This window comes from Epinephelus moara, chromosome 10 (assembly GCF_006386435.1).
Source record: "Epinephelus moara isolate mb chromosome 10, YSFRI_EMoa_1.0, whole genome shotgun sequence".
NCBI classification, from domain to species: domain Eukaryota; kingdom Metazoa; phylum Chordata; class Actinopteri; order Perciformes; family Serranidae; genus Epinephelus; species Epinephelus moara.
In genome coordinates, this window is record NC_065515.1 from 17417125 (window position 1) to 17561303 (window position 144179).

General features: G+C 40.3%; 2 protein-coding genes across 4 annotated transcripts in view; one reads left to right on the forward strand and one right to left on the reverse strand.

The window, feature by feature from the left end:
* The first annotated feature begins 51435 nt into the window (after nt 1-51435).
* LOC126396678 (PEX5-related protein-like) lies at nt 51436-116639 on the forward strand. The gene is made up of 14 exons (XM_050054909.1): nt 51436-51534; nt 66912-67023; nt 74690-74899; nt 77679-77802; nt 79140-79233; nt 79536-79565; nt 82589-82684; nt 100428-100544; nt 102014-102157; nt 104422-104492; nt 106334-106552; nt 109420-109585; nt 113286-113443; nt 116351-116639. Exons 1-14 carry the CDS (start codon nt 51466-51468, stop codon nt 116550-116552), a joined length of 1812 nt encoding a protein of 603 aa, XP_049910866.1. The 5' UTR covers nt 51436-51465; the 3' UTR covers nt 116553-116639.
* A 6654-nt stretch (nt 116640-123293) lies between these two features.
* usp13 (ubiquitin specific peptidase 13) overlaps nt 123294-144179 on the reverse strand; it is a 52759-nt gene continuing 31873 nt past the window's right edge. For all 3 annotated transcript variants that reach the window (XM_050055193.1, XM_050055192.1, XM_050055190.1), the window contains exons 16-21: nt 140977-141000; nt 140409-140552; nt 134956-135125; nt 130486-130675; nt 128262-128346; nt 123294-127958 (exon numbers count right to left, since the gene is read on the reverse strand). In XM_050055193.1, the coding sequence (XP_049911150.1) occupies nt 127862-127958; nt 128262-128346; nt 130486-130675; nt 134956-135125; nt 140409-140552; nt 140977-141000 (710 nt within the window). In that variant the 3' untranslated portion in view covers nt 123294-127861. The remainder of the gene's footprint in view (nt 127959-128261; nt 128347-130485; nt 130676-134955; nt 135126-140408; nt 140553-140976; nt 141001-144179) is intronic.

The window sequence follows — 144179 nt, forward strand, 5'->3', positions numbered from 1 at the left end:
TTTATAAAATTCGGCATTCATTTCTACTGCTACGCTGATGACACCCAGCTCTATCTATCCACCAAGCCTACTTCCACTCTTCCACCCATTTCCCTTTCTGACTGCTTACTGGATATTAAGTCTTTGCTCTTGTACAACTTCCTCAAACTTAACAGTGATAAAACTGAGGTTCTCCTTGTAGGTCCTGAATCTACTTTGGTTAAACGGCATAGTTTCTCTCTGACCACTGACAACTCAGAATTCTGTCCTCCCCTCAGGTAAAGAGTCTGTGTGCACATCGTCCTTTGAGGCACACATTAACATTGTTACTCGGTCTGCATACTTTCATCTATGTATTGTTAATCACCTTCGCCCGTCGCTTGCACCTCACAGCCTCACGCTATCCTCATTCACTCTTTGGTTGCATCTCGTATTGATTATTGCAATTCTATCCTCTTTTGCTCCCTCTCAAGTGTCTTCATAAACTCCAGTTGGCCCAGAATTCAGCCGCCCGTATCATTACTAGAACCCCCTCCATAGATCATATCACTCCTGCTCTTCGGCAGCTTTAGTGGCTTCCTGTTAAATATCATATTGATTTCAAGATTCTGCTTCTCACCTTTAAGGCCCTTCATAATTAAGCCCCTTTCTACCTGTCTGAACTCCTTCATCTACACACCCTCCCGTACTCTTAGAGCCTCTTCTGCACTCCAACTCACATCACCATCTGCCAGCTTGTCTACCATGGGTTCTAGAGCCCTCAGCCGTTCTTCTCCCACCTTTGAAACTCTCTACCCCATGACATTCACAATATTGACTCCTTTTCTACTTTCAAATTCTGTCTGATTTAATGGTGACACACACACTGAGACTTGCACTGATGATGACTTTATGTTGACGATTTTATACCTAGTTTTTATAATTATGACTTTTATCAAGTTATTTTATAAACTCATTACTGTATATTACTGCATTGTTTGACTTTATGAGCTATGGATACATTGCTGCTTGTGTCTTGTAAGGTGTCCTTAGGTGCTTTGAAAGGTGACTATAAATAAAATCTATTATTATTATTATTAATAGCCTTGCACTGGTTATTGGCTGATCACTGATGCTCTGCTGAAGGTTACCACAATCCAATGGAGATTTTTAAATACTTCATATTCTCTTATTGATTGTTAGAGTCAGATTATAGATTTTTCTCTGACAGACAGCCATTCATCAATATGACTGACAAACAGACACAAACCTTCACACACCTGCAGACAATTGAATCCTCTACTATTTCAATATTTTTTAAATCAATTGTGGCTGGATTGAGCTTCTTAGTTTGATGAGTCTGTGCATAAAACAAGGTGATTAACTTCAGGAGGGAAGTGACTTAAACATACTGTATGAACATTATTTAAGCTTCAAAAGCAAAAACAGACCATTCGTACCACAAATAGAGAACCTCAGGAAAAGCTATCTACATTTTTGCAACTAACAGCCAAGTTTACACCTCTGGCACAACACTGCTAATGATGGTGCTAATTAGCTTAAGCATGAATTAGAGAACAAGATGAGATTTTGTAAACACACAAAGGTGAAATTTATTTGCCTGATATCAGACAGAAGCATTAACTCGTTACACTTAGTTTCCATCTTCAGTCTGACATTGCGTCAACTCTAACCGATTTCTGTGGGGGAAGGGGATTCTATTTTCTCTGACCAATCACGAGAGACCAACATATCCACCTGAATCTAACAATTGTAGGTCCACACTGATGTATAGCCATGCCAAAATACCTGTTATTCCAGGGTTTTAGGAGTGGAGCAGAAGGAAGTAAAAACACACTACAATGTTGGGGTGATACTGAGAAAACATGTTGATTTAGAACAGCCTCGGTAGCAGTATCCATCTTCACTATAGCGCTCAGCATTGGTGTTATCACCATTAGAGTTATACTCCTCATTAGTCCTGGTGCACCGCTCGACAATTGCTTGATAATGGCTTGACAACGGCGTTACTCACACCCATGCCGCTAATTGGATAATCCATTGTCCCACGCAGCACTCATTGGTCGTCTTTTATTTTAACCAAGAAACCGCTGTTTTCATGTCACCATACCAGACAGATCAGGCAATTTGGTGAAGTGGGTGGAGTCAAAGGTCCTGTCCCAGGCGAGAATTTTATGATATTTTAGATTGTAAAAGGCAATTTGTGGCATATTGACATCTGACCAATCAGATGTCCAACCAAGGCCAAGTCATGAGCTATGTTGTATTTCAGGCAATCTTCATTTTTCAAGTTTTACTTTCAATTATTATCAGAGGATGAACAACAAACTCTTCATGCTCCAGCCATAAACACAACGGACAACTATACCTACCTTCCATAGGGTGTTTATCAAAGGACCTTTTCAGTTTCCATAAACTACACAAACCACAATTTATATCTTTTCTTTTACCATGTTTTTCTTCGTAGTTTGATTAATATCTGATTAGTAGATTGGAGATACAGAACCATTAGATATTCATACTGTATGTGTGACTTGCTTTAATCCTTTTATTCTTAAAGGCACTGTATGTAAGAATGTGGCCAAAACAGTTATTGCACTCAAATTCAAAATACTGCCGCGAGTCGTGTCCGCCCCCCCCTCCCCTACAGATCCTCACACAACATTATGAGTCTCAGCTGAATGTCGTGGGATTGACTTGGCCTGAACTACAGACACACACACACACACACACACACACACACACCAAATGTCAACACAGTGTATCAGGCTTTCTCAAACAAGACGCCTGTATCTGAGAAGGGATGTAATCAATGTGAAGCACCCAAATTCACAGCTTCACAGCTCTACATCATTCTCTCTGTTGGTAGATTTCCTCTGGGTATCTTTGTGCTCCAAGTCAGTTAACACGGCAGCCCCACATGGAGAGTCCCCTGAGCTACTGTACAAAGCCACATTCTTCCTCCCACAAAAGTAGGACAAGCCCCAGCATCTTTGTTTCTGGGAGCAGAGGGCTGTGCAGAAGAATGGGTAGCCCATCCATCTCTCTCGCCCAACCCATTCATAACAGTCATTCTCCAACTGGGAATTAATTTGCTCCAGAAACCAGGCGTCTCAGCGCTGGAGAGGAGAGAGCATGTGTTTGGTCCTCCGGGGAGATATGAGCTATCACGGATGAGAGCTGTTGATAAACAAATATGCACTTTACTGTGGCAGATGCTAGCAGGATTTTCACCTAGATATTTAAAGGGACTTCCCAGTGATGAGTTAGTGCCACCCCTCCTTTGTAAACTGACTAAAAGATTATTCAGCTGTGTTTCTCCTTGAACTGTACTTTAATACTACTTCCCATGGCTTATAATAGCAATTATAAATAAGTATTAGTGAGTAATCTGCCTATTATTTTTTCATTTAACTAATTAAACATTTAGCCAAAGCTCATCACAATTTCCAAGAACCAAAAGTAAAGTCTTCAAATGTCTTGTTTTTTCTGACCAATAGTCCGAACCCAAAGATGCTGAATTTATGATAATTAAACAAAGAAAAGCAGCAAATCTTTGGCATTTTTGGCCTGCATGATTCTAGGGATCTCAATGTCGGTCTGTTGGTCGGTCCACCACTTTGGTCCAGACTGAAATATCACAACTATTAGATGAACTGCCATAAAACGTTCTACCGGTCCCCAGAGGATGAATCCTACTGACTTTTAACACCCCTGAAATAGAAGAAATGTCAGAGGATCACCAAAGTCTCCTACTGTCAGTAATTTAGAGCCAACTGTGGTGCAGTTCAATGCTTGGTTTAGTCCATACCATAAGTTTTAGGCTGTTCTTAGCATCAGAAAATAAGTCATTTTGCCACTTTAAGTGCCGTAATTGCTTCCATGAGCTTTGTGTTACAATCACAGCTGCTTGTACAACGGCCAAATCAGTGGCTAAAACTACAATAACTAAACTCACAACGCTACCACCCGTCAAGTACTGGAAAACTGCGATGAAATTTTGTATTCATGTTTCCCACATGCATGTGGAAAGCAGATGCCCACATGCTTCTATACATACTAGGCTTGTTTGAGGTGAACTGCACCTCGCCTGGAAAGTAGACGAAATCAGGCGGCAGCAGCAGAGGGCATTGGTAAAAAGCCACAGTCAACTTGGACACACTCCAGGAGCCTTCAGTCTTTACAAGAAGTCACAGAAACACTCACATTCTGTTAGATCTGATTCCAAATCATTACAATGTCATTAGACCCACATATCAGTTTGTTCTCAGTCTCCAATTGTTTAAACTATGGCAGAGAAGCCAATTAAAATGCTATACAGGGGATCTGTAATTTATGTTCATGGTTCAACCTCCATTTTACATGAATCCTCATGTAAATCAGCATCCTATCAGTTTGCTGCTGTATATAAATCAGCTAAGCAAGACAACAGCTTTCATTAAAGATGTGAGTCAGATATAGTCAAGGCTTCACATCTGTACAGATGTAATCATCCCAGAAGTTTTCATGCTACTAAATACCTCAATAATTAAAACAGTCCAGTGTTAATATAAAAGACAGTATGTATAGTTTATGATCTGTAATATGAATGTATTTAGTCTCTCTAACTACTAAATGTCACCATCAGCCACAACATGTATTCTGTTTACACAATAAACCTTCATATCAGTCAAACAAAATCAAAGTCTCTCCAATACAATAAAAATGAAAAGTTTGCTGTTAGATCAGGTGAGAGCTATGCGTTTCCCATCATGCCCTTGGTCTTGCAGTCGCTGGAGAGCAGCTGCGGCGCTGGCTCTAAAAACTGCAGCCGGCTTGATTTCATGAGATAATCATCGCCCACACATGCATAACGTCAGAACAAGTCCAGATCAGGTCAGACACAGATCTAACCAGCATGCACTGTGTGGCAATTGGCAGTGAATGAGCCAACTGCAATCATGTGTCTGCGTATGACAACACGTTCCACACACTGGCACTAGAAAATATGATGTCAAACTCCTAACAGCAAGGAGAAAAGCTCCTTTGTTGTATTTGGCTGAACGACGTGAAAAATCAAAAGGAAAGTTGTGTGTGCAACAGCTTAATGAGAATAGGGCTAGTGACGAGAAATACATCACATACACAGAGTACACGAAACAAGCATCCAGTTTACTTTCAAATGTGCACTTGGCACACTTATGGTATGGACAGGCAGATGATGTTTCTGTGACACGGACACACATGGACCCTGGCAAACATCTGGAAACCATGACCTAGGGTGCTTTCAGACCTAGAGTTTGCTTGCTTTGGTCCAAATCAGGTACTAATTTTGTTACAACTATTTTTTGTTAATTTTTATGAGTTGATACATGTTCTCACAGCAGCATCTGCAAACGGACCAGATAAAATGCCTTGCACGAGAAAGCACCAGAGTTTGTTTGTAACCAGACTGAGAGCACCTCTTTAAGAACGTCTCAGTCCGGTTGTTTTGGTGCGCACCCAAGTGCGATTGTTGTGTTCACACCTGCCCAAACGAACCACACTTACGAGGCAAACGAACTTGAGTTTGACTGAACAGGGCAGGTGTGTAAGCATCCTTAGTCTTTTGTCTTCCTACTTAGCAAATGAATAAAATGATTAATCAGTTGTTTTAAACAGATACACTCATGCGTGTTATGTTTGCCTCTTGCTTTGAGCTTTTTCTGACACAGCAGCTACAGTAAAGCAGAGGGTGAGAACAGATTCACACATTAGATGTGAGGTATATCCAAAGGCGGTTGCTACATGGGGAACACGTGAAACACTGCTCCCATCTTCATCACGGTTCATTCACATCACTGTTGTGCTGGGAGAATCCATTTTTGCACCTCGAGCAAGAGATACTCATCTTTTGATTTGCCGACTCCCGACATCCTGCCTCTGGATTTGAACCCTAGCAACTCTATCTTCACCCTCAGCCCTACACTGTAGCTCTTCCTCTCTGAGTCAGCGATCTTGTCAGATAATTGCAGGAGTACACTTGACAAAAAACAGGGTCTGCATATTATCACAGCAATTAGCGTGTACCCACAAATACCAATTACCTCCCTCTCGTGATCACCACTAATGACAATTTCAACACTCTCCGTCACAGTCCTGTACTTACAACCAAGTGCTACCCAGCAGTTTACAGCAGGGAGAAGCAAGCTGTTTGCAGAGAAGTCAAAATAATGGAACATAAACTGAAGCTGCTCTAATTTCCCTTAAATTAATTTCAAGAGCTTTTTGCCGCATGAACCAATAATTTGTCTCTCCAAAGCTCTCTTGTGTGAGGCTGGAGTGGAAATAGGAATCTTTGATGTTATTTGTACACGCTGAATGAAGGATGAAGTGTGGAGGATAATGATACTGGAGCTGAAAAATGTGGCAATTTAAAATTATTTGCAAAGGCAGATGCAGAAAATTTGTGTATATTTAATTTGTTTAGTGTTTTCAGGCAGATGAATTTACAGCAGTTGTTCCTCTAAGCGAAGTAGTGAAGGAGGGAAGAGGAAAGGTCAAGTTATACCACTTTCCTTCAGTTGTTCACTAAGTGAATCTCAAATCTAGTGTAGTGTATTTCAGTGTCTGTGTTCCATAACTTTCTGTAGGAGTTTGTCTGTTGGAAGCAGGTGAAAGGGAATTGCCTTGCATTTCTATAAATACCTATGAGACATGCAGTTAATGAATTCTCTGGCAGGAGTTGAGGGCTGGGCTGCAGAGCGGAGCGCAGAGAGGAGCTGGGTGTACAGATGGGATATACGCAGAGTTCAAGGGTACACCAGCTGAGAGGTCTAAAGACAGGAAGGTTTCGTGGCAGAGCAGGACCGACTCCTCACCTGGAGCAGTCCCACAGGCTTTAATCTGACTCTGACTGCATGTACATCTCACTTCAACCCTGTTCTGCTTGTGTTGTTTTTCAGATGCACGTGAAATACCTGCATGCTCCTGTATGCATGTGTGCATCTGTATATATGCCCCCGAGCATGCAGGCATGCTCACACAAGTGTGGGTAACAAGGCAAGGCATGGATGTGTGATTAATTTTCCTCCACATGACAGCGGCTTTAGCACTGTGCCAGGGAAGAGGTCGAAGGCCCTGCTCCCCCCTGACTTCCCACCATACATGCAGGGAATGAACAATGCTTCTTGGCAGCCAAGTGAATGATGATACATGTGTTCGTATGATGGTGCATCAGACATTGCACAGGTCATCTACTGGGGTCAGTTTACCTCCTAAAATCATCTACATGTTCTATACGAACAGAAAAAGTTTGAAATTTAGTGTCTTGCACAACTTTGGAGGCAGTTGGTGTAAATTAACAGGTTTTGTATTGTAATCCTGTTTGAGATATATGTTGCATTAAATAGAAATATCATAAAAGCCAATGAAGACCTGGCCAGAAGTACCAGGACTGAACCAACAGAGCTACAGGACATCTGTGTTAGTTAGTTAGTTAAAGAGAAAGTTAAGAGTTTTTGGCTCTCTACCCTGGAAGTTTAAAAATGCCTGGATATGAAGAAGGGGTAAAGAAAGAAGAAACAATCAGACTGAATATTCATTGTGAACAGCTACCTTGAAAGAGATAAACAAATATTTCAATATGATGTGACATTTTAATTATTTGGGAACAAATATCTTGAGTACCAAAGACAGCACAACAAAGAAATATCTATGTCCTTGTTTAAAAATGTACCTATTCATTTCTACAACCCTCATCTCTTGTGGCAGGATGAACGTTGTTCCATTGTATCTTCCAATTCATTCCTCTCTCAGCGTAATCCATCACTGACAGAGGCAATGAGGGTGTAGGTGTTTCTGTGTGTCTGTGACACTGTCTGTATCAGAGGAAAGAGGCCTGTGTGTCAGTTAGGGGCTCGCTGGCTGTGGGAATGTCTAGTTCAAGCAATATAGATACCAGAGTGTGTTGCTATTTTGGGCTGTTTAAGCTTTCCATCTGTATGTGTGTGTGGTATGTCTGTGTCAGATTATTGCACATGGAGAAAGTTATTAGACTGATTAAGTTGTACAGTCCATGCCCCCCCCACCCCCCTTTGTGACAGTGTAACAGCGTGCAGAGGTACCATATACAGTAAACAATGTCAACGCTGGGTACCTCAGTTTCTCAGGCCGTCATCACAATTGACCTTATTTCCTCAGGGGCCATTTTGTCTAGACGAGTCTGAAATTTTGTAAAGTGGGCAAGATGTCTTAAGATGCAAGCAGGCAATGTTCTACAAGCATAAAAATAGAAAGGGATATGTGTCCCCTCTGCAAAAGTGCCACTGAAAGAAAGAGGTGGCCATCTGTCAGTGATATAGCACAGTATGAAGGGTGTTGTGCCTGCACATATTCACGCTGGATTTATACTACTACGAATCTGATTCTGAATTAAATATTGTAAACATGGTTACTATAGGGAATCTAATTTAGATTCAGGATACAGCTCAATCATGTGCAATACATCTGTCAAGTGTTGAAGGGTTAGGCTAATATCAATTGGTAAAATCAGACACAGGGCCATAAATAAAAACCTACATAAATGTCCGCAACGACCCACGTTAATCCTCACCTCAAATAACCACAACTCATTACAACATTTCTGATGCTAGTGAGGTTTAAATACTCACATAATGATGACAAACAACAGGAGACATGCAGAAACCTGTGCGAAAGTGAATGGATCGATCCAGATTAAAAAGGAAGAAACTATAGCACACTGTCATCAAAGATAAATCCATTGTGGACATTCACCCACCTGAGAGATTCCCAGTATAACCAATGTCCTCTACCGCTTGTCACCATAACTCTACTGGATAAAATGGGAGTTAAGAGCCTCACTCAGGTTCACCTTGATATTTTTAGAGACAGTCATGACATTTGAACCAGTGGCTCTTGAATGAAAAAAACAGTCCTCTCCTCGCAGAGAGAAAAGCACATGCTAAAGAACCACAATACTCCATTGTAACAGAATTTCACAGAAAAGCATGAAATGACCACGACCTCCTAACACGACATTATGTGGTGTTGGCATGTTATGTGTTAAATGATTTGGTGGTGGCACACTTGGGTTTAGGCAGTTTACTTTGTTTGGGTTAGAAAAAGATCGTGTTTTAAAATAAAATAACTATGTTTGTTACATAGCTGACGTGAGTACATTGAAAAGTACATAAAGGATGCAAGTACGTAAAGTGAATAGAAGTCAACGCTGACTGTTTTACACAGGACACAAACAACAGTCTCCTGGGGTAAAGTCCTGTGTTTCTTTGATTCATCAACCATCCCAACCTCTCTCCATGGACTTTCTCCCTCTTTATACCATCTGTGGGGTAGTGACTTTAACCATCGCCCACTGTGTGACATTGTAGAACCAAGAAATTTGTGTGTCCACCATAACAAAGGATCCAAACTGACTTTCCATCGACATTGTTACCACAGGACCGGCAACACGTTACATGCCACCACACCTAATACGGTGTTTAGAGGTTGTGGCCATTTCATGTATCTATGAGACCAGGTTGTCAATCAAGAGTTTAATGTATCCAAAAGTGTGTGTGTGCAGTTTCATATGGATGCTAGCATATACAGAAGTTCAAGTGTCTTTAGCTTCTATAATGTGATGTATATGAGTGAAATGGAATATATTTGAAAATACAAACTTTTTGCTGTATGAAATCCAAACACACACCTCTGACAAGCTACTGCTACCTTCTATGACCAACAAATTAACGGTCAAGAAGGGTTTTATAAGATGGTGCACAGTTGGCCAGTTGCCACAAATCACATTTGATTGAAATGATTTACATGATCATGAGTTAAAGGAAAGTCGTAATGATATTTCAACCTTTTACAGAAGCTAGGAGGAACCAGGAGCAATTTGATTTTATACCAAAATTTTGACATTTATTTATATACAAGAGATAACTTAACAAATAACACAGCAATTAAGGATTGCTGGCTAATTTATGATTTCATGCTAACATTACCAACATAAATGTCTCATGCACTGTGTGAAACAAATCTGATGAAGGATTTTTGAATACAGCCAATGTAACACAGATCAAAATCCAACAGTCAAAAGTGCTATAGACGCTTAAGTGTTCTTAAACAACAGATGATCTGCTCCTGGAAAGCAGCTGCCTGCTGTCTCAGCTCTAATTAATGTCCTGCAGTGTAAGAAAATGACGTGGTTCAGGAAATAAATGCACACTATGAGCTGTACATTGTGGAAGCCTAAATGGAAATAAAATTCCAGCAGAGTTAATGAATCACAATCCACTTCTATTTCTGGTCAGTAGAAAAATGCACTGTGATTCATCTGAGTAGATAATTATGATAATCATCAGATAATGTATAGACATTAAAATACTGAATCACAGGGCTCTTTCTGAAAATCTATTAAATGTATGTTTTTCAATTAATGTAAAAAAGAGAAAAGCAAGAATCACTCAAGTTCATTTAGAGTTGAGACCTCACAAAAAAAGATTTATCTTGTTCCAGCTTACAAAAGATAAGCGAGCTGTTGAGATAAGAGTTGCATGTCTGGGGTACTTAAAGCAGCCAGTGGAGTATTTTCCCAGCTTGGCACTGTTGTTTTGTTCCCAGCTCAACCAGAAATAAATCTATACAGTCCCATGTAAAGGTCATAAAAAGATTTGAGCTCAATTGGGTGCAGTCAGGCAGAGAAACATGCTTCAGTGGAAGAAATTCAAAATGACTTTCCCAAATTGACTGAACAGCTACTCTAAAGTGGGGCTGAGCCTCAGGCGTTGCATCTCACAGAGCAATATTTTCAAAACTTTATCCGCAACCTCATTGTAAAGGAAAAACAATGATCACATCATCCTGTAGCGGTCCTGCTGAAAAAAGAAAGACGCTTTAAATTAGAGAGAAATCCCATCACATCACGGCCCGAGGTTGGAAATGTCTTTTCATTAGTTTAGATGACAAAGACAACTTGAGAGCGTAACCTTTATACTTTCAACATTCCTCCATACCTACTCCTCTCCTTCACCTTACACACCTCAAGAATGCTACCACGTCAATTAAAGCTTATCTTCCAGCTATCATATACCCCAGGGTAGTTAGACAGGCTGCCACAGAAAAGGTCAGTCACAGCTTTAACAATGGTGCAGGGAGAAATAAAGACACTGAGAAGTTGGAGGAGTGTTGTTGTTGGAAATGACAGGAAGAGCTGGCACCAAACAACAGCAGGTCAGATTAGTCTTCACTGCTTTACAAAATTTTGTGAAATTCGTCACAAAGACTGTTCAAACTTGGTTTTGTCTACTTCGTACCTTCAGTGGATTATAGCACAAATCGGACAAATGCTTCTTAAAGAGCTTTAAGTAAAATTATATTTGGACAAGTTGTGGCTAAATAAGAAAAACAGCAATCAATTGCCCCAGAAAACAGTCACTTTTACTACTGATCAATCTGCCAATCTTTATTTTGCCTGGTCAATAAAATTTGGAAATGAGGAAAAAGACAATTTTCCCAGAGCCCATGGTGAAGTCTTCATATTGCTTGTTTTTTCCAACCAACAGAGCAAAACCAGAGAATATTAAGTTCGCTATATAAGAGGACAAAGAAAAGCAGCAAATATTAATATTTGAGGAGCCAGGACCAGTGAATTTTTGGGATTTACAGCCATCCTAGCAACTCTGTGAGACTGGACTGCTGTGTGTACATGCTAACACCAGCAAAAGTGTAATATCCAACCCCAGATTAACTCTCGTTTGGTGTTCAGTGGGTTTTTTTGGGTGCTGTATCTCTTATTGCCTGCTGCTTATGGTCTGGCACCTGGTTGCTACCTTTTTGTAAAGCCCCAACCTGTGGGAGTACACGCCCATTAACTACCCGAGCACAGGAAATAAGGTTAATTGGTGACTCTAAATTGGCCATAGGTGTGCATGTGAGCGTGGATGGTTGTCTCTCTATGTGTCAACCCTGTGATAGTCTAGCGGCCTGTCCAGGGTGTACCCCGCCTCTAGCCCAGTGTCAGCTGGGATAGGGAGGATCACCAAAGTCCGTAGAGTTCACCCTCTGGGGACCATGAATATCAGAAAATCTAATGGCAATTCATCAAGTAGTTGTTGAAATCTTTCAGTCTATAGAACAATTCACTGAGTAGTGCCAACCATCCATACTGCTAAATGAGTACCAAATTACTGACTGACTTATGAATTATTGACTAATCATTTTAACTCGTTTCACAATAATGTTTATAGCCAGAGGGAATGTATTCACTCATTTGCCATCCTAACATTCCTCCTTTCATCTGTGCTATTTCAAAGTTAAAAATGTCTCCTCATCTTTCACTTTATGTGCCTATAACTTGTATCGAAGATCCTGCATCCTGCAGATTCATTAACTTCAATAGATTCCTCTAATGACAAAATCCATGCAAAGATATTGCTTCTTATATAAATGACAGACAGCAGTGAATGCATATTGTAAATTCAAATTAGCAACTCAGAGGTATCCAGAGAGACATGCATAATATAAGTTAAAACACCAGCAGGTTCCAGCTCCATCAATCCTGTTAGACCATTATTATACAGCCTCATCTTTTTTTGTTAATGTAAATCAGTCTGTTGTGCACAACAGAGGATGTGTTCATGCTTTGAAGAGCGAGATAATGCGTGGTATTTTCACTGCACTGTTGGCAGCCTCTTTTATGGCCAACAGCTTTAACTCCAATAACAGACTGAGACTGTAAAAGAGAAATCATATATCGAACTATTAGTGACAAGATGGTTGCTTCTTCACAGCATGTTTGCTATTACAGTTTGTTCCTTTCTGCATTCATTCGGCGCACAAAGTTTTCAAAAGGCAGCCAGACAGAGCCGAGATGGAAACTCTCCATTTTGGCAGAGGGTAAGAGAAAGTAACAAACTAAGCTGTATGACGTGATTACGTGTGCCTCACAGACCCTTGTGTAATCAGAACCGCTGCCCACATCTAATCTTGTGTGAAGAGCACCCTCCCCACACCCAACACACATGCACGCACACACATACAACCATCAGCCCGTAGACAGCCAGTAAAGAAATTGTCTTTTGATGATGAACTCCTCAGCATGGTGATTTGAGCTGGAAGTCTGACATTTACATGAGGAAAGCTTCAACAGCAGCATCCGTCTCTCATCAGAAATAACGGCTATTGAGTCCACTTGAATGACCCAACGTAAGAAAATCATCATGCTGAATTTATTTTCTGCACTGATGAAGGCAGCTCTCACGCTGATTGGTAGGTCATACAATGTTTCCAGTCTCTTATCATCAAAAGCGTCCTGTTGAAGGGTCCAGAGCCAGATCAAGCAGGTCTCATGGCTGGTGGTTGATGAAGTAATGGCACAAATACGTAAAATAGCATGAAATGACGGCTCAATGACAAAAATAAACTACAATTATTGCCACAGGGTTGTATGCCTCAGCAAACTAGTCAAGTTGCAGTTACAGTTTACATCCATGTCGGTCTAGACTCAACTGTAGCCATGACAGTAGACAGTGCTTCAAATATGGATGTTGCTGCAAAGAAGCTTTATATTCTAAACCATGGATGCCTCACACACACCTTCAACCCGGCAGCAGAGAAGATATATGCAATCAGCACAGTTTCAAGGTGGACACATGAGATCACCAGTTAAGTGTCTGACCGAATGTCTCTCCCTCTGTTAATGAGTTACAATGTTGAATAATGACCGGAAAAGTGTTTTTGCAGAACGTTATGATGTCACAGTGACAATGACCTTTGACTTTTTGGATTTAAAATTTCACTAAATGTATCCATGTGTTAAATGTTGGCATAATTAGGGTATGAAGTCGTAGTTGTGACCAAAAACATGTTTAATGGACTGCACTTATGTAGCGCCTTTCCAGTCATCACTCAAAACGCTTTTTACACCACGAATCACATTCACCCATTCACACACACATTCATACACTGGTGGCCGAGGCTACCATACAAGGTGCCACCTGCTACTCAGTTTTTAACACACTCATGTACCAATGGAACAGCCATCGGAGGCAATTTGGAGTTCAGTATCTTGCTCAAGGATACTTCGACATGTTGACTGGAGGAACTGGGGATCGAACTGCTGATCTTCCTATTGGTGAACGACCCACTCTACCTCCTGAGCCACAGCCACACTAATCAGTTCATCCTTGAGTAAAAGTGGATGTTTGTGCCAAATTTTAGGAAAATTCCCTCAATGCATTCTTGAGATATCACGTTTTTTGCACTTATTATCTCGTATATTTTGCCAGATATTTAATACTCTATTGTTTTTAAAACTGGGTCCAGTGAGTGACCCTGACCTGGGGAACCCACTGGTTGTTACTGGTTGTGAACATTAAATGGTTGTTACTGTACTTAGTGTTACTGTAATTTGAGGCATTTTCTGGCAAAGAATTTCCTTCAGGATAAATAAAGTTCTATTGAATTGAATCGAACTGAATTTATGTGAATGGGATAGACAGACAACCTGAAAAACACAATGCCTCCGGCCACAGCTGTCGCTGGCACTGAGGCAAAAATCTAAAAAGAGCTGTTTTGGTCCTCAGTTTTAAAAATAGGACCCGAAATTGGCCACACACCTGGAAGCTATTGTGGAATCCGAGACCTCCCGATCAATGCTCGGGCACAAAGCCAGCCTCTGCTCCAAACTTGTGGGTGCTGTGTTGAGGAATCCCTGCCTTGTTTCCCTTAGCAAATATCTGTTTCCATGCAGAAAACATCCTTCTCACTCATTCATGCAAGCACCTAATAATTACAGATTACCACATGGAACCATGCGTTTGGTTAAAGGACATCCTTTGACTGAAAATAACAATGCCTCTCCTGACATGTTCCTGCTCTGTTTTAGCAGCCGAAGTGGGAGGACTTGGAATAGCAGGCTGATGTTATCACTCCTTTGTGCAAAGCTATGAAGCGGCTCAATGACACAGCGTGTTAATGTGATGCTTTTGTCAAGGAACTCTGTTGATTTTACTGTACAAGCACGTCCCAGCATAATCTGGCATGGAAGGGCAACTGTTGAAGTGGGACTGTATGTGTGTTTGCCAAAGGCTAAGATTATAATAGATTGTCCAAATTACATGTGATGCTAATGGGCTGCTAATTCATTGTTTGATGATGAATGAAACTTGTGCTATCTTGGCTCGCTGGTGTGACTGGCTGCTATTTGGTTTTAAAAGGAGTAAGCGTCAAAGACAAACGCCTTGAGGGGAAAGACAAAAAGGGACACAGTATTTAAGACGTCAGGACAACAGCAAACAAAACCCAGTGAGCCAGTGTGCGGGGAATTAAAAACAAAAAAAGAAATCTGGCAATAAAGCTGCCATCAGTATCTCACCTTGCACAGCTGCTCTGCATGAATGACCATGGTCTCCCGAAAATCTGTTTTTGTGATGTTCGGCTTAGTGCTAGCAGTCATATCAGGACATCAGTCTTCTTCTGATAAAAAGCTCAGGGGGAAAATCCAGCCTGGTCTGAGTTTTGCCAAAAGATAGAAGACGTAACACTGGTACTGCGTTTTGATGCCTCCCTTACTTGCAATAAATGGCATAAGGCCACGGTGACCCATGATCAGACTTTGATTTACTGTCACAAATTTCAAAAGGGATTACCGCTGATTTTAAGTAAAGACTCTTAAAACATTTAATCTGAAAAGTGAGATGCCAAGGCTGAACAGTGACACATCACCTCTACGCTTTGGCTTCGTGGAAGACAGAGATTCATGGCGGTGGACTGCTCTGTGTGGTAGTTAGTGGTGTCTCGCCATGTTGAGTTTGACGGCGTCCTGCGTCCATTGAGATCAATGATGCCGCGAGAGGGCATTTATCTTCTGACGGATTCCTTGTGATTGTGGTGAACGGGTAACGAGGTGCCTGTGGGTGTTTCCTTCTGTCTTTGTCACAGTTTCTCTTTGTCACACACACACATACACACACACAGGTGCACCAACACTAATCTGAACACCTCCCCACCTTCCAACACACACACTCAAACATCCACAGATATACTGACAGAGAAGAAAATTCCTGCCCATTGTAAAGCTTCCTCACAATAGAAAACCATATATAACAGCTGGCAGTTCCCATTTAAGGCATGCTCCTCTCTACAGGTCATACTTCAGTCTGATAGATTTGTACTATTACAATGTGATGATCACAATAGAGCCATTAGATGGTTGGCTGCACCCTTTCTTAACATGAAATGACTTTGCATGCCTGGAAGCTACGACGTCATTGTAACAAGGTCCACAAATTCATCCAGTTCATTGTGTCCAGAGAAACAAGCAGCTCCTCATTCAAAATCCAAATTTTCCACTTTAAACAGGATGTGAGGTCATCCACTCCCCTTCAGTTGAACAACTCGCATTGGACTGGCTGAACGTGTCCAGTAAATGCTTTTAAAACATCAGCAACCACAAATGATTTGCTAAGTGCACAAGGGCTGCTTAATGGTCCCTCTGGATGTGCCTTTACATTAAGTTTGCATAACGTTTGAGGCTTTGGCTTCTTCTTGGAACTTAATAATTATAAACTTAGTAATTATAACTCCGAAAAGTTTCTGAGATGATGAACAGCAGTGCTGCTCCTCTCTGAATTACTGTAAAGATCTCCCATGAAACCTCATATTCTGCACATTCAGCTCAGTTCATGAGATAAAGTGAGTTTATTACTGTATATGTTAACAGCGTCCAAAGTCGCTGCCAGCCCACATGACTAATGTTATTCAAACATAAAGCACTGCTAAAAACAGAAACCTTGTCTGACAGCAGCCTTCAAAATCCTGTAATTCATCTTCATCATTGAAGTTAAAAGGGCTGCTTTGGATGTTTTTCTTTAGTGGAACTTGGTTCTATATATATATCAAATGTGTGTATTTCAAAATGACAGTGTGTGTCTGTGTATGACAATGTGTGTTACAGAGACAAATGCAAGGAAACTGATGCTGGCAGTCTGAGGTGTAATTGTGCCTTGTGCTTCGGTAGTTTATCTAATAGCTTTTTAAAATGTTTGCTTAATCACTTGGATCTGTCTATGCACTGGAAGTCCAAGACGCTTCCTGGCTCAGTTTTACTGATAACAGTATCAGTTCAAATAGGCGCCGGTCCAGTTCTTTAGAAAAAATGTCTGATTGGAACAAACTGTCAGTTCACTTCTGAATACAATTAGTTACGGTGCAAAAAAATGTTGATATTATGGAGGAATCTTTGAGGCTGCCAAATTTTGTGTTCCTCATTTCCAGGAATTACTGAAATTCTGCAGTGAATCTCTTGTAAATTGAAAAAACAAACAAACACAAGAATTCTACCTTATTAATAAAAGCACATTGTGAAGGAATAAATCCTCTACAAACAACCAATGAATGATTGCTTTGCTGTCATATCCTCAAGTAGTCACATCTTTTTATGATATGTAAATGGCTGCATCTGAGGAGCATTCATTTCCTCTCACAGCATGAGTGAGCATCCTCAAACAATAAGCCATTACTGGCAGCCTATCTTGTTTGAGCAGCAGGACCTCGATCCATTCCAGCAAAGGACCGGTGAACGAGAGGCAGGCTGGGTGACAGCAGGGAGGTGGGGTTGGGTGCCAGGGCCTTCAGAGTGTGACACCGTACTAATCAGGGTGGGGGTGGGCAAGTGTAACAGGGGACCTACACTTGACCTAGGATTGCTTGTTAATGCGTAAACACTGAAAGCCTGACTCGTGCTTTTTATTTATTCTTGATACGAATCAAATCCGGGGCGCACATGCATTAACGTCTTACTTGGCAACTTTTGCAGCTCTAATGGCGAGCACTGGAGAGATTGATTTTTGGATTGTTTGTTGGCCTTTTATGAGTAATAAATGACCCACATATAATGCAAGCAGGAAATAACTTAGTATCCATAATGTGGATATCGACTGGATTTTGATCAGAGCTGACTTGCATGTAAGACAGTGTCTTAAAAAATAGGGATCGGCTTTGAAATTGGTCATGATCAGCAGGCTGGGAGGTTGATGTGATGCTGATGCCCGCACGTTAATGACCTGTCCCCTCCTCCCTACAATTCTCTATTCCTGCAGCTGCTGTTTTTAAAGGCTTTAATTGGGCAAAGTCACTCAAGGTAACCAGGGCCTCATGGGCCTGTGTCTGAGCAACCTGATTACTCTGTGTGTGTGTGTGCCTCATGGGCCTGTGTCTGAGCAACCTGATTACTCTGTGTGTGTGTGTGTGTGTGTGTGTGTGTGTAAACACCGGCTGGGTAAAGGCATCACCCTGGGGCACACTGAAGTCAGCGAGGAGGAGATGTAATTGCTTGTGGTGGCAAAATGACTAACAAAATAATCCAACTTTTTGCTTTGATTAAAATTCAATTTCATTGCCAAAATTTTGGTGAGAAAACATATGCTGGGTAAAATCCTGGCCCGAATACACACAAAGCTGATGATGATGACTGAAAGTGGATTGTGGATTGTTTTGTTTTTTAGCAGTGCTAACAGCATGGCTCTATGAATGGCAATGTGGTTCTGTCAATTGGTTGGTCCACCACTTTGGTCTAGACTGATGTAGCTCTGCAACTACAGGACTGATTGTTATGAAATTTGGTACAGAGATTTATGGTGTCCAGAGGATACATATTGCTGACATTGAGGAACAGGGAGGCACAAGAATGTGAACAAGTCTCAGTTTTCTTGGACTGTGAACAAAGAAAAACTAGTTGAGTTGTAGAGTAAGCTGTAGCCAGTCTGTAGCCACTTTCTCATTCAGAGTGGGAATATCACGCCCTTATGCCGCCTCGGTATTCTGTATATAAGGTGAACATTGTTTAGATTACATATTATGTTCGCGACCTCCCGCGAGAAATTTAAAAAACAGCTGTTAGCAGTAAATGTCCGCAAATCAAGAAAACAATGAGTCAGGAGGTCATTACCCTCCGCGCAGGGGACAAGATCAACTGCCATGTAACAGAGAAGGTAAATGATTGTTATTGACACATTGACGCCATTGTTGTTGTTTAGCAAGCGCTGCCAATGCATATTTTGTTTGTCACACCAGAGGCCGACACTGTTGTGTTACATGTCACACCATACTGGTTAACATATGACACCTTTTATGTTGTGTTTCTAGAGTTATCTTCTTTTGCAGGCATGTAAGGAACTGTTAATATGTCACATATTTTTGAAGGAGTTTGGCGTAATATTTTCCATCTGGAGCAGGATGGGAAATAATCTCAAAAGGAATCTAGTTGTAGTCTTGCAAACAGTGACTGTAAGATCCTAAGATAGCAAAATCTTCTAATGTGTGAATTAAAACTCACATTGTCTTTACATGTGAGAGGGTGTCAGACTTTAGTTTTTAAGAAGTCTTATCAAAGACCTATAGTGTATGGGAGGCATTAGTCTTGCTCTTAGTCTTGAGACTCTCTCAGTCTCTGTCTCTCTGTCTCTCTCTGTCTCACTCACCCTCTCCATAAATAGCTCAGGGTCTATTTCAGTACCACAGATACTTGAGACAGAACAGAAAAATGAGTGGGCCTGGATTAAATTGCAGGTATCAAAACAATAAAAGCCAATTTTCCAGTTTAAGTCAACTAATTAGAAGGTCGCCCTGAGAACAGCCCTCACCTAAGCTGCACAATATGGTCTGTGTTTTATTTTTCCCCCATTGTCCACATTGAAGCTATAATTCCCTGTGGCATACTGTACTCAGCAACATCTTTATCATGTAATTGAAAGGCAGCTGGACCTGCATCCCTTATTGTGGGTGGATAATTAAATCAAAACACATCTTGATGGACTGGAATAGTAATGCATGAAGAAGACAGAGAGCCACGTTTTGCAATTAAAGCACTCAGGGGCAGACAGCGGCCTAGTAGCCATTTGTACGACAGCTCCTTACAAAGCACAAACTCATCTACGGAGAGGGAGACAGCGCAGCCGCCCAGATCTAGGACAGTCAGAGGCTCGAAGTGAGAGAAGGGTCCGCAGTGAGAATGTAATGCCATTTTGCAGGCAGCCACTAGTAATCAGGTTACTGTACCCGCCTGCTCAATGCACAGAGGGGATCCTCCTCCTTTTACTGCCATCCCTCATCATTAGCAGCTGCAAGTAGCAACACAGCTATACTGTAAGTAATGACTTGGGCTGGCTCTGCAAGAGGGGCTCAGTGTCCTCGTTCGCCACAGTTTTGTCTTAATGGGCAGGTAATAGGGAAAGAGGAAATTGGCCACCGGGATCTGGAGAGGGCTCTTGTTCTGCCAGGATATGAGGAGTTATCAAAGGGGGAGAGAGTTAAAGTAGAGGCAGGGGGAGAGTAGTGCCTGAGGGAGGGTGTTACCGCCCAGTCGTCATTACCCGTCTTCGTCCTTCAATCATGCTCTCTCCCTAGCCATCATGGCCACCCCTGTTATCTGTCAGAGTCACTCTCAGATGCGTATGTGTGATATCGGGAAGAAGGGAGGATCTGGAATGAATTTGACAAATTGGATTTTGTGTTGGTTTGTTTGAGCCATTCAGAATGATTTTAACTAGGACAATAGGCACAATTTTGACGTTTAATCAGCTGGGAAAAAAACTCAAAATAGGTATCAATGAATATATAGTATGTATCACATCACAAAATGTTCATTCCAAAACACAACCTTGCAAAACATTGACTGACAGCCAATTTAATTTGTTTTCCCAGCAACATCCACCCGTAGCAATACAATATCCGACAGTAATAACTCCATAACGACTACATTTTTTTAGACATTAATACACTTGGTTAAGGTTAGTGAAAGATTGTGGTCTCAGAGAGAGTGGTTCAAATAGTTCTAAAATAAAATGCCAAAAATGAAGAAGATGAATTAAGACACACCTAACATTTCTTCTACATGCACTACTATCAAAGATAAAACTTAAATAAACACTTAGGAAAGTACGGAAAGTCAGCTAAGATCTGTATCCTCTGTTGTAATTCAGTGATCTGTCAGCGTCGCTCTGTTCTCCCGTCATTCTTCTCCCTTATAGGTTAATTATAGTGGGAGATGTGCAGCAGCCTTTGAGCAGCGGAGGAGACGTAGCACTCTTACAAGACTATAATGTCAGCTTCTTTTATTACCGTCCAGCTGGTGATCTGCTGCTGATGGAGGAATTACAACTCCAATTTCAGCACTGACAGAAACCCTGCAGGTATTACTGAGCGCTGATGAGGGAAATGTACAAGTCAGGGTCAGGTAATGGGAGTTGGGGTCAAGCAGCTATTTTTAAAACTGATGAGGTCAATTAGAGAGAGTGTGCAGACTGTGTAATGTTTTCTGATTACAAATGACTCTCTTTTCTTACGGCAGCATGGGAGGGGTCTAATGTCAGGATGGATTATCCAAATTCATTAATTGGTTTCTTTTGTCCTCTCAGGGCATTTCTGTCTATCAGGCTCCGCTCTTAAAATCAGACAGATGAGTTTCTTCTGTTTGATTTCTGACCCATGACAGATGTATTCTGAGATCTACATTCTACCTGATCCAGATCAGTTTGGTTTCAAGAACGGTCTCTCCACTGAAACTGCACTGCTGTCAATGATAGAAAACTTTAGGTTAGTGAGGAGGGATGCCCAGTGCTGGATCTGCCTGCAGACTTGAAACAGTAAATCACCTAATCCTCTTGTCCATCTTTACTAAAGTACACAATTCTGGTATAGCACTGAGTCGTACCTGACATGCGCAGAGATCATTTAAAGTTCATTTACATTGGGGTACCACATGGATCTGTTCTTGGTCCACCACTCCTCTCAATATAAAACGTCTCCCTTGATCCAATTACCCGCTAGTGTCTGTCTGTCAGGCTGTAATGCTAATTGTAAATAAAAAGGGAATTCAGGAAAAAAGAGAATAAGTCAGAAAAACTCTACAAAGTCACTAGGATTCATTTCTGGGCACCATGGTTATGTCTACCAAATTTAATGGCAATCCATTTGATAGGTGGATATTTTCCTAAAATCCAAAAATGTGAACTTCTTATGGTGGCACTAAAGGAAAAGCCTGGGAAACCCAAAGACAGTAGGCCTACCATACACTAGAGGACTTTGAAAATACTCTACAAAGACTAAAGTCTGACACCATCTCACATCTAAAGACAGCCTGGCTTTTTTAGTCCCACACTATAAGAGCCCTGACACACCAAGCCAACAGTCTGCCATCGGTCAAAGTTGGGCCGTCAATGAGCATCTGTCACCCTAGCCTTTGTGGTGTGTCCCACACTGTTGCCCTTCAATGGCCCTTGTCTGCTTTTTTTTCAGCCAATTTTAGTCAGTTCAGCATTCAGGCAAAGTCGAGAAGGAGTAGGATCAAAACAAATATGTTACGTAAGGTGAGATTACTTTTCTTTAGCCACTGAACTCTTTAGCAGAAATGTTTTGTGATGTGTTATTGTTCATTGGCGCATTGTAAATATGCTCTGTTCTTTAACATTGGATTGTTATGTGCTAACTGGCTAACTAGCGTCATAAAGGTCTTTCGGTATCCCTGTTTGAATGACTATTACAGACTATTGTTGTCTGCTGGTTTGGAAAGTTATTTTACCTCACACAGGCGTAGAACATCCATGCTGGTTAGCCATCGGCTGTAGACTTTGTGGTGTGTTCATGTACAACTTTTGGGCAGTAAAAATTGAGTTTTCTCACTAAAGACTCTTGCTGCTTCCTGTTGTGCTGGAGAGAGCGCAGCTGTTGTTTGTTGACAATGTTCACATCATTGAATTTCACTATTTGTATGAGCCAAGACAAAAGATTTCAATAATATCAGTAAATGTTGATTTTGTTGAAAAGTCAAACTGAAGAAAAGACTGATTTGAGACAGCTCTGACTGAGTTTTACAACCACCTTGCAACAAACAATGGAGATCACGGGAGCGTGCACGAACTGAGGTAAAAATCTTATGATTTTGATCAAACGTTGGAAATTTATTTGCAACAGTTAAATTGCTTGAAAAGTCATTTGGTGTGTCATCTGGGGAACATGAATGTCTGTACAAAATGTCATGGTAATGCATCTTAAAGTTGCTGAGATATTACAGTCAGAAGTGGTGACTCGACCAGCCACCAACATTGTCTTTCACAGAAACATACCATTAGCATAGCTAAAAGTATAACAAACTTAACTTTAGTAAATTTGCTTGTTTAAACTTGTAGATCAGCTGATCTACAACTCTGAACCACTAAAACATGTGAGAGACCAATGGAGAGGTGATCCAATGGAGTCCATTGGGCCCGTGTCAGATGACAGAAGTATTTAACTGGAGCACTACTGAGAAATACACTTTGAACAAAAAAGACCTTGATAAAACCAGTTTGAAAACAAAAGGGACCTAAAACCCATCTGTATGTATAAACCTGATTTACACCAAATAATAAAATACATGAAAACAACACACCTGCTCATTGAGGTGTTCAGAGCAGGTGCGATGTTTAAAATAAAACAAGCCGACACTGCATATCATTAGTCTTAGCCGACAGAGTGCACTGAGGAGCAAACTCACATGAGGAATTGCTGAATTGCTGGTACTTCACAAGTTTGCCACTTTCTTCAGTAGCTCACAGATGGCTCATGTGCTTCTGAGCGCTGGACTGTATCTACTGTACAGAGAATGATTAAGGGGAGAACTGACTCACTGTTATTTGCTGAAATAGAGACTTACAGCTATGTCAAGCCTTGCTGCCAGGTCATTTGGGCTTCTGGGAAATGAACAATAAACTCAATATAATAACACTCTAGAAGCCAGGGCTCCCTTTCATTTAGTTTTGTGATTATGTAGGGGAAGAAATAAGCTCCTCTGATTATATTTGTCGGGGTACTTTTGCTTATTCACTGCTTGTCATGGTGCTAACCTGTGCTGTATAAGAGCAGGTTGCATACTGACCAAACACATTCTAGTTCATACAACACAGTGGGTAAAGATTATCTCAGCCTCCATTTTTTTCCCTCCACCACTCAGCCAATTCTTTACATTACTATACTGTATGTATATTGTGAAATGATGCGAAGCCCGCAGAGCTAGTTCAGGCAGACAACTCAAGTGCGCCAATCCTGATCAGCTGATCAGCCACATACTCTCCTCAGCTGATAGGGCAGGCTATTTAAACCCCCTGTGCTTACCTGATCATTCCTTGCTACTCTGCTGCTGCATGCTGCATGGTGCTACTGCTGCTCTGCTGCTCTGCTGCTGTTTCTGCTGCTGATCCTGCTGTGTTCTGCTGCTCTCGCTGCTGCTGCCGCTGCTGTGTGCTGCTTATGAAGCTTCTCATCTTGACGTTACTGGGGCCTCTGATCCTTGCCATCATGTCCTCCGTCTCATCCGAGTCAGGAAGCGAAGGCGGGTTGTTGGAAGGACAGCTGGAAATCCCAGACACCGACAACGAAGCGCCTTCTCCTTCTGGGGATCAGGGAGCCCTTCCCGCAGCTCCTCGTCGCAGCTCTCGCCTGGTTCTCAAGCAACTGAGCGACTGGCCCACGATCCGGATCCTCGAGGCTCTCTATGCCGGCGGCGTCTCTGCTCCATGTGGCCTCAGTCATGAGGAACTGTTCGAGTTTCTTGTAGAGCACTTTCCCGGTGCGATCGAAGATCCGGAGCCAGAGGGCCCCGCCACGAAAAGCAAGAAGGGGAAAGCCCCTGCCAAAAAACGCGCGGCAAAGTCCACTTACACTCCCCTAAAGAAGGGGAAATTGTCTTCCACTCAGGCGTTTGTTCAGCCGAATGATGAACTGTTGTCGGCTCTGTCCGATATTAAATCTTGCTTAATCAGCATGAATAATCGTCTCGTTGTGCTTGAATCCACCGCAGCAGGCTCCACTTCCGCTTTCCCTCCGGGCGGGGAACCCTCAACGTCATCGGCCAAGCCCCTGTCCTTGCCCCGGTGGACTCTGGGAACTGCAGTTCCTGCGCTAACTACGGGTGTGCCGTTCCTGTCCCCAGCTGGGGCTATTCCTGATGCTCTCAGGAACCAGATTATCGCAGGTATACAGCCCAGTCTTGATTTTCTTTTTTTTTATTGCCATGTTCGCTTTTAATCTGATTGCTCTATGCTTGCTTGTTTTATTAGGGCAGGACGTTAATCTGGTCAAGACTTTGATTTGTGCTTCTGACACATCAGATAAATGGATGGTGGACTGCGGCGACTTCTCTGTCTTTTTAAAGGATAATGACCCCAGACTGTCAAAATCACTGAGTTCAATGTGGCTTTTGGTGTCTTTAGAGACACTATTTGTGAAGTCTTTCCTGAACGCAGACAAGAGCTGGACACGTACCTTGCTATTATCTCTGATTTGGCTATGTCATACGGAGGGACTCTTTTCTACGAGTACCACAAGAGTTTTACATCTAAATCCGCTATGTACATCCAGAAATTTAATCAACGGATAGACTGGTCAGTTGTAGATCTAGCTTTAATAAGCAGATACTTCACCGGACATCAAGCCTTATCATGCTCTATCTGCGGATCATTTAGCCACGGCCCCACTCTTTGTCCTAAGACTGCATTTCAGGCCAATACTCCTCGGCTCCAAGCTACGGGTCCTGCCGCACGCAAAACTCAGGCGCCTTATTTACCTGGCAATAATACTCCTCTATGTATCAATTTTAACGAAAATGTCTGTACTGTAAATATTTGCATATTTGCAGCTGGTGCGCGGACAGCCACCCGAGATCTGTGTGCCCAAGACGGGTGCGTCCTGCAAAATCAGAGAAATAAATTCTGCTCAAGCTCATCCCTCCACGCCTGTGAATGTCTCGGCTCTGTCTAAGGCTCTCAGAAATCATCCTATCAGATCTTTTGTCAATTATCTAATAACTGGACTTGTTCAGGGGGTTTTAGCCGGCCTTTGTTGGCTTCCTAAGACATCTCATGTACGTAAAAATCTGCAATCAGCGTTCAAGGAGCCTAAGGTTGTAGATGAGCTGCTCAAGAAGGAGATTAAGAAAGGGTTCATGATAGGTCCATTTTCCAAACCTCCTTTTAGTCCGTTCAGGGTCAGCCCCATAGGTGTAGCTACTCGCAAATACTCAGGGAAAAAACGTCTGATCATAGATTTGTCCGCTCCTCATAATGGTCCTGATCCGAGTATTAATAGCCTTATTCCTCTCGCTCCATTTTCTCTGTTCTATGCTACAGTTGACAACGCGATTCAAATGATTAAATCTGCAGGGCAAGGTGCTTGGCTAGAGAAAGCTGACATTACTGATGCTTTTAAAGTGATGCCACTCCATCCCTCCCAGTGGCATCTTTTTGGCGTCAAGTGGCGCTCCAAGTTTTATTTCGCAATTAAATTAACCTTCGGATGCCGAAGCAGCCCTCGCATATTTGACACACTATCGGAGGCTTTATGCTGGATTTTGTATAATATCTATAAATTACCATTTGTCCTGCATCTCCTAGACGATTTCCTAGTGGTCGATTTTCCGTCTTCGACCCCAGCTCGTTGCATATCAATTGTCAGAAATGTTTTTTCTTCTCTCGGAGTGCCCCTATCCGAAGAAAAAACTGTCAGTCCCAGTACGCGCATCGAGTTTTTAGGTATCATGTTAGACAGTGTACTAATGTAAGCCGCTCTCCCTGAAGAGAAATTGTGTCGCATTAGGGATATTTTAAAATCATTCTCCTCAGCTGCTTCAGCTTCAAAAAGGGATCTTCTTTCTCTGTTGGGCCATCTTAATTTTGCTATGAGAATTATCCCTCAAGGGCATGCGTTTGTGTCCCGATTGCTTGACCTGTCAAAAACGGTTAAAAATCTTCAGGATATGATAATATTAGATCAAGGGTGCCTGTCTGACTTTCGGTTTTGGTCCTTCTTTTTAGATCAGTGGAACGGCATTTCTTTTTTTTATAATAACGCATCAGAAACTTCCGCTTCAATTGAGTTCTTCACAGATGCCGCTCCTTCTGTCGGTTTCGGGGGGTTCTTCAAGGGGGAATGGTTTTCTGCAGCTTGGCCTGAGGAAATGCTCAATTTACCGTCAGACTGCAAATCAACGGCATTATTTGAACTGTACCCAACTGTTGTGGCTTCCTTACTGTGGGGCAGCAAATGGTCTCGGAAACAGATTGTAGTCTTGTGTGATAATGAAGCTACTGTTAACATGATTAACAAAGGGCGCTCTAAGACGCCCACAATTAATCGTTTTCTCAGACGCCTCACCTGGCGTGTAGCTCAGCATGGAGGCGAAAGGACAGAAAGCAGAATTAATTTTTGCAATCACTACAGGCGTTCCTTTATTCACAATTAATCGTTTTCTCAGACGCCTCACCTGGACATGCGTGACAGGTAATTTTTTAATGCGCGCTGTCTATATTCCTGGTCATGACAACAGTGTAGCTGATGCTCTCTCTCGTTTTAAATTTCAGAAATTCAAAACCCTGTGTCCAAACGGCAAGCCCAGTGGCCTGCCCTGCCCTCCGTTCTCTCAAGTCATTCTAGATTAGGATGCGAAGGCCCTCTGCCCTCTCTGCTAAATTCTGCTGCCAAAAATATGAGGAAAGGTCTATCAAAGAACACATTAAAAACTTTCTGCTTGGTGGTTTTTTTCTTCTTTCTGTGCTCGTTTTGCTTGCCCACCCTTGCCAGTCAATATTCCCTTCGTTTGCGCATTTATTGTCCACTCTTTTGAGTCCCGTAAGTTGCAGCCTCTCTCCATTAAAGCCATGATAGCCGGCATTCAGTTTCATCTTCGTTGTCAAGATCCTTCAGTCTGTAGCCTGTTAACGCATCCCAGCATTCGCCTGCTTCTCAAGGGCCTCAAAAAAGAGCGACCTCCAGGCAATGATAAACGCTTACCTCTCACTATCTCCTTGGTGCACAGAATGATTTCAAAGTTAAGATCCGGGCTGTTCACTCCTGGTGTTAACAAAATGTTGGAAGCTGTTCTTTTAATGGCGTTTTATGGTTTCATGAGGTGTGGGGAGTTCACCACTCAGTCTCTTTTTTTCAACCCTCTGCACGACCTCTGTTTTTCTGATTTAATATTAGAATCTGATCATTTCACTGTTTATTTTAAACATTCTAAGACAGATGGGATGAATAAAGGAACGCCTGTGGTGATTGCAAAAATTAATTCTGCTTTCTGTCCTTTCGCCTCCATGCTGAGCTACCTGAAAACCCGACCTGCTCCTGCTCCGAGTGACCCGCTTTTCACCATTGATGGCAGCAAGCCCATGACCAGATCTTGGTTTTCCGAAAGGCTGCGTGAACTCTGCTTGAGTTGTGGGCTGTCTCCAGCGGCGTACACTGCTCACTCCCTCCGAATTGAGGCAGCTACAACTGCAACGCTGCTCGTGCCCACGCCCTCCCTTAAGTCTCTGGGCCGATGGTCTGCGGCTGCTTACGTCAGATATATTCGCTTCAACAAAAAAGAAATTCTGCAGGCTCAAAAAATCATGAGTGCTCATGCCCTGTAATCCGCCTTCAGTAAATGTTCAGCTGCACATTACGGTTGTATCTGGTGGATTGCTGGGAAGGGGGTTTGCTGCTAATTATCCTTTTAGGTTTAAATAGACTGACAGGGCTGATTCTATGGTAGATGCTCCACCATTCTCATAATTGGGCAGCTTCAGGCTCTGCATCTCAAGCTGTTGGGGGTCTTGCAGTTTTGGGGGTCTGCTATTCATTCCCTGTAATGTCTGTCATGCAGATCATTTTCAGGGAATGAATAAATTGAGATAGAGCCTGACGCCAATCTTGCTTCAGCCATGCTAAAACTACTCATGCTCTGCTTCAGTATGCAAATATTTATGCTCAATAAAAATGTTAAATTCAATCCAGAGTTGTCTGACTGAACTATAATCCCTTGATATTTCATAGTAAGTTTGAGGCATGTATTTCCTTATATTGCTTAAAGTGGCTGTATCTCAGTCCATGATTAGCATACCTCTCTCCACATCACTGATAACCTTTTTACTATGGCAGTGTTGTTAATGCCATGGTTCATGTAGAGTGAACCTTTTGTTCCACTGCTGGCTGCAAACATTTTGTTTTGTCTTTCACTGGTGTCTTCACTGTTTCCCTTCAATGAAAAACCGAACTTGTTTTCTCAGTCAGAATTCCTAAAATCATGGTCAGGTTATGCTCCAGGTCCAGGTTGATGATGTACTATCTAAAGTCTGCAGACAGCATTTGCTCAATTCACACTAAGTTATAGAGTGGTGCAGAGATGATGTTTATTCAGGCCAACCTAGATGTTAAAATCACACCAGTTCCCTCTACAAAAAGCCAATGAGATTTTTCCACTGGATTTTAGATATTTGTAGAAAATAAACTCTGTGTCAGAAAAGAATTTATGATATTAACACATTTGTTCAGCAAGATAATCTTTATAAATGAACAGAATAGTTCACCAGAAGTAAAAAGCTAACATTAAGCTACAAACACACTACACTACGGTCACATGACTTACGCTACCAGTACAACGAGGCTACAAAGCCCAGTTCAGACCAATGACTTGCGATGAAAAGAAACCTTTTTAGAACATTGCTTGAAAAGTTGCAGCGGTGTGACTGGCTAGACTGAGCTTGGCTCAAGCAGGCTGATGGTGTCACCTGCAACTCTGCTGGTCAAATCGCCGGCAGCTGATTTTAGAATGCAAAGTTTATCACCTGTTTCTACATCTAATCGGCTTGCAGTGAAGTCCTTTTGGTTAAGTCAAAATGACAGCAGACAGCGTGTGTGCTTGCTGCGGCAGGTGCTCTGTCCCCGCCCAGCCCTCTGTTTCCATCCTCACAGTATGCCAGTGTCGGACAGTGGGTCGCTGCAGCTGCTCGCTGAATGTGCTCATGCCCCCTCACACACACACACACACACACACACACACACACACACACACTCATTGACTGAGAAATTAGTGCTTGTTATTCATATTATTAAATAATAAATAATTCTGAAAAGCTGGAAATCAAAACAGAGTTGTTGCATAGATATGATACACTGTCTCTGCTGGTTGCATTGGTGTCAACCAGCAAGTTTTTAGAGCATTGCAGAACGGCACATTGCAAGAAGTTGCCCGTTTCTACACATCTCATTGCAAAATCTTTCGTCTGAACTGGGCTTAAAGCCGTATTCAGCATGACGTTCTGTAGTCTCATTTAACCCTTTGTTGTTAAATGTCTTTTTTAAGACATGTAAAAGTTTCAAAATTATGGGAACCACAGACCTTATTTGAGGCATCTAACCAAAACCCCATTCAAAAAGCAACAGACTTCCAGACAAGGGAGCCAAAAGTGCAAAAATGCTAACTCATTTCCAAGTTTTAGGACTCATTCCTGCAGCACTCTGTTTCACAGCGTAAACATTAAAAATCTGAGTTGATGTAAAAGAGCACTATGAACTGCACAGGGCATTATTTGACCCCTCAATTACAATTTTACAAGCGGTATATTAACATTAAGTGTCATGTTTACTCTGATTTTCCTTTCATTTCTGACCCTTCTCGTGGGTGTTACAAATGAGGCAACAGGGGTGTCTCTGGCCTTGACCACAACCATGAACACGATGGCTGAATACATACTGCATGAGGCTGCAGCACTACAGTGGCAGAGGAAGGTCAGGTTGTAGAACATCAGAGTGAAGGGTCCAGATGGCAGCAGGGGAAAAAGCAGAGGATAAATAAGCTTTATTTTGTAAAGAACAAACAGTAAACATGTACAGTGGCTGTCTCGTGTTGCACAACTGTTTGAGTCACGTCAGCAAGGAAGGCGCATCCCCCACAGACTGATCTGAGGTTAATCAAGGGGCTTAGACCCTCAGAAATGTGATCCTTTGTTGTTGCAAGCTGTTTGGAATAACACGCGTCTTGTCTGGCATAACTTTCCTCTCGTTACATGCTCAACATTTCAGCTGCATTGTCAAGTTCAGGTCTAAATTAATGAACTTGTCAATCAAAAGGAGCAGCGGTCCATGCATGGAAGCTGTCTCTGATGTTTAATTTGCAGCTGTTTTAAATTGCTCTCGGTAGGAAAAGAAGCTAAAAAATGAAGGTAAAAGAACAGCAGGGAGACACAGACGAGTTGTTAAGTTCTGGAGCTGATGGCAAGGTGACACGAGTGACACCTATGTAGTATAATTGCAAATTCAAGACTTTAACTGTCCTATAGCTTTAATGATTAATAGGTGACAGCAGGTTGATTTACTTGTGTGTTGACTATAGTCATGGCCACTCACATGAAAGCCCGTTCTCTGTCCTTGTGGCTGACACGACCATAAAGAACCACAGTGGGTTCTCCCAAAGCGAGCTGCGAGCTGTGGATGGACTTCACCTTAGAGCTTCAATCTCACTCCTGCGTCGACAGACACGAGGAGTGATTTAAAAACTCCAGAGAAAGAATCAATCTTCCTCTGCTACGAAGAGTGGAAGTCAAAACAAAGCCTATCATCTAGTGCCGTGGTACCTGATAGAGGAGCCGTCTCCAGAGAATATAGCTATGAGGGCGAAAGAGGAAAGAGGAGCATGTTGAGAGAACAGTAAACACAGCATAGTGCATCTGAGAGGGTGCAAAGAGTGTTAACACAAGCTTGTGAATGTGAATAACATGACACTTACGCAAGTGTTGCAATTAGTAAGATAAAAGTCAACAGAAATGCAACCCAAGAACAGCACTGACGGCATATGGATTCCAGAAATGTGGATTATGTCTGAGATGTTATTAAATACTATAAATATTCATGATACCAGCCTCTAATTGTTTGCTGCTGAAAAGAGACATCACAAGTGACAAACTGCACATCTACTGACAGTTAAATGTGTCTTAAATCCTGATATCTTCTCCACACATGCCCTACATGTACTGTACCTCCAGTCAGACTGTGTAATTTGTGTATGCGCTCTATATTAGTAGCCTGAGTTACACAATATAAAAAAATGTTAATATATGCAGTTATAATGAGAAATGGGAGCGCATTATCCACTACTCAGAGTGCTCAACCAAGCACACTAGAAACCTCAGCAAAATCCTTGTGTTTTTCTTGCCAAATCGGATTCTCGTTAATGAAATGTTCAACTGCCAAAAAAACATCTCATGTGAGTACTCCAACTGGGAGGGGCTCAAAGCTCTCGGTAATGAATACCACTGGCCACTTTTTAGACCAATGCCGTCGCTTCCTGAGTCGTTTCTGTCGGCAGTTCACAAGAGTCTTTTAGCCAAGTGGATACAGTGTCCGGTCTTCATACATATTAATGGGTAAAACATACATCCTCTAGTGTAGGAGTTGCCTCCAGAGTCAGGTCATGTACAGTGTTTCCTAAGTTGAAACTGACATGCTTTTTACATGCTCTGTGATCCAGTGTTAATGTTTTATGAGCAGTGTGCGATTCATGTTTCAACATGAGCCTGCAGCATCCACAGGGATTACATACACATCACTCCGATACTAGCTAGAAGGTATAGTATGAGTATCATGTTGAGGTCTGTCAGCCGGCTCGTTTTTTAATGATGTGCACCTCATTTCAGTTCATGTCACTGGGTGATGGTTTGCTTTGCATAGGATGGGTGGTCTTGTTACAGTGTCCTCCTGACCCCCTGACCTTTGACCTACAGTGATATCTGGGCGACGTACTAAAGGTCTCTTTGAAATGTTCCTTTGTTGGTATCGTCTAAAAAATAAGACAACTATGGTTAAATGCAATAAAACCAAAGGACTGGACAGAGGCGATCATCAAAAATGCTCAGGTGCAGCACACACTTCAATTTAGGTTATGGAAAGAGTATTTACTGTTGTAAGGATGAATAACGTTATGTGTATTAAGGGTTATCATGTCCACCTCATCAGAAATTTGGGAGGTATTAAGAGGAATATGAGATTTCTCTGTAACACTAACTTATTAGCGCATTAGCTAACGTTAGCTTCGATAGCAAAACAAACTGGAGGAAACCGTTCAAGTGTCATCCTCCTTTGTAAGATTGGCACAGTAATCAACCACAAAGCTTCAGCAGTCCTGTCAAATCATCCATCCACTGAGTGAGAGCATACGGGTCGGCCAGTCTGGTCCCATTAGTCAGTGGTTACTTATTCAATATAACAGTTGCGGCCCCAGAGAGTGAGTGACCTGACATGGTGCATTTGTAAATTCAGTCTGACGCTCTACGCTAAAATGAGAGCTATGTTGGTCGAAGAAATGGAGCATTATATTCCTATGTGAATTAACTAACGGTTAAGTAAATCACACATTCACTCTTCTCAGCACTCTGCTGCTCCGTCTTCCCAAACAGAGTGCTCAGAGTGTGCTCTGCCACTCTGAGAGTGCTGTGCTCTGGATAACTGAACGGTACCTTCTGACAGTATTACGAATTTACGAAGGGTCCAGTTTGTGCCTGAGTGCACTCTGATACTCAATGAGAATGAGTTTTTCTGAACACACCACTCGCATCATCTTCCTCCATTGTTTAAAACAAGCCAACAGAACTCACTAGCTACCGTTAGCTAATGTCTGTAAAGGATTGTTTTGCCTCCAGCTAAGCCCCGCCCACCAAAAGATATCATAGTGTTTACTAACAGTAAAAGGGTCTTGTTAGCATTAGCTAGCTCACATGATTGCACAAGGATTCAGGTGTAAAGGTTAGCCTATCATCAACATTGTGTACTTTAAATGTGTTCTCCTATGATTAGGTTGATTTATCTTTCCTAATGAATATGTTGTCAATATGTGGGATTTACGCTAATGTGTATTTTAAGACTTAAATTAATTATCAAACAATAATTTGGTGATGCCCCTGCAGTAACTCTGAGGCCAGGCTCCATACAGTATGATATGTCTGAAAGCTCCAGAGTGAGGGTGCCGTGATACACTGGCATTACAGATTATTTAGATGTGCGGATAACAACTGAGTTGTGGCAGGTCGGTTTGTGTCACATGCTCATTTTCTACAGTATGAACATCACTACTGATTGATGTCGTCCAAAATAGTGAAATCATATTTGTGATTGTGTTGTAACTGTGATTATGATTAGAAAAATGATCACTGCATTGTCATCTTATTTAAACAGCTTTATCATTTCATACGTGAGTTTTGATGCACATTGTGTATTGTATCAAAATCAAACACATAATGGAAAATTACTGTAAAGATTATAATAATGTCAACTATATCATATCACCCAGCCCTGCATTACTGTAGTGTTTCCCTAGTGAATTTATGTTGCTGTATTTGAGTTTTGCTGTGAAACATAAAGAATTCATTAAGACCAGTTAACATATCTCATCCTTTACGCCAGCTTGTTTATCTTGAGAAAATTCTGGCTGTGTTTAGTCTCACTGTCTGAAACTGAAGTTCAAAGTCATGCAAACCTCTCTCAGACACTCTGAGTGTGTGTGTGTGTGTGTGTGTGTGTGTGTGTGTGTGTGTGTGTGTGTGTGTGTGCCTCGCTGGCTGACAGCTTTTTATATGTTCTCCTGATGCACAGACACGATCCAGCTACACTTGGAATAGATGAATCTTATTTGCCCGAGTTGCTCTCCGTACAGAGTCTATGGCAATGTGAGCTCATAAATCTGCAATACTGGATTAAAACGTTGAACGCTACACATCATATAATTAATGGGGAATAATCAATAGAGGGTGATTAATATTGAAAAGTGATTGATGGAGAGATTATTGAAGACAGACAGTGAGGGCATTTGAAGTCTTATTTTGCACTCAGGACTGATGGAGGAGGGTCTCACGATCAGAGTGATCTTTGCATTCATTTGTCACTTTTAGTTCAGCTGAGCAGCTTTCAATCAGACAGTTTTCAGGGTCAGAAAATGACTGGAATCATTAATTTCCATTGAGGTGCATGCTGTTGAATTTCCTGGCAGATTTAGCGTGAAATTATATTTAAACCAACAGAGGAAAACACACATTAATATCAGATTTAACTGATGTCTTGTGTTTCTTTTATTACAGAGATTAACTGTTAATTCATGTAATTCCGTTTTGATTAAACTAATCAAGTTAAGTTTTAGTCAGCCATGTGGTGACATTTTTAAATCTGTTAAACCTTTATGAGATCTGTGATGCAGGAAAGACTGAGACAGCACTGCAGTTTGACTTTTTATTACTGCCACGTAGACGTTTCGGATGTCTTTAGTGTCTTTTTTGCAGTTTCAAAAACACTATACACAGGTGAGGTTAATTATAAGAGACCGCAACTGTGTAAAATGCAGGACATTTAAACCAAGAAGAGATCTTATACCACACCAGACATCTAATCATGTTAATTCTCTTTCTGTTCTAAAATCAATAAAATTAAATTTGTCTGCTCACAAACATTTAACTACTGTCCTCAGGTGTCCTGTTAAAATCCTCATTTCCGTTGATGCCTGAATCCAAAACAGTTGTTTTACAGTGACAATAAGGTATTTTCTGATTGGAGAGCAATTTATTTTTATACAATGGGTCTTATAATCCCCCGTTCTTCTTTTTTTAAATTAACAAACTGAGAATTATGTAATATTTTTGGTTTTAATTAAAGTGTTATGAGATTTTCAACACCAAACAATAGTGTGAGTTCAGATTTTTGAGTGGCGATGGCAGATGTCCAGGTGTTTGTGTGCACCAGACTCATAATGAACTGCACAGCACACTGCTCTGCTCTACAGTATGGGATGTCAGCTCTACTGGGACTGACTGACACTTTTTAAACAAAACTGCCTTTAAAAAAGGTCAAAATTGAGCTGCTGTACAACAGTGTTGGTTTGGCATGTGTGTCTTTTTGTTGTTTAATTATCTTAGAAACTATAAAGACATATTTCTTCTCCTTTGTAAGAAAATCAATGAAGCAGTTTGAGAAGTTATTGGCCATTAAGACAGTCATCTGATTTATAATAAAGAAATAAAATGACAGATGTTCAACACTCCTAGAAGGGATTTTTTTTTTTACAATGTTGCTGTATGTGAGAATGTTTCTGCTTCCATTTTTTTTTCTTATAGCCTGAGGTCCAACTGACAACCATGTAGAGTAACATCAGCATGCATAAGCTCAAGGCTACTGTGTCCTGTGTGCCTTACATCCTTACAAATAATCTGCTCTAACGCAGCTGTTCCCACAAGTCACTTCTTCTAAGAGATGAACATGTGTAGGCCCACACTGCGTTCTATCCATGCACACGTATTCTGTAAATGTTCCAACTGCTGGGCTGTAATTGCATGTGCAGTTTCTCCTAAGTGTTATAGACTTGAACAGTTGGGTAGAAAATGCACATGTAGACCAATTAGGGCTGGGTGATATGGAGAAAATCAAATATAACGATATTTTTTTAACCAAAAACATCAACAAACCTCAACATCGATACTGCGACAATATTGTAGGGTTCACTATTGGTGCTTTGACAAAATATTTACATAATGATTTCGATAAAACAATAGATTATATGATATCTAACAAATTAGTGCCCCTACTGATTTGGTTAGGTTTAGAAAAAGAATCATGGTTGGGCGTCGTCACGTCACATACTTGATGTTAAGTTACATACTTAGCATAGTTACGTAGGTAAGGTTAAGGAAAGGAAACATGGTGATGGCGTACCTTAAAATAGCCTAAAATTGGTTTCACTTGCTTCACTTGGTTTCATTTAGTACATGATCAGTCTCTTGGGGGAAAGTCCTGTGCTTGTTTGACCCCTCCACCAACAGAAACCTGCCTTCTTATGCAGACTTTCGCACGCTATACTACTTCCCTTTTTACTCCCAACAGGGCTTTCATCACGTGATCCCAGTCTTCACGATTATGTGGGTTATACACAACTTGCTGCTCATGATTACGTGGGTTATATATAAACTTGCATCACTTTGTGTAGGTATACATGCAAACAGTGCATGAGAACAGCCTGGGATATACTGTCAAAGTGGGTAAAGGCAAATAACAGCTGGAACAGTCTAGTAAGCTCAGAAAATGTCATTACTTGACTGTAATGTGGCCTTTAAAGCCAGGAAAAGACAACACTTATGATATTACAATATCAAAAATCTATGACAATACACACGCCTTTATCATGATATCGACATAGTATCTATATGCTGCCCAGACCTAACCGACCGTTGCTTAAAATTAGCTTAAAAGTTTAGACTTCATGATTAAAGAACATGTTTTCCTAAATTGTTTATCTTCAGACATGACGTTAGATAATTTGGCTGAACTGGAAACTACAGCCTTCACATGTTAGTACTATCTTAGACTAGAGACCTCTCTTTAGTGTACCTGTTTCTCTCCAGATGCATACTCAGATAGCATCCAGTATCCCACAACGCTAGACAGGATAAACAGATACAAATGGGTGGATGTATATTTATTAGTAGCTTGATCTTTCGATATTTAATTAGTAAAGTTAATAGCTGATATTTGGGTATAGCTTCTTGTTGATTCTGTAACTGTATACAGTCTCGACGATAGGTATGTTAAAACAGAAAAATATGTATAAGAGCAGAGATTTTCTGATTAAAAAAGAATGTACATGTCATGCACATTTTAATACCCCTTTGCGTTCATACAACTTAAAGTATTTGGGATATTTCCAACATGATATATGTGATTCATTTTTGTAGTCCCACTCTTTAAGATTCATCAATTTTTAAAGTTTCATTGTACTGTGTACTTATCGAATTATTGATTGTTTTGAGATGTGTACCACCGTAGGTGAGTTGAATGGTTGACCACACCTGTCAGCATAGAGCTTAACAGCCTATAGTAAGGTGGGTGTGTGGTGTAGGCTGTGGTGGCCAATTTAAAACCTTTAGCCTGATCAAGACTTGACTTGATTACAATGGAAATGTTGTCCATTTAAATACATTTGTGACGTTTATGTGCAGATGTTATTCTCATCGTCAGTGCTGATTTCCAAAGAGTCTCACACCCACACATGGTATCCGTAGGCCATGGCCCTGCAGGTTGAGCATGAAAACAGTGCAGCAGCAGACAGTGGTGTGCTAACACTGCTACACGTCCTGCTAATCACTGTATTGGCACCTCAGCTATGGCGATCAGTAGCTCAGGAAGTTTATTCTTAATGGTGTGAAGTCACAGGTAGGTTCGTGGGTGTTTGGGCTCTAACAGTCTGGCACACACGAGCCCGATACCTTTGCACTGATTCCTATTTAAACCCTATTAGCTCAGCTGTCCTTGGGAGCGGCAGCCTGTAAACACCTCAGGGACACTTTTTCGCCATCTATCCCCATTATAAGGCATTACGGTCCTCTGCCTTTCCTTAAGTGTCACTTCATTTCTGTGAAAGCTCTGCCATGGCACATCCTCTCCATAATGAAATATATTCAGTTGAGCTGAGATGAAATTAGGTTTACAGGGAGCCACAGTGGAATAATTATTTCCGTGTACGTTAATCTAATAGTGGACATTTACTGTAGATCTTGTTTGTTGATGTTAATGCAGTCTTGGTTAACAAACTGGGGGCTACATACAAGATAAACATTGTCGCATCAGCCTCAGAAAGTTGCTTGCTGTAGATAAAAGTTTAATATCTGTTAGTCAGCATGTGCACAATACCAGCGTGTCAGTGGATTTTTGGTTTTAGATTCGGCCCTATGGGCTCTCTCAAGTGTGAGAGCGTGCATCATCCTGACATTCACAGCTGAGCAAGGTTAAACAGTATTTTGACATAATCCTTCGTGTTTTTTAAGCTGCTGCATGGGATACCAAGATGTTTGGGTTACCATCTGAGGACAAAAGCTATAATTCAACAGACATAACTTGTGTCCGAACGTCACATCCCTCCTTAATCTAACAAATCATTACTGTATGTAACACAGATGGTTAGAGGGAGCTAATCTTAACCTTTTCTCAGTGCTTCTATATCAGTAAGAATTGTGAAGGTGCTTACATGTTTTAAATTCTGCCACTTAATGAAAGAGTTATTTATACTTCAATGGTGACTCAACCCCCAAATTAATCAAATAAGTTACTGAAATAAATGAATCATGGTACGGTCAGCTAAATGTCAAAGAAAGCTCATAACAATAACATACGTCACTATACCTCTCATGAGATATTCATTATAGTGAGAATATGATCAGTCAGGTTTATGTGACACCATATTGGATTCAATCAAAGCAAGAATAAAAAATGAAAGATTTATTGTACTATTTTAATTCAAGCTGCTGTATGTGGTAACAGAAAGGGCAAAAACAGCTGTGGGTCAGCTTTTTTAATACTTCCTTATGACCCCCTAACCAATTCTGGTTGTCTTGTAGACTAATCTCACCTATGTGACACCTGAAAAAGCTAACGCAAACACTAGAAAAAGTATTTGTCTTGGGTCTGATTGGCAGCAGGAGCCTGACATGCCCTCCAGTAGTTAAATGCTGCAGGTGCAGAAATGCGGCCACAGGGTGGCTTTCAGCAAATCGGCTGAAACCTCTTTTGTTGACTGAGGGATTTAAAGCGTCACCAAAGCTTAAATCCATACAGACTTGTCTGTCACAGTACTATGAGAGACATTCCTGACAGGCAAACACTTTTACACAGATCACCGGCTGAGCACTGCTGTCCAAGCAATCTGTGGGTGAAAATCTGTGCAAATGAAATAAGCTGATTCACTTTAAAAGGACTGGAGATTTGAAAGCGAAGAGGATGCAGAAGTGATTGTAGCGCTTTTGGTCAAGTACATTTCATTCATTTATTCTAAATCTTTTTCTTTGAATCAAAGCGGCAACCATATAAAGTAATCTCACTTTTTGAGTGGATCAGCCATTTAATACAATTTGAGTTCATCAAATACAGAGTCACACAATCTTTTATGTAATGGCTGTCTGTTTATTTTGCAGAATCTGTGTCAGCTAATGTTGAATATATGTATATATATATATATATATATATATATATATATATATACATATATATGGCATAAAACTATGTTTACATGCATGAAATGTTCAATTTTTTCCCTTATTCCAAAAAAGACAATACTCCTAAGTTGTTTGCATGGCTAATGAAAATTAGTATTCTACTAATACTCCCCTTTACTTACAGCTACAGATACTTTGATTAATGTATGCAGTCACACATGTCATTTATCACGTAAAACATGGAAAGGTGTAAGAGCTGGAGCTGCTTGTGCCGTTTTGCTTTTTGCATCAAAATAGGATTTTTAAAAAAAACTCTCCATCCCTGGCAGCATGGTTTGACCCTGCAAACACAGCCTCCATTTTCATTCCTTCAACCACCTCCTTGAAAACGTTGGTGTTGTGATATTTGCATATATCCAAAAATCTGTTGATATCCAAGTCTTTCATAATGTTAAAAAGTAGTTTCTACCCAACAGCCTTGCGAACTGTTGATGAGTTGGTTTGTGTACAACGCATCCAGGACAACGCACAGAGCTGAACCTAAACAGGCAAGAGGCCATGTCTCCCAGACTGCAGTAAAAACCCCATTGAGACACATACAGTCAGGTCCATAATTATTTGGACAATGATACAGTTGTCGTCATTTTGGCTNGTGGTGGTGTACGGAGCCAAAATGACGACAACTGTATCATTGTCCAAATATTTATGGACCTGACTGTATATCAAATGCGCTGTATACATGCTCAAAGAATGCTTGGTGGATTTTGTTAGCTTTGGCCAAAGTCAGGTTAGTCGTTTTCCCCTCTTTCTGGTCTTTGTGCTAAGCTAAGCTAGCTGCTGACTCAAGATTCAGATTTACGGTACAGACATAGTCATTTCACTTGTTTTTATATATTTTATTTGTTGTGTTATTTGTAATTTGCTTATGTCTTTTATGCACAGCCCATTGAGGCATTTTTTGTGATTCTGGGCTATAATAAATTTTGACTTGACTTGACTTGACTTAAAGGTGGTATTGACCAAATTATCAGCAAGAAAGTGAGTATGTTTATTTGCCAGAGTGATAAATAACTCAATACAGAAATTAGGCAAACTATTTAGTATTTTGACTCTGCTGTTGTCGGTGTAAACCCCAATGTTTCACTTGCTTGATTGTTTCTAGAAAATAATCCAAATGAAAATAACTCACTAACTTTGACTGCCTGTAGCACTGTGATAATTATTTTACATTATGCTGCATTAAATGACATTAAATGCACACAAGAGACAATTAAAAACTGACAACTTGGCTGCAGCCTCCGATGCCTCTAATTAGTTCTGTAGCCTGAACTGCACTTTTGTTATGAAGAAAATAAGGTAACTGTGGAATCAAAAAACTGATTGGAGGTGAGAAATAAATCTACCATGCTGTTTTTCAGGGTCATAATTATGTTCACATTAGAATAATTGCAATTCAATAAGATAATTTGGCCGTGAGCACAAAAGAACATTGCGTCACCAACCAAAAACGTGTCTGTGATCCTGAATGTGCCTTTAAACAGTTTTAGGCCTTGAGAGTTAGATCATGTCTACTGCTCAGACATCTTTATTGGGCTGGCAATGACTTAATGTCACATTTTTCAAGTCTTTATAAACCACTCTGGGTACATGAGAGGGTACAAAATGTATCCTCAGGAGACATGACTTGGTGTAGAGGGCAGTCATTTGTACCGGAACGTACATTTCCCGTGGCTGTTATCCTGGACGTGATTTGTGTTAGTCATCATCAACAAAAAAAGCTTGTCTTTGACGTGACACTGCTGCAAAGACTATACAGCGGGCCGATAGTTTTGGACAGTGATGTATGAGTAACTGTAAGCACACATAATTCTTCAAATTATTTTTCAAGAACACATCAGGTTGCAGTTTTCAGTGATGTATTATGTGTGCTGCCAACAAACCCCATTCATTATAAGAAGCAATATCCATAAAGTGTATGAAAGCCAATAAACAGTGGCAGAAAATGACACACTGGGAGGAATCCTCCTCGTGAGCTGGTTCAGTTGAAATGGCAGCAATAAAACTGAAGACCCAGGGTAACATTTAAAGGTTTTAGCCTAGCTTATACGGACTATTAGCACTATTGGAAGTCAGTTATTGGCTTCAATATCTGGGGTGTTCAGGATCCTATAACACACTGAACCTCAGCACCAGGGTGAGCGGCCCACAGTGTGTGTGAAAGTATGTGTGTGTCCATTGTGATTATACGTGTCTGACTCCGCATAATTAAAAGTTTCCATGCAAATGCGTGTAAAGGGAAGCACTACGGATTTTAATTTAGTGACAGCAGAAATGATGCAATGACTTTCTTGGTGCCTGTTTGTGTCTCCAAACCTCCTTGCCTCAGAGTGAATACAAGGGCACAGCTGAGGTTGTGGTTAAGGAGATCTGGTGGCACACTGCAATTTTGGTGCTTGATTTGTTGTAAAATTGTACTTTCTTTTGTCCGTGCTCACTGAGTGGCCATAATTGCAGCTCTGAACAAGCTGTGCCTGACCTTTTCAGCATGTAACCCCCTAAAACAAAGTCTACTTAGAATCCTCTTGCCACTGGTTGCATCTGTCTACCAGTTGTGACCAGTTTGAATCATTTTTAAAAAGGCCTGAAATGCCTAAAATGATCCAATAATTAAAGTGTAGAGAAAATTAACATATATTTGTCAGTAACAGAATGTCTTTTTGGATGTCCTACTTTGTTAATTATCTCCCAACTTTTCTTATTTGACTTCCTCAACCTGGGTGCTCCATTATCATTTGTAGGGCTGTACCTGATTCAGAATTCTATCAATTAAGTTGGATTTTGTTGTTCAATACAAAGACTCAACTATTTGTTTCTCTTTATACATACAGAGTTTCAGAGTTTAAACACAGTTCAGCAGGACACTCAGGTGCAGCTATGTTCAAGTAATATAGTAAACAGGCCGAGTAAGGGTAACACTTTTACTTGAAGGTATCTACATAAAAGTGACATGACACTGTCATAACTATGATATGACACGGTCATGAACTTGTCATCAACATTATTTACATGTCATAAACGTTTATGACTGCTGTCATTAAGTGTCATTCGGTTTTTATAATGACAAGTTGACATTGTTTGGGTTCTCTTGATTATGACAACTTAACATTAATCAAAGTGACATTACCAGAAGATGTCTTTGTCATAACAACTTGACATTAACAAGAAATGCACCTCTTTTTGTGTTAATGACAAGTTGACATAATGATTGATACCAAGACATCTTCTGGTAATGTCATACAGAATTCAGTCAGGACCTCTTTAGTCAAAGAAAACTTTATTTCTATTTGCAGTGTTATATTTGGCAGTATGGCTCTATTTTTGAGGCCTCTCTGCCTTTCCTAGGCCTATGTGGAAAGCCTAAGGTGGAGAAAGCACACGTCTCTGCCCCTCCATGCGCAAACAAGGAAAGCCTGAGGCAGAGAAAGCAAACCTCCCTGCCCTTCCATGCGCCTACATGGAACGCCTAAGGCAGGGGGAGCAGCAGCAAAGACCCCCTGGAAACAGAACAGAGCCAGCATCAATGACAAACAGAGATGACACTGATAAGTCAGACACAACATGAAAAGGAGGGGCTGGGGTGGAGGTTGGTTGCAAAGTGGTTTGCAGAGGAAGCAGCAACAGTAGGCAGACTACATCAGTTTAAATAGGGCACCCTGAATGAGATTTGCCAAGTGATTGCATAGAATTAAATCATGTGATCTATCAGCTGACTCCCTTCCATCAATCAGCTGCTCCATCAGCTGATGTAGCTGAAATGTGAGCTGAGCTTGACATCGTGTCCTGCCTGAAGTAATGCTATGCTTAATTTGTGTGATGCATTACTGAAGCTCTCCCAACTCAACCACTCTTTTGCAGCTTCTTTTGCACCTCTGGCCACCAAAATTTCAACTGCAACCTCCCCTCCCCATATCTGTGTGAGTGATTGCACTTGCACCCAAGTTCAGTAATTAGCAAGCTGGAGTGCATATAGAGTTCTGCTTGGCAGCCTGAACTTTGGCTTGTGTTGAGGGGCCCATTCCCTGTACCGAGGATCTATAATCTATTATCATGATTTATTTACACAAACTGCCTGTGTCCCAGTCAGCATGCTGCAGTCCACATTATGTTTGCCATTGTATATCAGCTCTCTGTAGCCATTAGCATGCCACATATTTTCCTCTCAAAGGCTTGCAGAATATGTGCTCGTCCCTGACTGTGATCAATTTTCCATCTGCAGACAGGCATCCCAGCTATTGTTTGTGGCATTTCTCTGAAGCCAAAGCGAACCATGCCAGAGGTTAGAGGCTAAAGGTCTGCCAGGAGCGCTGAGAGGCGCATCAAAAACCGCACTGGATTATCACAACCAGCTGATACTGAAGCATGTGGTCCAACCTGCTGAGCAGATTCTGCTCCAGGTCCTGATCTGTCCTCTCAATGCAGTGGGGAATTTATGTTATTCAGCATTCATCCCTGAATTTTGATATTGCATGTGAGATGAGATAAACAAATATCTATTCCCATGATGTATTTTTTTCCAGATGTGTCTTTTTATTCCACTTTTTTTTTTTACCTGTCTTGAACCAGTGCTTTAAATAGGTGGCTATTCTCCCCTCTTGCTCTGAAATAGATCTTGTAGGGAAGTCTCTCCTGTTACATAAGGTAGGACCTAATGTCACCAGTTTAACACCATAAAACGGATCAACAGAAAGGTGCCCTGGTTTTTAGCAGTACGTATTCCCTCATGAAATCCATCTTGAACTATGAAGAATAGGGCTGATGTACAGTCCAGCTTGTATTAAATAAGTGCCTTATATTACCAGAAATACATCTTGAACCACTACTTTTATTTAACAGACATTGACAGAACAACTTAAAGTAGGGATTCCTTTAGACCAGAGCAGATACAACATATAGCTTCACCCTTCATACCAAAAGTAGCTTACACTGTAACACCTTCCATCTGCACTCTTAACACGTGTCAACAACTGAAAGTGATGGTATCATGCCCAGTGACCCTTTTGACCACCAACCTTGAGTTCAGACATCTAAAAAGGTTTGGTACAGACATCTCCTGACAGGTCAAAACTCTCATCTTGCCTGCAAACATTTACAGTATTTCATCTCTACAGAAGTTTAGTGACAAACTTCATTTTCTTGTGTAGAAGCAATGACACATGAAATTCAGTATAGATTATTTTATTTCTGTCTTGTGATCGCAACAAAAGATGGTGCAGTACAGCCAGCCTGCATTAAAAATGTAATTTTACTCATCATTAATCGGAGCCACCATGCCTCCATTGTTTGGGATGCACTGCCCTGTAATTTTACACCTGTTCAGTTCATTAATACTGTTGACGAGGGATGTCAGTTTTGATTAATTTTCCTTTTTACAGCGCGACACCCATTAACATGTGACTAACTCATTCATTTTCAAGGAAAACAGAAAAAAAAGAAGCAAAACCACATGAAATACAAGAAGCCTTTTCTTTAAGTCCAGCGCTCCAATGACTTCAGCAGAGCATTTCAAAGTGCTAATTATGTAAAGATGTGAAATTTGAATGTTCTGTGATGTAAATGTTTTCAGGGGTTAAAGTAAGAAAAAAAATTGTGCCTGAAATGTGGAGCGCGGAAGATTTGTGTACCTGAAATCTGAAATCTTTCCCGTAGCGGGGGGCTTGGTGTTGCGGTCATAAAATGAAGAAATAGAAATGTATGTGTTGCAAAGGAACATGTTTATTATCAAAACGAACAAAAAGATTATAGCTTTAGTAGTTACTTTTCAGATTAAACTTTTATAGCATAATGAGTTTATAAAACACTGTGGCCATCCCAGGTTTTCCTCCAGACAGCATCGGAGAGTAAGCAGCTACATTTCAACCCAAAAAATCCATTTAACATTTTGTGTGTTATTGTGTGTGTTATGTTAGCACCACTAGCCATATTGGCACTACTAATGGTGCTAATGGTGCTAACAGTATTTAACAATGCTAAAAGGAGTTTGCAGATCAAAACTGAGTTGCTTACTCACTAGGGTGACTTACGAATGAGCGGTGCTGCTAGCGAGCTCCCACTCGACCTGGCTGGTGCACAGTGTAGAGCGGCCATGGCTAGCACTATGTTTCCGCATGTTAATGCAGCTGGCCAGCGTTCTGTCTCCCACCAGATCCAGGTGGTGCACAGTGCAGTAATCTGAAGGGTAGCAAAAAACCTATAGACTGACTTGCCTGACTAGTCAAAAATATTCTCAGCGATTAATCAACAATAGTTAACCACTAACATCCTACTGTTGACCTTAGAGGTGTCTTTTTCCACTGTAAATGGGCAGAAAATTGAGAATATAGCTAATGCTGCATTCACACTACAAGCAACACAGCATCATAGCTACATTATCGCTGCAGTTGGAAGTGTTGTTCAAGCACACATTAACATAGTTAAGTCACCACAGGCTTGTTTGTGTGTACTACCTGCCACAAAGCACCTCGACTGGACGTATTTGGACATAAAATATCTGCTCATGATTAGTGTCTGAGCCCCATTTTAACAACACATTTCACTACCCCATTGCACCCCTATATACACTGCAATGCACAGAAAGCTAGCATAGCATCAGCTAAATAAGCTAAAATAACACAGCGCCACAGCTAGAAACAAACCATATGATTGGTTGATGCCTCAACGTGTCATTAGGCCAGCTTTGCTTTTGTTTGTAATGCCACACGACCGTCAACAGCAACAAGTGTCAGGTGTCAGTTTGTAGCTTCATGTCAACGGCTTCCATTGAAAATGAAGTGTAGTCTGTTGCTGTGCTGCTCGCAGCATTAGTAATAATATACTAGTAGTGAAAGTGCCACAGCCTGGTGTAATATAAGCTTACACAAAAAACTGCTATTCATGTTACACTTTCTGTGTAAACTATTTCATGGGGATATCACAGCTCATTAGATTTGCTCACAAACAGTCCCACACTGGAGACGCAGGGTTGAATGCAGGTAGTCTTTGATGAAGGGGATACCAGATCCTTTTTAAAACCAGGTCATGAGCAGAGTTGTGACCTGTGTCAGATGTGACACCTACTGTATGCCCAAATGACAAAAAGCCACCTCTTTAAATGACAGACGAAGCCAACAATGTGTCATATTCCATGACTGAAAAGGGCTTCACTCCGCAAAATAATGTTCTGGGCTTTTAAGTACATCAACTGAGAAGTTCACCAGTAGCTGTGCCAAATCTTGCCAGTGGAAATAATAAAGAAAAACTGAGGACCGCTTTTAAATTTGCTGATGAATAGAAAAATCCAGGCCTGTTAACTTTGACAGCAAATGCCCAAAACATTCTCTTAGCATTTTTAAAGCAGTCCTCTGAATGGTCAAAACAGGCCATCATTAGCTCCCAAGCTCAATGAATCATCTTTCTTATTTCTGTAGACAGGGACTTTGAAAATAGCAACTTAGACAGGAAACAGAAAGCAATGAGACGCCACGCTGACTCCTTCACCCAACAAGGTCACTGCTTCAGCATGAAAGCAAAACTGCAATTTTTCATAATGACCATTTTCAAGTAATGATGCTTTCCCCCAGAAGAGAAAACTCGCTTCGTGTGGAAAGAACTCACTAACACGGACTCGTGTGAAAATTGCAAAGCTTTTCAAACCTACCGATGAGAACACCTGTATTACTTCTCAGTAAATGTATTAGTCTGCAGTGATGTACACACTGTGGTGGCTGGGAAATTGTAAATAGATTTTCTGAGCCTTGAGATAAACGGCAACATTTATGTCCTCTGCCACCGACAGCACCTAATGATTTGATTAAACTGTTCGCATAATGCTGCAGTCAATCTCATGTGCTGTGGATAATTTGTTTTTTTGATTTTATCTTCCACAACACAACAGCTCCACAGTGACCAAATTTTTAATCAGATGCTGCTGTATTACATCAGGAAACTAATAATGAAATGTGTTACAGTCATTTTATTCAGCTCACACACTGAAATCAGATGTTCTTAAACAAAAAAAAATAATTAATAATTCATATTTCCCTCCTTGGCAGCCTGCATGATTGAAAATAAAAAGCCTTCATTCTCCTTATTTTTAACACATAATCATCTTATTGTGAGGAAAACAAAGTTTTAAAATAAGAAAAAACACACAAAGGCTATCAAGTTCCTCGATTACTGTCCACTGCAGTGCGCTGCCAAATATATCAATAATCATTCAGAGAAAAAAAAGAGCCAGTTTAGCAAAAGTTGACACAAAACAACACAGAAGGCCAGCCAAGACTGTAAGCCAATACAAACTGACTGTGTGCCTGGTGGAAGATATCCTCGACACTGTTGGCTCACACAACACCTGCACATACGGCACAGAGAGAACATTCAGCACTTTTCAAATAGCATCATTTGCCATTCATTCAGAAAAACAACTAAAAACAAATGTTCAGAGCTTTTCTAAGCCGTGTGAATGCTGCTTTGCTGCTGGTGTTGTCTTGGGCGCAGGTGGCTTTTGGGACTGTATTAGGAGCATTAGGCTTTCAAGGGAACTCTCCCTCATGGCAAGGCAAATGCATTTTGTGACATGATCAGCTGAGGAAATCAGTGGAAAAATGCCTGATTCATTTTTCTGGCAAGTGGAAACGTGAAAAGCCCTAATAAGATCCAGCTAAAAGGCTTCCAGTGTGCTTCGTGCGCAGTCTGAACAGGCAGCTTCACTGAGTCTACAGAATGTAGAAACTGCATGTGACGAACAGCAGTTTGGTCTCTCTCTGGTCAACAAATTTAATTGCCGGAGGATGAGCTCTTCTCCGAGATGAAATGTGTAGTCTCCTGTGACAATTATAATTCTACTACATCTGTGTGTCATAAAATGATTAATAGCATACAATATAATCTATCATCTGTCTGTGGGTGAAATGTGAAGTGAATGAATGTCTGAGGCCGACGGCCATAAAGTCGGGGTGAAACGGATGACAATAGGCTGGCAAAATCAATTTGACCTCTTATGTAATCAATTTTTTACTGTTATGTAACGTGGCCCTGGCAATTATCAGACAAGCTCTACACACTTGTCTTACTATGAGGGGCTGTGGGTGGCAGACGAATGGTGGGACAGTTTATGTGTGTGACAGGGTAAGTTGTGGTAGAGTGAAGGTGACATTACAGTCTATATACCTGTTTATACTGTGATCATATCACTACTGTTGACTTAAAACCTTGTACAGTAGAGCAGCAGTTCTCAAGTGGGTAATAATATTGATAATGAAGCTCCTTTGAACAAGCACAAGTTTTATGGGCATCTAATTATTACTGACAGTAAGTAGGTTCGTTATATTATGATGGAGTAATGCTACACAAATATGGGACAAACAACATGGTTTCAGCTCACAAAATAATCCTATTTTTGTCGAAAAAGAAGCAGCCAGTCTTCGGCACAAATATACTTTATCTAAAGTGCAAATTATAGCTGCCAGGTGTGCAAAAAACCATCCCTTTGTCACCCATTTCCAAAAAATACATTTCAGTTTAAAGTATGGTCAATGAAAGTGATCATCATAAACTTAAAGGTGCCCTGTGGTGTTTTCTTGTAAACAAAACAATGTTTACAGTCAGATTTACTCATGAAAATGCACACTTTGGCATCACTGTTTGAATCAAGTTTACTTGCTAGCAGCCTTCTTTCTCCCTGTTTTTGATGACGCATTATAACCTGTCTTGGCACGTTACAGCCACCTGTAGGTCAGTGGAGGAATTTGTATAGCATCACTCACGTTGCTACAAGTGGTCAGAAACTTCCAGCCCATTCTCCTTCCTTGGGCATCAAATACAGAGGCTTTGTCACACTTGTCTGTGTATGATAGTGACACCAAGGACTGCCTTTGGTATCTTTATAAGACACTAAGCTTTCAACTAACTCCAATGTAATCCCATCCATGGAAATACTTGACGCTGAGAGCAAATATGGTAGTATAAAGACTGAAAAAATCAGCGTCGGGTGGGAGGGACGGGAGGTGGAAGGGTCAGAAAAAACTTGCACACAAGAGACCACAGTTCCTGTTCCAAATAAAACCAAAAAGACAAAGTTGTCAATGCAATTTTTGTACGGATGTAGTGTAGGATTGGGCAATACAAAGATATTATATCGTTATCGAGATATGAGACTATATATCGTCTTAAAATTAAGATATCGTTGTATTGTGATATTTACACTTACGGCACTTTTAATTTGTCAGAACGCTTTCCTTAATCCACTTAGTCGTTACAGCCACATTATTGGTGATTATTGAAAAATCTCTGTGTTAATATTTTCTGACAACAAAACCAACAAAAAATAGTCATTCCTACAACTTTTTTGCATCAGAGAGGGTGTTTTGTCACAAATATAATGTTCGATTTTGACTCCCAGTCCTAGCATTAATGAAGTGCTTTTGAGGAGATTTAAAAATACTGAGATAAATATTGTGTATCGCGATATAGCCTAAAAATATCTTGATATAATTTTTAGGACATTCCGCCCAGCCCTAATATGGTGAACTGACCTCAGTGACATAATGTAGTTATGTCGTGTTACATCACATAATAAAAACCATTATTTTAACCCCAAACATTATCTTCTTTTGTAAATTCAATTCAGTAGAACTTTTTTTGTCCTGAAGGAAATTCTTGTGCCAGAGAATTCTTCAAATTACAGTAACACTAAGTACAGTAACCACAATTTAATGTGCACAACCACTTCCCTGGGTCAGGGTCACTCACTGGGCCCAGTTTTAGAAACAATAGAGTATCTATACAAGATAAGAAGTGTTTTCAAGGAGCAAAAGCAACACCAGTGCCTAATAAAGTACAGATGACGAAGACACCGCCAGAGACAGCGCAGAAAACGGAAATGATAATCCTAACCAAGTAGTTTTCTTGCCAGAATGTTACTGCGACAATTTTAGCCATGTTTTACAATGAGATTCAGCTGTGCATCACATAGATAAGCTTAGGGATGCCTTGTGCATTGCTATGAGATGCTGAGATGTGTGACAAAGCACCAGTATTTGATGACTTGGAAGGAAAACAGGTTGAAACTCCACAGGGTACCTTTGACAAGCAAGCACACCATTCAGAGAATTGACTCAACAGTCTTTTTCCTCTTTTGTTCCTCCATAGCTTTGGTCTTCTTCAGTATGATACTTCACAGATCAGCTGACAACATGAGATCTGTCATCACACCACATCACTTTTCAGTATAGTTTGAACCTTTTTTAATTACTTCTATGTTGTGATTCCAACACTGCTAATACAGCCATCTGCCATACACTGTACATAATTCTTGATAAATAATATGGTCTGTGTAACGAGCTTTGTATAATATTCTGTCATCATAAGTACTTGATAAGTACTGCTGTGGACGACCATGCTCATCACCGCCTACAGTCAAACCTCTACATCGTGCAGTGACCCTCTTTTCATTGCCATAGTCTTGTGGAAATGTCTTGAGTCGATGTGTTGTTACTGTAGACAGCCCCACACAGTATTCCATCATCATAAGGTAAAGTCTTTTCTGTAAGATGCCCTGGACGGGGGCTAAAAGCACTGAGTTGTCCAACTGTCCTGACACAAGTCATTGTTGATTTCACTGTTGTAGGGGAAAGACTCTAGGGCTGCAGATAAGACTGTTGCCATGGTCCTGAAGGAGATACCAAGTAAGGCGTCATCAGAAGGGAAGCCCCTCCTCACAGTGACTACCAAGGTGGGCAGAACCATTTCAGAAACTCCCCCGTCCTCCCCCCCTGCCTTCAAGTGGAACGTCCTCCTGTGTTGGTCATACTGAATAATAGCAAAGCTTTGAGTGTCCTATAACTGACCTCCACTGTCTACTAACTCATTACTTAAGCCTTTTGACTGTTGTATCTAACAAAGAAGCAACACGTTTCATTTCCAGCTGCTCTATGGGGTATAAAACCCTACATCACTACATTTACACAAACAGTGAATAATCATCTCATGATCTATAGAAGCAGCCTCAAATTGCTGCAGTTACCCATATTACCCTTTATCTTTTGTAATTAGCCTTTCAAAGATGTATAATGCTCTTCTAGTTTAGAGTTATTGTGCATTTAGTATGTATGGGGGGGGATTAACCAGAGGGTCACACAAATTTCCTCTCCCCATTCCTAATCAGGTCAGACAAAAACTCCCTCATAAACTTTTTACACCTCATAAGCAGCTAATCCTCAGCACAAACAGCGTATGAATGCATTTCCAAAATGCTATGCCACACGGCATGGCATTGAGCTATTGACTGAGCTCTCTGTGTACAAAATACTGCAGCAAATGACTATACCCGCTGCTGAGCTTTTCACTTCTCTTTTGCTTTTTCACGTGTTGTAGCTGGATAGAGTCGATGCTCCAGACGCCAATATGAGTTTTCTTGCTCTGTGCTTGATTGCTTTTTGTACAGTATGTGTTCGTGCGCTGCTGTGTGTGTCGTCTTTTATATCTGTCTGTGTTTTAATAACCTGTAGCATGCTTCATACTTGCTTGATTTTCTAATACAATGTCTGGCTCTGATAAGCTGTCATACTACCAAGTTAATGCTTCCTCTCAGGTGGCGGGGATTTAATTATGTCTCAGTATTTTTGCTGAGTTCACTATCAACAAAATGGCTTGTATGTTTCTAAAAATATATACTTTAGATTACTGTATAAAATGGCAAGAAAACATCGGTGATAACAACTTTCCTCAACAACAGCTAATCTGCTATCTACTGAAAAGACTCAGTGGTGGAGTGGAGGGTATACGGAAATATAAAGAGTACACTCACCTCTTTTTCTGGCCATTTCCAGCATACCCAACTACAGCCAAAAAGCCTTTGTAATATATAGGAGTATACCCACATCCTAATTGGTTACCTATCCATCCACCTAGTAGTACAACCATCTCATCAACTACCACTACATCACTGAGATGCAATAGATTCCTGTCCCTCGAGACGCTGCAGTGTCACAGAAATCAATATTACGGACACAATAGGTCAATTATTACCTGTGTGTAACATTTTACCACCTGCAACTATCAATAACTTTTTATAACAACATTCTTCAGAGAATCCAGTGACAGGATCAGCTGAGCAAAACATACATGAAGTACGCATGTCCCTGTTTGTTCACTGTGTCCGGTTCTTACAGCACAATAATGACTGAATCATTATCCAGGTCATTCAGCGAGTGTCAGTGAGGAAATATCCTCTGCTTCACCGGAATTACAATTTCCATTATCAAACAATGGTCGGTATGAAACAGACACACAAAGATGTGCTCATGCAGTGCAGCTACCACAGCTGAACAAAGAAAATGCCCCACCTCTAAACTCACACTTCATTTGCAAAGACGAGCTGCTCCACAAAGCCAAGACATTCTCTGACATTATTATCTATAGATAACACTGAGTAATAATGTCACATTGTTTTATGAAACATGTTTGGTGTAGATATTACCATGATAACCTGACATGAGTCAGGTCATAACAAAGACAAAAATCACATGAATCATACAGGTAACATTATGGATCTCTTACAAATTTAAATCTACTCATAATCCTCATACTAATGCCTCTACAGTGACAAAAGCTGTAAGGACAATTTTATACCAGAACCAACCAACAAGCCAACAGCCCAGTCATACTTAAATTAAGCAGGACAAACATATCTGAAGTGAGCCAACACGATAAGGGATATATATGCAGTAGTGTGTAAAGATAATTGTTACATTTCTTTACATCATCAGGGCAAATCTTATAATTTGTCTTGCTATGGATTTTAGGTCACACTGACTGGCCCTGACAATGAAAGTGGTAATATTTTTTAAATCTTTCAGCCCATTCAAAAACACTGTATCTCCAAAATGACGGGTTTTGGAAACAAAGGAAAAACAGCCTTGTTTTATGATAATGACAATGCATTTTTGACTTTGTTAAATAGGCTTAAAATGAGTTTTATTAGACTAATAGGCTGTAGAATTATTGTAATCTGTCAACATACCTGAAAACATGGCAATTAACGGCCGCTGCTGTCAGTCCAGTCACTTTAAAGCACCTGCATTGCTGTCAAGTGGCTGCTTAGAACTGCAGTACAAAAAACACAGCAACAAACTTGGGATGCTTCCAAAAAACAAAAAGGAAGCAGCATGAAACCAGATGTCTATCAACTATCTATAGCAACAAAAACAGACACAAATATTATTTTAACAGTTCTTTTCATTCCTTCGTGCCACTGAAGGTGACTCCTGATGGTAATAAAAGAGTGTGTGAATATGACCTTAAATTTGCAGCCCAAATTGCAAAAAGTAAAAAGTGCTTTCAACTATGAAACATGTCACTTAACCTGTACAAAACCAAACCACACTTTACTGGAAATACAAGGACTGTATTAGAACATCCAGGTGAACACGCTAATTTTGGCCCATTTACCAGGAGACTGCAATAGTGCGCTGTCACAAAAAAGTGTCCGTCTTCGCCCAAGCAGCACTTAAACATCGATCCAGATTAGTCTGCACTGAAAAAAGAGACTAAGTAAGAGATAAAAGAAGTAACCACTGTAACGTTTTCTCTCCTCCATGCTGCCATTTCATAGTCTACTGTTTACCTGTTCTCTGGCCTGTCCGTGATGTTGATGTGACACAAATAAAAACCAAACACTCAGAAAGGCGTCTGCTGCAGAGCCGTGTTCCCAGCTCTGATCCACTGGCAATGGGAATCTAAAGCCTATGTGAAGCGAGTTAACCTGTGTTTTAAAAACCCATTTGCACATGCTAATTTTGGTGGAAACAGGGTATCACAGTAAACAAATTCCATGCAAATATCCACACTAACAATGAACTGATTCTACCAGTACTGCCTAAGTAGGTGAAACATCAACTATATCTCATTCCTCTGAGCCTAACTTCAGTTGTTACAGACACACTGTTGAATTGGGTGACATGTTCCTTAACTAAACATGGGCACTGTAGTTTATTTTTTTTTTAATTTTGAGTAAATACCACGTCGCTCTAGTGCCATAAATAGTTACAAAAGTACCAAATGTGTATTAATCCGCAGCTGAAAATAGTCCCCAACAAATGCACAATTTACTCCTGCTTGAGTAACATTTGCACACACTACAGTGCCTAGCTGTTTTAGAGAATTACTGGCCTTTAAAAAAGAAAAAAAAGAAATGATGTATTTGTGACCTGTTTTTAAAGATTTGCCTTTTCAGTAGGAATTCATCAGCTCTGGGCTGAGTGCCACAGACAGGGCAGGAAAAATGGAAAATATTACAACAGACACTTACTTTGTTGATTTTGGTCTTTTCATTGGGTATGCTGAATATAATAAAATACAGAATTACGTGACCCTTATCCTTTCACAAGTAAAATACACAATAGTATAAAATTCAGTCTTGGTTATACTTTTTCACAATTTCATTTCCAATTTTGCAGCCTAAGGACAAATCTTGTAAAGCCATTATGATGACTCATAAAATACCCAACTAACTGAACTTCAGTATGCAGGCCCGTGGGAGTACATGGAACCGTTCATCGCCACCCACAGCAACAGCTTCGACACAACTGTAATGAGTAAACAACCTTCTGCATTACAGAGAAGATTTATAAAGATATATCAGAATCAAGAAAACAAAAAGTAGCACTTAAAAATACAGATTCTGTAGAGGTGAATGTGATATAATTCCTCATCACAACATAGTCCACATAAGAACTACGCATACACATACTGAAAGATGTTGACTGTTACTATTTTTCAAGACATCATTCCTTTTGTAGCTTCCATGTTTAACAACCTTTGTAAGTCCTCTGCTTTGATATTTTGTATCCACCTTTCCCTTTATGTAGTGTTTTCCATCCTCTCTACCTCCCCCTGTCCTCACCTCGACCTCCCCGCCTTCAAAGCTCTTGACAAGTTTAACTGGTACACGGTTCCCTTAACAGCAACATCTGAGAGATCTCTTGGAGTCAAGCCCAAGCGGCACAATTAGCTCAAGTTTTCCATTACATAATTTTCTACATTATTCCTTAAAGCAAACAAAGTGTCAAAGTGATTTGCATAGGAGAGGAGCAAAAAGGTATAATATGAGGGGAGAAAAGGAGGGGGAAAAAGGCGGCTGGGGATTACGATAACCTCCTTGTCGCAAGAGTAATGGACAAACAGCTCATGAAGCTGCACTCTTGGCTTAAGAGCCAACGTGTAATTGGCGCTTGCATGCTACCTGCCACCGGAGTGCCTGACACATCTCCCCAGATGAATGCAGTGGATCCTCTGTCCCCATTTTCTGGATGATTAGAAGAGGAAAATACAGAGGTCTTGTGGTTTCAAGACCATTATTTAAAATTGGCCCCCATGGCAATCACAGGAAGTGCTTTGAAGAACATCCACAACAATCATGCAGTGTGTGGTAACGACTGCACAGTGTCCTCTATCAGGAGACTGCCCATGGTAATGACAGCCATATCCTTGACCCTTACACTTATGACTCAGTTTCATTTGCTCAAAACCGACAGTGAAGTGTGAGATTTAAAAAAGCTCAAAATACAAATCTGACAGTTTTGCGATTATTAGATGTGATCAACAGCGATTATAAGCAACTCTGTCAGTCAATAGTTCTGTAAAAGTCCACATCCATTCTAGGAGCTGTCAGATTGTACCTGGATACAGTGGTGATTTGTGCTGAATGCAAACTTCATTTTGACGACTTGCTCAAAGTAACAATGCCAACATACTAATGTTTAACACATTTTATATTTACCATGTTTGTCATCTTTTAGCCTGTTAGCATGCACTAAACACAAAGTGAAGCTGAGGCTGTCGATAGGGAATTAGGACATGTCAGGTGTTGCAGGTATTTAGTTAAAATTAAGCCAACATACTGGTTAAAGTTAAAATTGAACATGAATGTCTAAACTAAATGTCATAGTATTCCATCCAACAATTGTGGATACATTTAACTAAAAACCACAAATGACAGTCTTATGGTGAACTTGGGGAAAAGTCATCAACATTTAAGGGCAAACCATCTGATAGATGTTAATATATTTCACCCACAAATAATCAGCACAAAGTCAAACACATTTTCAGTGGGTGTTGGCCTCTGCCATGGTGGTCCCTTGTCACTGATTCTGTTTTCATGGACAGGATTTCAAGGCCCAGCCGGGGGCAAGAGAGTGTCCAGTTTGGGGACCTTGGAATTGCATCTCTGCTCTTTGCAGATGATGTGGTTCTATTGGCTTCACACTGTGACCGCCAGCATGCACTAAGGCAGTGTGCAGCTGAGAGTGAAGCGGTCGGGATGAAAGTCAGTACCTCCAAGTCTGAGACTATGGTTCTCTCTAGAAAATGGTCAATTGCCCCATCTGGATTGAGAGAGGGATATCTTCGAGCAAAAGAGCTCAAGTATCTTGAGGTCTTGTTCATGAGTGATGGTAAAATGGAGCATGAGATGGACAGGCAGTTTGATGCTCCATCAGCAGTGATGCTCGCACTGCACCAAACCATTGTGGTGAAGAGGGAGCTGAACCAGAAGGCAAAGCTCTGTACTGGTTTACCAGTCCATCTATGTTCAAACTCTCACCCATGGCCATAAGATTTGGGGAGTGACAGAAAGAAGGGGACTGCAGACACATTCAGCCAAGATGAGTTTTCTCTGTAGGGTGGCTCAGCTCAGCTTTAAAGATATGGTTAGGAACTGAGACATCCAGAGGAAGCTTGGAGTAAAACCGCTGCTCCTTCACATCAAAAGGGGTCAGTTGAGGTGGTTTTGTCATCTGATCAGGATGCCTCCTTGGCACCTCATGTTGGAGGTTTTCTAGGCATGTCCAACTGGTAGGAGAGTCCAACTGGTAGGAGATCCCATGCTAGTCCAAGAATACACTGGAGGGATTATATATCTCATCTAGCCTGAGAACACCTGAGATCTCCCAGAAGGAGCTTGAAAACATTGCTGGGGAGAGCGACATCTAGAATACCTTGCTCAGCCTGCTGCCCCCGTGACCCCGCCCGAGATAAGCAGATGGAAATGGATGAATGGAGGGATATTTCACCCAGGACCAAAGTGGTGGAGCAGCTAAACAATAGACCAACCAACGTTGCATTTCCTATAGTTGCTAGCATGGCTAAAAATTTTACAACACATTTCCCGAAGCTGTATAATGCAAAGAGATGTATCACTCAGTTGGTAAAGCAGCCGCTTCCTGTACCAGAGATCCTGTTTGTATAATCCTCACTGAGTCAATTAAGTGCCAAGCTGGTTGCAGTTTATCACAAATAATGTTCTAATTTCACAACTAAACACCATGTCGTATTTTCTGAGAATATGCTAACGCTGCCAACTTTCAGCAGTGAACATGACTCAGCAGTGCTCTTAGCCAGGAGGCTGTCAACAGCTCTCATTATTCTCTTAAAACCTCCTGACTATTTAATGATTTTAATGTATTACTTGAAGATTATGGTATGCTATAAATGTCCAGCATGCTGCTCCACTGACAGCACTGACCTTCAATCAGTCACAACATCAAAAACAGGGAGTCTTTAGGGAGAGCTTCAGCCTGCATGCAGAAAACATTGTTACTGCTCAAACAAATAGAGTGGAGAAATCCAAGGTCATTTATCATGAGGGGGGATTTTCACATACACCACAGGGGTTTAACAGACCACCTCTGTTTAATGCAGACTGTAACTCTCAGATGTCCCCAGTGCTTCACAAGCATCATGAAAATTGTGATTCACTGACAGATGTTTCTCTGGTTATCATCCACTCATCCACTGCGAGCATGTGCATTTATGAATGTCATTTACATTGTTAAGAGACTCTCCCCCTCAAGTCCTCAGGTCCCATGTCTCCACGAGAGAACATTATATTTTCACAGCTCAGCTGGCTTTTATGTTGAATGGACCAGTCAGCTGAGAAGCCGTTCTGATGGAGCTACATTTGTTTTATTGAATACAGGAAAAACAGAAAATGTCTTTCACACAAAATCCTTAAACACAACAAAACAGAAGGAAATCTATTATTTTTTATACTTATCTATGCAATATTGGTAATGTATTGTGCAGTAGTGTACTAGATTGCATTTGATTTCATAAAAAAAACTAGTGTAATGTAGTATATATCAGTAACTGTACTACAGTGCCCGAAGCAATACGTAAGAGCTGATTTAATGTTACAGAAAATGAACATCCTCTGTAAGCTTACAAAAAGTCAACCTGAGATCGGGATGAATACAAAACTGCAGGAACCCTGATAAAAAAACTTACTTTCCAGCAACTACTGACCTTTAATGCACATTTGCAAACCTAAATTATACAAGTGGATGATATATAAGAAGATATATTACTTACACATCTTTAAGCACTAAAAAACCTTTATAACCTAACAAATTATAATTCCAAGACCATACTGCTGAGTACACAGGAATTGATTGAATGTTATTTGTCTATAGGGCTACGATAAGTTATATTCATCATTGATTAATTTTTTTGATATCTTCATAAATTTTAGAAAATGTTTATAAAAGGTCAAAAATAATCTAAACAAAAATGCCAATTACAATATCCCAGAGTCTGAGGTGGTGTGTTTACATTACTTGTTTTGTCTTATCAACGGCCCAGGACCCAAATATAGTTACTTTAAAATTATATAAAACAGAGAAAGAAAAATTGTCATATCGGAGACATTGCTTAAACAATTTATCAATTATCAAAATTGCTGGAGCTTAATTTTCTATCAGTAAGTCTAACTGACTAATCATTTGAGCTCTTACTGTTTTGACCACTGATTCACAAACTATGATATTTGCAACACTGATGGTGTGCAAGCTCACTCTAGTGTAACGCAAGGAATCTCTATATATAATGCTATAAAAAATTTAATTTTTCGAATAAAAATATTTAAACTATAAGATCCCTGAAATGTAATTCATAGTTTTCCCTTTCCTGTAATATTTTTGTTTGATGTCAGTCTGATAGGTTGTCATGTTCATGAACGTGACAAGCACATATGTCCATGATTAGTTATGAACTCAACTGTAATGGCAAGATAGGAAGCCGAGATAAAATGAATGGTTTAAAAATCCTGAAATGATGGCTCCAAACAGGAACTATGAGAAAGGGAAGTACAGATCAGGAGGAGAATATTTGTTTGAGATGATCTGAGCTTTGTGACATGGTGCGTTATCCTGCTGGAAGTAGCCATCAGAAGATGGGTACACTGTGGTCATAAAGGGATGGACACGGTCAGCAACAATACTCAGGTAGGCTGTGGTGTTTAAAGCATGCTCAGTTGGTACTAAGGGGCCCAAAGTGTGCCAAGAAAATATCCCCACACCATTACACCACCACCACCAGCCTGAACCGTTGATACAAGGCAGGATGGATCCATGCTTTCATGTTGTTTATGCCACATTCTGACCCTATCATCTGAATGCGGCAGCAGAAATCGAGACTCATCAGACCAGGCAATGTTTTTCCAATCTTCTATTGTCCAGTTTTGGTGAGCCTGTGTGAATTGAAGCCTCAGTTTCCTGTTGTTAACTGACAGGAGTGGCACCTGGTGTGGTCTACTGCTGCTGTAGCCCATCTGCTTCAAGGTTGGACGTGTTGTTGGTTCAGAGATGGGCTTCTGCAGACCTTGGTTGTAACTATCTTCTATCATTACAACTTCTATCATCTTGAACCAGTCTGACCATTCTCCTCTGACCTCTGGCATCAACAAGGCATTTTCATCACCTCACTGGATATTTTCTCTTTTCAGACCATCCTCTGTAAACCCTAGAGATGGTTGTGTGCGAAAATCCCAGTAGATCAGCAGTTTCTAAAATACTCAGACCAGCCTGTCTGGCACCAACAACCATGCCAAATTCAAAGTCACTTAAATCTCCTTTCTCCTGATGCTCGGTTTGAACTTCAGCAGGCATCTGGACCATGTCTACATGCCTAAATGCACTGCGTTGCAGATTAGCTATTTGCGCTGAACAAGCAGTTGAGCAGGTATACCTAATAAAGTGGCCAGTGAGTGTATATATATATATATAGCAGCTTATACCTAACACAGTGAACTAGATCACTATACCCCATCTCATCAACAACAAACACACACATACATGCAGGCTAAAAGGGAAAAAGTGTTTTGATGTGGTAAATAATAGCAGGGTGGATGAATGCTGCTGTTTTTGTTTTGTCTGAATGACAGAGCAGAGCTTCTCTCCCTCGCTGCCTTTGGGTCTGTCGGTTTAATCATTTCTACGTATGTTCTAGGTGGTGTTTTAATCAGGTAGTGTTCCAGTTGAATACGGGTAATTAAAGCAGCAGAAGCAATTTGAAATGATTCATTTCTTCCATTAGAGGCCAACAGTTGACTGGTTATTATACAGCTTTTATAAAGTTTTGAAGTCAAGATGAAATGAGGCATCCACCTCTTTGACAACACTAACAATTGTAACTGAGTCAACGGTGGCTCAGCCTTCACTCAGACTCGATTACACTTTTCAAAGCACAGACCGTAAATCATTGGATAAATTTGACCTTTGAAAACAAGTCTACCCCTGTGTATTCTCATCCTGTGATTTGTCACCGGTGTCTAAAATTGGGGGGAAATGCATGGGCCAGCGGCAGCAGAGGGTGAAATCAGGTTACTTCACACTGTGAGACTTCCCATGGACCAAAGCTTTATTCCAACACCAGAACAGCACAAACTCTAATTACCTATGCTGGGTCAGCGTTCTCGCAGTGCAGCACAAACTCTCGCTCAACAAAGTAATGACCCCTCTCTGGATATTATTTATGTTCTTTTTTCAAAGGTTTTCCGTCTGCAAAAGTTTCTCCTTTTTTCGTTTGTGCAGCAAATATTAAATCTCCTTCCAAACTAGTTGTGATCATCGTCTACATTCGTTCATTTCAATCATCGTTGTTGGACATCATTATTAGCCGCCAGGTGAAGAAAACATTTCTGTTATTCAAATATGCATGAGGCAAAATAAGCATATTCACCTCATTGTGATTATAATATGCTTTCTGTTTTATTGTGGCATAACCAGAGCCATTTTTAACAGCTTAAAAAAATATTGGATTGTTTTCTCACCTTGACACTTCATGACTTCTCCTCATTTTATGAGAACTGCTAATAAAAATAACTGTCAACTGATGACGTGTTTCAGAGGAACGCTACAGAAAATGACCCATTACTTCTGTTTGGGATTTCAGATAGTAAAAACATGCTAAAATATCATGATTTTTCAAATGCACTATATCTGTAGTCACACTGTGGCCCCGTTTCCACTAAGCAGTTCAGTACAATTCAGTTGGGTACACTTTTTTTTCATTTCCACTGTGAAAAGTTGTGGATGGTACCAATGGAACCGTTTCGTACGGTCCCCATTTTTGGTCACCCCTCTGCTGGGGTACCTGGCACACAGATCCATTTATTGGTCAATAGCGGGCAGTCATGCTTGCAGTGCTGATTTGTGGCTGGTTTTGAGGCTCATGTAAGGCTCATGTAATCACTGTCCATACCATGGAGAGTTTTACATATCTTAGTAAATTGTAACTATAAAATGAAAGAGTGTTTTGCTGCCTCTTGCGGCAGCTGTCGTCTGAGACTGACTCCCAAATTTCAAGTCTATTTGGATCTCTGCTATTTTTAGTTTTTAACAATTTGTTAGGTCTAACAGGAAGTCAGTTATTTTCTGATGTCTAATTAACCCCAAACACCAGCAGTGTCACCATGTGGGATAACATACTCTACTTTTCGTCTGTAAATATTTTTTTTAATAGGTACACCAAGCTAAAACAAATGCAGTCTAATAAAAGTCCTTCAGTAAATCTGTCCTTCATGAAGGTTATAATGTTTAATTTTTGTTGTTTTAGAGAGGTGTTGATTTAACTGTATGGTTATATTGGAGGCTGCAGTTTGTGTTGCTGCTGAACAGTATTGCATTATACTGACAGAAAAAAAAAACTTTCCCATTTTCAGGCCTAATGCACTGAGGGCTGCACAGCAATTCACTGTGAGGTACATAATTAAACAGGATGTATCCTGCTATTTATGTGCTTAATTTAAAAATGGATCATCAATGGAAAATGAAATAATGGAGGTTCATTCTTGTTTCCCGTTTGTCAGCTGATGAATTACTGCGATTCTCCATGCCCTCCCTCTCTGTTTAGTCATACACTCAGAAGAGTCAAAGAAGTCAATATTGAAGTCAGTTTGCGACAGCTGTTTTCAACCACTAACGCTTGCAAAAAATCATTTGACAATAGTCAGATTTCCGTCCAAGTGTAACATCAATTTTAACCAAATTTCAAGAAAATCTGCAAAAAAGACATCCACTGCTGTAATGCGACTAATATGCAAACTTTTCATGTGCCACTGAACCACTGCAGAGGAGGAGGTTGCAATGACATCATATAATAAAATAGAGTGCCAGTTAAACCTCAAATTGTGGACAACAAAATAGAAAACTTGATGCAAATTCTGTAAAACTTCAATTAAATGCGTAGTCCAAATTAAACACCCAGTCCCTTTTACTAGCCCGGTGTGGCTACACATTTTGACAAATAAATGACTGCCTAAATTAGACGCCTGGTTTGCCAAGCAGTTAATTTTTTTAATAGAAGAATAATACTATATATATAATAATAATATTATTTTTACACATATAGCAGTGTGTTCTGTGTAAAGCCAGCATCAACAAAACACATGGGTTAAATTAAACTATAATCCAAGAGGAGGACGGATATACACATTTGTAATTGTGAGGGCGGGTTCAGTGTAGACATGCTTTCAAAACGTCATTCAGCACCTTTCATGTGAAGCATATGGCAGGTTGTGTGCAGTCCATTCCATGACTGGTGATTAAACTAAGTGCCTTCATTAAGATTCTGCTTGCAAACACGGCCTGGAGAGCTACAACAGCAAATGTCATGCTTCCTCGCTGCCAGTATTATATACTTGCTACAGAGCCTGACAACAGAGGTGGTAGCTCTCCTTTTCTACCTCCAAATTATGAAGCATTGGTTGGTAAATTGTGGCCAGCTGCACCTGGACTATCGAGGCTTCAGGGTACCGATAATGAATTGGATGTAACTTATTCTGCAGCTGCACTGGCAAGCCTACAAATTGGTGCATCACAGGCAAGGTGATTAGCATTTTCATGGTTTGGAAGGTGAAATAAGCAATAATGGTTAAGCAATTATTGTTTGGGACACGTCCATCACACTTCTCGCAGCCCAGCTCATCTTGGTGGTTTTCACAATGCTGACTATAGGAATCATGCAGTGAAATGACGTGCACTACCTGCTCTTGTTTGTGTAGTAATCTGAATTTTTTAAATTAAATGTAAATGAGGGACCCAGTTTCCTTAATTGAGTACACTCATTTTGGTTTCGAACAGGGTTTTTTTGTTTTGTTTTTTAAATATCTACATGACAAAGACTTAAAACAAGTAAAGTATCACTGTAATAGCAGAGCAGAGGGATGAAAGATGCTTATAGTTGTGTTTTCTTGTATCTTAAAAATAGAATCAAAAAGAAGCAAAAGCCATACAAATATCACAGTTTTTGTGCCTGATTGGACTTGTGAACAGATTTTACTCTCCAGTTATTCCTATGATGAAAAGAGAGAGAGAAGTATCTACTTCTAGTCCTGAATAAAACACAAACTGATTGAAACTGCTCCAGCCAGTTTAAAAAATGGAGCAGGGTTGACCTTTTATCCATTAATATAAATGTGAATATAAACAATAAATGTTTCTTAAATGGAAAAAAAACAAGGAGCAGAAAAGGAGGGGTGCTGCTTGGCTGTAGGGGGGACAAAGGACAGTGATGGAAGTTAATGACAATAAAGGTATGTTATAAGAGCAGAACTTTAGCCGCATAACTTTTCATGGTCTCCACTACCACTGCTACGCCGATGACGTCCAACTCTACATTTCCACTAAATCTATCACCATTGCAACTCACTCTACTCTGACCCACTGCCTCACTGAACTTAAATCATGAGTGTAAGCCAACTTCCTCAAACTAAACTGAGATAAATCAGACATGATGACCATCGGTCCCAAATCCCTCACCAAAACCTGTCACAACTTCTGCTTTACTATACATAACTCCACTCTGTCTTCTGCCTCACACACCCCGACCTTGGAGCTATTCTCAACAGCAACCTCTTCTTGGAACACCACATCAATCAAATCACCAGAACAGCCTCTTCACCTAAAAAACATAGCTCATATCCACTGATCACTCTCCCTCTCTGCTGCCAAAACTCTGATCCATGCGTTCATCACATCCAGAATTGACTACTGCAGCTGTGTTCTTTATGGTATATCATCCTAAGTCCTAAAAAACTCCAGTGTATTCAGAGCTCTGCTGCTCGTCTGCTCACCCATTCCTGCTCCTGTGACCACGTCACCCCTGTCCTCCAGAACCTCCACTGGCTCCTTGTCCCACAACTTATCCAATATAAGTCCTTCTCCTCACACACAAAGCCCTCCATAACCAGACTCCCTCCTACATTATCCATCTGCCCCAACACCATACATCTGTCCACAGCCTCCACTCCTCTGATGCAAACCTCATGTCTCCACCACTCAGGGCCAAGCAACAGAACCTTCACCATAGCTGCACTGTCCCTCTAGATATCTCTGACCAAACACATCCAAGACTGCACCAATCTGTCCCTGTTAAAATTACTAATGAAAGCTCACCTTTTCACAACTGCTTTTAATGTGTAGTTAATGTTGTGAATGTTGTGTTATATATTTTTTGGGTGATCTTTCTTATTGTTTTAACTTATGTTAAGTGTCTTTGAGTACCTTGAAAAGCGCTCTACGAATAAAATGTACTATTATTTTTATTATAATTACTATTATTAGTAGTAGTAGTAGAATAATGTTGCTACTAGCCATGCTAGCTTCTTAAGTTTATGTTTACAATCCCTCATGTGCTATTTTCCTTCCCCCCCACACCTCACGAGAAAACTCTGCCAGGACGAACTCTGGTTTGACCGCACTTTAATGGTGGGAGGGTTACACTTAACTAGATTGGTTAATGTAGCTTGATGACGTCACATAATTTTAGCAGAAACTGCAACTTAAACTGGTTTCCACAGCTCAACAGTAAAATTCACGCATACACACACACACACACACAGACACACACACAAAAGATACTGTAGTTACTCTCACAAAAGAGCCTGTCCCCTCAGTGTGTCATCTGTCCAAATGCTCTGAAAAAATAAAAGGACAAAAAAACAACAACAACTCTGCAGGCAACAGTGCCATCACAACACAATTTAAATTCCAGATTGGTTTAAAAAATTGGGTTCAGGGGTTGGGAGATGTCTCAGTGCAGAAAAGCTGTATGAAAAGCCAGGTTTTACAGTAACTAGGTAATTACAGCGCATGTAAAAACACTGTCCAATTTCCTGCCTTACACTGATATTTTCCAATTACCATGTTGTGGGTTCATACCAACATAACGATGTGATTGTATTATGAAGACGATTCTCCATTCAGAGGTGGCTATACAGCAGCTGTGTTTTGATGTCTGACACAAAAGCTTTAAAAAGAAGTTGGCTGTAGCTGCACATTTGGGCAAAATCTGTTACTAATGCAGCAATGCAACCATATGGCAGTGTTCAAATACCACTGGCACACACTGCTACGAATCAAAGAGTAGCCACTGAGCCTTCCATGACTCAAAATACACAGAACACGATTGGATGTGGTCTCTGTAACATGTCAGCTATCCCTGTGCTCTTCACATGAACATTAACCCAAGTACAAACTCTTATAGTTCTTAAAAGGCTGCAACGTTTCTGAAACATCTGATTGGATCAACACACACTTGAATCTCTTCAGTGTATCTATGTCAAGATGCTGTGAATAAATGATGTGCTGCAAAGGGGCAGAAATGTGTGTTATCTTCCTAAAAAGACACAGAGATGTGTCAGTATAGGGACAGTGGTGTTATCTGTATCATGCCCAAAAGGGCCAAACTTCACTTAATGTTAGCATACCAGGGACTCTTGTGTAATGGGAGTGTGACTCTTGAAGCCTGAACTGTCTTGTCTGTTTGCTCTTACAGCTGGTGAGTGAGCAACAAGAGAGCCGCCCGCTTTTAAGTCCCTCCATCGACGATTTTCTCTGCGAGACCAAGTGTGATGGGGTGTCCCGCCCAGTGACTTCCAACACAGCAGGTAGTGCACAGTACATTATTACTCTTCAACAATCGTCAACAAACATAGGTAGATGACTACCCAGTTTTACAAGTTTTTTTTATTTTGCTTTTTTCACGTCCTTTAACCACTGAGACCGGGCTTCGTGTCAAAAGAATAATATGGAACAGAAATGTACAATTACTCTGCAGTACATAGAGGAAAAGCTCTTAGATACCATGCTGTGGTGGTTAACACGTGAGGGTCTTGAATGGCACGTTGAATGCTGCCTCTTGTTAACAACATGTTTTTATCAACTATGGCAACAATGCTAGGGAGGTTGCTTTCTGTTCAGCTGCGTCATGTCTCTATTAAACACAACATCATACCAATTATCACTGTGACTGGCAACACAAAGAGTTTATTATGTTTTTAACATACAGAGAAAACAGGACAACTGACTGAGTTTATATAACACACTAATGCATGGTGGAGCTGGACAATTAATCGTATTGAAAGAATGCACTTTAGATAACACAAACAAGCAACAACAAATACAACCAGGCCAGAAACAACTGGCCCTGTGAGAGTAATGTACACACATGCTGCCCTACGCTCCATGAAAGAAACAACTTGTAAAATGCCACGTGCGAGCTTTGATGCTCGCAGTTCTACCGTGTGAAAATGGCCAAGGCCGAGTTTAAGTGCAATCATTACATATCGCATTGTTTGCTGCAGTGAGTGTGTGTTCGATGGAGAGACAGAGAGTTACTGTGGATGTGCTGAGAGCAGAAAGTCTCCTGTGTGCTTCCTGACCAGTCTGGAAGCTGAGGCAGGAACAGTTAACATGTTTACAGTGAGTTATAAGTTAAGTTATAATGATTATTATACATGTTGACCAGGCTTGAAGTTACAAGTTATAATATTGTACTGGGATTGGAGGTTTCTACTCTTCAATAGCCAAATAAAAATGTGTTATTCATATCAGTGCATGCTTCAAGTCATCTCATGACATCATAAAATGCAGGCCTGGCCTATATGTAAGAGTAGTGTACATGTTCACTTACCATGTGTTGTGCTGTCGATACTAATATTAGTGTAGAAAACACAATTAGATTATTTGACCATATTCAGCCCTAATGCATGGTATCCTGCACAATAATGCACTGTATATGTGACGTACATAACTTAACAAGATGTATCCTGCTATTTATGTGTTCTATTTACAAAATGGATCATCAGTGGAAAGTGTACCGCCTCTAATGGAGGCTCATTTTGTTTCCTGTTTGCAGCTTATGAATTACTGCGGGTCTCCAAGCTCTTCCTCTAATACACTAATAGAACATTCAAAGAAGTCAATTTTGGAGTCAATTTGTAATATCTGTTTTCAACCACTTAGGGCTTTGAGTAACATTTTTAATTTCCTTGATAATGGTTAGGTTTCCATCCAGGCGTATCACCAACTGTAAACCAAATTTTCAGGAAATCTACAAAACAAAATGCTAATAAATAAGTGCCTCCATGCATTGCTTTTATGTAAATATTAGGAGTTGGGTGCATCAAGATAAACAGTTAAAAAAATTGCCAGTTTAACCTCAATTGGCGACCCAATGGCCAGAATAAATGTTGGCATTGTACAGTATGTTTCTGCAAACAATTGTTATGTTATATTTGTATGTTATGATGTAACAAATATGTTAAAACTTTAAGTTTCTTTACGTTTTAACAATGAATGATTAAAATTAATGAATGATTAAAGTGTGGTTAGGTTTGAGCACAAAATCCATTTGATTATTGTTAGAAAAATCATGTTTGGCTTCAAACAACCACTTTTTTGACACAATCTTGGCAGGAAACACAGCCTGCAGCTTGGTAGGTGTCTCGCCTCAGTGTGAAGCCATCCACCATCCTCTCCACTTCCTGATTACAAAGTCAGCTCACTCACAACGTAACTTTAGAAACGCTGATATGATCCGTATGAAATGTGCAAAGGCCCTGGCTGCAAATGGTATAAAACAATGTAGAAGGCGTGTAAATCTTATCTTTGTGTTTGTTCCATGTCTCATGTATGTCATGACTTATTTGAGTTTCTATTGCATTTTCTTTTAATTGATACACCAACTTTTCCACCTCAGCCAACCATAAAAACATTTTTGTAAAATGTGAGACTTGAGTTTGGGGTCACTACAGTCCAGTGTGGTGCAAGTGGGCAAAGGCCATGCATTATATACTCTAAATCATAATTCTACACAGAAATCCATCAATGACAATAATCGCCTATGGAGTGAAACTCAACACCCACTACTGTTTAAAGCATTAACCCAAACAACTTGTAGCCTAATGTATCTGAACACACGAGTGCATCTTGACGTCAGTGATGTCTCCTTTAGTACATATGTGTATTGTGCAGTAAATATTTATCATAACCTTTTCAACCTCCCAGTAAATAAATTAAAAATCAACTAGGTCAAAGTATGTGTTGAGAGATGAAATGTTCTGATCGTAACAGATGCCATGTGCCATCTTGGTTTCCACATGGATGGGACCCTGATCACTGAGCTGCACCATCTTTTGAGTGACGATGATTTGCAGAACCAGATTGCACAGCTGACATGTGTCATCTCCAAACTGGCCACTGACTGTGCTGATTCAGGCAGACAAAGTACGGGCGAATGTTGTGGGGAAACTCTCAACCTTCTGCCTCCCCAGTGCCTCCTGCTGCTCCCGCTGACAGTGACGTGAATAACTGGTCATGAATCTCAAAATTCCCCAAATGGTCAGATCCTGTTTAATATGTAGTCTATGTGCATTGATGTCGAGATATGTGCCATTTAAAAGCAAATCCTTGTACACATGAAATCATCAGTGCCAAGTAGTTATGTGTCGTGTTCCAACACAGTAAGCAGTTTTCTTGTTTTCCGCATGTTCACTTGGGTTTCCTCCAGCTGCTCTGATTTCCTCCCACAGTCTTAAGACATGCAGGTGAAGAGAATTTAAGGTGTGACTGTCTGTCAGTCTGTTTTCACACTGTGATGGACTGCCACTGAATAACACTAAACAGGAATTAGCAAGCAAAGGAAATCAATAATGAATGATAATTACCAGCTCAAATATGCTAATCCACATGAGACCCACACCATGTTGTGCTCTCTCTTGCACACAGTTTTACTTTCGCCTGACTTTAAGGTTGATGACTATTTTTGCCTATTGATGGAACTTTAAAAACTCCACCATGAATTATAAATTGGTTTCATGGCTATCTGGGGTTTAGAAACACACTAGTCAAATAAGTGTCTGTTTGAATTTTCAATTTCAGTAAGAAAATGAGCTGCCCCTGTTGAGAAATTACAGTGCAGTGTCCTTTCCACTTGGTTCGGATATCCATCACTACTCATTTGCAGACGTAGGCTGAAACTCATTATTCAAGAAGAGCCTCTCATCAACACCCCCTCATTGTATAAAATCCCCTCTCCTCTGTACTCGCACTCAAAAATCTTTTGTTTCTTTTGTCAGCAATTGGCTCTAACATGCTGGTTCAATAGTCACAGGAATACTCTAAAGACACAATGGTTCTCACCTTTGAATTCACTTCAACACAATTGACTGCTTGAGATTTCAGTGATCAATTATCATTGGGGATGCACTGATTGTGAAATTCTGGGCTGATGCCAATACCACTGGTTACAATATTTTGGCGGATATCCAGTCTTCTTCTTCTTGTTTATTTTGTTTTTCTTGTTATTTATTCCCCCTTTTGTGCCAGGGGAACAAATACATCTTTATTATAAAAAAATAAAATATAACTGAACTGTGCTAAAGTCATTCAGTCCTTCATTACACTGCCTTCGAATATGCACAAATTCAATCATAAACATTTAATGAAACAACCTTTGAAATAACCTTCATTCACATTAAACGTTTAAAAATAAACTGCTTCAAAAGCCATCTTACAATATATCATAATTCCCTCTCTAATATCTATTCTATTTTGCCATGAAAACAGTTTGAAGATACCATGAGGACTTTATAATTTACCTTCACTCAATACTCATTTTCACAAAAAAACAACAACATCTGAACACATCATGATGTAACTCAGCAGTTAGTTTTCACCATCGGCTGCGAACAGCTAACAGGTAACATTAACTAGCTCTCCTCCTGCCAGTGTCAACATGGATTTGCTGTTCTCAGTGTAGCATTATCAGGGAAACTGTCTGTTCACTGCGTCCTTTCGTAACGACAGTGTCCCAGGAAGATCACTGTTCATCCAAAGCATGTTTTCTAATGTCCATGGGATGGTGGGGTACCGTTAGTCTGGAGCCCTGCTTTTTAGCCTTCGCAAGATGAATGTGACGCAACAGAGAAACATCAACCACTGCCATCAGTGAATGTCAACCTATTTGCCGATAGGCCAAATTGCCGCATCCCTATGTAAGGTCAATCACTTCTCTACTGAAATGTAGTTTGCTAAATGTAAATCTAAATATTTTCCAAGTAGGTAACATCAAATTGATCTTTAGCAACACCCTTCTCCTGAACAGCAATTGTCCAGTCATAGATGTGGTTAACATGTGGCTAGGATTAGGTACAAAAAAACCTCAGTTATGGTTACGAAAAGATCCTGCTTTGGCTTAAAATACACAGTTCTAGGGGCTGGAAAAGCAGTGACAACTCTCATAAAAACAGCAACTTTTGGTGCCACTATCCTCGCTGAAAAAAACAGCAACAGCCCACTAAAAAACACAAACGTTTGGGGGCTAAAAAGCCACAAAAGACTTACTAAAAAACAAACAGTTTTATTGTTTGTTGGTCTCTTAACTGTGGCCCGGTGTTTCGGCTGGCATTTAGCAAAGTTTACACACGTCAGCTGAACTTGTTAAGACAGTTACTCATACTCAAGATAGATACTCATAAGTTAGTCCTCATCCTCAAACCTTTTTCTCTTGACAAACTGAAGAATGCTAATGAAGACAAAATGACAAAAGGAGTGCTACTTCGCACATGCAAGTGTCAAAACAGGTGCTCATTGGGTCCAAGGGAAGATCCAGAGATAAAAAATGGTTGGATCCAAGGGAAGAAAAAGTGAAGCTGTCTGGAAATTTGAACATCAATTGATATATAAAACCTCTGCATGGCTTGTACAGTTAGTAAGTAGTAGTAGTAAGTTATGTAGCCTTCAGGTGCCTGTTCAAGATCCTCTCAGGGTTTTTGATTTAAAATAATCAAGTGAATCCAGATGGCTTGAGCTGATCAAATCTGCAAGTTTTCATTTCAGTCGGCAACAATTATTGGCTTGAAAAATGAGAAGCCAGCTTTCATCTCTCTCTGCCAGAAGTCAAGGACCCATTGTTTCAAAAATTACTAAGACGAAGAATTTTAAACAGGAAACGTCCATTGTCTCTGAAAACTGTAGCGAATAGTCAGTTAAAGTCTCTTGTTCACTCAGTATCACTTCTGATCCAAGAGGTTTGACTCTCAAAGGTTGTATTAGTATGTATGTCATTCCCCTCCCACCACCCCATAATTTCTGTCAGTCTTCATTATGTTGTGAGGCAGAAAAGCTAAAGACTCCCATAACATGCTCATTAATTATATTTATTTGCTCACCATCAATCCATTGGCCACCACAGAGCAACACTTTTCCATTACATTTATATACAGTATACAAGCATCTGGTTAAAATACCCAGTTGATGAGGAAAACTTGTACAATTATCTTCCCGGTCTCATCATTTCAAGAAGACCCAAGGGTGCCAAAACATTTCTGACATCATTGCCTTTTTGTGAACAGCTTGTGTTTCTTTTTGATGCTAAAAACTCTTCAGGCAACCTTCCCCACGAGTGTATCTCCCTTGATTTGTAATTGTACTTGTCATCTAAAGAGCACAAGGCATGGAAGACAAGCATACTCTCTAATTACGCAGAGATTTCAGTCAACAAATGCTCTCAGTTGGTTGTCATGAAACAGCAGCACGCCAATTATGCAGTCATGTGTCTGTAGTTTTATAGCTCACATTGCACAAAAGACACAGTCAGGGTCCTGGGAAATGAGTGAGAAAACTTTGTAGGCTCCTCAAATAACCAATGCATAAAAAGACTGTTTTACTGGGGTTGTGAACTTCTTATCTTAACATCGGTTTATAAAAATTAGGATACAAAGATTTGAAACTTCCAACTTAATGCATGTTAATAACTCCAAATGTGCGGCATGTACAATTTGTGCATTACACTGACAATGTAATGTGTGTAATGGATTTAGGAAATACAATAATGTTCACCTCAGGGGGAAGAAATTAATGACAACCAGTAGCAAAATTGCATCCCACAAAAAAAAATCACAATTTCCCATTACAATTATGTTAAGAGGAAAAATATCACCCAAAATTAGGCACTTTTTCCACCCTGATTGCTTTTGTTTATTTATGAATTTACTTATTTTAACTGCAAGATATTCTTATAAGCCGACTGCTGTCTTCATGCAACACTGTACATATTATTTTTCCCAGAAAATATCCAACGACGACATCAAATCAAACCACTAACAGAAAATATTCAATAAACAAGATGTAATAGAAAAGAGGCAGTAAATGGAGAGGAGGAAAATCAGTCGTGGGATAAGAAGCTGATTCACAATGACAAATCCAGTCCCTCTGAAGAAGAAAACAAGAAAGCTTACATTCTGCTACAACCTGATGTTTTGCATTTATCACAATAATGACTCATGTCAACCATCCTCTACTTTAAATGTAACCTAGTTATCAGCTAATAAATTCAACACTGTCACAGTGTCTGCAGTCTCAAGCTGGACGACAGCACAGACAAAAGTTGAGCCCCTTAACAGACGGCTCTGTCCTTCTTTGCCGCTCTAACAACCTGCGATTGAATTACTTAATTGACCATACTTCAGCTGCTCTGGTGGCAGCCTTATCCTTATCAGACTGCACAGCAGCCTGTAGTATATTCATTTTTTTCTGAAAAGAGCAGCAGCAAATTTTTTAGATGTCCACCCGGGGTCAATACCGTGACAGCTTAAGTACCCTTGACAGCTCAACTCGCCGTGTCAGAAAATGTGTAGATCAAAATCGAAGCGTCACGCAGCAGAATAAGTGAAACCTGTCGTTCTATCGTATCACAAAGAGAAAGGAAAGCTACCAAAACACAGTATGATGTGGTGAACAACCTTGAACAGCCACAAGCAGAGAAAAACTATTTGATATTTAAGAATAAAAATCACCCAGATGACCATCATTCACAAACTGAACTGATATTAAATCTCACTGAATTTCAAAAGAGAAATTCTTTAAGGCAGCAAAAGACCCTACACCCCACACCCTCATTGTAATGTAATACAGCTAATCTAATCAGTAATAAAATGTTAAAAAATAGCATGTTTAAAAGGTCAAACTGCACAATGAAGTGTACAACTCCGGCTTCAGAATGCAATCAGTAGTGAAACTTATCGAACTACGCTGTCTTCAGATTTATAAAGTCCCAGATGAAGTGAAGCGTTTTTAAGAAACAAGAAAAAACTGAAATCAATATGTGAACATTAATATGTGAAATGTAACATCCTATCACTGCTGCAATTTAAAGTATATTTGATGGTTAAAGTCCCTCATTCATGTAGAAGAATGGTCTCTCTCAGATTCCCCCAAAATCCTGGTTAGAGATCACACAAACAAACTGAACTTCTTTCACGTCCCTCACAGTTCTGTCTTCAACACTGGACCTGCTGGATCTCAGTGAACCTGGCGAGAGGAGGAGCAGCAAGGACAAAAGGAGCCCCCTGTCATCCCGGGGCAACAGCCAGAAGAACAACTCTCACAGGAAGAAGACGGATGAGACGGAGCTGATCCAGGTGGAAGTTGAACAGACAGGACCGAGCATGAGGACCCCGGAGAGAGCGTCATTAGACTCAGGTAGAGGTGGATTGTTAACTAACTTTGGATTTTTCACAATCATTTACAAGAGCCACAGTATAGACATTACTAATATACAACATATGGGTAAAAGATAGTTCATCTTTGGGACAATGATGCAGACTAATCAACAGTTATTTAATCCTGCTACAGTGAAATAGTTTGTTTGGTACTGACTTAAATGTGCCTGAAAAATGTCAAATACTTAAAGCTGGCATTGGAAATTTGATCTGATTGTTTTTTGCCCATGTTTTGTTGAAAAAAATGTTTCTATTTCTCAGTCAGTCAAGTTTTTTTTAAAGTTTGTTTCACTAACAGTCCCAAGACTCAGATATCGTATCAGCACTATACTGCAGAATTTTTTAAACAATACCTACATGTACTGCAATGATTCAGTATTGATAATGAAGCATACATGGTGTTTCCAGCCATACAGCATGCAGCAGTACATTGGTAAAGTACACTGAGGTATTTATACTGAACAAACAACACATTCTTACACCCAGCTCATCAAATACCAACGCTTGGTCATTGGTGCTACACATAAAACTATGACACTCTAGGTCAGTGGGTCCCAGCTGGTGGGTCGCAGTCCAAAAGTGGGTAACGGGAGCATTCTAAATGAACGCAGGTGACTTTCGAACATGTCAAGTTTGTAAAAAACATAGATTTTTTTAAGTACAGTGAATTTCCAGCACAGGGCTTTTGATTTAAAGTGCTGTTTCCTGCTGTAGAGTGAGTGACTAATGGACAGGTACTTGACAGAGACAGCAAACTAGCTTAATGACATGGCCAAACAAGTACGATGCTGAATGTGCTAAACTGCGTGGACCTTAACTAATGACTTAGGAGAAAGCCGGACCCCGTGGCTGGACTAGTGGGGAACCACTGATCTAGGTACTCTCCTGCATCAGGTTTGGATTCTTTAGGATGGCGTGCCAATTCATGCTTGTTACATGCATTGTGTCTTTTCAAAATAAACTTCCATTTTTACAGGAAATGTACAGTTTCCATTCATTATATGAGTATACTCTCTTTCAAAATAAACTTTAAACATACTTGAAAAAACTTTTTTTCAGGTTTACATCCATAGGTTTAGGCAACAAATGTATGTGATTAAGTTTAAAAAAAAAAAGCATCACGGTTTGGTTAATAGGGTTGGGTGGTTCTTGGTAATACCAATTCAGTTCGGTACTCCGTCTTGGACCGTTTTTTTTTTGTTTTTTTTGAGACTGACCGGACCGCATACATGTATTTTTCACATCGCGGGGATTTTTCACGGACATTTTTACACAGAGTCCGCTNTCAAAGAATGCGCCACTATGGCAACACTTTGGCTTTGAACCAGACGAAGGAGGCAACCCTTGTTTGCACTGATTGAGTAAGCTGCAAAATTTATTTGTAAGGAATAAAAAAAAATTTTGTTATTGTCACTCTGTTGTCCTAAGGTCGTTTTTTATTTTAAATGAGTCAATTGCGCCCCCAAGTCGCAAAAATCCGGTATTACCGACTTGATGTGGGGTTTTTTAATACAAAAAACGTTTTGTTTTTTTTCTTCTCATACCGACCCAACCCTATTAGTTAAAAATAAGTGTTTGGAACTCATGTAACATCACGTCACATGAAATTCCTCACTAGCATAGTATGCTACACATACTAGCACACCATGCTGTTAATAAAAATGGTTCGATTGACTTTTGGTTTAACATGGGACACAAACAGTGACCTCTCAGATGAAAGTTTCAAGTTTGTTTGACCAGTCCATGTCCCCTTCTGGCCGCACTATGCGAACTTTCACACTCTTTATACTGTGGCAGTTGCCCGCAGCATCACAAAATGTTGCCAGCCGCCGCTAAAGGGTGCCTCCATGAGAGTCTGACGCTGAGGGCCACTGACCAAGCTTCAGTATTTGATAAGTTTGGAGTGAGACCGGGTTGGAACAGAATAATTTGAAAAGTTTTCCTTTGTCTGTCTCACTCTCAGCGTGTATTTCTATTCGGCAATGTCACCGACATCTATAAAAATGAAATCTTATTTCACACAGTCCCCTGCCCTGCTTTATCTTGCTGGCAACCATCTCATCCAGTTTCTCAAAGGTCATAAATCTTCTACCATCCCTCTAAATACCCCAACAACTCTGACTCCCATCATCCCCTGTGGAACTGACCCCCCACATGTTCGAGATGGGCCAAAGAGGGATCAAGCCAATTTACTGTAATGAAAGGGATCATCTTTAAAGACATTAAGAGGAAACGGCCAATTACTTTCCTATTTGCCAGTTGAAAAGGTTAAAGTCTTCAGTGAGAACTAATTATGCGGACTGAGTCAAACTACAGTGTGGTGAATAATTCATGGAAGGGAGATTGATTATGGTGTCATTTACAAGAAAAAACTTTATATCCTGTTAAAATTTGTGGGCAGATGTTTTTTGTTTAGACACCCTCTGCACTAATTGCCTGCTTTTAGCTCACTGTCTCTTCAGAAAGATTCCATTAGTTGTTGTACTCCAGTGTTAAAAGCGTTGCTTATCAACTAATGGAAAACATAACTAGTTGCTTTTTTAAATTAGTGTTATTGGTTGTTTTTTTCATTCACAACACATTTTTCCAGACTGCCCTGAGGCTAAACGTTATTTCACAGGAGAATTTTAGATGTAGTAATTCATTTGAAAAAAGGTGACAATGTTTCTGATGTGCAACAAATTAACTTAATTTGCCTCTTTCATGAATTCATTCTGTTTCATTATTATTTTATTCTTAATTATTATTGCTGTCACCAGTTACTATTGGTTCCCCGTTGGATAAATGGGAAGACCTGAACCCCAACCCTGAGAGGAATGGGAACAGGAAATGGAAGTTGGAGAGACGACGTTCTTCTAAAAACTCGTCCAATGAGTTTCTTTGGTGAGTACTGTCCAGAGCAGGCATCAATAACAGAGCAACATTTTCTATCAGAGGGACATGGGAGAACTTTGCCTTCAGGGTTTTTCTGTCAGAAAGGAATAAATTAATTTTAAACCAAACCACAATTTCTTTTCTTAACCTTAAGCAAGAAATGCCTTTAAGTGCAGTCAAGGAGGGTTTTAATTGAGGTCAAGGAGGTCGGGATGGTTGATGAACATGTAGCGCATGCAGGAGACTGGAGATTGTCACAGACCTGCAATTTATCATCATCACTACCTTTTGTAAACTTAACAGTTAATCAATATATTATATAATGTTTTATTATCATTATTATTATTATTAACAGTAGTAGTAGTAGTAGTAGTACTAGTAGTAGTAACAGTATTATAGATGGGCCAAAAATAGGCCACAAATAGATGTTCTATTTTTGGAGCTGGACTGTCATTAGTCAACTGTCCCATTGATTAAAAGCAAGAAAGCCCTTAAAATATCTTTAAAAAAAATAAAAATAAATAAATATACTGTTAGTTCAATTATAGCACCATACTGTTGGAGCGCAGAGCACACTCCTGGCACAGATGGAACAACAGAACATCAGGCACATTCAAAGTGAAAATTAACCATTTATGCTGTTGGGTTCAAACTGGGTCTAACCCGGCTCTGCAGCAGCTGCTCCTCTCCATTTATCTGATTTGATCAGCTCTGAACAGATCGACAGATTAATTATCCACCCCGCGACTCGAAAGTGCTGCTGAGGAAAAAAAAAGAAGAAGAGCTCAGCCTGATGTACTTGTAGATGTATGAGAAAGAGGTTGCCTGTGATGATGAACTTTGTCGTGATGCATTTATTGTTGTGCTGCCCCCAAGTGGCCTAAAAATCAATTACTGCAAGTTTAAAGAACTGTTATCTACCTTAATTACACTCGAATTCTAACTGTAGTTAATTTGCCATAATCACGATACTTCCAACATTTACTAATGTACTTGTTAAGCGCAGATATTGCACAATTGTAAACATATTTGTATGGAACATAATCATGGCTTTTGTGGAATCATCCAAAATCAGTATTCTTATCTGAAAGAGGAGGAAGTTTGTGGAAGCCCCTGGACTTTGGGTCACAGACTGAGCCAAAGTCCCTTGAAAACTGGTTTACAGGTTCACAGAAATTCCAAATTAGCCAAGGTGGCAGTGATTTCAAAGTGGAGAAATCTTCTGTGTGTACATTTGAAGTGCTGTATGTCCCACACTATGAAAAGTATCAGAAATGTTGTATTCATATCAAATTGAGTGCAATGTGTCAGTGTCATGTAAATCACGTGTTTCTCTTCTACGTTAGGTCCATAGACTGTAAAACCCAATTAGAGCCATTGAACAAGAACTCCTTGGAAGCGAACACCAAAGTGGAGCCTGAGTCTGCCCTAGCATCTCAAGTAAGTGCTCAGTATGACAGGAGCAGGCAGTAATCATCATTATTGTATGCGCCGTCTGCACTTGAAATCAACATCCTTTTGAAGTGAGAAAGCTTCACACATCTCACACATATTGTTGTGACTGATGGTTAAAACTTCATAATAATTTCATGAAATGATGAATGTAACTGGTTTATTCTGCAACTGCATGATAATGCATGATAATGTAGCCTTAATATTTTAGTATGTTTCTAATGAGACACCCTGTTGTGTAACTGTTTACCCATCATCCTGTCCTAACACCTACAATTCTTCCATTTCAGCTCAACAGGCAGTATATTAGTGGAAGACATGTAAGCCTCCCTATATGCATCCTTTCATATGATATTGAAAGACTTATACATTTGCACCGGGAAAGAAAGCATCACACCATCTCATAAAATTTGACTTCAAAGACGAAAAAGAAGAGATTGTATTGAAGCCAAAAGGCAGCTTTGAGGAAATCCAGATATACTGTTGGCCTTGAGATTGTTCCTTTGTGGTGCTACGAGGTCCAAATGTCAAGCGCTTTCCTCCTCAGTTGATGTCTCTGTGTAGGTCTGCATAACAGGTCTTGTTTCCAGACGCCATTATTAGATTAATAGCCTATGAATTATTCAGCAGCCTTACTCTGAGCCCATTAGTGTTGAGCTCACCAGGCTAGCCAAACATACATCACCTTTTCAGCATTCTAATAAATAATAGATTTGGGATTAAAGATAACCGTCCAAGATGGAGGGAAGTTATTGGCAAACAAACAGTCCAAATTTGTTTCACTCAGGAGTTACATAAAAGCTGACAGAGATACTGTAAAGAGTGGTTTTAGTTTCCTGCTTGGCAGGTATCATATGCACACACAAACAGAAAATGCATGCAAAGAAGGAATGTGTGTTGCATGAGATTTACATACAATGAACTGACGCAAGAAAATACCCCAAAATTTGAGCGTTAAGGAAAAATCCACCCTCAGATGATCATGCAGTGTTAGATATCATCAGTTTAAAGTGACCAGTATATTCCATGAGTGACTGAGGGTTGTATATTACTATTTGACCTCAGGATCAATATGTGACATGACAAAATAATCTCAACTCAAGGTCCACTATAAAGCTTTTTCTGAGCTTTCAACAGCGTCTCACAGTCTTCATCTGCAAATGGAACTGGTGGAAACTGAACTGTATATTACAGATTTTCTGTGTAACCAATTGGGCGAACCCCCTCCCTTGAAGAACTATTGTTGTAAATAGACAAGGCAGGTCTATCTAGCTTTGGATTTTCTCTACATGAACAAAGCAACGTGCATGGAGCTGTAGTAATTGGAATTTACGAGGAATAGGGATATTTCCAATGATTAAATTCCCTGATGTGATGAATGAAATGAAAGTTTAAACTTAGGCTAGTAGATTAGTTTATACGTTTTATAAAACTAAGAAAACTGTCAAAATTCAGCACTTTTTTTTGTCCGAAAAAATACAGCATATATAAGAGCCAAATGAGGTTCTTTTTTTTTTTTTCTTTAATTTTTCAATAATCAAATCCTATTTAAAATGCAGCTGATTTATGTGGCAGTTTGCACCTTGCATTATGAACATTGTATCTTACAAAACGTGACAACAACCTACTTAATCAATGTTTTAAAATGAGTCAATAAGAAGACAGCCGGATACAGCATTTTCAAAAAATTCATGTAGCTAATGATAGCTAAATTAACCAGATAGCTAAAGATAATCAAATGTACCAGCAATAGTTTTAAGGTCAGTCAGCAAAATCAGAAGCTGCCGGCAAAGCTCCTCTTTTCTGTTGCAGTTTGAAATAAAATTTCAAAATATTTTAGTGGTAAAACTTTCACCATTACCATTGTAAACTGCAAATGTACCGTGAAATAATGTTAAATTGGACAGGCGTAGCAACAGTAACTAAGGGGGGCAGGGCTTAAGAATCCATCTATTTCTCTCAATCTGCCTCATCACTTCAGTACTCCATTTCCCATGATGCCATTCCACAAACCCAAAAGAACAGATGTGAACTTGGTGCTGTAAATCACAAATAAGGACATACAGTATCACAAATTACTAACACCTCTGATTCCAAACACAATGTCAGGCTGCATTGCATTCTGGTCTACTGAGTCTTGTGATGGCAAACAAATTGGTGTTGCTGCCTCTTCTACATTTACTCTCATGAAAATGAGAAAAATCAAAAAATTGAGTCTGGAAAGAAGCTCTCACTGGCACCAGAGCCTGACATCAACTGCTGATATTCTACCGAAATTGTTTCTGGTATTAAACAACAGCTGGACTGGAAATCTCTTTATCAGGGGGACAGATTTCAGGGATAATTGAAATAAATAAACGCAACCAGAAACGGTGGATTTTTCCTTTCACAGCCCGACCAGAAAATACCACAGTTTCTTCATGCAGCACAGCAAATATCATTGTAAATGTGGTGGTATTTTATTTTTACATTGCATGCACTGTTGTTCTTGTAACTAAAAAAAAAAAAACATGATTATCTACAACAATGGATGAGGCAATTTCTTCTGAACTCATTAATACTGAGATTAAGTAACCTCAATTAATCTTACATAATGGCAGACTGTAAAGATGGGCATTGTTACAGGTACGGGCTGTCCCGTTCTGGGGGAAGCCACTGACATGGAGCAATTAATTATTTGGGCTCTGAAATGGATTTGCCAGTCCTGGAAAATATACAGTCACTGCTATTTACAGAAAATCCAGCGCCATGTCACATCTGAGCATGAAATGGTATCTCAAAATCATTTCCCCCTCGCAGTTAAATGTGTAGGTGTAATGTGTATTCATGTAAACCACACCACACTCTCATAATACAAAACCACATGCGTGTAATTGGTCGATTTTCATTTTCACAGCAGAGCAAGGCTTTATATGCAAGTTTGTAACTGAGAGGCTGTCAGCATATTTCAAATATTGCATGTGCAGGTGCACGGGAAAGAGAGGGTGGGGGAGTGAAACTGCGAGAGGCTGGATGAGTAGCATGGCATTCAGATGAGGGGTGGGGCGAGATGCTGACAGTAGTGATTCTGCTGGCCTTCCTAAGCATGTCAGAGGCTTTGTCGAGGCAGGGATATTTACTCGTCCCTGAGAAAGCAGAGACGGCTGACCCTGCACACTCTCCCTGCCTGTCTCTCCCTCTGGCTGATTGTGTGTGTGTGATGTGGTGTGCTATGCAGATGCGTGTGCGTGCGCGTCTGCTTGTGTTGTGTGAATGTGAGCGTGTGTATGTTTAATGGATTTTGTTTTTGCATCTATAAATATATGTATATAGTGTGAAACCTGTGTGTGTATGTGTGTGACAGGCTCGCTTAAACAAGGAGCAGCGGTGGGGCAGCGCCCTCCTGTCCAGACATCAGTCCCTGGAGGAGGAGTTTGAGCGAGCCAAGGCTGCTGTTGAGGTAGGCACAGTGCTGCTTAGTGCACCTCACATCTGTCACCTGTCAACAGAGAGCCATCTCTGCCGCTGACTTTTTATAAGGCTGAAAGGTGGAGTCAGCGATTTTTGAGAAAGATTGTTATTTGAACAGCCAAACAAATATGTCATGCAGATTTATCGTCTCACTCCCACTGTCTTTGCCTCTACACATCCACAGCCTTTCCCCTGTCCCGTGCAAGAGCAGTGTTGTGTGACTCGGCCCGAGACAGTTTGTTTGTCTGTTTCCCATTTACAGAGCCAGGGCAGTGTATGAACACCACATTTCTTTTTTCAGCACACACAGAATGGGCAACTCGTGGACCGTGAGAATATTTTTGCCGAAATTGACTAAAAATGTATTAGATTAGAATCGCTGACGTTTAACAGGAACGTTGTTTAATTCAATATTGACCAGCAAAACTTTTTTTGGAAGCATTCAGATCTACTCAGAACTAGTCAGTGGTTAAAAATACTGCTTAAAAAGATGACTGGGGTCCAATCAGCATCATGCTAAATCCCAGGTGGCTCAAAAAGTGGTCTTTTATAGATTACCCTGACTTCAGCCCTATTTGCCAATTTGTCAGCCTAACCCCCGAGGCCCTCAACTATGAAGCTTTCCTCCATCTAGTGTCTGAAAACTCTCAAGAAAAAGCATGTTTATTGGACTTGAATGTTGCTTCTCCTCCTCCCTGAAATGGGCTCATTACTGGAGCAGTACTGCAGCAGACAGGGTTGGAAACAAATACACTCACTACAGCTGAAGCTGCTGAAAACTGATGCTGTGGTGGGAGTTATTTTCCTTCATCTGCCACATGGGGCAGCAAGGAGCTCATTCTGTCTGTACTTAAAAATAAACTTGTTTAAGCTACACAAAGTTGACATTTACACTTTATGAGAGGACGTTTCAAATAGTTCGTTTCAGTTGTACAATGAAAAAGCTTCAAGAATGAGGATTTAGTGGTTGGTTTGGGAAATGTACATCCGCTAAAAACCTCCTCTCGTGAAATCCAAGAGCCAATTGCACAAAACACCTTAAGTTTTCTCCTTAAGTGCGACACTTAAGACTTCATTTTTCCTAAGCTTAGGGACTTGGTTTCCCTAAGTAGAAATTTTAAGGCATTTACTGCACTGAAAGATTTTACTTTGGTAAAATACTACAGTTTCCATAATAACCATTTGTTTGCTTGCGTTCAAGCTTATAATACCTAAAGTCATCTGTGCAATGGTTTCACTAACTTTAAGTGATTCCTTAAGTGTAAGACCAAGATAAGGAGAAAATCTAAAACACTTAAGTGAACATTTAAAGGAAACATGAAGAAAAAGACATGTTTTGTGCAACTAGTTTTATTTTAAGAAAGCCTTAACATGGACTTTAAGGAAAATCTTAACTTGAGGTATTATGTGCAACCAGCCCCCTTGTTAACATGTCCATGTAGCGTTTTTTTATATGCTACAATACATATAATGAGCTAAATAATGAGTCAGTACCATGGCTTTCTCCTACCTTTCTCCGACTTCCAGGGTTTTATTCGTGCCATATCTAAAGAACCAATCCCATCAACTTGTGGGGTAAAAAAAAAAGCTACATGTAGCTACATATCAATACTTTGCAAGCTAAGTTTCATTTTCACTTCAACTTTTCAGGTCAATGGAGTACTATGATTATCTAATATTATGCACTGATCCATCCATTCCTTTTCTATTACAGCTTATCCTCTTAAAGGCGGTAGGGTGTGTTTGTGTGTGTGTGGCGAGTAGGTGGGGGGATGTAGGGTACACTCTGGACAGGTTGCCAGGCTGTACATACAGCTCATGCTATCTGTAACCCTTTACAAGCAGAAGTTTGTGTGTTTGATGAGTAGAGTTGGAGCTGAACAGGTAAACTCAAGCTGCAGGCGAGGGGTGGTAACTAATTTGCATATTCATAGAGCCACACATACTAAATCAGGCAGACTCAAGCCATTTTAAGGCATGAGGGGATTTTTTTATGGAAAAAAACTTCTAAATATGTAATTTTAATGAGCAAAGATGAGTTTTAGGGGTTTAATCAATGCCTGGAGAGAAACCAGTAAAAAACAGCATACAGGCCCTCCCCTTAATTCTTTAATGAGAAGCATCCAGGAATGTCTCCACTGCAGTGAATGAGACAGTCCCAAATGGAGTTAACTGGATCTTTGACCACCCAAGACTGATATATTGAGAATTCCCCTCTGTTGATCATAAAACTTTCAGTGTTTAGTCATATATTTCTCATAATTTTATTATGTAAAGACCATATTTTCCTCAGTAGAAACTCCAACCCTGCCTTTAGTCCCCAATTTTATGAAAAAAATGGACTGGATATAGAAATATTTTAAGAGCTGCAATAAATTGAGAATTCTGTGAAGTTTAAGCCAAGAAAACATTTTTCAATATCCCATTTCCAACATCATTGTCCGTGTAGCCCCATAATCATTCCTGCAATTTGAATACATCTACCTGAAGTCCTGTGGAGCTGACTTCCATTTGCCCCTTTCAGCCCCTTCATCTCCTTGTCAAATGATCACTATTGTGCCTCCTGCTATGTATTTGCCCCTGCGGTGCTAGCTGACAGTTTAATAGTCCATGCTAAATTCCCACACTCAAGTTCATGGGGTGTTTGACCTAGAGAAATACTCACGACTCCGAGCTGGCTAACAATAGAAAGGTAAATAGGTCAGTCATTTTACGGCCAGACATATCAGATACCACGGGGATGGCAAAGTTACAGTAATTAGATATGGCGTAATTCTTCATAGGACTGTGTACCGACACACTACATGTGTTGAGTTGTGAAGTTGGCCTGATAGTCTTGTGCTATCAGGGGTGAGAGAGTTTGCCGTAATGACAACATGGAAAATTACTTGAAATCCTCCTGCATCTCTGAGAAAGAGCAGGCTTTTGTTTGAGGCTCAAAGCACTTTCATCACCTTTACATCTTTGGTGTCATTGTACATTAAAAGGTCTAGGGGATATATTGGCAGGAGTGAAATTTATAGTCGTCATAGCTAAGTTGTGATTAGTGTATATTCACCTGAAAATAAGAACTGTTGTGTTTTTGTTACCTCAGAATGGACCGTTAATGGAGCAGAGCTCGTCCATGGAGTTCGCCATGTTGTTTCTACAGTAGCCCAGAACAGACACTGTATGCTGGCTCTAGATAAGGCCATTTGTATTTTTGCATCTGCCACCATAATTCTCCTACAGAGAGAGAGGAAAAAGTTTCAGTTGGTTTCAATCTGCAACTTCACAACTAGATGCCACTAAGTCCTACACACTAGACCTTTAAACGCTATTTGATTGACTGATGAGATTGACAAGCTGAAACCATAATTGTCATTCGCACTTTGAGTTTCTTTTCCTTTTTTTGCAGTAGGTTTCTTTCAGCTGAAAATATTTTTGAAAGGTTACATAACAGTGGCCCAACAACAGCTACCTGAGTGACATAAAGAGCAGAGTGTCTGTTCTTTACCAGAGTTTAGATAACCAGGAAAGCTTGTTTTTTTACTTACAATAAAACCACTCTACCACTCAATGGACAACTTCTTTCACAGAAAATGGCAGTGAACCCTGCACTATTGAATTACTTCAGCTTTCCTGAGAGCTACAGTAGACTGTTGCACACTGAGCTTTGTGTAATGGTCAATAAATAATAAAACAGGGACAGGAAGACTGTGAGAAAGTGAGAGGAGCAGCTGCAGAGGAGTGGACTTCCCGCTTGGGGATCCCTTCCCAAAGTTGGCAATGATGTCACATCTTGTATGTGATGCATCCTCCAGAATAATTGTGCAGTTTGAGTACAAGCGTCAGCCAGAGGGCAGGTAAGTGATGAGATTCTGAGATGCTCCTGGACAGGCGTCTGAGCATGGAGCATCGATTGGAAACAGTATCTTGCGGCTTCGATCGAGCAGCCTGAGTGCTGGCCTCCGCTCCAGAGAAGCTCTGACGCAAGCGGTCAGCCATTTTGGCTTCAACTGCCAATGTCAAAGCCCACAATCAGATAAATTCCATTAAAGTAGCTGTGCATATGCATGCTTGTTCATACTTAAAAGGACATGGAGGTAGAGACGGCTCAGATGGCAGAGAGAACATTAAATCAGCACACCGCCTCTCTGCCAATTCATTCAATTAGACGAAGTAGCCAAATGTAAGAAAAGTAGGACCCACTGAGGGAGTAGACAAGGAATTAGGCTCCCAAATATCATCCATTTTACAAAGCGGGCACTGATGAGAAACTGTGTGTTTATGTGTAAAAAAGGGAGAATAAAATGGCAGTGGGCCACGAGACAGAACTCTTTGAATTAATTTACAAAGAAACTGATAGAGATGTTTTCTGAGTAAGTAAGTGACTGTCCATGTCACATGAGGATCCCATCAATTACTGTGAGCTGATCACAATGTTATACTTTTATTAAATAGAGAACTACAAGCACAGCTGCAGGGTAAATTGTGTCTTCAGGGAACAGCGTTTTGGCTGTGAGGCATGACGAAGCCCCCACAGTGGCGATAAAGATTAGATGAAGGTGACTGTGTGGCCTTTTGTTTGATTAAAACAGCAGCGGGACAGGTTCACTTTTATCTTGCAGAATATTGGTCTGAGGCAGTTCTAGTTTAGTGAGAGATTGCAGAGGCTGTTGTCTAGAAGTTAGAGATTGAGGCTTGTGATCAAAAGGTCAGCAGTTTTAATCCACAGGACTGCTGGGAAAATGCGGATGGGGAAAGTAAATGAGTAATGCTTTCACCTCCTTCAGCAACAGTGTGTCCTCAAGCAGACAATGAAACTCCAAACTTTTTTCAAGTTTTCAACATGATAATGAGGGTGCAAATGGCATCCACCAATAACTACAAGTGTAAAGACAAATGTAACTTTATTGTCTCAAAAAGGAAATTAATTTGGTCAGAGGTGCATAGTGCAAGAAGGTAACAGTATAGAAAATACATTAAATAAAATTATGAAGACAAAAGCTATGTGTCATCCCCTTACAGTGCTGTATCAAGTGTGATGTTGTATATGAAGGGCTCTTGTTGTGGGGTGCTTTAATACCTGGACTGTTTGCATGTTTGGTTTCGTCCATTCAGGCTGGTGAAAAAGAACTCTGGTGCAGACAAAATAACTGCTGTGAAAGGAGAGTCTTCCCAACCCATAGTTTGTTTGCTCTTGTCTAAATCAGTGAATGGGTTGATAAAGTCACATTCCCGTTCATTCCGTTTCTTTTCACACAGGAAAAAAAAGTAAGCACACTAAAATGCATCACTAAAAGCCACATGAGAAAGCTAGTTGTGTCTGCTACAGGAGTGTGAAAGTAAACACAGGAATATGGTCCTGAAAAAGGTCCAATGTTCCTCAAGGAGACAGCGTACTTCATTGCTACTCCAGTTCAGACCTGGGTTAATTCTCAGGGTAGCTGCTAGCAACTGTTGATCATTCATCTGCATCCCAGTATGCAAAGCACATCTGGCTAGGTAGCCATTTTGCTCATATTTGCAGACTGCTCCGTGTAGTTGGGTCAAATTCAGGTCTGCTCACATTCTCACTGAAAACAACCACTTAAGATTTTGTTTGTGACAGGACCAAGACTGCTTCCTCCAACCCGAGTACAGTTGCTGTGTCCAGATCTATCCCACAGAAGCCAAGAAACAAGAGTACACAAGTCAGGTTTTAAAACAGACCAACTAAGGATTTAAAGTCCGAATGAAACGGAAGACAGAGCATCTTCAGCTTCTGTACTGTAACATACTTCCCAGTGAAACAGTATATTCAGTGGTGTACAGTTACAAAAGGGATTTAAATCAAATCTTTCACATTTGATTGGACTGCTAAAAAGTGGGCAGGCTTAGAGTTTAGCATGTACAGAGCTACAGCGGAGCACACCACTAAGCACACTGTTGGCTTTTCCTCCTCCTCCTTTGCCACTGAATCAGGAGGAGGACGAGGTACAGATGAATCAATTAGACCTCAACCACATTGTTTTGGAAATGAAAACAAAGGTTTTGCCTTCTGATATCTAAACACACCTCTCTTCCTTTTTCTTTCCATATTGCACGGTTAGCTGTACAACCCACAAATGGTAAAGTGCGGTTTTCTACATCTGTATCCAAGTCTCATTTGATTAGATTAACTTTTGTAAACGCCCCTGCCTGCAAGATGAGTCATCAAACATTTGAAGCAGTTTCACCAAGATTCAATCAAGACTGGGATATTGATGTATGAATAATCTGATACTGAGTTTGTGAGATATATTTATGTATTTCTATCTATTTATGTGTAAATGATCAATTAACACAGGTAAACTGGATGAAAACTGGGAAAATGTATTTTTAATTCCATTGGGACTTTAAGGACAATAGATGAGGGAATAAATGCATATTATTAAACTCATCTTCTGCCTGTGAACTGTTGAGGGCTCAATCTCATTAGCAATCTGTATAAGTGACGTATATATTTATGCAAATCATTTGGTATCCATGGTAACAAACTCACCACCTGCATGCAGGGACTTTCCCTGGTCAATCAAAGAGAGAAAATGAGTTAAAACAGAGGTGTGTTATGCTCAATTTTGTCCTTCTATGTGTATTTTGGCAGTTTGGCTCTTTAAAAATTAGTTAAACATGCTGACTACCTCCTTGATATTACGGTAAAAGACGCCTCTTTTTCTACATTGTTTGTCACTACTCAAAATGAGGTCAGGTTGTGGTCTCGACTAATTATCAGTTATTTCTTACAATACTGTGACACCTGAGAATATAAATGTACACATGAGAAGCAGTAAAGTGCAGCATGACTTGCTGTCAATCACCAGAATTTAATTTCCACACTTGGTGACCAAAAATGTCCAATAAATGAGCTTCCTGTTAGTCCATACGACCTAATGCTAATAGCTCTTGGTTTGACTGTGAAAGGCCAATGTGAACACAAGCTGGACCAGAATTGAAAGGTAACAGTGTATCATTATTTCTCCTTGGCCCAGACCAAATGAGCCAACTCCAGGTGTGAAACATCCTTAATTTAGCTCACAATTACCAAGCATCGACACACATCAGAACACAGTTCATATGTCATAAATTCACAGCTGACTGCGGTAATGCTCTGCCCATGTGGTGTTATCACAGACATCCATATAGTGTGTAATCGCATTGTCTGCCAAAATGCATTGGTAGGACTTTGTCCAGTGAAATGTTTTTTATTTTTTGACATTATCGGGACTCCAGCTTCCTATTTTTGTCTCGCTGACCAAGGACTTGGCCTACGCAGCACAGCAGTGGGTGGCTCATTAACATTAAAAGGCCAGCCTTGCTTTTTTTTTTTCGGAGGCTGCTCCATGTCACTGGTAAATAATGAGACTTTTTGTAATGTAAGCGCCCTGGGCGAAGTGGATAAGTAAACCCTATTCACGTGCTTGGTTTCCTCAAAAGGTTGAGTCTCAAGTTAATACAACTCAAACTGACATAAACAGATAAGGTAAGAGTCCAAATGAGGAGCACTCACGCACATACGGCGACTTAAGATCATATATTCTTACTGAAGCAAGGTGTAAAAACATGCTAAAGCAACAGACATTCAAACAATTTACAAATTCAACAAAGGGGAGCTGCTTTAATTTACGGGGTCCTAACAATGTTCATTTCAGCAGTACAAATACTGTAAGCGGATCATGAAAAATTAGTCACTTTACATGCCTGAAATAGCGTGTTTGATGGTTGCCAAAGGCTTCAAAGCCCATAGCCCTACATTTCGCTTTATACTTTTATTCATGTGCAAAATGGTCTACAGATTTTCATAAATCGAGCCGTGGCTGTGATCTGTATTTGTGCAATATCCACATTCAAGAGAACACAGGATAAAGCTTGAATGTGGAACCAAACAGATCTTCTGAGTGCTGCTAATTGTGATCATTAATTCTTTATTAATATGTCTATTCCTAGAGCAAAAGATACAGCTTTTGTTTTTCCAGTCAAAGTACAATTTACTATTTCAATGAAATAAGGTCTGAAGCGATTGTTTTGAACCACTTTTTTGTTTGGGAGCATCAGTTTCTGTGTTTCAGCTGACCTGGCATAAATTATCCAGCTCTACAAATTACCTTTCTGGCAGAGTACATTTATATTCACTGGATTTATTACCTCAGTCCAGCTGACTAAGACACAACTAATTGCATTCTAGAGGCAAAATATTAATATACCTTTCCTATGTGACCTTTTTTTACGTGTAACCTCTGCCATGTTTATCTATATTGTCAATCATGTATTCATATGAATCCCCCATCCCACCACCAACCCAGTTCATTTCCAAACAGTGGTGACATATTTGGCGGCAGGATTCTCTGGATTCAATCCATCTCATGTAACACTTCATCAGAGCTGCTGAAATTAGAGTCGCAGCTATGAGTTCACCCCAGCTATACACGGGATATAATTTACCATGCCGTATCTTTGTCTTGTTCCGCATAATTACACTGCCAATGCCAGTGTAAAAAGCGCCCTTCACAGCAATATTAAGAAATATGACTCGATTTCTTGTAAATTAAAAACACGTCCGTATATTTACTTCATTTTAATACTGCGAACAATTTGTAGTCATCCGTGATGCAATTAGGGGGTGGACAAGTTACACACCAGATTGGATTTCACAACGCAAACAACTGACTATGTCTATGAGACGCAAATAACGTGATGATGGACTGAGGCATGGTGCAAACACAGGCCCACAACAGGATGAGAAATAATGAAAACAAATATGTAGATATTATGTAAATAAGCATAACAGCTGTAGTATGAGAACCATGCACATGAACATAAGGCTGAAGATGGCGAGGAGCGGCGCTGGGCTGTGCAGAGATTTTGCCACAGGGCTGACAGTTGGAACAGCTGGTCACATGACATCCACACACATCCATTACAAAGAAACAGTGTACTGTATGTACATTATATACAAGTTTGAGGCATTTGTTCTTTAAAATTTCTTTATACTTCACTGCATCACAAAGGGAAATATAGGACACTACATTCACTCCACAGCTTTTCTAGGTGCTTTGCAGATTCCAGAACCTCTGAGCAGTTAATAAATGCTGACGTAATGTTACAGTTCAAACTAACAGTATATCAAGCAGTTTCAAGATGACACCACCTTTACAAGCATCATAAAAATACTGCTTGCACATTCATGAATGTAAGTGTCTTGCCATCTCATGGCTCATCCCTCATGGGATTATGAGACACTTTTACAATACATCAATATTTACAATACAACAGAGAACAGCTTCCATCTGGTCTGGTCACGAATCAATCTAGTAATAAAAAGCAACAACAATAGTCATTATCCACTCCTTACTGATAGAAGGTTTGCTTCCTTAAATTCACTGGAAAGAAAACACTGTCAATTCGAAGGTCGATTTTTCAAACAACCATTTCAGATGACAAGAGTCATCCATATCCAGCGACTCACTTCTATATCATCAAACAAAAGATCATAAAGGTTTGCAGAATAAAAGGCATTTTATATTTCTTCCAGATTACAGAATGAACAAGATTCGACTTTCTTATTCCAAAGCAGCCTACCAGCCCTTTCAATACAAAGCTGGGTACAAGCTCTAATCTGAGTAAACAGACTATGGTGTCCAAGAATGCATTAGCACTAATCCAACAATATAATAAAAATAATATTCAAAAACTTAATCTACAAAATAATAAGACTCTAAAAAGGGTTATTCTGGATATTGAGTACTTGTATGTGGATACTTTGGAAAGTACAGTTTGCAAATAATACATCTGTATTTTCACAAAATTCACAAAATGAGATGGAGACTGACGCAACTGACCACCAAAGTCCAACCAGTTCATTGTTGAGTCTGACTAGAAGTTTGTGCCAAATTTGAAGAAATTCCCTCCAGTTGTTCTTGAGATATCATTTTTACCAGAATGCAACGGACAAGGTCACAGTGAACTTGACCTTTGACCTCTGACCACCAAAATCTACTTCAACCTTGAGCTCGGGGGAAAGTTTGTGCCAAATTTTAAAAAAGTCCCTCAAGGCATTGTTGACATATCGTTTTCACAAGAATGAAACAGATGACGTTACAACAACCTTGACCTTTGACCCCCAAAATCTATTCCCGCAAGGCCTTCTCAAAATACCTAAAAAAATTCACAAAATGAGACAGAGACCAACACAAGGTCACAGTAACCTTTGACCTTTGACCACCAAACTCTGATCAGTTCATTATTGAGTCTAGATGTTTGTGCCAAATTTGAAGAAATTCCCTCCAGGTGTTCTTAAGATGTCGCATTCAGGAGAATGTGACAGATGAGGTCACAGTGAACTTGAACTTTGACCTATGACCCACAAAATCTTAACACTTCTTTATGAGTCCAAGTGGACATTTGTGCCAAATTTGAAGACATTTCCATTAGGCTTTTTTTGGGGGGAGGGGGGTTAACTGCCAAACTGCTATGATACGTTGCTTTTACACTGCAGGAAGAAAAAATCCATACCACCACAGCCCTTATCAAGAGTCTTGACCTTCATGTGTGTGGGAGTTAACAAATATTGCATGCACATGAATTAATGAGACATATCATAATCAAACAAATCTACTTTTATCATATATGTTTCTCAAGAAATAAGCACAATGTGAACTTCTAATAAGGCCTCAGCAAAGAACCAACACTGTTCCTTCATGTAAGCCTCTAAATCCAAGTTCCTGCAAAAATTCTTACATTTATGACTTTTCCAACCCTATCACTGCTTCCCTCCATCTATTTCCTCCACCTCAGGAACACTGATAGTGCACTTCCTGACAGAGCTGACAGCAAAAACTCACCCACAGGCAATTTGCCTGAGAGTCAGCGACCTGCAATTACCTGCCATCTCTCACCATCGGGGGGCACACGATGGCCTCCATGTCAATCACAAGCCTCAAAGATGTGGAGATGAGAGGATCTTTCACACACACACACACACACACACACACACACACGCACGCACACGCACGCACGCACACGCACGCACAGTAGATCTTTCTGACCTCTCTACAGTGTCACTGCACACACATTTACTGTACACAGTTCGCTCATGTACTGATGAGTTTCTGGCTTTAGAGGACTCAATAAGTCACAGGAGGCTCTTCTGCTCTGTTTGGCATTATTCTTCCCCGTTTGCTCTGCCTCTGACAGGAAGACAGCCAAGAATCATGGACTCAGCCAGCTGGAAGAAAACTCACATGAAAAACAGGCATGACGTTAACTGCATCTGTAGTGACGAGGCTGTATGCTAGGAGCAAAGGCGCAGCTCAAGGAGAACTGTGTGTACATTTTTACCGCAATGGGTACAAATGAAGAGGGTGGAAGAAGAAGTTGTCTCTCAGTCATGTAGCGAACTGTGTATCTGAGACTTCAAACTGTATCCCAAGATAACTCAGAAAATATTCCACTCTGAAACACTACAGAAATGTACTGCAGAGTATACACATAGTAAAACAATAATACTCTACTTCTAGCAAATGTTGGGACTGTAAATAATACAAAAAACTTCATTTGATATCTTGTTACAATAGCGGCACCCTCAAGTTCAGAATTTGCAGCTGCAGTCTGATGTACTTTTTTAATGAGATGATCAGACAATAAACAAGCATCTGTTGTTTGACAGTCACAGTGGACTGAGACAAAAAAACGCACATTAACATTGTTTTTATAGACTGAAGACTCTATGTCTCTGAACGCAGACTGTAGTCAAAATAACCCTGCCCAGTGCATCGGGGGCGTGCCAAACACTTTTTTTGGTAATTTTGTGGCAAGTCTCACCTAGCACACCTGGGGCACACTGATACAGGGTGGAATCAGAAAGACCGTGTAATCATACACTGTAGGCATGCATGTTAAAGGCTGTGACATTCATGCCAAACCACATGGACTTCATTCATCCCAGGGCTATAAACACAGGGCTCTCTCTAAGGATGGGAATTGATAAAGATTTTATTGATACCAATGCCATCATTGATTCTGCCCATCAGTCCAATTCTTTATCAGTTCCTTTATTGATTCCTGGTTAATTTTCTTTGGGAAAAAAAAGTGAGCCTATGCAGGTTTTCAGCATATATGCAACTGTTTTATTATCTGCAAAGATTGTAAATGAAATGACAGGATATCTGTACAGCCTTCATTTTCATTTAGGTTTTCTGAGTCAAAGAAAAAATCTGCTAAGCCTGCCTGTGTGGCACAACTGTTATGATAACATATAATATTTAAAAATGTAGAAATATACGCACATCACTAAGTTTGGGTGCTGGTCTAAATGGAAAACTTTAGAAAAAAGAGAGAAAGCCTGTACACTCTCATTATGCTCCAAAAATCTTTACTAGTTAGACAACGTTTCGAGCATGTCAGCTCTTTATCAGGTCATCTTCTTTTTTTAACATATAATATTTACCCTTGGTAATTGACGTGCTGCTCGGTTAGGAAGCTCAGTTACGGTGTCAAATTCATGACATTCCTGTAATTTAAGCATATTGTTCCAGCATTTTTCTGGTGTTTCACTGTAACATGAAATAATAATTTTACGGACATTACAAGCACCACTGCTGTCATCTTCCTTCGTGGATTGAAACCACGCTTTCGACTGTTCTCTCCGCCATGAATCCTTGTTGCAACTTTCATTTTGAAATTCCTATGGTCAAGGTCTCCAAGTGTAATAGTTTGTGATTTTATTTGCTCTCACAACGATCCATAAAGTACTCATCTGCAGTTTAACACCACCATGGTACCATATCTAAAATAAAAGCAGTATTCTTTGGCATGTTGTATTTTCTAAATTAACGTTTAATTCAGTTAGATTTTACTGTTTCACATGCAAAAATAATTACTGACCAGTACAACAAAATTGTAACCTGCTTCATCTTCATCTTTCCACATAAACATGATCCTGCAAATCCAAAAATAAATTTGGATTCTTTTGTTTCCTGGAAACACCACAATAAAATTTTACCCAAATAATCTCTGTCACATCACGTTGCTCCTCACAGCCACACATCTACCTGTATTGTAATAGAAAATGCTGAGCTCAAGGCGACTCTTTAAAAACGAGATGATGTGTATAGTCGTTCCCACGGGCTACTGAGTGTTTTGGATGGAGACACTGGGGAAGGATTGGCAAGAACAGACAGAGGTCCTGAGAGAGTGATTAGGAGACAAAGAAGCATTAATTAATCGAGGATTTTTCATGGAACTGTGTGAACCATTTCCAATGACTGTAACCGAAATCCCTGTTTATTTACACTGCAGCAGAGTAGAGTACAGTACAGTAGAATAATTAATTATAACGACACGTTTGATGTGCACATAAGCACTGAGGTTTCTGTGGTCTGCGCGTAGTTGTGGCTTGACAGTGCACAACATTCCTCCAATTAGAGACAGCTGATGAAACAGATACCTGCTGTCTTAAGATGGCATTAAGGAGACTTATCAGAGTAAAGGAAAGGAACTTCAGAGTTTGTAGCTGTACTTTGGAAAAGCAGTGCTAACATGCTCACAATGACAATGCCAACATGTTGATGTTAAGAAGGTATAAAATTCAGATGTTCACAATTTTAGATATTTTCTAATAAGCACTAAACACATAGTACCACTGAGGCTGGTGGTAATGTCATTAGTTTTAAGGTATTATGTCATTAAATAAAATATGAGGGGAAATGCTAATTTTTGACCTAATTGTGGCGCCAGATGAAAAGTCAGGAGGTAATTAAAATTATTACAGTTCTGCCTGAGGTAATCATAAATGTGTAATTTTATGGCAATCTGTCCAATAGTTGTTGAAACACTACATTCATTCATTCATTCATCTTCTAACCGCTTCATCCTCTTGAGGGTCGCGGGGGGGCTGGAGCCTATCCCAGCTGACATCGGGCGAGAGGCAGGGTACACCCTGGACAGGTCGCCAGACTATCGCAGGGCTGACACATAGAGACAAACAACCATTCATGCTCACATTCACACCTATGGACAATTTAGAGTTATCAATTAACCTAGTCCCCAATCTGCATGTCTTTGGACTGTGGGAGGAAGCCGGAGTGCCCGGAGAGAACCCACGCTGACACGGGGAGAACATGCAAACTCCGCACAGAAGGGCTCCCACACCCGGGATCGAACCGGCAACCCTCTTGCTGTGAGGCGACAGTGCTAACCACCACACCACCGTGCCGCCCTGAAACACTACACTAAAATCCAAAAATGTCAAAAGTCAGGGGGTCACAAATTTAGTAGGATTTATTCACTGGGGGACCATGGATCTATCCATCTATCCATGAATCCGTGAAATAATTGTTGAGGTGTTTCAGTTTGGACCAAAGTGGTGGGCTAACCAACTGACCAACTTTTCATCCCTGGAGTCACATCACTTGCATAGCTAAAAAAGCATGTCTGTCTATGCACCACAGTTGTGGTGTCCAGTGTGCCACACATCAGAATGTGTCATTCTGAATCTTCTTTATAAAAGTATCACTGCGTTCTGTAAATAAATATTCAAAGTTAAAGATGTCAGTAAGTAATCTACAGTGGAAAAGTCACCACATAGACTTTTAAAATCAGCTCTAAAATAAACAGGTAGAAGATGGTAGAACAGGATAGATGCTGTGCGGTCCTGTTTCATAGCTAAATCCCTTGATGCAGCTTTTTGAACACACTGAAGTTGTTTCAACTTCTCTTGGCTGAGGCAGCCAAACAGAGTGTTGCACAAGTCAAAGTGAGATGAGATAAAGGCACACATAATCCTCTCTGTATCACTAAAATGCATGATGGTTCTAATTTTAGCTGTGCTCCTGAGATGGAAAATCATGGCTGCACAGGTTTTTAAAATCCCTTTCAAAACAACATCATCAGACTCCTCAGTTTTTAGAGGCAAATATGAGGACACAAGTCTACTTAACAGACCAAGAAGAAGTTGAATCTTGCTGGAAACAAAACAAGGACTTTTAGCTAAATGATACAATCGAAGATAGATATTTTTCTTTAATACTTAATGACACCTGATTTGTACTGTTAAAATATATGCAAAGACAAAAAATTATACATTGTTTTGTTTTGAGTGAGAAGTTCAGCGGGGTGTCATCTGCAAAACAATGAAAGTGCATTTTATGTTGCATTTAATAAATTAACTAAAAGAAGCACCTACACTGTGATCTTTGATAAAGTTCATACTGTACAGTGATTTTCAAGTTTCATACACTAAGTGCAAATATGAGTTCAAAATGAGCAAAGAATTCACACGTCATACTTTTCACAAGGGTGTGGAATTTGTATATATAGAAACAACTTAACCTTTTGTCCAAATTTGATCATCAGTTTTTCCACACCACTTACCCTTCACCATCACAATAAACAATCAAATTCAAGAGGAAAATTGTATGTCTAACTCATGATTAGATTTCCTTGAGTGGCCCTTCACTCTCCCTTGCCTTTTGACTGGATTTTTCCCACCCCACTCGCCTGGTCTGATTTGGATTTCAGGCCTTTGTTTTCATCTAGTTAAGCTGATTGAGTTGAAAAAATAACACACGCAGCCCCCACTTAATTCTAATCGAGTGCTAGGTTTGAGACACAAGTACAAATTAACAATTTTGTCAATGTTCTTAATTTATGAAATGAGGCAAACTCCTCATCGAAACATTACTGTGATTAGAACAGCTGATTACTGAAGGGTAAAACAATCTTGGGCAGCTGTTTAATGTGTAAGTCTGAAATGTGCACTGTTTTGTTTTTAGCAAGTAATAATCTCATAACTTGATTACTGACTTATTCTCTTTACTGATCTAATAATTAACAGTCAGGTAATGTTGACAGTTTCTCTATGATGGTGAATGAAGCGCAGTATTAGCATATTATTTAAACTCATTTTTAAAAGTGTAAATGCTTTATGCCATTGAACTAACATATTCTTTTTTAACTCTGCCAGACATAAGCCTGGAGAGAATCATGAATTTGGTTGTGTGTGTGTGCATGTGTGAGTGTTTGTATGTCTGTGCGCAACTAATCTCACTAACTATTGGAACAAGCAGCCTCATATTTCCTGTGAACCGTATGTTCGAGGATCTCTCCTGGTTGCCGTGATTCATAATTGTTGGAAAACCTGTTTGTGATGTTTTATACAGTCATTGGCTACTGACTCCTCACTCCTCTCAACCAGCCGGTAGGGGCCACAAGTTTTCCGGAAATTGGCTTGGCTAAAACAACAAGCCTTACCATCTGTTGCAGGCCACATTTTGGCCTTCGTCATGGCTCAAAAACTTTTGGTTACAAAGGTAACCCCTGCTCTCTGATAAGATACGCCTCATACCGCATCATACCACATTGGGAACATTTCAAAAGTGTAATGTTTTGCCTGCAGATTTTTTAGAACTACTGTTTTTGTTGATTTGGTCATTTGTCTTGATACTTGTGCTTTTACCATGAGTAAGTAAGCAGGCTATGTAGGTAAACTGTTTCTTTTTTTTTGTCTAGTTTAGTTAGTTTAGTTATGACCAAAAATTTGGATCAAAAATTTCTAGCTGTGTTTTAGTCATTAAAAATACATTCATCCTCATAATTATGCTGTATCAATATTTCACATGCAGTGCCTGTTAAAATAGACTAGGCGTGTATTTTTATTAGTTTCTGGGACGCTTCTGAAACATGCTGCAGCGCATCTGCTGAAATTACAAGAATTGTTGAGAGTGGTTGCACTGAAACTGAGCGGCCACCCGGCGGAGATTTGCATTCTACTGAGAGCACTTTTCTAGCTTTACAAATGGAAACACTTCAGTTCAGCTATTTGTTATTCATTGGAAGAACAGTGTTACATCCCATTACACTACGATATTGTATTTGAATGTTGTGTGTACTGCAGGCAAAGACAATAAAGGTTGTGTACCAGAGATTTATATTGAGATACTTACATACATTGGTGTTGGTTGTTATTGTTTGAAGAATTTAAATGTATAAGCTTGTGTCTAATAGGTTCATTTTTCCCTTTGGATTGAAAATGAAAAGCTATTCCAGGAGGTGGATTGGCATATTCGACTGATGTTATTCATCCATGATAACCTTCAAGGATTCAGCCATCTAACTGAAATGTCAACAAATAACAGTTCAAATGTCAAGAGGTTAAGACCCCAATCCAACATTTCTTGACTACATAAATGAAGTCTGCTCGCATGCGTGGTTAAAAAGTTTTGTCTTGCAGAAGAGTTATGAGCATTTTTTGCATTTCTTAAGTGAACATATATGAATATACCACGCTGTTTTCCAGCTGTAAACATTATTGATCTAAACTCACCTTTAACCACGAAAGAAAACATTAATACTTAAGCTCCAGTTACTGTTATGTGTTAATTTGTTTGCATTTAAAAGACCTGTCAATCAATTTAAGAGTGGGAGTAGGTTCTGATCTTGTGTATTGATTTTTCATGATGGGGCCGACCATTTGTTTGCATTGTAAGTGCGGAAGGCTCCTTTAAGCTCTGACTTGACTTTCAAATAAGCTGAGTCATCAGAAGTGTGGCGGTCCTTATGTTACAGTCAGTGAAACAGCCACATGACATTTCCAACAGAAGAATGATGGGAAAGGAGCTGTTCCACTGTGCACTAATCACTCATTCCCTCCTTCTCCCCCTCCCCCATCTCTCCATCCTCCGTCCTCCCACTGTGTCCCCCTCTCTGTCTCTGTCTCTCTGCTCTGACGTCTGTAGTCAGATACAGAGTTCTGGGATAAGATGCAGGCAGAGTGGGAAGAGCTCGCTCGGCGGAACTGGCTGACAGAAAACGAGCAGGCGCAGATTCCCTCCTCTGTCTCTCCACATGAGAAGGTCACTATCATCACAATGTTACAATCAGCATGTGCAGAAATTTGTACTGATTAAACTAATGTAGAGATATACAGTACTTACAGCCTTTATAGAGTAAACTATGCTTGCCTATCTAGAGTTGTACTGTAAAATGAGTTACCCGGCATTTGAAGAAATGTGATATAAAATATGTTTACTGTACTTTTGATATTAAGATTTTATGTAAAAATACACCTCAATCATGCATAATGTCCAAGTGAAAAGAGCACACTGTCCCACATATTTGCCTATTCCTTCAAAGTTAAGGAATGGTTCAACATTTTGGGAGACTGATACTACTCTCATCTTTGCACAACATAATGCTTGAACCAAGAAGTGATTAGCTTAGCTGAGCACGACTACAAGCAGGAGGAAACGGCTGTAATTCATACAAAGATATTTAAAGAGTAGCTTTGCCGATCTTCAACCAGCTCTGTGTCATCACAGTGTGTGCAGATGAACAGTGTTTGCCTCCCAAACACCGTTCATCTGCACACACTGCCAATGCTAAAGTGAGTTTCCCTTTAAGAGGAAGTTACTGTCTTGTTGTCATCGTGTCACAAGCTGAGAAGGTCACTGTCAATCTCCTCACCTAATTCTCTGCAAAAAATGAAAAACACATCTCCCAAAATGTCAAACTTTTTCTTTAAACCCTGTTGTTGGGTGTGGACATCTCCATTCACAGGAAGCAAATATTTGAGACCTAAAAGAAAATACAAGCTGAACACAGAAGCTACTGTGGTATTCTGATAGAAAGCATTACAGAGCTTACATCCACTGTCATTCAGATATTAAAATGCGCAGAGCTGCCTTGTACAGTTTGAGTTCACCAAGGAATTCAAATCCCTAGGTAAAGACTTTTACTTTTTACTTTAAATGTAGGATACTGAGCAATCACATTTATGTTTCTGCAAATCAATACCTACAGAGCTTTTTGTATGGGATTAAATATAACCTGCACTGTACCATATATTTGAAGCACCACCATATATGCTATAAAGTATTTTTTTTGCATCTCAGAGGACAGAGCATATGGCTGAGCAGTATACTTTACTTTACAGCTTTTTTTTTTAATAAGCTGACCTTCTTATATGAGGAAATCATACAAGATCAGACCTCTGGGCTTTCTGATTGATCCCAGTGCAGAACTAGTTCTTAAAGAAAAAGCTGTTTCAAAGTCATTGCACTCAGAGGCGGTCAACAACACACTCCAGGGTAATCACAGTTTGAAAATGCAAAGTTTAACATTTAAAGAGAACAGACAAAGCCCAGGGAGCTCAGCCAGGTTTGAAGTGAAGCAGAAAAGATCAATTCCTGCTGCTGGAGCTTTGCTTAAATATACAACTGCACAGGACAGTTGCCCTGGTTTGCATTTGAATATGGAAGAAAGAGAAACTGACATTGCCACTGTCACTATTTTTTTTTTCTTTTCTTTTTTTTTTTGCTGACAGGGTTACTACTTCCACACAGATAATCCTTATAAAGACTTGCCTAACGCATTTGAAGAGGGACTAAAGAAGTCCCGAGAGGGAGACTTGCCAAACGCTGTGCTTATGCTGGAAGGAGCTGTCTTGCAGGACCCTCAAGATTCAGAGGTAAATTCATTTCGCACACACACACATATTGTATTTTTTCCTTATTTAACCAGGCAAGCTGAGGAGGAGATGGAGGAACATTTACGCCGCAGATGGCCAATAAAACTACAGTCCTGCATCGGTCAACCAGCAGTTGGGTTTTCAGCGCAAACTAATGGCTAAATCCAACCCCAATAAGTCCACCTCATGTTGAGAGAAGCTCAAGAGGAAGAATGCCTCACTGACCACACAGGCTGTGTGAAGCAGATTTAGTAAGCAGCACCCACAGGCTAGATGCTGATTGCCTGTAGAGGGCAAAGGATTTTTTTTTTCTTGTTAAAAGAGTTGTTTACTGTAGCAAATATACTCAACTTGTCCATACTATTGATGAGAATTTCCATTTGCCCAGTGAGCTGAATAATAGCTCATTCTGCAGGTTTTTTTCCCTCCTTTTTATATTCTCCCCATTTCTAAAGAAGTGACCTCTTTGCAGGCTGAAAGAGCAAAGCCCTCATACAAAGTACTTTCGGAATCCCCTGGAATATACAGAAATGTGCCAGTTATTCCGAGGAGAGGATTATCCCGCGGTGTATGGAACTAATACGATTCCAAAATTCCTCCTAGGGCGCTTAGTGGCTTATTGCCCCACTGTGAAGACCTCTGAATCATTCAGAAATAATTTCGACCCTCATTTCAAAGAGTGGAACAAAAAAGCATCTACAGAGATTAGCTTTGGAACAGGTTATTAAGAGTGCCCTTACAGACACAAATACAGAGGGGTAATCTCATAATCTTACATTTTTGGTTTGAGGTTAGTTATATATCATTGTCTGCCCTCTTGTGCTGATCAAGGGTACTTTCCATTTGCATGTCCCTGCTGAGAACCAACACTGGCACAAAGATCAGCCACAGTGCCCCTCACACAGTCACATTCCAGCAAGGGCATAGATTTTGTTTCAACATTGAGAAGGACATTTATGACACAGGGGGATTCGGGGTACTTCGGGGTAAATAAAAGTCCCCTGGTACTTTCTCTGAAATCTGAACCTATGCATTTAATGAGCAAAAACGTGATTCATCTTTTAGTTGACTGACAGAAAATGAACTAGTGTGAGGAATTTCTGCTTCAGTCAATTTTATATCATTGTAAGCTGAATATTTGGGGGTTTTGCACTGCTGGTAGGACAAAACATGAAATCAAAGGGCGTTGCCTTGAGCTGGGAAAGAGTGATTTGACTGAGAGCACTATCAATAATGAATGCAATGTTTGTTGCAGCTTTGATATTCTTTATCTGATGCATTTAAAGGGATACATTGCTGATTTTCAACCAGATCTGTGTCACTACAGTGTGGGACGTGTGTGCAGATGAACTGTGTTAGGGTGGCCCCTGTGCTATTCAGTGAGCAGAAATCCACTAGAGCGCTTCATTTTGCGTCATCAATGACGTCATCCAGTGAATTTCGGTTGGCAGACAGGCTGGGTGCTCCGGGAGCTGCCAGCACAGGGGCACCTTAACAACGTTCATCTGCACACATTTCCCACACCATGGTGACACAGACTTGGTTGAAAATGTATAATATATGAAGTTTCCTCCAATAAATGTAGGGCTGCAACTTACCATTATTTTCATTTTCACTGATTAATCTGTCATCTAATCTATGAACGGCAGATAATACTGAAACCAAAGTTTCACAGAGGCCAAGCTGACGTGTTCAGTGTGTTGTTTTGTCAAACCAATGGTCCAAAATCCAAATATTTTCCCTAAAAATGACTCAAATGATAAATCCATTATCACAATAGTCCACAATTATAATTTTCTGCTGACTGATGAACTGTTCAGCTCAACATTAATGAGAAGTCCTCACCTAAATTATCACTTAACTGTTTTTAAAGAGATGAAGCAATATGTCAGTGAGTCATCTCTGATAGCTTCATTGAATAATAAAAGGCCTTCTATTGCTCTGATGATTAAATTGAGTATATGAGAGTATGTAAGGCCAGCCCTCCAAGCTAAATACTTTTTTTACACGCACATTTTTAATCATAATTGCATGTGCCCATTTGACCTCATGAAAGTTTTACAATTGATGGAGATCTGAATGTTAAATGCACCGAATGTGTCTGAAACACTAGCGTCATTTGTTCCGTGTTGGATCCCTCTCATTGTGCCTGACTGATGATGCTGAGCCACTGTAACCGTGGTTCAGCCCCTTGAGAATACCGGCTATGGGGTCCAGGTTTCCATCCTGCTGTTTACTGTTACCTGTATTTTGTTTCCCTGCAGGCTTGGCAAGTGTTGGGGACCACGCAAGCTGAAAATGAGAATGAGCAGGCTGCGATCGTCTCCCTCCAGAGGTAAGGAGAAACAACTGCATCAAATTCCCATTTTAAAAAAAAAATGTTCTCAGACTTGGCGGAGCTGTCAGCTGTTATTGCTCAGAGACACCATATGTTTGCATAAGTGGGACTCTGTGGAAATGTTAAAGAGATGAAGCCCATCATATGAAATTTGCCTGAGAGGTTTCAATAAACTTTTTGGCAGAAGTCTATTCAGCAAGAGAAGTCAAAATTCTGATGTAGAGATTTGTTTTATTTATAGTCCCGAGGAGAAGAGCTCTTTACTGTTTTACTTTACCAAGCTGCAATTGGAAGGAAAGGTTCTGTGATTTTTATTCCTAAAATAGAGACACCCCACATGGATGGTGATTGCACAGAGCCAGGGTATGAGTCCTCAATGGGAGGTGGCCCACTTTCATTCATAACACTGCTGAAGCCAGAAATTGCACCTATCTGGGAGTGTGAACACTGACAAGTCAACTGAAGACACAGGAGACAGCCATTCAGGAAAAAATGCATCCGTCCTTTTTTTTTTTCAAAGTGTGACATAAATTGTCCATTCTGTGAAATAGAAAAAAATACTAAGAAATTAATAAATAAAAACATTTAATTGCTGTTCTATGTAAATGGGATTACAAAGGATGCAAGTAATGTATTTCCCAATTCCTGCGAGAATCTCACGTAATCCAATTGACGCATTGATGTATATTCTGAAGCGCCACTCAGATCTCAGATAGTTTGCATGGTGTACATTATGTAATGCTCCATCTGTGAGGGGTGTGTTTGGGTACGAAGTGAGATTAAATGTTTAACTGGCATTAGTCCTGTTGTTGCTACACTGGCAACACTTCAGTTGGCAAGCACCATGTTACCCTGCTCTATTCAGCTTTTTTTTACCACTGCATTAAAAATTGCAACACAAACAAAAAACACATTAAAAATAAACATTTTGTTTGGCTAATGTTATTTCTCATGCACAGAACTTTTGTTTAGTTTTGCCTTATTCTGTCATGGTTATTTTATGCTTCACTTTTGATGCTCAAAACATGTGAGCTTTGCCTCCACAGCTCTCTGCAAAAACATTTTCTGAAGCGCAGTGGGTAACTGAAGTGGCATTAATGTGAATGATGGGTGTGTGGTTAGTTTGATTATGTATACAAAAAAAAAATCTGCCAAAAGTGGGACTTTTCCATTTTCTACCCTTTGTACACATGGGACGTTTAACTTTTTTCACACAAAAAAAGGAACACATCCTTGAAAGTGTACAGTGGATTTGAGTGGCCTGAACCAAAGTTTATATAATCTTCAGCACACTGCAGTGGGGGACTGAAATAATTTGGTTTGACTGAGATTATGTGGGTTTTAAGGAAGTTGGCGCATCAGCTGTAGCAAATCTGTCTTGAAAATTATCTTGATGAAATCTTGTTTTGGCCTCTCCTCCAGTTTCTAAACTAATCCGAGTTGTGCATCTGACAGAGTGCTGCTCTTCTCCCATTTTCAATTACAAAAGCCACAGTAGATCTTAGTGGCGGTTGTCCAAGTGATGTAACCGGTGATATAACGTCAGCACTCGCAACAAACACGCTTTCCATCTCCAGCTCACCGAGAGCGTTTTTTTCCCTAAATGCAAATCATCTAACCCCACTGCTGAGGGCAGCATGCAAACCCGGTCCTCTGCAGGAGAGGCAGAGCAGGAGAGATGCAGCTCATCCATCCTGACCCAGAAATCATTAGCCTCCGCCTGATGTTCCCTCGCTTTGGCCTGTCCCAATTAATGCCTGTCAAATCTAGATTTTCCTTTGAAGTGCACACCTTACACCATCTCTTCTCTCCCATGCCCGGGTCCTTTCTCTATCCAGGTGTTTGGAGCTCCACCCAAACAACCTCCAAGCCCTCATGGCCCTGGCAGTGAGCCTGACCAACACTGGTATGCGACATGATGCCTGCGAGGCCCTGCTCCGCTGGCTGCGACACAATCCAAAGTACAAGCACTTATTGAAGGGCAAAACGCACCTCATAGGATCCCCAAACTCTCAACGCAGGATGTCTACCGCTCTCAACATGGGCAGACATGAAAGGTAGAGTATTTAGACTGAATGGGCAGACAGTTCAACGATACTTTTTACCTGATGAAAACATCAAATAGATCATGTCGCTGTATTTTTAGATCTTGTAAAATGACATTTAACCTAAAGACCTGGCACACATTATGTTATGCTGTGTGCCGTGTTGCACTGCTGTACGAGTGGTGTGTTTGACTGTGCGTAACAGCAGTCTTTTGATGGTTATTTACATATTGTCCATAACAATAACTATGTCAGGTAACAAACTGCATCGGTCTCAGGTCGGATCCAGACTTAAAAATCAGACAGTCTGTTGGGTTCGGGCCGGGCTCAGTTATAATTGCCTCAGACGCGGGTCAGGTTCGGTCAGGAAAATGCGGCCCGAGCCACGCTATAGTGTGCTCACCTGTGTGTGTGCACCCCCTAATATAACAGAAGGGGAAACACTGCTTATCTATAAGTACAGAGTCACTGAGTACCTGACAAACATATGATACATCATGTGCTACAAGCTGCATACTCAAAAACAAGATCGTTACCGGCTGTTTCAGGGTCTCATTTGTTTTACTTAAACTGCTGTTACTCTGTCAGGAGAAGCAAAATCTGATTTCAAGGTCTCTCAACCACAGCTGGTATTGGTGTAATTTCACTGGTGAAGCAGCAATCATGGAGCTTCGTGTATCCATCTTGTCAAACCACTCTTACTGCTGTAGAAGGCAGACCATCTGTATTATCTTAAGCTAGGAAAAATGAGGCTGTTAGATATATCAGATTGAAAAGGCCTAATTCTGCTCCCAAAGTAAAGCAGCACTTTATCAAAATATTTAATCATCTAGTCAATGTGAAGAGGTACATCCCAATTACTGTGGTCTCTGCTCTAATCCATTCATATCATACTTTTCATTTCTGCTTCTTACTCCATCCCTCATTCTTTACACTCCTCTTTTCTGTTCTTTCCTCTCCTTTTTTCTCTCTAGTAAGTTTTTCAAGTGAAGCAGCAACAACAGGAAAGATTCAGTTTGTATTAGCAGTAACATAACACAGCTCCAGTACAGCTGAAAGCAATCAGTAAACAATAAAATAAAGCAGATATCTGAAAGTCCAAACAGGAACACAGGGGTGAAACTCCAAACCACAGAAATTCAAGTGGATTCTGCAGAAGTTCAGTTGAAAACACAGAGAAAAAAATGTCTCCAGTATAAACACACAAGTTTAGCTGCTGATGGTCTCACACAGCCAGACCTCCGGGAACAGTGTTGTTCAGCCTTGCTTTCAAGTTTTCCTAGTGGCCACTTGTGGTATTGCAGCAAAAAACAAATCCTGTGTGTCCCAAAAGGGACGGGACACCTCAAACTGCATTCATTCATAAATTCATTCATTTTCTGTAACCGCTTATCCTGTTGGGAGTCACGGGGGGGCTGGAACCTATCCCAGCTGACACTGGGCAAGAGGCAGGGTACACCCTGGACAGGTCGCCAGACTATCACAGGGCTGACACATAGAGACAGACAACTATTCACGCTCACATTCACACCTACGGGCAATTTAGAGTCACTAATAAACCTAATGTGCATGTCTTTGGACTGTGGGAAGCCCGAGAACCCGGAGAAAACCCACGCTGACACAGAAAGAACATGCAGACTCCGCACAGAAGTGCTCCCCCACCCCAGGATCAAACCCCGAAACCTCTTGCCGTGAGGCGACAATGCTAACCACTGCCATACCGTGCCCACCTCAAACTGCAAACAAGGTCAATTATGACTCGATCATGAATTTTTGACCCATGGAGGTTTTACTTTTGTAAAACCGTGCTTGAGCTGAAAAAAAGCGATTTAAAAATCCATGACATCATCTCAAAAAATTCTATGGGCTGAGCGTCAACTTGTGGGCAGGGCCAGCGTGTAAAACACTACTGTGCATATTCAGTGGGTTGCATAACCCACTAGTAAACCCAGACATTAGAAACTTTATTTGCATATAAGCGAACAAGACAAGCAATTCTTACTGGACTAAGTAAGCGCCATCTTGTGGTCTGGTATCCAAATTTAATAATACATGGATGGAACCCTTCATAATTCCAACATACAATATGTCATCACAGCTTGGCTCGGCTCTGCATGGTGTTGCTAAATCGAACCAACCATGGTACAATAACTCATTAGAAGCATGGAAGTCATCGTGTTTATCATGTTATAAATTTGGCTCACTTTCTTGATGGTTGATTTAAGTTTAGTTAAAAGAGTGTGCCCTACTGGCACTACAGTGCTGACCATGAACAGCAACATCCCCAGTTCACATTTGGCTATGGATCCTTGCTGCATGTTGTTCCCCATATCTTCCTATCATTTCCTAATAAAGGCATAAAATGCCCCCAAAAAATTATTTTGCCTGCTTCACTGCTTGGCCAGAACCACAAACAAAACAATAACAAATAAACTTACCAATCAAGTAAAATAAAAACAAAAACATTTCATTAGCTATTCATTTCATTAACTAATAAGCTTCAAAACACTAAACTCTGCTACTTTTGCTGCCAACACGGAGGATGTGATTTACATAAACTGAACTAATGAACAAAAACAAAACTGAATACTAGTCGTCCTTCTTTTACTCAGCTCTCTCTGCATGTGTCCTTGCCGTTATTTCTCTTTTCTTCTTCCCTCATTTTATCTCTGTTAGCTTCCTGTCAATCTCCCTCTCTCTCTCTCTCGTTTCTTACACTCTGTGAATAAAAGTTGACATGCAGTACAGTGCACATCATAGCTCTGCGATCTTAAGAGTGCTCACTCAGCAGCCTTAAGTCACACTAATCCTTAGCTGTGTTTGTGTGATCTGTGTGTGTGTGTGTGTGTGTGTGTGTGTGTGTGTGTGTGTGTCCACAGCTCCATGCTACCCGAGGTCAAGGAGCTCTTCCTGGAAGCAGTTCAGCACAACTCTGACAGCATCGACCCGGATTTGCAGACGGGCCTTGGGGTGCTCTACAACCTCAGCGGAGAATTCAACAAAGCTGTAGAGTCCTTCAATACAGCCCTGTCAGTGCGGCCTGAGGTAGGAACTCGGACACGTGCACAAACACACACACACGGTCACACAGGAACAGGCAGATTAGACAGATTGTAGCTGTATTTGTACAAACGCTTGTCAGAGGCGGAGATGCTCTGCATGCAGGAATAATCTCATTGGTGGGGTCAAGCTTCAGTGGGTGGAGCCACGGAAGAGAAAAGAGTAAACTACCTCATTTATAAACGTCAAGGCCAAAAAATGTAAAATCCTCATCTGATCAGCTTTGGCACCACCAACAGTATGGAACAATTTTGAGGTACCTATAGTTTGAGAATTCTGCTGCCACTCAGTATGTGCCAGGGTCTCACTGGCAAAGATCTAACTAGCTGACTGTAAGCTGTGGTTTGTGAACACATGGGATGCACTGCTTTCCTTGCAGAAACAGCATATGTCAGACAGCTGGTTGACTCCAGCTGGTACTCTATTATGTCAATGATGTAAACTCTGCACCTTTCATGAAACACTATTCATGGTGATCAGAGGCTCATTCAGATATTCACAGCAGATACAGTTAACAAAACTGATCATCTCTGCTCGATTGCACTCCAAGGATGCCGGCTCGTCTGCGCACCCTTGCTGGTGGCCGTTTATACGCTGCTACATGGGAGTCATGCAACATTTCACAATATGAAAATGATGCCTGTATACGTATATTATCTCAGTATTACTGGAATAAGATTGTATTCTTCAGTACAAAGCCTAATGTTATAGTGAATTACTGCAATAATGATAATAATACAAACACAAACCATGACAGATAAACCGCAACATAACTTTTCTCCAAAATTTGAGGTTCCACAGTATAAGTGCCAACCAATATTGTGAGATTGTGTCATTTATTACGCCCAATCACATTTCAATGTTAAAACTAATCACAGTACAGAACTGTGTATAAGCTATAAATGCACAACACACTTGTAACGCTTACTATAATATATAGCGTGACAAATAGCAAACTAGCAAAAATATTTTTTGACATTTTCCATAGTACACTGTGAATGTATTAGCAAAGAAATGTTAATATATTAGACTTCGACATATCAAATACACTGTATGTTTCAATTTAGCTATGGTAAAAATGCACATCGTCTGCTCCTCTCTTTAGAAAATAACAACTTTTATCATTTTTTCATGTGAACATATACCAGACGTCTGTATTCATGTATAAATATGTAAATCTCACCCATGACTTGCCAAGCCTTGTCCACAACTTTTTCAAGTCTTCCTTACCATGTGTTCCCACCAAACGCGATGAACGCGATTTACTTGCGCGAGTAAATGAAAATTCATCGCGCTATTCCCTTGAGTTTGGACGCTCGGCCATTTATGTAAAATTCGCATTATCGTGTCAGATGCGTGAGTACGAGCCCACCCATTTTCACTAGATAACAACAACATTACTTCCGCCACTTCTTTCTCTCATCGACCATGGCTGAGATCACCACGATCGCTGCACCGTACCTGCTCTGGGAGGTCCCAGATTCGTCTGAGGGCCAAACGCCACCGTCGGTTCTGTGTGCACGATATCCTGCGGAGGTGCACTGAGCTCGGCAAGTTCCACCGTCTCCTATAGGAGCTATATAGATTATAGATTTGACCGGCACCAGGCAGGGTGCGAGAATGTCAGGACGTCAGTGACGTCAGGACAGTCTCAATGTTGATAGGCTATTGCGGCACGGTGTCAGGCAAATTCGCCTCAGAAGTTCAATATTTTCAACTCGCACGATGACACGATGCCCCACTGCAAATTTGCGTCAATTCGCGTCTTTGCATTAACTTAATATGTAATCTAGTCGCGCAAATTTGCAAATTAGCATTTGGTGGGTACACAACATTAGACATTCACTCATATTCCACAAGACAATCTAAGGACTTTTATCTTTCATATTGTCGGACTTCTCTTAATCAATATTCATTGAAATACAGAGGACCATCTCTTTGGAACATCCTTCTTACATTTCTACAATCATCACCTACAGTATCGTTATTCAAAAAACATTTGAAAGGACTCTAATTTGCAAAGACTCTTAATACTTCATTGATTCATTTGTAATTTGTTTGTTTGTTTTTGTAAATTGTATATCTCTAATAATTTTGTGTTACTTATTAGTCTGGAACTCTTGTTTAACTATGCAAACTTCACTTTTATCTTTTTATGTATGATTGTTGTTATTTAATAGGAGAGGTATCTTCATAAGCCATTTTTGGCTTCTAACCTCTCCTGCACAATGTTTTAACTTTTAATTTCCTTTTTTCTGTATTTTCTATATATGTAAGTGCAAATAAACTAAACCAAATACACAATTCATTATAAATAGTTGCATTTATAATCTTGGATGTTCAGTATGCAAGCTTAAATTAACTTTCTGAGATATTGTGGCTGTTGCATTTTGGTTCACTTTATATTAAGAGCACAGTATTCTAATAATAATATGCAAAATATGAGCTGCCTCCTACAGTTTAACTGATTTGGCTTCTGAGAAACACATATAGTGCCTAAGATCTGCTACAAACACACACGCAACACAAAGTCACACACTTGAAAACCATGATCTGTCACACACCACATGTTCCCATGCAAACACATACAGCATACATGAAACCCTCGAGCTTGTACACATCCTTAGAGGGATGAAGCCACAAATATCCAGGGAGAGCACATGGAGACAAATGCAGTGAAGCACATCAAACGGTCACAGCAATATGTTAAATAAGGAGCTGCCAAATCTGGCCTCATGAACTCTTGACTAGCACACATACGATCTCAGCGTAAAACAAGATCTGGTGCACACACATTTACGCAGAAAAACAAAACAAAAAACCCCCACTTTGATGCATATTTCATGCACAACAAACAAAATAAACACATACATACACAATTACAACCACAAACTTTCCCTCCATCTCTGCATCCCCTTCATGCAAATCAGTCTCTGTCCTCCCAGCGCTGTCCCAGGCCGGCAAGAATATTACTCACTGTTAAATCCAACCTCCCACATTTGACTTGGTAATATCTGCTCCCCTGCTGGAAAAAATAGCTCTGAACACAAAGGGAGGTAATTATATCCCGCTGCTAGGCTTAGCCAAAGATGAAGGACCCCTATACTGTAGCAGACCATGACCTCTGTATGTGCCTGTCTACCTGCAGGTGGGAAACAGAGGCAAGGACACTCTGTGATGTAACGCAGCTCTCCTTAAAATACCCTTGTTAGGTTACTTCACAGCAGGGAGCGGCATTAACACTCCAAACAGTTCCTTGTTATTTGTGCATAAAAAAATAAAAAACAGAATTTTCTCTCTAACGCTGCTTTGTCATGCTGTCTCTGCATATAAGGCTGAGTGCTATGTAGCAACACAGATTATTCAGCTCTGTTTCACTCACACTTTTCTGTTAAACACACTGTCAGCTGCTTGGGCAGGTCTTTCAGAGATGGAAAGCATTTAAGACTTAAAAGATAACTGGAGAGATGGTGCTGATGAGTTTTTAATTCAGGCTAACATGAACTCCCCACTGTGTTTACTAATTAAATACATCCACAAATATTTATAAATGCAAGCCACATTATCAAGGCTGACAGCATCTAACTACACACATCACAGTGAAGTTTCCTAAAACAAATCTTTCATCTTCACCCTCTGACACTGCTCATCCTTCAACCAACCCCAACACTCACCATCCATCCAGGACTACTTGTTGTGGAACCGCCTGGGGGCCACGCTGGCGAATGGGGACCGGAGTGAGGAGGCAGTGGAGGCTTACACGCGAGCCCTGGAGCTGCAGCCGGGGTTTATCAGGTCCCGCTACAACCTAGGCATCAGCTGCATTAACCTGGGGGCACACAGGTGAGTGATGTGGGGCTATAGGAGGGTGGGACAGAGCTCCTACACTATGCAATGGAGTAGAATTAGTTAGGGTAGCACCCATTATGAAAAGTCAAAATTATACTTCAGGCCATTTTAGAGAATATACAATCTAGTTAAGTGAGATAAATAAATACAAACTTAGCAATTCACCTGTTATGCAGCAGGCTATGACCTTTCAACTATGCAGTAAATCATAGACAAAAAATTCATATTAGGTACTCAATCAGCCTGTTATTTTCCAATTAAGCAATTAATCGTCTTGACAGTGTCCAAAAATAGTGAAAAAATGGCCTTTATAATTTCCTACAGGCTGTGGTCAATATTCAGATTTCTTGTTTTATCCCGTCCAACTAGTATCAACTCCTCATACTGTAGAGGCTGCAACCAAAGAATGTTTGGCATTTTCGCTTACAAAAACAACGAAAGAAAGAATTACATTAAAACAACTGCTCAGAAGTTTTCTGTCAAACTTATCATCGTAGCTCTAATTCAGAAATCACAAAAGTTGTGATTTGGAGCAGACTAAGGGTGTTCAATATGCATTTTCACTGAAAATGTACAAAAATGATGATGGTTTGGCCTCTCTGTAGCACCACAATGCTTCATTTACAATGGTATATTGTGATACATTTTACCATTATCAAAAAAATTGCAGTTGAGATTTTTTTTTATTGTGATTTCATTAATATTTCAATTAACTGTGCAGCTCTGAGCAGACAATCCATGGATTACTATCAGCACGTGCATTAAATTAATGTTGAATGTTACAATAATTGCTTTTAGGTGATATTTCCCAAATGCCTGGCTGATTACAAAAAAAATGTGGAGAAAATGTTCATTTTGTGAGTGAAAAAGCCAATATTATAGAGACATATCTGTGTGAATTAGCAAAACTCTGAGGGAAATATGCAGCAAAAATAAATAATGTTAATTTAAACAATTCAGCCCATACAGCACTTATAAAACCCCCAAATTAGTATGCAGACTCATAATGCACCTGTCAGACAACACCCAAAAGAAAAGAGGGCCCAAAAACAACAAGTGTAGTAACATAGCCAGGTCCAAACAATAAAACTAGCAAGCCGCCATGACAGTCAAAAAACAACTTTAATATAACATAATATAATATAATAGTTTAGCAAAACAAATAGAAAACAGCCTACTTATTTTGTTGAAGAGAAGCAGTGACCCTCAGCATCTCAGGTTAAAGTAATTAACCTTCATGGAAGAGTTGTTTCCGCCAGGACAAGAAAATAACCGTTGGGTTTGAAGTGACGGTTAAGGCGAACAACTGGTGTTATGACATGGTAGACTAACCGGTGTCACTCAAACATTATTATTCCTTCACAAACTTCCCTGAGACGACAGGACGGACCGTTAGCAGGTGAGTTAGGCTATGGAAGGATATGGAGGCGGTGACCGTAGCATTTAGCAGCTAGCTAACTCGGTGCAAAGCGGCGCGCGGCTTAACGTAACTGTCAACTGAATCCAAACGCCATCCTCGCGGACTTGCGGACTGAGCCCTCGCGGATTTAAATCGGACGTACTGTGACGAGTTCACCGTCATCACGTAAAGTCTGTGCCCTCGAGACTGTTTCACTCGTTGCCATGGGGACGTTCGAACGACGATTGCTATGACTGCATACAGTCATCATACGTACGTACGATGAGCAGACAGAAATTAACAGCAGTAACTGCTGTTAATTTCTGTCTGCTCATCTGTCCCTGCTGATAACAAGATATAACTCTCATGTATAAGGTTGTTTTGTGAGTAAACAAAATAACTTTATGTATTACATATGGAAGACATTCAAATTCAGGGATGTTTGTAAATAAGGACAGAGCTATGACTAAATAAATCTGGTAGGCCTATTAGTTTCATCAGAAGATCTTCTTTTGTCGTTTATTGGCCACTTTTCTAGCCTATATATTTGGCTGTAGGAGAGGCTGCGATAATACACTGCATTGTGATTCTCCTCTGTAGCCTATATTTTTACATATTTCTGTATCATGATATTGAATATCATTTCTGGCCTGCATGATTCAAGTATTGCTTTAAAAGGCTACAGTTGCCATTTTGTAGGTATTTAAATCTGTTGAAGTCTGCACCCCAAGCGGACCCTCTGAAAGTCTGCAGAAAGCCTGCTTTAGGCCCCTTGTGGACTGGATGAACTCTAGATTTGGACAGCCCTAAGAACTCCCAGACTTCTCAGGAATGTGCCATGCAGCAAAGTCCCCAAGTCTGTAAGTGCGGTGAAGTATAGACATTTTGGGTGCGTGCCGAATCACATACTTATCATTTTTACTTTTAGTAGGTACCGCAACCCAGACAGCTGTGTTGTTGTTACTTTGTAATGTGTGAAGTTTAACTTTAAAGTTATAACTGCACAGATTGTAGACTCTAATATATTTGTGACAGTGAAATTACATCTACAGTCCTCTGCCGTTGTTATTTTTCATAGTTATGTCCTATTGTTGTTGGTAATACATTGTAATAGGAGAGTATACCCACTTCCTCCTCGGTAGCCTACCCATTTACAAAGTGGTACACACATCTCATCAATCAGGCCTACCACTATGCTAACTGTCACTTAACGTGCTAAGTTAGCTCGGTGGCTACTGAACAATAAGTTCATTTGGACTTTCCATCTCTTTGGCCCTCCACTCCTTCAAAGGCCAGCACTTCCAAAAACCTTGTACAGATTTACTTTACTGATTGTAAATGCTGGGGTGACCAGGCCATAAGATGATGTCTGAATCAGTCCTAGCATGTGAAATGACATGTTTGGGTGTGCAGGGCCTGAGCAGGATCAATCCTTGCAAGTTTCCTCTACCCACACAGCATGCCTTAAACCAAACTGATCCCTGTTGTTGTTGCTTCCCCAGAGAGGCGGCCAGTAACTTCCTGACTGCCTTAAGCCTTCAGAGGAAAAGCCGGAGTCGCCAGCAGTCCCACCAGGTGATGTCTGGAAACATCTGGGCGGCTCTGAGGATAGCTTTATCCATGATGGACCAGCCCGAACTCTTCCAGGCTGCAAACATTGGCGACCTGGATCTTCTCATGCGGGCCTTCAACCTAGACATTTGAGGAATGGGAGGTAGTGACAATAGCAGCTCCCCCCTTCACTTACTCTTCAATTTCTACCCAACAGCCAAAAGCCCAAAGTGCACACATCAGAGCGGATCAGATCTGATGTTAGAGACGTAGAGTAGTGTGGTTTTTATGCACGTCCAAATTAACTGCTGTCGTCAAAGTTGTCACATTTTTCGCCCAAGTACCTTGGAGCGGTTCTGAGGACAGGTTCTTCCAAGTGCTTGAAGTGACTGCTTTGTGATGGATTTGCACTGCAATTTGTGATTTCCCTGAAGAGCACAAGGACGGGCAAAGATTGTACGAGCAATGCCTTAGAGAACACATCAATTAAAAACTGACTCATCCAGTGGAACAGAGCTGAGCCAGGAGAGACAGGCAGACAGACAGCTCGAGAATCTCACACAGGAACCCTCACATGCTGTTTGCAGAGAAAAGATGAGGTTTTGAGAAAGAATGAGAAATGAAAAAAAAAGGTTTTGTTATCCAAGTAGTTTCTAGGACTCAAGTCTGTCTCGCCCTGCTGAAGGATGGATTTAGTGAGTAAATGATAAAGACTGCACCGTATGACCTGAAGTTCGAAATTCTGTTCCTGGCTTGTTTTCATCCTCTTTCAATGGAGAATAATGATACTGCATGAATAAGCATTTTCATAAATGGATTTCTTGTTTAAAATTAACATATTTTAGAAGTTTTCCCTTTGCACTTCAGACAAACAGATACCTTCCTCAACCCAAGTGGAATGTGCAAGCCAGGTTGTAAAGCCTTACTCAAATGCATGCGGACAACAATATTTATTTATACTATTTTTATGGCAACACAAAAACACTAAGCCATTTTCAGACTGGTTTTGAATTCTTTAAATAACTGCCATCTTCTGAACTTGAAAGCTTTCTGAGCCATTATTTTTTTTGTTTTGTTGTTGTTTTCTTTTGTTTTGGCTCCTAGCTTCTCTTTGTTCCCTTTATGCTGACTGGTTAGAGAAATACACACAAAGCCGGGCAACATTGATCTTTAAAACCTTCATTAGTGTGGAAACTTTCAAACTTTCTCATATGAACAAAAGTCGTTACAGGTCTAAAAATATCTCTTTCATCTTCTGGGATGGCTTTAGTAGCCCTCACATTTGATGTAACCACCCAAATCTCATTTTCCCAACTGTATTCATTCCAATACAGTATAATAACATTACAGGTAATAGATGTGTAGCTGCAAGCCAAGACCTAAGCAAGCCTGGGGTATTTCCTAATGCAGTCATTTGTATCTTCGCTGCGCCTCCGCAGGCAGCGAACCTCATACATTTAATTAAATTAGTCTGCCTCAGCCATCATGCATGATTTAAATATTTATGTAAGCTTGGGCAGAATGCCGCACATTTTTGAAAAGCTATTTGTTCGACCATCTGCAGACTTCAATTCACATGAAGACATTAAGTTATCATGCATCCGCAAAACACATGATTTTATGGAGCCAGTTATTCTAGATGATTCCTCCGCATCACCACACAAGCAAAGCTTTTAAACATGCTTTTTTGGCTTCTCTGGCATCACTGCTGCTAGTTTGAAAATGAAGTGAACATCACGTTTCTTGCTGTGCGACAAAGTAAATGATAGATAATCTGCTGTTCTGAATAGCTCAGCACCCTGGTGTTGAAAAGACGTGTCCACAGTTTTGGCTGCGCTGCTGTAGAAAGCAGGTTTTTATTCACAGATCCTATGCAAAAGGTCATGTTTTATGTTGCCATACTGAATTGTCAGTTTGTCCCCATCTGCCTCGGTGGACCAAAAGGAAGTGGGGATTCTGTGCTTTGAAAGAACGCTATCAGGGGAAACCAGAGACCAGTACCAGAGCCATTCATCTTCCAAACTGTACAGCTTTGATGTCATGGTCTGTATGAGAAGAAGTGTTTCATTAGGAAGCTGGGGGAGAACAAAAACAAGTGTGCTTTTTCATGAGAGAAGTGTGGTCAGTGGATGCACAAACAGCATCCACTGAAAGTGTAGCCTTCATGTTTTATAACCCCGCGGTGCGGCGATCTGACCCCGCACCTGCCAAATTCACTGACGTACATCAAGCTCTGCTATCAGATCCATGTTTTATTTCACAAGCCACCGCACATGTTCTCTTTGAAACTCACCTCAAATACACTTTGAGAGGGGAAACTAAAGTGCAGTGCTAACAAACTGTAACTGTTGTCCAACCAGTCACATTAATATGTTATCCACTTTCAACGTAACGAGTAAGATGATATTTCAGGCTTAAACAGATGAGTAGCTATTGGAGTCAGATACTTTAAAAAACTGTTGGCAGAGATTCTCTGTGGCCAACCATGATGTTTAATAGATCAAGGAGGCAGAGGAGCCCAGAGAGACACAGCACATATGTGCATGCCACTAACAATCTGCATCAGAGGGGGGCTGACAGTGGACTGCACAATGGCAAAGGCAACGAGGCCAAAGCAGAAGCGGAGGCACAAATTTATTCAGAGATTTCATGATTAAAGACTTGGCAATGTAGCTTTTGTTTTTCACTGGAATAATATGGGTGATATCCAGTAGTCCATCAGTGATATCCTGTTGAATATTTCATCATCCTTCAATTACTAAATAAGTTATCTTCAGCAGCATAGATGGAACCAGTCAGTCTGTCTGCCCACAACTTTGCTTCAGGCAGAAATATCTCAGCAGCTGTTTGATGGATTGCCATGAAATTTAGCGCAGGAATTCATGTTCACCAGGGGATGACTCCTGCTGACTGCGGTGATCCTAAGACTTTTGCTTTAGTGCCACAAAAAGTAGGGATGGGAACCAAATTGTCTTGGCGTTGTATGCCTCTTAAGTTATAAGTTTCTTTTATCGATGCTGGCATGTTTTTCTGACAGCTGTGCATTGCTAAACAATGACGTGAAACTCATGCATCTACGCTGCTGGAAGCTTGGAGCAAGATGGAGCCATGGTGGAGAGGAAGAAAGTGTGGCTTCATTTTATGAAGATGACAACAGTGTTTCTTGTAATGTCTTTAAAATGATAATTCCAAGTAAGGGTGGATACATCGCAACATGGGTTTAAAGACATACTACACAGAATTTTCCCCTAAAAAAAAACAGAAGTAATCCCTCTCAGTCATCACTTAACACTAGAGTGTGTGGTGGTGTATTTTTCTGCCCTCTGCTACTGCCTCTCAATCAAGCAGGACGTCTGTTACTGAGGGAAAATATCCTCTGTATAACATTATTAACATTTTATCAACATTAGCATCAAGCAGGGAGGTTTAGCGGATTCTTTTCTTTGTCTCAGAATACCAAAACAAAAACAAATGCTGTACAAACAGGCTATTCTCCTTATTTCATTCATTTCAGATGATCAAAACGTCTGCTCTGATGCTGAAAACCTGTGTGCACCTACTGTTTTCCACACAGAAAACTGATCAGGATTCAATAAGGGAACTGATAAACAATTAGACGAATAAACAAAATCGATAATGGCTTTGGTATCAATAAAATCTTATCAATTCCCATCCCTAACCATTAGTGAAATATCTAAACTACTGCATAGATCACCATGAAATGTGGCACAGACATTCCTGCCCTCCTCAGGATGGATTTTAATAACTTTAATGATCCCCTGACTTCTTTTTTTTTTATCTCACATCACCATCAGGTCAAAATTTAAATGTGTCCAATACCTGCGAAGCTAATTATATTCTCATCAGCCTCAGCTTTACTTTGTGTTTAGTGCTAAATAGCAACTGCTAGTATGCTAAACATTAGCATGTTAGCATTGTTGCAGCACCATTGTGCAGCCTCACAGAGCCCCGAGCATGGCTGCAGACTCTTGCTTGCATCTATGTTCCAGCTGCTCCCACTGTACATCTGTTTCAGCCAAGCTTCTGTTGACATCCACCTCAGTTTTTTATGGTGTGTGTACAAACGCTGCCGGCTAGAGGCTCACTGAGCCAGCGTGCTGAGCACTGTCCCCAAGAGTGTTTCATTTGTATCAGATCAGAGTCTTAGCACATCCAAGACAAGTTTCCACCCACTTTTCTTTCCATAAACCCAGTGTACTTGTTATAGTTCCCTGAGAAACTGTTGAGCGTCTTGGGAGTTATTCTTCAGGCCAGTATCCCTCCTGTTTTTAAAAATGAACACATACTCTGTCCCTGGTCCTCTCAGCTGTCTTATGTGTCAACAGAGAACTGTAGAAACTCAAAAACATGATGTCTGGTAAGTTGTGATTTCCAAATCAACTCTAGTTTTCTTATATGAGGTTGTAGGCCTTCGCTTTTTTGCATTTCAAGATACTGTAGTTGTGTTAAAAATGAGAAACGTATTTTTTTAAAGAAACTTTAAATTGCTGGCTTAAAGTCTAAACTTTTACTGTGCACATCATACTGCAGCACATTGAGATAGGATGCCTGGTGGCAGATTTCTTTTTGTTGAACCTACCTACCGTACCTTCTCAGGTGAACTGACCTAGCTTAACGCATGCTCCTGAGGAACAGATGGAGGTTGATCGCATGCTAGATCCTCTACATTTGTTTTTTTCTGGATGCTATTTTCATTTGTATGCATGAAAAAAATGGAAGTGCTTTCTTTTGCTCCCACTAATGTAGAGAAATGAAATATATCATGAGGTTTCCTTACAATATTTCTACAATGCACTTTTAAAATCTGCAACCTTGACGAGAAGTGATGTATATATTCAGTTATATATTCTACACCAGATGCTTTTTCTTGCATAGAACGAGCGAGTGTGCGAGGCTCGGGCAGAGAGATGAGTGTGAGGCGCGTCACACTTAAATCTATTCTGAACGTGCTGACACTTGAGCTTGAAAACTGGTACATTGCTACCACTGGATAACCGTAGTTGTATCCTGTAGAAATTTTGTAATTATGGCTTCAACAAATTATAAATGTACTGGTGACACTTTTGATAACCCCACCCAATACAGCCATCTGTCTGTTGTTTCTAAATGCTTTTAGTGTTGAAACATGATCATGCTTAACGTCACATCAATAAATTGTCATGCACACATTCATAAAGCTGCTGTGAATGATTCATAATTACTTATTAATATCATAATTTTATAAACTGTAAATCATTACAGCTTTGTTTGTTCTGGTTACACATGTAAACAGAACAAAACATTTAAATGAGTGATATTAACATGTTCAGCACTGAGTTTACACAGTGTTGCTTTATATACAGAGACCCAAAGTGTTCAGAATTACGTAAATAAGTAAATACATATGGCATTGTGGAATAAATAATCATATGAATCATGAATAAAAACAGACATGTATATGTGATGTGACTGTGAAATAAGGTGCGAAATAACCACAAAACTCAGTATATTATTTGGAATTTTCACAATAAAAGTCTATAAAGTATGGAAATATGTTGGAAAACCAATATGGATGATATGGGCTGGAATTATTTATTATTATATAACATGTTTGCAGTACTTCCCAGCAGTATATAATGATAAGAAAAAAAGACTGCTGGAAAAAACACACATAAAAAATAATTGATTCAAGATCAGTTTCCTTTTGTTAAATTTGCCATTATGAGTCGATTAGCTACGTAGCTACTGTAGCTAGCAGTAGCTCCTCCTGCAACACAATGTACTGTTGCACAGTGGTGTAAATCACAAGTTTAACCATGATGTGATATCAGTTATTTAAATGACAATACAATATTTGCTGATGTCACAAAGTCTGCCATGATACGATTTCAATTCGGTTTAACTCAAGGGCCATGGACTAATATGACACGTTATCAATAAATATTAGCATTGTCTTTTTCTTGGCTGCTTACCATTATCCACCTGCCGCTAGTCTGCTAGTGATAGCATTGTTTCCATGTTTAGGAATAAGGTGTGCTGGTACAGAAATGGTGACACAGACGTGCCATGAGAATTTCAAAGTAAAGGCATATCTAAAAGAGTATGATGTGTATCTGTGTTTTCACTTTGCAGCATTGATACTGGATTGGTGATCATTGAATCGATATATCTATCCAGACTGATGTATCATTACACCCATACGTTTCAACAATCCGACTTTTAGTTTGTAGGTGTTTAACGTCTCCTGACAGCCTGCAATCTGATACAATAACATTTTATAACTACCACTACTGTTGACAGCAGGCAAGAGAAAATATTTTGCATATTAGATTTAAGATATTTTAGTATCTTCTATGGCCTTCTTTAAAATGTATTCATTTATTTAGAGGAAATACCTGTATTTATGTAATAAATTTTGAACACTTTGGATCTCCATATTCATGAAGCTTTGTGAGTGTGGGTTTAGTCTTCATGCATTAAATATCAGGTTCTCACAATATGAAGCCTTTATAAATTGTTATTAACGGCATCATTGGTTGGGGTTATCAAAGGTTTTCAGTACGTGCTGTGTACATTTCTTTCTTCACTCCTTTAATTCAACATGTGTACAAAGGCAGTTTGCTCTGGGTTATTTATCGATGCATCAGACGTGTATGAATAAAATGATATTTTGATGAATGAAGTTAGAAATTATATACTTTATATACAGTATGAATAACTTACTGAAACACCTACTATAATGCATATTACTCTCCCTGTATAATCACAAGGAAAGCATTAGCACCTTTGAAACGTACAATATGAAAGTAATCTTTTAAAATAAACTGTTGTTATATATTCTACGCTCTCGTGTTTTTATTTTCCAAAAGAAAAACACTTGAACTGCAGCGTCTTGTTCTTTCGTAAAGAGGCCAAGTCTCAACAAAGGTGGAGTTTATTAAATTATCCAAACATCGTAAGTAAACAGTGCCACTGAGTATACTGTCATGACTCTATTCACATACACCTAAGCCACATTTGGATAAACGCATACATTACAAAAGTCAACTTAAAATATTCCCTTCAGGAAATCTAGGTAATGAAAACTACAGAATTGGCACAAACTTGTTTGCAAAAAGGCAACAGAGTAAAAACAGGTGAAGAACCTTTTTTTTTTTTTGACATTTAGTTAAATGAAAAAAGAGAATACAACTCACAAAAGTACACTTGTACAATCCAAATGACTAAATGTCAACGTCTAGTGCACATGCTGACAGTGAAAAAGCCTTTTTGTGACAAATTGAACCGTAACGTTTTAATAACGTGGAGGAAAAAGAATGGAAGAGACCGAGCTGGAGGGAAAGCTGGAACAAAAAGACGATAAAGTGATCAGGAGGATGGGAGGGGTGCGGGGGGACAAAAGGTGCTGAGAAATAAAATTAATTGCACAGAGTACCTGAAGACATTTATGACTAAACATTATTAAGCAAGACGACAAGTTTATGACCCGCCCACTGACGATGAAGAGCAGAGACAGTGATTACAGACCAGGGTTTGACAGGACACATTTGGTTTCTGACAAAATCACTTTTCATGGGAAGAACGGCAGAAACACAAGACTTGCATAGAGAGACCTTTGAGAATTCCCCGCTGCATAGACCACGCACACTGCAGCAGCTTATCAAGTAGTATCTGATGAAGATGAGAGGTCGAGATATGATAAAACCGAAGTTTTGCTCAGGGAAGTCTAGGCACAGTGTTGTTAAAGGGGGGCACTGCTGAAATACAGATTTATTCTGTAACATGGATATTCATCTAAAGATTTTATGTGTCTGTAAAGATATTAACCTTCAAGGAAACACACTCCTATGGCACCTATGACCTTTCACACATGCACTGCAAACCTGAAATTATCTACACATGACCTGAATGAGCTCTACTGTATGCAAGAACGCAAAGGTCTGAATCAGTTGGATCGTACAATAAACAGACTTTATACTATCAGCTCCCTAGAAGTCTGTGTGATGTCCAACTGAGCCCATGCGTGAATAGAGTAGGGAATCGTCTGGAGAATTCAGCACGAGCAAGAGGGCATGTGGATGACGTTTCCATCATGCCAGCTCGTGAAAAACCAACAATGGCAACAAAAATATCTGGAAAATTGACGAGATTCAAGAACTTCTCTCAGTGAGGGCCTTAGCCGAAATCAGCAAAATACTTGTTTATGACCAAATTACCAACAGGCTATGTGACTGCGGTGTAATCCATGTTATGTCCTACCTCCTGTACCACTCTACCCAGGCACCATCCCTCGCCTAAACCAGTGGTTCCCAACTGGTCCAGCCACAGGGTCCAGAATTCTCCTAAGTCATCAGTTTGAGGTCCACACAGTTTAATATATTCAGTGTCAAACTTGCATTTGGACATGTCCTTGAGCTAATTTGATGTCTCTGAAGTAGCTGTTCGTTAGAAACTCACTCTACAGCAGGAAACAGCACTTCAAATTTAAAGCTCTGTGCTGGAAATTCACTGTACTTCAATATAAGGCGGAACTTGTACTTCTGCGTCGAATCAACACCCTACCTACGCTGCAGACTGCATCTATGGAGAGCCTACGGTGTACCCTACGCCAAAGCCTGACGTGCACCTCCCCAGATACGTAACTACACGTCGCAGCAACGCAGACCTCCTGTCTATTTTTGTAAACTGAAACCATTTCCCTCAGTGGAAACTTATTTACTTTAATTTCACAGTTAAGAAACAATAAAATGTGAAGACAATAAAGCCTCCACAAAAATAGCATTTTAAGTCTTGTGTGTGATTTATCCTGGCTTCATATGAGCAGAGGTAATCTCCGCTCATTGCTAGGCTAATTTATACAATGTAAAATGCCATAGGCTTGTGCTTGTAATGTTAGCATGTTTTATTTGTGTGGAAAACATGTTTAGTATAAGACAGTTGTTTTGTCGGTGAACCTCATGAGTTGTAATTTTATAGTTACCTTTGTTACATGTTGCTGTTGTCCCTGGTTTTATATGAGAAGAGAGAAGTCCGCTAGCCACTAGGCTAATTTGTACAATGTAAAATGCCATAGGATTGTGCTAAAAACATTAGCATGTTATATTTGTGGGGAAAATGTGTCCAGCAAAAGACACATGTGTGTGAATGTTGTGAGTTATAGTGAAGCTGATTTGTGTACTTGTGTTTGAAATAGTCTCTATTAAGCCATGTTTAATGTGTGTTTTAAATCAACTAAACTTTACAGCATTTCACAGAATTCCCGCCACTGACTAGTGTTTTAGAGGTGTATCTGCAGAGTGACACAGACATCTCATAAATGGTTGCATAGGCCACGTGCACAGGCTACAGCGTAGGGTCTGCCGCCCAGTATAAATCCCCCTTTCGGTGGGTTTTTTACAAAGTTGACACGTTTGAAAGTTGCTTGCGGTCCACTCAGAATGGACTATCGACCCACTGTTGGACCTTGACTCAGCAGTTGGGAACCACTGGTCTGAACCAAACGGAGTATTTCCAGAGGGTAAAATATCTGACACAATCTCCTGCTGGGTGCAACATGTGTGAAAGAGAAACTCCGGATCATGCCCGGACATAAATCTCCAGACAATGTCCAGAGTTCATTTGAGAAAAGCATTACCTGACTGATCCACAGTTTTTGATGTTCATCAGATATGCAGTAAAATACTCTCCTTTTGTTCTTTCAATTATTATTGTCAAAGGATTGTCCTCTCCTTGAATATGAGAGGTAATGACTCTAAATCATCTAAATATGTAATACAGCAGCGCTCCCCTTTAAAATATGCACCCAGAAGTGCACAACGGAGTGAAAGACAGTTGTGCCGCTTGCCAAGGTCAACAAACTGGAATTACGTATTGTGCCACTGACCAGACTCTATCAGAGGCTGCTGATTCACCAATATTTGACAAACAACCACATAATATCTACACTGAATCTGTCCGGCACATTATGAACACACCGAGTAGATAAATGAGAAGAGTACAGAGTCTGCGGATTATAATCCAGCATGAGGTTATTCATAGTGACTCAACAGCAAAGGGCCAGTTCTACGTTCACTGTGGTTTTTGTGTTGAAGCTGAACAGGAGGTTTTGGTTGCAGTGAGCACCATGAAGTTTTACATTCAGCACTGCACCACAGTCTGTTATTAGGTCACCTTACAGCTTTGATCATACAGCAGGTTTAAGAGTAGATTTGGTTGTAGTTGCATATATTGCTTTAGACGTGAAAACAGTTCGGATGCATACATGAGTTAACTGACCTGTAAAATGTGGCAACAGGTGAGGCGGAAACATTCATTTTAACTTTTGGGTCACAGTCTCAATCTGTCAGAGTGATAAAGGAAACAAACTGGACCGGCTGCAGCTGGCAGCTGCAGACTATGGAACTATCTTGGAATTTGGGCGTATGAATGAAAGAAGTTCACGCACTTCTGATTTGATATCTTGGAATAAGCACTGCTTTGCTTATATTAGGCATTAATTATATGCAATAGTGACGTCTCTTCATAGACTTAGGGCCACGTCAAGGGCTCAGCAGCACTGAAGTTGAATTTTAAGATATCACATTCAGTTGCTTATAGCTGGTGAATAAAAGTCCACTTTAACTGCTTCAGCTGCAACATATGAACTTGTTTTTGTCAAAGTGCTTTCAGGGAAGGAAAATACTTCTATCTTGAAAACTCAGCCTGTTCACCTCAGAGTGTTTCTCATTAAAAGGGACAAACTTCATCTCCAGGTGGAACTAAAGCAGGTCTGAGCCATTACTCAACCTGTAATACTGTATTTTTAACTACAGTCGAGTTAACACCTGTTCACAGCCTTCTTGGTGCTCTCCTTCAGTCTGAACATACAGTATGTCGGTGATTTCTCTTTGTGTCCAACCAAAACATTTTAATTCTTAATGTTATTTCAATTTCCAGGGGATGAAAAACATTCTTTTGTATCTGAGAGCAAAATATAAAACCCACCAGCAGCACAGTAATTTCTTGTTGCAGTTTCAGAGCATCTCAGGGCTGGCAGTGAAGCCATTTCAATATACATTTATAAAATGTACCCCATTGAAAATACTGGCACAGCAGCTGAAGGCATAGAGGAGGAACAGTGAGATTTGATATGTGACATTATTTTGTGTACAGAAGGGGAAATTGCACACGTCCCTCTGCACCTGCACTGTCAAGAAAATGTCTTTTCTTAAACACAAACACTGAAATATACATTTAAAGCATAACGAAACACAAATGCACAAAAAGCACATTGCTTTCCTTCTCTGACCAGTTTTCCTGGTTTGCTCCTGAATGACATCACAGTAAGGCGAGCAGCTGGTCTGAGAGGTTATTTCCATCGTTTTCACTGTGGCTGTTATTATAGTTGTCTGCCAGTCTTCGGGGGGGAAAGACTGCGGTTCTTTAAAAGGTTGTACGGTGGAGGAGGGGGCGGTCACTTCAGTTTAACTGCTCGACAGTCGATGGTAAAAGTAGATGTAGCCCAAGTCTTTTGGAGGCCTTTCTGACAAACACACTTTGTGGTCGTTGTAGATCACCCACCTACAGGGAGAAAGAACATTTGAGTTTTGTTTTTTGCAGTGTGAAATGCGTTCAAAGTGTCATCTCTCTAAAACTGAGGACAGAAGAAATGTGTTGATTTAGTTTAATTCATTTTGACATTTCTGGTGGCAAAAACTTAATATTAAAACTGATAATAATAAATTAATTTCTTTAGAAAATTTATTTCCTGCCATGAAAACACAAAAAGGTTAGACCTCCCTCGTAGTCATCGACAATATGCAGTCAGTTTTGTACCAAAATAAACTGAGTAAACATAAAGTAGAGAATCTGTGTGCGTCTCACCTTCCCTCCTTTTTGATGTGACAAATATAATGTCCAGACATTGTGGATGCTCCCATGTGACTGATGAAAGCAAAGAGCTCATAACCTGAAAAAGGCGGGACATCCAGTCATGTATATAGCATATGTCATTAGATAACACAGCAGTGTTTCACAAATACTAAATGTCTTACATTTAAACCATCTGTTAACACAGCCTGTTTAAATCAACAGCTTCGATAGACAGACCAACGCGTTCTCATCCCAGGTAATCAAATTCCAATGCTTTCTACTCCCGCTTTTAGTGTGTGACACCAACGCCAGAGGCACCCTTCAGCTTCTCTGTGAGAAGCACCCTTTAACGTCTGTATGTGATGCACAGCTGTCTCCTGGATGAAACTTTATACAATTTACACATACAGTTGCAGTTTAGGCAACAAAACTACTTAGACAGAACATGCTTTGGGTTAAAAAAACTATTATAACAACATGATGTAAATATGTCCCATCCGTGAAGTCAATTTTTGACGGACTGACAGACATAAGTCATGTAACGTTTTCACATGAAACACAAACAGCAGTGTCCCGGGTCAAAGTCTGTGTTTGTGTGACCCATCCACTCTACGCTGATTTACTAGCTCTATATACCAAAGACTGTATAATAATTATTTATTTATTATTTAACCCATTTTCAATCAGGTAAGTCCCGTTGAGATTAACTATCTCTTTTACAAAGGAGACCTGGCCAAGACAGTAGCACACAAAAAGTCACAGCAAACAGTACACACGCAGTAAGGAAAAAAAAAAAAAAAAGGACGACAGACGACTCCCCAAAAGTGAAGTCAAAACATCTTAATCGCCCCCTGGTGGCTGGCTGCAGTACAGGTCATACAGCTCCCATCCTCCATGTTAGCAGATGGGACATGAGCCAAACTAAAAACTCAAAGTACACGTCAAATAATTTTTTCCAAAGATTGTTTCTGTCATTAATAGTTGTTCTTATCACTCAAACGGGAGTTTGTAGTGGGAATTAGACACCGCAGGGATCACTACTGTGCAGACTCTGGCTCCAGATTACATTCCAATTGCAAGATGGCAGTGGTTGTAACCTGGATACTTTGACGTATAGTCTACCTTTATATACAGTCTATGCTTTAAAATATGTCAGTTGCTCTGAGCGTCAAATATTGTCATGAATGGGTTTGTACTGGAGTTAGCTGAAGGCTCAGTGAGTCTAACAGAGAATCAAAGGATGCCTTTGGCAAAAGTGTCACATGTCAAGGTGCGTGACAAAGCATTGGTGTTTAACGACCTGAGAATGAGATCAGGCTGGTCGGACATGCAAACATACAGTACAAGCCTTGGCTATAAAGACTTTTTAAAGGCTCCACACAGGTGCAACACAGTATGAAAACAAAGAACAGGTGCTGATGGTAGTGTCTCTATGTTACAGGTCACGCACGGCATAAAAACATTTATAAATAATTCAATATTAGTTTTTTCAGAATAGAAAATAACTGGGTATTTCTTTATGTTTTGTTCCTGGTGCAAGAGCACACTGTTTACCATGAAGACCAGTAAACAAGGTCCTCTTATGACAAAGACAGTTCAGAATATGCTTCTGTGAGGAGAATTCATTGAAAGATTATGAAAAGCCAGGACGACTGCATTGCTAATGGAATTTTATGATTTACATTCATCATTTTGTGCTGTATTTGTTTAAACATTGTATGTGGATGCATTAGTACACTGTACATATCTTCTTTGTGAGGATTATTAAGAGTTAAAAAGCTCCTGAATCATGTTTTTGTGCCTAAAGTCAGTCTGGCAGAGCAGGTCAGCGCCACAGTACACTGTGTATCAGCGTCAGACATTAATTGGAGCTGAGAGTAAACTGGCCTTTGAGAGAACATAACATCCTGGTGAAATTAAAAATCAGGAGCTGGAAAACGCCCTCTGACACACTTGTGGACTCTGACCCCATTTTAATTTCATTATAATGCAGGTTTTTGTCTTGTAAATTAATATACTAATATATTAAATGTTTCTGCTGTATCTCTGCCCCAATTACTGAGCTTAAGTTTGGCTCCATCTTTCATTGCAATCCTACTGATTCTACATCGACAAAGGTTGATAAAAGTCAGCCTCTCATAACTTGATGAACCTTTAGATAAGGATCAGTACCATATAAAGTCAAGACAGACACAGCAGCTACAATCAGTCAAATCAGTCACGCAGAGTCACTCACGTCCCGGTCCGTCTTTGACCCGCGGGCCCGACGTGTCTCTGTCTGGGGACAGCGTGGAGTCGCTGTGTGAGTTGGCGTTGGAGAAAGCGTTGTCGTTGGGCTCCGTGTCAGCCATGTCTGAAAGGGCGTCGCTCTCTTCCTCCTCCGGGTGGGTGAAGATCCAGTCGAGTGCTCGTTCGAGGTTATTGTTCTGAAAGAACGTTTCAGGTTTAATACTTAAGTCCACTGTAACTCAAAACCAAAATGTTTATTATATAACAGTATTTTCATATTTGTTATGTGTCAGTTCTGGTAAATCAAATTTAGCCCGGTCATGGGGACTTACTACGCTCACAGTCAGGTTCATACTTGTATTTTTGATTTCTAATAGAACATGTTTACATGCTTTAATGTTCAAAAAACTTTTCCTCATACGGTCTGTGCTGGAACACCTGTATTCACCCTCTGTCTGTGACGCTTTATAACAGCACATCCGCTCCCAAAAAAGCCCAGTCTGCTCTGATTGGTCAGCATTTTTGGGTCTTCCTAACATGTAAAATCACCAATAAGAGCTTCTAAACCAAAATCATCAAATCAAGGAGAAATTTACATCAGCAACCAAGATCGCAGGTTTCCCTGATGTTAGCATGTAGCTACATGTAGCATTGTAGGCTACGTAATGTAAACACATGCAGTACCGTGCCTGGAGCAGATGATCATTATAAAGAAATCCGTCACGAGCTGATGTCAGCTTGTCGTGAAAGTAGAAAAAACAGCAGAAACAGAGTATTGAGTCAGCCTCACTCCGAAGTCGTCGAAAACTGGCGCTTGGGCAGTGACTTGCAGTGTCAGAAACCAATGAAAAAGGTGTCCTTTAATGTCGGCAGCCAGTTGCTGTTATAGTTTAGCATTGATTGATGGCGTCAAGGGGAAACACGGCCAGACAAGGACGAAGGTAAGGCAGAGAAAGAGGAAGTGTATCTTAAAAGAAGACAATGCATGTAGCAGGCAGAAATTGACACGGCGTCCCATAACATCAACGACCAATGCACCCAGGGTACCTTGCACATGTATGGACGTGGAAAGTCCATAACCAAAACGATAATATGTGACGTTGGAGTGAGAATGTGTTGGAGTATTCAGGATGGCAGGAATCCTGAGGTTTCTGCTCACAGGGATAACATTTACATACTTTCATCTCATTATTTGGTACCGTTTAATATGATCATCTGACACTGTAACATTACATGTGACGGAAATAAAGGAAAACTATAATAAGTCCACTTTAGGAAAACCTTTGTATTTGCTGTTCTGAACATGTGGGACATCATCCTTTCCTTGCAAAATCCTCTGCTTCACAGAAACCGAGCATAAATGACTGATCACTGTCTTCTAACAGCTGTAACAGGAGCTTTCAGCACATAGAAGTCATATGACCGACAGATACAATGCATGTGAGGAAAAAAATCTGTGCTGAGGATAAGAAAATATCATATTCTATCTTGTTTGCTCCCTCTGTCATTCCCTTGCTGTTGTATCTTTAGGCTGCTCCTTAAAAAAAACAGGAAATGTTGGGAACATAAGCAGTCATTTATTAGGGAGGTGAGGATGTTTGCTTTTAATCCAAAATAGAGGTGTGATTCCTGCAGAGCGCCTGTCCTGATTGGTGAATGCAGCTGCCTGCTTTTTTCTGCCTCTCCCAGTCAAGTCACCGAGGTTGAAAAAAAGTTCCTCCTCCTAATTTTGGACTAATAATAAACTGGGCTGTGAGACCCGTCTCTGCATCACACCTCCATCGCCCTCATGAGGAATATGTGTTCCTTTTTTTTTGTTTCTTCACTTCAGCAACATCATGGATGGCTGGGAGTTTGGCGGTATTTGAGGATGACAAACAAGGAGGCCTGGTGTCTATTTCTGTGGCTTAATAACAGTCTGCTGTGCTATTTTTGCTGAGGGGGCAGTTTGAAATATGAAACATGAAAGGTGAGAATCGGCAGCCATTTCAAAACAGGGGAGAAAATGAATTTGCTGCAGCTGCATTCCCTTCAGTTCACACCCAAAAAAAAAAAAAAATCAATACTTTTGTACTGTGTGTTTATGATTCATTTGTGAGACGTGATGATAAAATGGTTCAATGTGTCTTTGAGGCAGATCCTCTTCCTAAAGGCTGCATTAGTGTCCATATGCTGCTGGGACTATTTGTAAACACCACACAGAGCAGGCATCTTTAATCACTCTGACATGTAGGACCTATTAAATTTGCAGTTTGGAAAGCGAACAAGTAGGCCAGCCAAGCCCATTTACGACTGACGGAACTTGGTTTTCTTCTCCTCGCCCTCTCTCTGACCTCTTTTCAAACAACACCTCACCTCATGCCAACCTCCTGCTTTGTCATGAACTAGTGGCACTTTGGTTTCTATCGACCAGGACGGTCTCCGGCTGTGATCAAAATCATTCACTCATTAACTACACACGATCTTGGGAGTGCTATGTAGAGGACTATATCGTGACCTTGTCTGCAAAATGAAATAAACTTTTGGAGACTACTCAGGTCATTTTCTTTGCAGCATTAATGACATCATTGTTGTTGCACAATCAAAACATGCCGGATCGTCGGCTTTGGAGCACCCATAATAAATACTAATATACATTTTTGTGCTGAATTCATATTATACAGCAGAATCTATGTGAAGATGGACGACATGACAGCTCCATAAAAGTGAAGCCAAAAGATCTTGTAGCCCCCTGGTGGCTGGCTGCAGTATAAACCCTGCCCCCTCCATGTTAGCGGATGGGACATGGACCAAACTAAACAATCAATTCTGTCATTTTAGGTAGTTCTTAATACCCTACTGTTTATTCAAGTGTTTGTTTTTCTAATGACTATTGTTTTAATTATCCATCTGATGCTATAAAATGGGAGTTTGACATCATGATTGACAGCTAGGTGTGCCAATCAGTATGCACCCAATCTATGGTGCTGCTCACAATAGGTCGGATGGGTGTATAGGCAGGAACTAGACACCACAGAGATTGCTACAGTGCCAACTCCAGCTCCAAATGACGTCACCAGCGCAAGATGGTGACAGCCATATCCTGCATATTTTGGCTTCATTTCTGTACAGTGAGTGGAAGTGGAGACATGTCGTTCATCTCTATATAGTCATCGTATTGTGCTGAGCGTATTTTCCAGAATTAATGAATACAAAGTACTTTGTTGCCGTTTGTGTTGTGATGCGCTGCTCACATTAAACATAATTTTCTTAATAATACTTTTTATAAACCAGCTTTCAGAGCTCTGTGGAAATGTCACCCAATATTTGTACGACAGGTTGCAATCACGCTGCTCTCTCCATTTTTCCTTCAGTGCAATGCATGATGGTCAAGGGTGTAACAGTATGTGTATTCATCCTGAACCATTTAGTACAGAACATTTGGGTTGGTATGTGACTTCCTTGGTACGGTGCGCCCTGTGACCCAATGTATTGTGGGACACTTTGAGTTCACTATATAGGTTATAATAATTCTCACCGCACATCTGAGCAGCACCACAACATGTCAGACTCACTATACATTGGAGTATAAACTGAGTAGTGAGTGATTTCGGACAGTCTTCCTGTCTTTCCTCTGGTATCAGGCAGTCATTGCTGTGGTGTTTTTACACATATCAAAGTGTGTGGGTGGTTCTTTGTCCTCAGATTTTCACTGACTTTGTAACTCTTTATTGTCTCTGTGAGTCACAGACTGAGGAATGAGCGCCACCTACAGAAGTCTGGCTCTCTAGATGTGCTGCTGTTTTCTTATTCAGCTCAGTCATGAGGCATCAATGCACACACACACTCACTTCCCCTTTCTGGTCATTCAAAACAAATCACTGTTACCACAAACCCAATGCATGACTTTGTGTGCAGCAGAGGATTTTAGTCACTGGAAAAGACCTGTGTTGTTTACAGCAGCAAATGTAGAAACTCATAAACTGAGGTTGATGAACAGTAAACAAGCTAGTTCTTGTAAAAATTGTTTAGGACTAAGACTCATTTGAATTAGACGGCACTAGAGCTGCAACAATTAATCTCAGAGTTAACTATGAAATGAATCGCCAACTAATTTGATCATCAATTAATCAGTAATTTGTTAAGAAAAACAAGTAAAAAATCTCTGATTCCATCGTCTTAAATGTAAATATTTTCTGGTTTCTGTGCTACTTTGTGCCAGTAAACCTAATATTTTTTGGTTATGGAAAAAAAAGACATTTGAATATGTCATCATGGGCTTGACACAGACATATTTTACCATTCTTTGACTTTCTACGGACCAAACAACTAATCAACTAATCGAAAAAATAATCGACAGGTTATTCAATAATAAAAATTGTTAGCTGCAGCTCTAGCTGGCTGAAACAAATTATTAGAATCAAAAAGAAGCCAGGAAAATAAATAAATATTAATACTACACAAGTGAAAATAGGAACAGAGTGGGCAGAAGACTGACCGTGGCTTTGAGTGCCTGGATGCTGTGAGCGCGGGGGAAGCCCATTGAAGTGAGGATGGCGATGCTCTCCTCAGGAGGCGAGTTGGCCAGCAGGGTGGCACCCATGGGGCTATCGCTGGTGGAGGGACCGGGATCCATCATGGAGGGCAGAGTGAGAGGTTCTGCAAAGTCTGAGAGAGGAGAGAAAGAGAATAATAATGAGATGCTGTAGCTCTACATTTATTTTTAACCAAATCTATGATTAGATTAATGTTGGAGGTCAAAGTTAGCTGATTCTAGACATCTGTTTGCTCTTTTGCTGTGGCAGATAAAGTTATAATTCACATATAGAGCAGAGAAGTGCAGTTTGAAGTTGTACTGTTAATCCTTTTCACAAAGTTCATGAATCTGTATATCTGACTAAGGGTGATTAAGTTACAAAACATCTGGGAAGGTGAAACACATCCCTGATATCACTGCTGTTCAGAGGAATGCATACAGGAGGAACATTACACAAATCTAAATGAATTCATAAAACTTCCTTTACATTCTGAACACTGAAAAACTATTTGTAAACATTTACAGCCTCTGCATGAAACACATTTAAGAACAAATTCTTTGTCATTTTCCAAGTGAACTGCGATGCAGATTCAAATGAAAGTGAAGTGACCCTCAACACGGGAACAAGGACACTCCTGCTGTAATTACTTGATTGCTGGTCATAAACAGAGCTTTCATTACCGTCCTCGCCATAAATGAAAATGTGTACCACTTATCTCCCACTCCTGTCTCTATCTCAGCCTCCTTGTCTTGTGTCCTTTAGATTACCCATAATACAACTGTTTTTATGCGACGGGAATTAGGCTGTCTTGCAGGCAGAGAAATACGAGATGTAACTGAAGAGCTCATGTTTGCACGTTAAAGGAGCAGTGTGTCAGATTTAGGGGGATATAGTGACATCTAGTGGTGAGGACTGCAGATTGCAACCAGCTAAGACTCCTCCTGGTTAGAATTCCTTTACTGTTCATTTTTCAGGAAGTTTTTACTGAGCGCTCTTCCTCTTGAAACAAACAGACCCAGTGATTAAGGGTGATTTCACACCTGCCCTGTTTGGTTCAGTTCAATCAAACTCAAGTTCGTTTGCCCCCTAAGTGCGGTTCATTTGGGCAGGTGTGAACACAGCAATGGCACGCAGGTGTGCACCAAAACAACCGGACCAAGACCTTCTTGAAGAGGTGGTCTAGGTCTGATTACAAATGAACTCTGGTGCGGTTCGTTTGTGGTGAGAAAGTGTTCTAACCTCGGGCCAAACCAGCTGCAGTCACAAAACACATTGTTTGGGTTAAACATGAGCATGTTACAGTCCTGGAGGATTATTAATGTGCACCTCCTCCTGTACTGCCTTATGCAAAACATTGTTTTCTAGTTGGAGCTGCGCCTCGTTTTCAAACTGTATGGTTTGACTAAAATGAACAATGACAGCAATATAGTCCACAATGACCAGCCCTAAAATCAACCTGCGTAGTTGTCCCTCCATTGTGACATCAGGAAGTGTCACATTTATCTTGTAAGTGTACTCTTCTTCAATGTTTTGTTACTTCCTGGATTTTTCCCTCATGGAAATTCTGACCAATCAAGAGCAGCTTTCTTGCGCAAGGCATTTTATCTGGTCCGCTTGTAAATGCTGACGTGAGAACATCAATCAACTCTAGGCAATTATTCAACTGTGTAACTAAATTAGTCCCTGATTCGGATCAAAGCAAGCGAACTCTGCTTCTGAAGGCACCCTTAAACCGGTAAAAAACACTGAATAAATCAGTTTCAGGTTACAAATCAGTGTTTCTCCAGCAATGTTTAGCATGTTGGAGATGGGCTGCTAACCTAGCACCTGCCAATCTGTGTTCACCATCTTTCCCTGATAACTTAAGATCCAGATGTTCAGGAGGCTTTTACTGGAAGCCAGATTTTCCACAGAGGTCTCTTCCTCTCCAAAACAAACAGACCCGGTGATTTAAACAGGTAAAAACACTGAATAAACACTGCAACGTTACTGACTTGTTGTTCAGTGTCAGTGTTTTTCCAACATTGGTCATCAAGGAGGGGATGCAAACTACGGTGGCCAACGTAAAAACACAAATGGCCCTATCTAGAGCCTGTGTTTGGTAAAAACATGGCAACAAGGTGACAATGAGAATCTTATTTTCAGGTGATTATACACTAACAAAAACATACTTATCATAATATATTACATTTCTGCCGATATATCCCACTAAATCCTACACACTGGACCTTTAAATTAAATTATTGCTTAATTGGTTATTTAACTTCTAACATAAACTTTGACTCTGTGTTTAGATCTCATCACAGCTTTTTAAAAGACATTGATTAAGTTTACTTGAACCCTTGCCCTGCTCGGTAAGGCTCAATTTCAGTTTTCACTAAATTCACCTAAAAACAGGATAAGTAAGTATAATTGAGTCATCTTGTCTGCACAGGGCTTTGGAGATGCACCTTTTATAATGAGGTGCCATTTGTTAACCTTTATAAATGCAGCACGCCTCAGTCAAAGAGACATTCATCAGAAATGATTAAGTGAAAAGTTCAGCTGTAAAAAATAACTTTAAGTGGTGTTAATGGGAAAGTAATGAAACTAAACAAATGTGGGGGAGGAAGAAGAAGCGGTAACTTCTGTGCAGCAGGCAGGGACGGACCGTTTCACGGAGGTTATTGAGCCTGAATGCAGCTCATTTTGCAGATGCATTAGGCCCATTTAAAAACTAACAGGCAGGGAGGCTGCTCTGATTTCTCTCCACTGTAGAGGCCCTTAACAGCCAACAAGGGAAATAAAAGTGACAGGAGTCAGTGCCTCAGGGGAGCGCCTCTACTGCTGAGAGGCACTACAAGAGACAAAGTCAGCTCCGACAAAGTTTCTGGTGATGATCTCACACGCACACATGCAGCGATAAACACCTGCAGTACACACGGGGAGGCAGCGTCTGACACTCCCAAAAAACAACTTAACTTTAATGTACGACCTGAAGTTGTGACGTGTCTCTCACTTTGAATTACCTTTGTGCTTAAAAGGTCCCACACAAATAAACTTGCCTTGGCTCTGTATACTTGCTGCAGAAATGTTTTGACAGGTTTGCATAGGGGTAGTCTTTTGTAGGAAACAAAAAAGCTCAACACAAGCTTCACAAGTGAGCCGACTGGCTTTCTGTACTAGTTCAAGTCTTAGCTTACCATCGTGTTGCCTTGTGAAGCAGCATCTCCAATTCTTTCACTCAATCACTGCCCAAATCTCGTGTTCACCTCCTGACGTCTACAGACTCAGCTTACTGAAATTGTTGAACTGTGTCTCTTTCAGTGCAGCTGCTGTTCTGAATATTTGTCACCAGTAATTTGGGTTACAGTTACCTCTTTAACCCTCAGCACCCACTAAACACTCAGTCCTGTTTCTTGTCCAAACTATTTTTGATCAATAGACCCTTACCATGATTTTGGACATACATATTGAAATGTATGTGAACCATGTCGAATATATAAATACATTTTCATGAATCCTTAATTGATGGACTTCCAGACTTCTTTGAAGGCAGGAAGACTCCATGTTTTTAAGGTTTCAACTGGATACTCTGACAGCAATATTTTAGATTTTGGGCAAGAATAGGTGAACAACTGGAGCCAGATATACAGTTATAACCGTACACTGTATGAAAGAAGTGGACGTAGCCACCGTGACCTCACCCATTGGTTTGTGGACGACCATTTTAAAGCCTCGAGTCTGGCATTGTGGTTGTCGCCATCTTTGTCTTTTGGAGCTTTAAATGACCATCTTTGGATGAGTGGGTGGAGCTGAGGAGGGGCGAGGGGTGGATCTGACTGGGAACCCAAGGGCACGACGCACGCCCACCAACTCCAGCAACCTGACTACACCTGGTTACACCATGCACAGTTGCTGCTAACAAAGCCAGCTTCCATAATTCGAGGTAAATCTTATACCTGAATGCTAAAGTAGTCTTAGTAGCTACTTGCGTAAATGTCCCCATTTGGAGAAACCTTGTAACATTATACACTGAACAAAAATTTTGAGGCCACCAAATTGATACAGACGACTTTCATGAACTGAAAACACACTGTGAAATGTAAAATCAAAACATGGACAACACCCAAAACAAGCTCACAGCTATTTAAATGCACACAGTGCCATGGATACGCATTGCTACGCCTGTATCCTGATTGACAGGTTGCAATGGTGTCAACTTGTCAAGCCACGCCCTAAAGCATACCCTGCTTTATCGTCTTTTTTACTCTGAACGGGACCATAATTTACAACATGAACATCATGCTGTTTTGAAGAAAACTTGAAACCATTGATTGAGAGTATAAACTCATTAGGAAAATGTTTACTGAGGTAACAAACCAAGTAAGAAGAAGGATAATTTTCTCATAGACTTACACACAATCGGATGTCTTTGTGCAACCAGCAGAGTCGCCCCCTGCTGGCCATTAGAAAGAATCCAGGTTTATGACACTTCTGCATTACCTTCACCTTTCAGACCCAGAGGCCTAGTTCGCTCCTTTTTACCCTCTATGGCTACATCCATTTTAATTCTACTGACATGTATTTATTGACCAGGAGAAGCTATAAACCTTAGTCACACCCAGTGGTGAATAGATGTGATGCAGCACCTTAAAGTCCCTGTGAAACTAAAGTTAGAGCATTTTTAGCTTCTGTAATGATACATTTCCCAGTGAAAGAGAATATTTGAGTGGTGTACAGTTACAAGAGGGATTTAAATCAAATCCTTCACTTTTGATTGGACTGCTAAAATGTGGACGGGCTTAGAGTTTAGGGAGACATGGAGCTACAACGACTGTTGACTCCACACACACCTGCTTCGCCATGAGCTCAAGAGGAGGACGAGGAGAGACAAATGAACTAGACCTCTGCCACATTAATGTGGAAATGAAAACAAAGGTTTTGCCCCCTGATATCCAAACACCCATCTCCTCTTAGCTACCCTCATCACCCTGCTAAGTCTTATTTGATTGGATGAACTTTTGTCAGTGCCCCCGGGTAAAAGACGAGTCATCAAACATTTAAAACCGTTTTACTTGGTTTTACATAGAGAGAAAAGATGGGGATTTTGACGAAAAGACTGATTTCTTTTTTTTTTTTTTTCATATATTTGGCCTATAACAAGAGATAACTGATCAATTAACACGGGGAAAATGATAAAAACATGTCAGACCTTTCTGAATCATGCTTACAGTTGGTTCTAAACTCTGTCCATTGAAACTCTGGTGATCATCTTTATCATTACCTGTAAACACATCACACTGAATTTACCTTAAACTATGAAGAAATTGTGCACTTTATTTTCTTTCTTTCCTTCTGTAACATTGTCCTATTTGTCTCTGTTTGTCTCCCTGTACTTATCTTCTACTTGAATGCAGTAACATTCCCTTACCCGGCTCCTCCATGTGGGCTATGATCCAGTTGAAGGCCATCTCAGGGCCCATGTTGCCTGTGTAGTAGACCGCCTTCCTGCAGGCCTCCAGCGGAAAGCCCATCTCCGCCAGCTGCATTACTGCCGCCTCGTCTATTTCTGGAGCTGAGGACACGACAAACCGACATCAATAACTAAAAACATCGCAGTTGCTGATTTAACACCACCGGTAACCTCCCAGTTTAAACAACCAAACAGATCTGCGCTGGCTCTCTCTTTGGGCCTCATTAAACAAAGAGACCGGAGGAGAATCGGCCCCGGGGACGTTTCTTTATTGAGGGATGATTTATCAAGGAGAGAAATGAGTGGGGCTGAAACTAGCAGAGCCACGTGGAGAGGGAAAGTTTGTTCACAAGTAGAGAGCAGCTGCAGCACCTGCTCAGGTACGCATGGTCTGAGATTCAGCATCCATCATCACTGCTTGGTGCTTAAAATACATTTTCAATCGCTATCACTTCTAAAAACATTCCATATCAATGTACACAGTACTGAGCAACTGAGATCTGTGACAGAGAAATGAAATACTCACAGTCTGAGGAGCCCATGGAGTTATCTGAAAGAGGAAAAGAAACTGATTTCAGGTGAGCTCAAACAATAAGATCATACACTGTCACTGGTTTTTGGGTTTTCTTTTGTTTGTATGTGGTTTTATGTAATTCTAAGAAAGTTAATCAATTTACAGAATGAATGAATTACACCATAAAATCAAATAAGCCACGCCCAGAATCCAGCGTACATAATTTCAAACAACAAAACTAAAGAGAAGTGACTAAACCGCCCTTCATAATCAAATCATCACTGAGTAGAACTGAATTCATAAAACACTCTCAGATACATTTTCCATGTAGCACTGAAAATTAAAATAAGCACTAATTAAACAATCTATCTCGCCTTCTTTTCCAGGCTTAAACACACCAAAATTAAACAACCATTCCAGTTTTTGCTCATCTGAGCACCAGAATATAACAGGGTTTAGTCGAGCCATTTCACGGAACATTAATTCTCCGAAGTCATCACAGTGTGTACGGTATAAAAGAAAATTGGAGTCACTTTCCTCTTAACCCAATTCACACAGCTCACACTATCTGTTTTCCTCCTGAATATATATTCATTATTATTTTTGAATTGCCCTGTTTGATATACACATGTCCTGAAAGACACCATGCAGGGTTTTTCTAAAAAAAAACAATGTACAGACTTATACAGTAATTCCTCTCCATCATCACTTATGACCTGCAAGAAGTGTGTGATTGTAAATTTTTCAGCAGAGACTCTGCCCTCTGCCTCTGTTTTATTATTTTCTTTTTATTGTCAGGCAGCACGGTGGGGCAGTGATTAGCGTTGTCACGTCACAGCTGGTTCAAATCCAGGGTGGGGAGCCTTTCTGTGCTGAGTTTGCATGTTCTCCCTGTGTTAGCGTGGGGTTTCTCTGGGTACTCCAGCTTCCTCCCACAGTCCAAAGACGTACAGGTTAATTGGTGACTCTAAATTGTCTGTAGGTGTGAATGTGAGGGTGAATGGTTGTCTGTCTCTATGTGTCAGCCCTGATAGTCTAGCGACCTGTCCAGGGTGTACCCTGTCTCTCGCCCAGTGGATAAGCGGATATGGAAAATTAATGAATGAATGTCTGTGTTCGGGATGTTTATGGGTGTGCACCCCCACAGCGATCAGGTGAGGTTGGGGCTTTATAAAAAAAGGTAGCGACGAGGTGCCAGACAATGAGCAGCAGGTATCCAAGAGACACAACGCTGAAAAACACAAATATAGTGAGGAGAAACGCCAAACGAGAGTGAGTCTGGGTTTGACTTTTACACTCACTCATAGTACTTTCTTTTTTCCCCTCAAATTTCAATCACAGCATATTTTCCTCAATAACTGAGTGAAGCTCTTTTGTCCACTCAAGAGCTGTGCTATTTACTCCACACAAACACATCCTTATTTATTCTGCTCTCTGCCATTTTGATTAGACAGTTCCATAATCGGATCATTTCACATTTTCATTGTACTGATTCTCAATAATCACACTGATCAAATGAACCTAGCCAGAATCTTCCAAAATCTGGTGAGAGGGGCCCCAGGGCAAATCATTGTATTGAAGCCTCGAGTTTGCCATTTCTGTTGTTGTCATCTTGGCTTTGTAGAGCCAGAAGTGATATTTGGATGAGAGGATGGATCTGACTCAAAGACTGCGGTGATACCTCGCAGACAGCCCATCACTGAAGCTGCCCCGCCCAGTTGTCATGAATGTTGAAATTAGCTATAGAGACCCAAACTGTTTTTAAACATGTAAACATGTTTATTTCTGCCGTAAAGTCGGCATTTTAACATGGAGGTCTACGGAGATTGGCCCACTTCTGGAGCCAGCCTCAAGTGGCCATTAAAGGAACTGCAGTTTTTGACACTTATGCATTGGCTTCATTTTTTAGCGCCACAGGCTGCATCTTGGAAAGTCATTTAGCTTCTGATGGCTAATGTTAACAAACCAGATATTTCTGTAAAATGAACACTGCTGAATCAGTTTGCTGACTTCATGACTGTTCTGTACTTATGCTGTTGTTATCACTGTCTCATAATCATCACTTGTGGGCACAGGGGCTGCTGTTGTTCAGTCACATTAGGGATGTCGCTTTCCAGAGCGGGTCGACTAAAGTAAGATGTAAGAGGGGACTGAAAGACTTTTGGCGAGGAACTTGTCACCACCTGCTGTGAGCAGATTGATCGGCCCCAACTGTTCACAAACACTGCAATCACAACTTGAGCAATTCCTGCTCGTATCAAAACACAATAAAATTCCTGCTGAGTCTTTTCTCCAGTTCTTCTTTCACTCTTTCTGTTTTCGTCTTTCTGTCACCAACACCTTACCTGTCAGGTTTACAAAATCAGTTGTAGTTTCAGTTTCATGTCTTTCTCTCCCAGTTTCTCATGTGCTCCTGCCTCTCTTTCATTTAGAAAAACAGATCATTGATTATTTTGAATACCCAGTGGGTATATGGAATTGAAAAACAACTGAGTTTTCCAATTTAATATTGAAGAATACAATTAGATTAGCAAAGAAAGCACAACCAGAAATCAATATCTATATGGTTTGTAATTGTTTTTTAACTGAAAAATGAAATCACAAAAAAAACAACCATTCATTCTTTTTGTCTTCCATTTTCTTAATGGTCTGGAATAATTGGGTGAATAGATGACACACGGACCAATGAGAAATAATGTGGTTCAAGCAGCATACAGGAAAACACATTTGTGCGGTGCTGTGTGATCAATGAGAGGTACTGAAGCCTTTTGGAGACAGAAGGGTGACCAGTGATAAATCACTGCTGATGCCAGCCGAGGGATAACAGGCCAGTGGTTAATTTGTGACCAACGAAACCCATCATATAAAAGGTGACATAAATAAATCAGAAGATACATTGAAAACAGCACATTACTCCCTCTGACCTCTTTTCATTTCATAGTTTAAACAGCATGACTGACACACAGCTGGAACTTGTTTTAAAGCCCTGCCAGAAGTCGCCATTGGACAAAACAGGGATTAAAATCACTCCACCACCTCAAATTTACGACATCCAGAAAACTTTTATGCATTGATTCCACTGTGGCCCTCTGAGATAGCTGCGTATTGCTGCTGTCAGACAAAGATATGCAATGCTGCCTAAGCAAGGTAGTTACAGCTCAAAGAAAGGGCGCTTTAATGAGCGACACTCTGAAGAGTTTTAAGTAGATACTGCA

What these genes read in the sequence shown, in the direction of transcription:
- LOC126396678 (XM_050054909.1), top strand. Translation starts at nt 51,466, where the DNA reads ATGGTCCTGAAGGAGATACCAAGTAAGGCGTCATCAGAAGGGAAGCCC. An exon ending in TCGTCCAATGAGTTTCTTTG is followed by an intron (nt 77,803 to 79,139) that starts GTGAGTACTGTC and finishes CTTCTACGTTAG; the next exon opens with GTCCATAGACTGTAAAACCC. An exon ending in CTGTCTCTCCACATGAGAAG is followed by an intron (nt 100,545 to 102,013) that starts GTCACTATCATC and finishes TTTTGCTGACAG; the next exon opens with GGTTACTACTTCCACACAGA.